The sequence below is a fragment of the Bos indicus x Bos taurus genome, chromosome 24, assembly GCF_003369695.1.
Source record: "Bos indicus x Bos taurus breed Angus x Brahman F1 hybrid chromosome 24, Bos_hybrid_MaternalHap_v2.0, whole genome shotgun sequence".
Classification (NCBI taxonomy): Eukaryota; Metazoa; Chordata; class Mammalia; order Artiodactyla; family Bovidae; genus Bos; species Bos indicus x Bos taurus.
Genome location: NC_040099.1, coordinates 30,956,814 through 31,100,992, shown reverse-complemented (window position 1 = coordinate 31,100,992; position 144,179 = coordinate 30,956,814). Strand labels below are relative to the sequence as shown.

The following is a 144,179-nucleotide window of genomic DNA, read 5'->3' as shown; positions in this document are numbered from 1 at the left end:
CTTCATGGAGCATTCTCTAAAGCAAGCTCGACCCTCCTCAGGACTGACAAGAGGTGATTACAGATCACAAAGAGGTAGAGCATTATGTCCAACTCATTGCTGTATTTCCAGTCATGCTTACCACAGTACCTCGGTTTTAATAGGTGCTCAAGAACACTCACATGAAACCATGAAAACATGCATTTATATATGTACCAGCTATAACCACGTGTATTTTGATAACCACAGAATTGATATAGATCTCATCTTAACCCTGAAATTCAGCCACCTAGTAAGCCCCCAATATGTAGCTGTGTGCAATAAGGGATGACTGAGTGAATGAATGAGGGGATTTCTCTACACGTACTTTATAATTGAATGAGATATCATAGGTCACTATATACTGTCGCCAATTGCCTCATGTTCTTGGCATTATCTTTGCTCAAGATCCATGGGAGTACATTTCTAAGGTTTGAGAACAACAGATAAACATTAATTCTCTTTAATATGATTCTCAGGGAAAACATAAATGCAAGAATCTGTCTACATGGATATAAACGCACTGCACTTAATATTGCATCAATGTTAATCACATAATTTCACATTCTTCTAATTCCTTTCATTGTTTCCAAACCCTCTTGCCTGAATAGATTCCTTTGCCTTATAATGAGAACATAAACTGGTGAATACTAGCCATTTGATTCTTGTTTTTAAATCTCAGTAGCCCTCCTTAGGACTAACAGCAGCTTTCCCTGCAAAGGTCTGCTGCAGGTTATTAGGTCATTCTTGCTTGGAATATTCTGTCTTTCATTTATAATTTTCAAATTAACCCAATTATTTCTAAATGTGAGCTGAGTACCTTTAACCACACACACACACACAAAAGTATTGCTATGTGACTTATTTTGTTGTTGAAAGGAGTAGGAAATCTTGTATAAGTTGAAATTGATCATTAAATCAACACATCCTCTGTGCCCTTTACAACACCCCCTCCCAAAGGAGGCATCACTGTGCCTCCAGCACCCTCTTGCTTCTGCACATCTAACCGAGAAAATGACCATGTAAAAACAGAACTCAATATTTTAAAATGTCAATCAACCAATATTACTTCCAGTGTAATATTTTCACCACACAGCATTAAAAATATATATGCACTAAAACTTCCATCAGCTAAAAAAGAGACTAACAAAGTTTCACTCTATTTCAATAAGAGTGAGTCAATTTAAGGGCCTTTGTTGTGTCTAGAGGCAAGATTTTTCTCTTGGGTTATCACAATACCAGTGGTGTCAATCAAAGAGCCACACTCAGAGGACCAAGGGAATATGAGATGAGCTCCATCAGTGGGCTGGATTTTGGCCTGTATTTGTAAATGATTTCCTCAGCTGGGTCATCAATCACAAAGTCATCTGCATGGAGAGGACACTTCATTATTGTTCTATAGGGCTCCAATTAAGTAGGACGTAACAAACAGCTATCAAGTTGACAACTCATCCAAATATCCAGCAATTACCACAGCCCGTGACCATGAGAGGAACCAGGGCCTCTCTGCTTCCCCCCAGGTGTAGGTGAATGGGAAGGAAAGATTTACTTCAAACAGCCTTCTCAGTGTCTTGCTCCTCACCAAGAAGTCTCCTTGAAAAACAGTCACAGATCCTCAATTCAACATCTCACATAGAAGTATCGTGAGTTCACACTGATTTTAAATTCTCTATACATGCAGACAGTGAGACACTAATACAGTGACTTTCCATGCAAAAAGGATAATGTTATATTTTTATTCACTTCCAGAGCTTCTAAGAAGCTTTAAGCATTGCTTCAGAAATTAGGGTCAAAATCAGAGTTCTCCAGTGGTTGGGGGGTAAAGAACCCACCTGTCAATGCAGGAGCTACAAGAAACACAGGTTGGATCCCTGGGTTGGGAAGATCCCATGGAGGAGGGCATGACAACCCACTCCAGTACTCTTGCCTGGAGAATCTCATGCACAGAGGAGCCTGGTGGGCTACAGTCCATATTGTTGCACAGAGTCGGACATGACCGAAGTGACCTAGCACACACACAGAGGTACAAATCATTGTAAGGACAGGTACAAATCATTGAATTGATTTTCATATTTATGCAGACATGCTTAACCTCCACTGCAAGGAAGGAGTTGCAGCACTCTTACAGGAATGATAGGTGTTTTCAGTTCTTCAGGGAGAAGAGCATAGTGGCATTTAAGCTGCCTTTGATTGACTAAGGTGATTTGATTTCCACTAATAACTCACAAGAGCTGTTAGGAAAATTGCATGGTATTTATAATTCTAATTTGTTTTACTCTGTGACTCTAGGAAACATCATTGTGGTAAATATATTGAAATGTCAGGGTTATCACTTGCCACACAAAGTTTATTTTATTTTATTTTTTCTCCCCACTGAACAAATGCCAGCAGCTTAGCCTGCTGAGCCCAAGCTTATGTGAACTAGTGATCCAGGCAGCCTTTGGCAGCTCCGAGTGGCCATTTGGCCTGCCCGAGCTGACGCTGTGTAGATTCCCTGGGACGGCCTCCAGCTTCAGGGTAGTCGGAGACTTTTCAGCGCTGCTGGGGCCCCATGTCATCCCGCAGCAGCCGGCTGCTTCCTAAGAAGCTGGCTCTTCTAGCCGCTCCAAGAGGGAAACTTGAATCCTGTTTTGGCAGCTTTGCAGCACCGTTCACTCTCTCCCTATGGCTGAAGAAACTTTTTGAAAGTGCTTGGAGCACGGGCTCAGAATCTTCATCCAGAACGACTTGGAGGAAAGCTGCCTTGAAAGTTGGGACTGACTTCTTTGGCTGGCTCTGCTGAGCGGCCAGATGCCACGTTCTTCCACGCTGTACGTGCAGATGGGGAACATGGCTCCAAGGACAGCGTCCAAGGACTGACAGCTCAGATGCACCAATAGCTTCTTCATCAACACAACTTCAGTCCTATGAGTGCAAATCTGTCGCCTGAGGTATCCTAAGGTATCCTATTCGCTCAGGAATCCTAAGCTGCTTGCTATTCATAGCTTTTTTTCTCATTCACTAGTAAGTCTGACCAGATGACACAATTATAGCATACCTCTTTCAAAGTATGTTATCATTGGCTTTGTTAGGGATCAATGTTACTTTTCCTGTGATATGGCCATCTACCAAATAAAGAAAGTAGGTGCAGTGAGAGGAGACTGGTCAACCAACCAAGGTCCACAAGCAAACCAGAATTCCAAGATGCCTCCTCCCATCAACTGAAGTTCAGCTCTTAGTTCTTCAGTTTGGGTCTGAACAACAACAAAAAATGTGTAATTCCACTTTCAGGCCTGAGTTCATATGCATTATAAGGGATGGATTATTTTAATAAGCTTGTTTCATTTTGCTTTTGATTTGGAGGGCTTACTAGTTTCAGTTTGATTTTGTTTCTTGATCGTGTATGGAACATACACACAGATCAAAACCCAATACTACAAAGCACTGATCCTATCTGCTGTGTCCCTCCTTTCCTACAGAGACAACTATTTTTATTAGTTTGGTCTTATCCTTCCATTATTTAAGTATGAGCAAAATATTTATACAGGCTTCTCTGGTGACTTAGGGAAGAATCTGCCTGCAATACAGGAGGCCTGGGTTCGATTCCTGGATCAGGAATATCCCCTGCAGAGGGGAATGGCTACCCACTCCAGTATTCTTGCCTGGAGTATCCCATGGATCTGTAATCTTATCGCACACCTTTCTTAGATATAAGACAATTAGATGTACTGTTCTGCTCTTTGGTTTTTCATTTGTCCAGGAAATCACTCCAGAGCAGTGCATACATAGACAACTCCACATTTACGTTTATAGCTGCATAGTATTCATTGTGCAATTGTACCTTAGTTTATTCATCTAAAACTTTGTTGATAGTGCATCATTCCCAGTCTTTAGAAACAAGCAATAGTACAGTGAAAAGCCTTGGGTATATATGTTTTCATATTTTCCAGGCAGTCTTTGGGTAGATTCCTAAAAAGAGGATTGCTAGTCAAGAGACAAGTGTATGTGATTTAGCTAGCTACTGTCTAATCCCCTCCACTGGGTTTATACCATTTTTCCCATTGCTTGCTTCCCACAAGCAATGTATGAGAATGCCTATTTCCCCTCAGACTCACTGAGAGAGAATATTTTCAACACTGTAGATTTTGGGTAGGAAAACAATGTGTTTCACCCAAGGGCTCACTTAGAAAGCAGTTTGATGATACTATTATTATTGTTATTACTAATACCAATGTTGACTCCCTTGTTCATCATTGTTCCTCATGGCTGAATAATATTCCATTGTGTCGAGTATATATGCCCCACATTCTTTATCTATTCATTCATTGATTGTTTACCTTGTTTCCATATCTTGACTGTTGTGAACCATGCTACAGTAAACATGGGAAGGCAAATATCTCTTCAATATCCAGTTTTCATTTGCTTTGGATATACATTCAGAAGTGGGATTGTGGGATTGTATGGTAGTTCTATTTTTAATTTTTTGAAGAATCTCCATCATGGCTGTCCCCCACCCCCCCACCCCCATACATTCCCACTAACCATGTACAAGCATTTCCTTTTCTCCATACTCTTGCCAACACTAGTCTTTTTGGTGGTAGCCATTCTAACAGGTGGGAGGTGATATCTCCTTGTGGTTTTGATCTGAATTTCCCTGATGATTACCACTGTTGAGCACGTTTTCATGTACCTGTTGGCCATTTGTATGTCTTCCTGGGGAAAATGTCTATTCAATTCCTCTGCCCATTTATTAATCAGATTACTTTCTCCTGTGTGATAGTTACTGTTATTGGTTATATGACTGTAGACCTGAAACAATGGTTGCAGTAACCTCTCTTGCTCATTTAGTCCACAGTCATAAATGGATGTGAAACAAAGGTACTAAGCATAGAAAGATAAGCAACCTCCTTCCATGAGATTGTCTCACTCTTATAAGTGAAATGGCAAAAAATCAAAAAGTCACTGGACAATAGTTAAGTGCTACTAGAAAATAATATACTAATTTCTTTGCTACTATCCACATATAAGAAAACCTATACAGAGATTGCTTTTATAATAGGAAAAATATATTTTAATGCTTTTAAAAGTCTTCAGAGTTGTTTGAAACTCCAGGAACTTTACATCTGAAGTCCATGAGGGCAAGGTTCATCCATCCCTGGCTATTTCTCAATTAGGACGGAAATGCTATTTACATTGGAAGCTCACAACTCTAAGTGACTGCATCTTCTCATCCTTGAGGCAAAGAAAAAACAAATGATCACAAAGGAAAGGAAGGTTCCCTTTATCACTGCCAGACACAAGTGTCAACTCCTGTGACTACATGTTTCTGATAAGTCCTCTTATCACCTAACCACACCAATCAATTCCTGGACCTCGAAAAAATGTGGTTTCTTTTCGAGCTCTGCAAGTTCTTTCATTTTTTAAAAGTCTTGCATGCAGTGTCCTGGGCTGAGTACTTGAAGAAGAAGAGAAGCTCAGTGAGCACTGAGGGATAAACAATTGACCAGAGATGACCCCTAACAGAAAATATTTCTTTTACTAAAAACATTTTGAAATTCAAAACCTCTAACTCCAACATGACCAATATGGGGGTAAAGAATAAACTCAAGGCAGTTCCATGAACTGTAACGGTACTGGATATCTCCTCACCCAGTACTTGCTCCAGAATTGTGATGAACTACTCCAGATACATTTCATTTTTCATATTTCCTCCAAAATCTAAAATTCAGCTTATCTCTTATAAAATTTAAAATATCATAATCTTTTCTCACCTCTCAAGAGAATACTTTTTGGTATAGATGTTGAGAAAAGTGTGAGCTACAGAGAGTGATTTGACAGTTGGTATATGGAAATGCCTCAAAGAATGAAGCATTTTGAAGCCTCTGGTGGCTCAGACAGTAAAGAATCTGCCTGCAAGGCAGAAGACGTGGGTTTGATCCCTCGGTGGGGAAGACCTCCTGGAGAGGGTATGGCAACTCACTCCAGTGTTCTTGCCTGGAGAATCCCATGGACAGAGGAGCCTGGTGGGTTACTGTCCATAGGGTCTCAAAGAGTTGGACACGACTGAGGGATGGACACACTCCCACTAAGTCACAAGACTGGATCAACTTCTGAAGCCAGTCTTGTTAAAATGGAACTACATTAGATCCTGTTCAACAAATTTTTCCATTAAAACTTTGATCAACAACAATGTTCCCCCATGTGTAGCTAGGAAACATAATTTTACAACCTCAGTTTCTTGCTCAATTTCAACATCTATCTCGGAATATATCATGTCCCTCTGCTATCAGATTAGACACTGTTTACTTGTCACATGTTAAATGTCATTTAATATCTAATTTCTCTTCAGAAGGAAAGATGCACTTTTTGATTCCAAACAAAGATATATGAGAAATAGCTCCTCTTTTCTCCCAGTAGCTGTTTTTGGCTCTATTTTGGTTCAAATTTGAATCATACTTCCATTATAATGAGTTAAAAATTCACAATCAGGTGTATTTGAATTTTATTTTATATAAACCCTTCAGACCACAACTTCTAATGGATCCATGACTATAAAACCCCAATTTATAGAATTCCCTGCCTTTGAGAATCCTCATCCAGAAAATGTTACTAAATTTTGTGACTTGTGATGGTTAATTGTATATGTTAACTTAACTAGGCTAAGGCATTCTCAAATACCTGGTAGAACATTATTTCTGGGTATATCTGTGAGGGTGTTTCCAGAAGCGATTGACATGTGACTCTTTAGATTGAGTAAAGAATATCACCCTCACCAGTGCAAGTGGGCATCATCCAAAATATTGAGGGTCTTAAGAGAACAAGAAAATAAACGAATGGCAAGGTTGCTGTTTCTCTAGAGAGAGAACATCCACCTTCTCTTGCCCTTAGACATGGTGCTCTTGGCAATCAGGCCTTTGGTCTCAGGCTGAGACTTACATTAGGTTCCCTTCCCCTCCCCCAATTCTCAGGCTTTTGGGTTTGGACTGGGGCTTACACCATTGGTTCCCTTGGTTCTCAGGCTTTTGGATTCAAACTAAATTATACCACTGGCTTTTCTGGGTCTCCAGCTTATAGACACAAATCATGGAAATTCTTGACCTCCATGTGAGCCAACTCCTATAGTAAATCTCCTCATATATATATATATAGTAAATCTCCTCATATATATATACATCCTATCTGTCATGATCCACTTTGGGTAACTTGAGATTTAAAGGCTTCTCTTAGGTTTAGAAAAGGATGTTCTATTAGGAGTTGGTTAAGTGGATGTTGAGCTCAGAAAAGAATTCCATATAGATTTGTGGGACATCAGAAAATTAGCAGTAGTTGAAGCCACAACTAGATCTAAAGTATACATTGCTATCTGTTAATAATATATCAAATTGGATCAAAATTGGTCAAATTCTTCAAATAATATTCATGCATTCATTCATTCAATAAATAGTAGCTGAATATTCAGTAAATAGTAGCTGAAGGATCTGAGTGAGGAGCTTGGGGTAAAACTGTGAAGAAGACAGTGTTCAACTTCAAGACTTGTGTATTCTGACTGGGAATTCAGATATTAAACAACTGGCTGCACAATATATTATCTAATAATATTTGAGATTTGGGCCACCAAAAAGAGATATACAACTTTTAATTGAGGGGAGGGAGGATGAAGGAGGGTTCAGAATGGGGAACACGTGTATACCTGTGGCAGATTCATGTTGATATATGGCAAAACCAATACAATATTGTAAAGTTTAAAAATAAAATAAAATAATAAATAAATAAAAAGAATCAATTTCACAACTTTTAATTGAAAAAACAGACCTAGTTCGAGGCAAAGTAGAAGATTTCATGTAAGATTCTCTGAAAAACTACTTTGTGCTAAGTTTTTAAGGTGAATTAACTGGGCAAAAAGAAAGAGAATTCTAAGTAGAAGGAATCTCATGTGCAAAGGGCCTGGGGCAGAAATAGTGCTCTAGGATATGAAAGAAAGTGATATAAGCAAAACTATCTGTAACTATTCCACATCATAAATTTGAAATAGAGAATACTTTTGGGGTATATATTAATAAATATGATCATAATATAGAAATATGAGATCCATGCCAGCTGGGGTTTTATTTAGAAATCCAAAACCCAACTGATGGGAAAAAAAAAAAACAGAAAACCCACAAATATGGTTTGGAAAGAGAACAGATGAATACAAGAGTAACTTTATTGAATGCCATTAAACTCCTTCTAGCTCTGCAAAGGCAGGTTCCTAACAGAGAAGTCAGAAATCAATCACAGAGAGAGACTTCAAGGTCATATCTAAATGACAATATAAATACACTACAGAAAAATATGTTTTTATTTTTATAAGCATTTAACTGAAAAATGTCCAAGGAGCACTAAAGGTCCAGAACTGAAAAAAGATCAACCCTATTTTATTACTCAGCCCCAATAGGAGATTATGCATTCATTCTGGGTTTGTTAGCCGGGAGTCTCCCTCTGTTATTGTCACGATCTAACTCCTAATGGGGCCTGGCTATGCCATATAGATAGGTTACTACCTATAGCCATTCTACAGCTATAAAAACCAAATCCAAATATTAAAATTGTATAATACCACCTAGAATAATTAGGCGTAACAGCAGCAAACATTCTCATTCCTCTTACTTCCAAGAGTGTTTTGGGCTGTTTTCTGAATTATTACTCAAGTACCAAGTCGTCTATTTCACTCATGCAAACCAAAGGAGGTGGCAGTTATACAATTAGAAGGAACCTACACATAGTCAAAAGCATTCAGAATTGTTTTATGGAAAAGACAAATATTGTCTGAAGCACTGTGTCTTGCCCTACAGTTTTTGGACACTCATGAGACCTTTCATCACACCTAATGGTTCACAAAACATTGCTTTAGCATCTTCATGCCCTAGTGATTCCATGTAGAATGGTTGCAGCTCTCTCCCACACTGCCCTGCAGGGCTACACTGGGAATCCACCAAAGACCTTCAACAGATCATACGCCAGCAAGTCACAGGTCCAGAAAGGAAAAAGATACTAGCTTAGTCCTTTACAATCAAAAGTCAAATCCAGAGCTTCTCCACAGTATCATAAAAGCAAGACCATCACATTTGTGAAAAAACCAGAGCATATTGTAATGGGATCATTAAGATCAACACTAAAGTATGTTCACAAATATCATGATAGCATTGTGGATACTAATTGCTATCTAAAAACTCCACTCCAGTCTAAGTGCTAATATTAGACAATGGTGCATTCTGTCAAATGCTGTTTGGCCCCAAACTGAAAGGTCATTAAAAATTTACTGAAAAGGATACTAGAAACACCATAGAGGACAAAAGGTGTATTTGAAGCTCCAGTCATTGTCAATGATGCCACGTCAAGTGACAAGCACCAGGGGTCTAGACATGGCAGAATGGATTTAAGGCAATAGTACAGAACACTTATTTTTTTTTTTAACATAAACATCAAGCTCAGGGCGGCCTGCCTTTGAGTTCTGTCAACCACAGTGTGATAAAGCCCTGGTGGTCCCATGCACTTCCCATCTAAGAAATGTACCTACGGATCTACATCTTATGAATATTTGATTCAGCTACAAATTTGAAAAAAAATCACTAGTTTATGAACTATTTAATTGTGTTTGCTGAAGCCCTCAATTATTTTTCCTGTAATAAAATGAAATATATTGGGTGGGAAATGAGAGTCCAAAGAAGCAAATACCAACTCAAGTCCTAACAGCTGAGGTTCCAGCCGTGCTGATTTTCTTTACGATATAAGTGGTCTACTTGGCTGATAGCTGCAGAGACGTGGGTCAATACTGTCATTCCTGCCTGCCAGCATAGACTTCATGCATTCTGCTTTGAATTAACTTGACCACAGGCTATTTCTTGTAGGGTATAATGAAGAAATTGGCCAAAGTTCCTGCAAGAGACATAATGTTGATATGAATTCTTTAAAACACATAAACAAGCCTTGAAGACTAGAAGGGTCATGGTGAGAGAAGCAAATTTCCTTCCTTTAATATTTATGGGAAGAAAAGAATTCAAATCTGGGAAATGACTTATAACCCTAAGCAATAGGTCAGGGACAGAATGTTGCATGTGACCACAGGGACCAAACAGGTGACTAGTCTTTGGGAAGGACTCTGAGGTGATGCTGTGAGGTATTCTGCTGTGTGTGCATGCCTATGCGTGTATGTGTGAGTGTACTGTGTGTGTGTGTTAGTCACTCAGTCATGCCCAACTTTTGTGACCCCCTGGACTGTAACCCATCAGGTTCCCCTGTCCATGGAATTCTCTAGGCAAGAATACTGGAGTGGGTTGCCAGTTCCTTCTCTAGACTGTATTGTGTACCTGTGCTAAAATAGTGATATTAAATAATTATAACTAAAAGAACTCATTATATGCTGAAAGTTCATAGAAGAATAGTGGATTCAACACTAGAAAAAGAAAGGGCAAAAAAATAAAAAACAGCCAGAAGGTATTTCTGTGGTCATTTAAGGGTAAATTGACAAGGAAAATCCTCAGAGAATTGCAAAAGTCACTATGCAAAAGCATGGATGCTGTGCCACATGGATGCTGAAAACAGCCTCCAGTGTTCCACCTCCTGGTATCCATGTCCTTGTGGCTTCTTCCCACCAAGTACATGTGGACTATGGCTTGCTTCTAACTAATAGAATCTGTCCAAGGTGATGGGATGTCCATGAATCCATGTGAGATTATGTTACGTAAGATTGTAATGCTCATCTCATGAGGAGAGTCACTCCCGTGTTGGCTTTGGGGAAACCGTGCTGGGAAAGCCCATGTGGCAAGGAACTGAGAGTGTTCTTCAGACGACAGGCTCTCAGTCCAGCAGCCTGCAGGGGACCGAATGCTGGGAGTGGATCCAGCCCCAGTCAAGTCTGGGGCCTGGCTGACACCTTAAGAGCACCTTTGTGAGACCCTGAACCCAAGGACACAGTTAAATTATACCCAGACTCCTATCTAGTGAAACTGTGCAATAGTAAATCTGCTGCTGCTACTGCTGCTAAGTCGCTTCAGTCGTGTCCGACTCTGTGCGACCACATAGACGGCAGCTCACCAGGCTCCCCCGTCCCTGGGATTCTCCAGGCAAGAACACTGGAGTGGGTTGCCATTTCCTTCTCCAATGCATGAAAGTAAAAAGTAAAAGTGAGGTCGCTCAGTTGTGTCCGAGTCTTCGCGACCCCCTGGACTGTAACCCGCCAGGCTCCTCTGTCCATAGGGATTCTCCAGGCAAGAATACTGGAGTGGGTTGCCATGCCCTCCTCCAGGGCATCTTCTGAACCCAGGGATCAAACCCAGGTCTCCTGCATGGCAGGTGGATTCTTTACTAGCTGAGCCACCAGGGAAGCCTAAGTGGGAGTGGGAAGCCACTGGAGTGGGAAGCCTAACCCTTCTTCAGGGATCTTCCCAACCCAGGAGTCTAACTGGGGTCTCCTACATTGCAGTTGAATTCTTTACCAGCTGAGCTACTAGGGAAGCCCTGCAAATGGCTACCTTTGTGGAAATCGTTATGCAACGACAAAAAACGGATGATGGACACCAAGAGCTTTAAGTAGGCTCTTTCATTCCGAAGGGCTCCTCTTCTTTACCATGCTGCTACTGCTGCTAAGTCACTTCAGTCATGTCCGACTCTGTGTGACCCCATGAATCACAGCATGCCAGGCCTCCCTGTCTATGACCATCCCCTGGAGTTCACTCAGACTCACGTCCATCGAGTCAGTGATGCCATCCAGCCATCTCATCCTCTCTTGTCCCCTTTTCCTCCTGCCCCCAATCCCTCCCAGCATCAGAGTCTTTTCCAATGAGTCAACTCTTTGCATGAGGTGGCCAAAGTACTGGAGTTTCAGCTTTAGCATCATTCCTGACAAAGAACACCCAGGGCTGATCTCCTTTAGAATGGACTGGTTGGATCTCCTTGCAGTCCAAGGGACTCTCAAGAGTCTTCTCCAACACCACAGTTCAGAAGCATCAATTCTTTGGCGCTCAGCCTTCTTCACAGTCCAACTCTCACATCCATACATGACCACAGGAAAAACCATAGCCTTGACTAGACGGACCTTTGTTGGCAAAGTAATGTCTCTGCTTTTGAATATGCTATCTAGGTTGGTCATAACTTTCCTTCCAAGGAGTAAATGTCTTTTAATTTCATGGCTGCAGTCACCATCTGCAGTGATTTTGGAGCCCCAAAAAATAAAGTCTGACACTGTTTCCACTGTTTCCCCATCTCTTTCCCAATAGAGAACCAAATTTATGCCAAGGTGTCATGGAGAGGAATGATGTGATACATAGAAGAAGTAGCAGCACTGGTACTTGGGATATCCATTTACCCTCTAAGGAAGATGAATTCTGACTTTCTAAAGAAGTGGCAGCAATCTGTAATCCATGGAACACACAGATATGCCTGCAAATGGGAGTAATTAGCTCTGGTACATTAGAAGGAGTTTGGGAATCAGACAGATTCAGGCTAAAATGCCAGTTTTACTCTTTACTAGGTTGGACAATATACTGAGCCTCAGTTTTCTCATTCAAACAACTGAAATAATCAAACCAACTCCAAAAAATGTTGAGAAAGTGAATAAGAGACAACACTAGGATGAAGGATTGTAAATAATCAATAAACACTCACTCTTTTCCCCTTTTTTAATGCCATAAGATTAGCACATCTTAGATTTTAAAAGGGAATTTTTTTTAATCTGAGAAAGTGCCACAGTGAAAGAAGATATGGCCTAAGTACTGGAGACACTAAAAATGGAAGTCTGGCTATACAATTGTAAATAATGTTAACAAAGGGGAAACATCTCCAGAAATCCAGGCAGCTGTTTAGAGTATCATCTAATACGTTCAATTTTTATAAAGTATGTGAATGAAAAAGAAGGAAAGTTGCATAATCAATGATTCAGAGGAGAAAGAAGAGGGAGAGGAGATAATGAAACCACACAAAGAATGTCACCAAGTTCACAGGCCATAAGTTAGCTCTGACTGGTGAAGATACCCCCAAAAAAGCTTTTATTGTGTGCCATAGTTGAAACATAAAAGGAACAGTGTCTTTGTTTGGAAAGATGGCACAATATCATCAGGTGTTAAAAATAAAACAACAGTTTTACTTTGCAATCATCTTCCCTAAAGAGGGTGATCATCAACAGAAATGTTGAGAATAAGCATAATTAAGACACACCCAGAAAGTATGAGTGTGGAGATGACAGAAAAAGTGTACTTGAACTCGGTAAATACTCCCAGATAAGAGTGTGCAAATACAATTGGAGAGGCAGTGTTAGTAATTGTTGGAAAATCCTGTAGAACCAGAGAGACCAAAAAACTACAAGTAGGCGAAAGTTTTAATTTCTAAATAGCAAACACTTCAGAATACATCTTGATACTGAGTCCCAAGTAAATTCTCTAATGGATAATTAATAGATGGTTTGTAAGCACTTTGAGAGGAAAAGATTATCACTAGGAGCCAAAATGGGTTCACTCAGAGGACATAAAGCCAAACAAATTTCATTTATTTTCTAACAAAGTTACTGAATTGGTAAATGAGAAGATATTGGAGGCATACTTATGGTGTGTGAAACAGAATTGAAAGGATTATTTTATGTTTAGCCTAGAGAAAAGGACTTGAGGGAAATACTGTCTTAAGTTTTAGAGACCATGGGGTCATATCATCGAGCATGGCTATATCCTTCAGGCTTCCTAGGTGGTGCTAGTGGTAAAGAACCTGTCTGCCAATGCAGCAGACACAAGAGATGCGAGTTTGAGCCCTGGGTCAGGAAGATCCCCTGAGGAGGAGGGCATGGCAACCCATTCCAATATTCTTGCCTGGAGAAACCTATGGACAGAGGATCCTGGAGGGCTACAGTCCAGAACACACATGCACACACCCTTCACTGTCAGCTAGATGACCCTCAGAAAAGCTCTCTCAGATCACTCAGGCTCAGATCTGACATGCTCCTAAACATCGCTGTAACACACCTATATTTCCACTGTCATAGTACTTGTTAGAATGCATTATGATTATTTGCTTAAGTGCCTGCCCTTTCAGTGGAGTTTAAGATCCCTCAAGGCAAGGACCAGTTCTGTGTTTTACATTGGTTTATCTCAGGGGCCTAGCATGGCACCAGATAAATGATGGATACTCTATTAATACTTGTAAGCAGAATGAGTGAGAAATTAAATGAATGAAAAACATGTATATGTCATAGAGGCATATTTTTCATCTCAATATAAGGAAGAACTTTCTTATACTTGGGAATCTTTAAGATTCCTTTAAAAATCATAAACTCCTTATACAGAAAGTGTCCAGGAATAACCTGAAAAACCAAACATCCATATGGTATTGTATACAGTGGAATGGAAGTTCAATTAGATGACCTCTAAACTCCCTTTTGACTCTAGACTCAAAGCCACATCACCTTTGACTATAAAATAAAGTCGATCCCCAAGAAAAATCAAGACCCACAGCCCCAAAACTTCAAAAGCAAAATAGACATGCTAAATAGTTATCTCCTATGGACTGATTTTCTCCTGGTGTCTCCTATCTGATCTAGAGCAGGGCTTTGCTCAAATTGATGGTTAACACATTCTTCATAAATAAATGGTTATAATAAGTGCAGATTGTTTCTGAAATGAAAAGAATGATTACGATATTCAGCCTAACTCCCTTGTTCCACAGAGAGGAAAGTGAAAGTGAAGTTGCTCAGTCGTGTTTGACTCTTTGTGACCCCATGGACTGTAGCCTACCAGGCTATTCTGTCCATGGGATTTTCAAGACAAGAGTACTGGAGCGGGTCGCCTTTTCCTTCTCCAGGGGATCTTCCCAACCCAGGGATTGAAGCCAGGTCTCTGGCATTGTAGGCAGACACTTTTACCGCCTGAGCCACCAGGGAAGTCCCTTGTGAGCTTCCCTTGTGGCTTATCTGGTAAAAAAAAAAAATCGCCTGCAATGTGGGAGACCTGGATTCGATCCCTGGGTTGGGAAGATCCCCCCCGGAGAAGGAAAAGGCAACCCACTCCAATATTCTGGCCTGGAGAATTTCATGGACTGTATAGTCAGTCCATGGGGTCCCAAAGAGTCGGACACAACTGAGTGACTTTCACGTTCCACAGAGAGGAAGTGCAGTGCTAAAGGTTTTGGTGACCTCTCAAAAGTCACAAAGCTCTTGGGGGCAGAGCTTAGACTTGAACCAGTTTACTGCTATTTTCACATTCTAAGTTGCCTTGAAACTCTTTGCAGAAAAGAATGAAGACAAGAAACTCTGGATCTCTTGTCTATTTAGGGACACCATAAGCATCTTTATAGGTAGAAAAGGGGTCAAGTCATCACTGTAATAAGTTAAGACAAATGTGGGACGGAACCAAAAGAGGCAACACACAGAACCAGAGGAAAAGTAAGGTACCTTTCATCTCGTTCACTGACCATCTGTCATCACATTTGCCGAGTTATGAAAAGACAAAACAGTAGTAGCAGTAGCAGTAGTAATGTCATATTTCAAGGCTCTGTGGCAATACTTAACCCAAGATCATAATCCTAACTGCACTTGTATAATTAAAGGTCTGAGCAAACTCATTAAAACTCAATGTCTGATTCTACAACAGTAGACAAGAAACAATTTCTTGGTTACCTGGGTCAATAAGAATATAAATATAGGTGATAAGGGGAAATTTTTGGCCCGTTTCTCTGACATATATATGGCATCCACGTTGACAGTTTTGGAGGCCTTTCTTTTTTCCACTTACATTTTTTTTAATATTGATCTAAATCACAACTGGTATGCTGTAGTCCATGGGGTCACAAAGAGTCGGACACAACCGAGCAACTGAACTGAACTGAAATCACCACAAAATTGCCAAAGCACCATGAGATTTTACATTCTATGGCTACAATCCACGGGTCTAGAATCAGTAGAAAAGATACCCAGTGATATATCCTAGGATGACAGGCACTTTGTATTCTTTTGTTGAAGTAGTTGATGAAATGACAGTTAAGCTACTGCATTTGGCCATTCAAAGGGTATTCATTGAATGCCCGCTGCTTGGTAGCTGCTTTTATTACATACGCACAAGGAGTAGGGCCCCCTCCAGATAACCAAGTACTAAGCAGTGTGGTAGAAGCTTCATCAGAAAGACGTCAGGTTCTATGGGAGTCCAAACGAGGGACACCTAGCTCAGCCTGGGGAAAGGGGGCTTGCCAGAGGAGGTAATGCAGGAAGTGAATCTTAAAGTAAAATAGAAGTCAGCGGGATGGATGAGTCAGCAGTTTTTCAATAGCATTTGCAAATCAGGAACTGCAAATGGTCTGGTGTGGCTGAAGTCTGAGGTGCACGTGAAGGAGGGGCTTCAATCACTCTGGTCATGTTGCCGTCAGTGGGGACAGATGCCAGGACTGCTCCCTCCTCTGTAACCTACTGACATTGCCTTCTTTCAGGTTGGCAGCGCCTCTCTCTGGAGGTGTTCTAATAACTTTCTGACTGCTCTCCTTTCTGCCGATCTTTGTTACCACTATTCAATTCATCTTCCACATTTCAAAAGGCTTAGCTTTCCAAAACACAAATCTGATCATGATATGCTTCAATTTCATCTTTGCTTATGAGACAAAACCCAAGTTTCTTAGAGCAGCACACTGAGACTTCACATTCCAGCCCCTTGCCCCTCTCACGTGTCCTCCTGCCTCTTCTCTCCTCACAACTTAAAATGCAGTAACACAAAAGTACTCAACAAATCCTCCCATGCCATGCCCCTCCCACTTCTGACCTCTGTGCCCAGAATTTCCTCAGCCTAGAAGTCCTTTTCATGGAAAGAGTCCAACTCACCTTTCAAGATGCTCTTCAGGAAAGCCCTTCCCACCAGATTTAGGCAGTTATTCCTCCATCTTCTTGTGGTCCCTTGCACATATCTCAACTATATCAATTTGCACATTATATTGAGTTTCTTTCTATGTGACCTCCCCATCCAGGGGATTAACCGTATCTCAGTTCTATTTGCTTTGCCATTACCCTTCAGAATTAGCTGGTGCCTAGGAAACAACAGGTACTCAGTGTTGAATAAATAGATGAGTCACTGTTTCCTCATATTAAAATGTAAAGCCTTCATTACTTCAGCTTTTTATTAAGACCAGTCATCACTGATGTGAAAAATATCTCACCGCCCCCCTGCCCCGCCTTCTATGCACACCTCATAAGGTACTGGCCTACGTGTCAGCTGCTGTTTATTCCAAACCACTCTTTCCCAAAGCAACAAATAGGTTTCCCATCCTGTAAGGATTCACACACAGAGCACAACACCCTACTAGTAAACAGTTACAAATACCTTTGTTAGAAATAAGCTGATGAAATTTGAGTGTGAAAATGAAATTTACTAATTTGTAGGCACATCTTGCAATGTTAACACAAACACAAAAAGCTGCCTTGACACAAAGACCTAAATGTGACTTCCTCCTGCCCTGGGACCAATTAATGTGTGTCAACAGGAGAACCACGAGGAGTCTTCACACGGCTGTTCCCCAGGGGAGAAGGGAATGGCAACCCACTCCAGTATTCTTGCCTGGAGAATCCCAGGGACAGAGGAGCCTGGTGGGCTGCCGTCTATGGGGTCGCACAGAGTTGGACACGACTGAAGCAACTTAGCAGCAGCAGGAAGGATAGGGGCACTTGCTTATTTTGTGGGGGAATCAGCGGGAAGAGCCCACCCTGGAGTCTGCTGGTCATGTCTATTCCTTCATGAAAACTGGCCCACGACCCTTCTATCATCAAAAGGAACATATGTTCTAAGAGGGGAGCATTTACACATGATTTGTCATAAAAGTTCTAAAGTTCAAATCTTAATCTCAAGGTTCTTTATCAGCATGTGAAAAGCACTTAGAGGCACTGATTGTCCAAAAGACCAATGGCCTCTGTAAAAGGTAGAAGCAATATTGTGCAAAAAAAAAAAAATCATATATATTTATATGCATATATATATATATGTATATACAAACTTAATGTACTATTTGAAGGTAATCAACTTTTCCACAATTATTTTACGGTCACAGATTTTGTGTTGATGCTGGCTAATTAGCCAGGTATGAATTATATATGTATATTTTAAGTAAGTGTGTATGCATATTAAAGGGCTTTTTCCTCCATTTCATTGTGAAGCAAATCATTTGATGTGGCTGTTCATGGAGCTCTAATACACATCAAAAAGCAATCAACAAACTCTTTGAGTACATCAAGCAGGATAATTTAGATGGTTTTTAATCATGATTATGAAAATATAATTAGGTGGTTTCATGTTTGTTGTTGAGTATATGTAGGAGAAAGTGATTCTCCAAATAGAAAATGTGGGCAATATTACACAGAAGCCTCAAGAGAATGGTGTGCGTGAGGCACAAGCATGCATGCACACACACACACACACACACATCACTGCCGCTTTCTTCAACGTATCAACAGCTTTTTTACTTTAAAAGAATATCATTTCTTTCAAGGTGCCAAAAGAAGTCTTATTTAATAAACTGATGACATAGAAGTAGTTTAGAAAAATGCCTCCCTCTAATGTCACCATAAACTTTAGCTGTGGCCTGCAATTTAAAACAAGTCCTCTCTGTCATGGACCCAACAGAAAAGGGTGAGAAGGGGCTCATGAGTGCTCGAGCAGCTCATGAGTCATTAGTGACTGCTGGGAGTAGGCACAGTCATGGATCGGCACAGCTAAATGATTGTTCACTTGTGGCCTTTTCTAATCCATTTGAAATACTCCTGATATTTATCTATCTCCAATCCCCTGGTTTTAAAGTTGAAAGGATCTATAAGTTCTCGTGCCAGAGGATGAATCACACTCTTGGTAAACCACTGCCTCACAGCCTACGCAGGCATCTCCACCTTGGCCAGGAGAGGAGACAAGAGGGACTCTGTTCCGCCTCTCCCAGACAGTCTCCATTCCCCCAGAGTTCCCTGATTAACTCTCCCCAGCCACATCTTATTTTTTCCCCTGTGCAGCCACAGTTGATTACGGGTTCCATTAGAAAAATCCATCTTTCCTAGTCCATCTCAGAAATCATGTACAAGAGCCTGGGGTTGCACTTGGAAGTAATTTGGTCACCAGCAAGCAGGCCCCTTTTGCTGAGAAATTCAAAGAGTTGCAACACCATGACTTTAACGAAGCCACAATTAGAGTGGCTTTCTTCCAGCACCATGTGTAATCTGTTCTACCAGGAAAAAAATGAAGTTACTGTCTGTGCACACAATTTTAGCATTTCTGGTTTTTATGCCACCTTACTTACAAGAAACTCCCAGCTGTTATAATTTGTCTCATCCATCCCTCTCTTGTAGAACCAGCCTTTGTTCCTTTTTTTCAGTGCCAGGGACTTGCTGTGTTTCACCTGATGTGATTTGTCCAGGCATTAATAATGCATCTTCAAGATGCAAGATGCATGAATTCCTTTAGTAACAGATCTGCTGGCAAAGGAATGTATTGTATTCTGTGGCTTGCTGCAAAAAGGAAAGACAAGAGGACAAAGGGAAGGTCATCAGTCTCAAGAGTGAGCAGTATTGATGATATTAGAACACCATTTCCACCAGATCCTAATAAGGGCATGCTGAGGACTCTGAATATCAGACCAACAACTCCCTAAAATAAAAAGACTTTTGCCAAATCTGCAATTTGTCTGTACAGTGGACCAAGGGGCTTCCCTGGTGTCTCAGTCAGTAAAGAATCCTCCTGCAATGCAGGAGACATGGGTTCAATCCCTGGGTCAGGAAGATCCCCTGGAGAAGGCAATGGCAACCCACTGCCGTATTCTTGCCTGGAAAATCCTATGGACAGAGGAGCCTGGAGAGCTACAGTCCATGGGGTTGCAAGAGATGGACGCAGCTTAGTGACTAAGCCACCAGCACCAGGGGTCCAAGAGTTGCATATACACACACAGATGACAGTTGAAGAAGTCCAGGGTATCTGGTAGTCTCATATGTCATGTGGTATACATCAAGGGAAATTTCCTATACACAGTTCCTGATTCCCACTTTGGACCTCTGGGCACACTCCAGTCATCTTCCCAGTGGCCTTGATAGAATTATTGTTATTGTTACTCTATGAATTTTTTATCATCTTGCATTTGTGAAGAGCTTGTATTTTCAAGCTGCTTTGTAATCATTAATAAGTTGTTTCTCACAATTGTCCTGAAAAGTAGGACAAGGATTCTTTCCTCAATGTAACAGTTAAGAGAAAGTAAGCGTAGATGGGTTCCAATACAAGAAGTTCACAGGGGATGCACTTTCCAAAGTCGGAATAAGGATACATTTAGAGGGCCACTCCATCTCCTCAACCAAATAGCTACCTCTGGAATGGTAATGTGAACAATTTAAAGCAGAGTGTGGGACCCAATTAGAAATAATCAGGTGCTTAGAGGACATAGCCATAAACTCTGCAGAAAACAACATAGCTTCAAGTGATCGGATTTTGAACTCAAGGCTAGCTTATACCAGCTGGTTGCAGCATGTTGGATTTTCTTAAGAAACAATAAATTTACTATGCAACATTGAAATCCAAAAGTTCAGCCCCAGAAACAGTAACTCATGCAGATGATCATTTAACTTCCTGTTTCTCTGAGGATTCCTGACAAGATCTGTCAATATGTAAACAAACCATGGGGCTTCCCTGGTGGCTCAGTTTGTAAAAAATCCACCTGCTAATTCAGGAGACCCACGTTCGATCCCTGGGTCAGGAAGATCCCTTGCAGAAGGGAATGGCAACCCACTCCAGTATTCTTGCCTGGAAAATCCCATGGACAGAGGAGACTGCCAGGTGATGGTTCATGGAGTCTCAAAGAGTCGGACATGACTGAGTGACCAAGAAAAATAAAAAAAAGAACCACACTCTCCATATGGTCATTAGCGTAGGTTCACCTGCCTCTATGCCCATTCTCACCACTTCCAGCACCAGCCCCCACCACACCAAAAAAAAAAAAAATCTCATTTAATCAATAACATTTGCTTTCAGGGCAGCTCTCCTTTACTGCTGTTCCATCTCTGTCTGGGTTACCATAGCAACTATTCTCAGAGCAGTGTGATACCCAGTTTATACATTTCAACCCTGTCACATGACTGACTACCTGCTTCTACTTTAATCATTGCTAGAGGGGACACTCAAAAAGTGGCTGCTTCCTGCTTCCTGTTGCAGCCCACCAAACCACCAGCATGGTTTGCATTTCTTTCCACAGCCTAAAAAACACATGTTAATTGTGCTGACTTCCAAGGCAAAGAGAACGAAGACTATAGTGGTGGATGAGGGACCCCTAACTGCTAGAACTGCTAGAATTAGCGGAGCCTTCCAGGCCTTCTCAGCCAAATTCTTCTTTTTCCCTATAGAGATGCGCTCAGATGTAGCAGGCCCCTTTTTTTAAGACCTTAATTGCAGAATAAAAGATGTTTTCAACCTCATCCAAGCCTGAGATCCATCATCCAGCAGCCCCATGACCTCGAAACACTCATCTCCATTCATGTAGCCATTTTGCAGGCCCCCTGCAAGGCAAGGCCTGGAACTTGGGACTCTCAGGAGCCTCCCCTGTTACAACTTTGAGGGGTCCGTTTAAATCACATTATAAACCTAATGAAACACAGCTAATGAAGCACAGATGTCCTATCGGATTGGAGCTCTGACTCCCTGTAAAAAGACCAGTAAAAATAAATGAAAGGAGCCTTGTATCCATGGAAATGGGCAGCTCACGTGTTAATCCTTTCCCCTCACCCATCTATGAGTTCATTACCATCTCTAATTTCAGGCCTTCTGAAAGCACTGTGGCTTCAGGGTCAGTCATTTCCTAGAAACTCATGACAGACTGGACTTGAACATCCTTGGCTTGGCCTCTTTGTTCAGAGCATTGAGAAAGTAAGTAGGTGTTTGCTGCTAATCAGCTGCTCAGGCTCCTGGTTACTTTTTTGCTTCCCTGGTGGCTCAGATGGTAAAGAATTTGCCTACAATGCAGGACACCTGGGTTCAATCCCTGGGTTGAGGAGATCCCCTGGAAAAAGAAACGGCTACCCACACCAGTATTTTTGCCTGGAGAATTCCATAGACAGAGGAGCCTGGAGGACTACAGTCCATGGAGTTGCATAGAGTCAAACACGAATGAGAAACTAACATTGGGCTTCCCTTGTGGCTCAGCTGGTAAAGAATCCACCTGCAACGCGGGAGACCTGGGTTCAATCCCTGGGTTGGGAAGATCCCCTGGAGAAGGGAAAAACTACCCATTCCAATATTCTGGCCTGGAGAATCCCATGGACCGTATAGTCCATGGGGTCTTGATGAGTGAGACACGTCTGAGCAACTTTCACTTTCACTCTTTGAATTGGTGAGATGCAGCTAGAGCCCTGTGCTCTCCTGGGACCTAGAAGCAGGCCTTTCATGGACTGACTTCCATGTCTGTTGAGAATAACACACAGGAATTGGATCAGAGTGATCTGATAGCAAAGAGCTCTCCATCACATCATCGATTATGCCCAGCATTTGTTTCTCCTGTAGATTAAAATATTAATATTCCTTCATCGGACAGACATGCTTTCATCCATTATTATAGTAGCTATTACTGTTAGACAAGGTCATGAAGGAAAATAATACAAGGGGGGAATTTTGTTGGAAAATAGGGTTGGATGAAATCCAGATTTCAAAGCACTCCCTGGGGTAACAGGTATAGGCAGGACACTTAGGAAGAGCTGAGACGCATCACAAGGGCATCAGCTGCCCAGGGATCAGAGAATCCATGAGAAGAGAGGACATAGTATAGAAGGAAGAAGAAAGGGAATACAGAGCATCTTTGAAAACAAAACTTGCCTTCCTCACATTTCAGCTTAAAAATAACTAAGCAGCTTCTTCGAGGTACATAACAGGAGATAAGACGCCCTCTCTGCCAATCAGAAGTTGTGTTTTTTTTTTCTTTTAGATTTTTATTACTAGGTAATTTCATTTTCTCTGTTAGATATTTGCTTACAGAAAAAAATGTTGGTGTTGGAGCCATAGTGTTTCTCTCAGGGACATCCTTTGGGGACAACTCTCCACATGGGCTTCCCTGGTGGTTCAGACGGTAAAGAATCCACCTGCCAATCCAGGAGACCTGGGTTCAATCCCTGGATTGGAACGACCCCCTGGAGAAGAGAATGGCAATCCACTCCAGTATTCTTGCCTGGGAAAGGCATTGACAGAGGAGTCTAATGGGCAATTGTCCAAGGGGTCAGACACGACTGAGTGACTAAGCAAACATTATTTTTTAGGTTTATAATTTTAAATTCTTAAATTTTCAAAGATGTCTTCTGAAGGAAAAAATTTAAATTATCAGTTTAAAAACATATATCTGAGTGTCAATAATACCTTGCATTAAAGAGCCCCCTCTAGAGAAACTGATTATATGTCTCTGTCACTTCATCAGTGCTGGGAACTGAAGATAAGAGACATTATAGATGAGGAAACTGAGGCAGAGCATGACAGAGAGATGCTCCTGGGGCCATGCATTAGTCTGAGCAATAGAACTGAGGCTCTGGTCAATAAACTTCAGGTCTCAAGTAAGAAAGCATTACAAACTCTAGATGTTTTTTCAAAACAATTTTGTCTACCCTAATAGCTGAAAAATGAATGCTTTATAAAAATGGTCCAAGAAATTAAAGCTTAGGCTTGTGATTATTACAGTGATTTGTCAGCGGTAGTGTATGATTTTTGGAACAGGACCAGCTGTATTAACAAGAGGATAAGAGCGCTGCTCATTTTTCATTTGCCTAATATAGATATCCTTGCCTGGCCCAAGAAAGAGCGAAAAAATAAGTGATAAAGCATCAATGATGTAGCAACATAAGCCGCTTCACAGAAAATGATTTAAGCCTTTCACTGCCCACTAACATGAGAGATCTCTACCCCAGATTTATGTGATGAACTGTCTGAACTGTCAGAAACAGAAATAACCCTGAGAAAAAAAAAAAAGGAAAAGTTAAGTGAGCAGCTAAGACCATTCACCTACTCTCTACTGTCTGAGTCAGGACCTCAGAGGGGTAAAATGTGTCACAAAACTCAACCCAGTGACCTATATGTTGACAGGAACAGTGTTGAAAGGGCCAACTGCTTACCATGACAAAGTGTGAGATGTGCTTCGATCAACAGCCTGTTGCTCCAGTACTTTCTTCTTGCTGTTAAGACAAAGTCGTTACATTTGAGCAATAAACTCAGTTACTAGACAAACGCAGGCAGACAGCTGTCCTAGCGTTCTTCGTTCTTCGGCTAGCACTGTTTCCTTTCTTGTCAGCTATCTTCCTTCCTTCTTTGGCGTTTTATTCAACCCACCCCTCTCACACTTAGTCACACATTTCAGACAAAGTGTCTTAGTTCAAATTCATACAACATCTTAAATATTTAAGATGCTTAAAATTTTCCCTCCACCATTTCCAAAGTGAAATAGGGACCAAAGTGTTCTTTATAAGCAACGGTGAGTACTTGTTGACATTGTAAACTGAGAGATCGGCAATGTTTTTGGCAGAGTAGATGCTTTGAAGTGATGGATTATCTTAAGTTCCAGAAGTCTCAGAATTAACTTTTGCTATCACCGATGGCCCCAGCCAGAGGGCAGGTGTGTGACATGGAGGAGACAGGCCAGGAGTTGAAACCCTCAGCCTAGGGTTATTATCTTTTGTTCTTAACCTTCTCTCCAAAGTTAACAACATTTTTCTTCTTGGTGAAAGTCTACAAAGATGGTAATACCTGGCATTTTGAAATAAAGTCCTCAGGAGTATGTCTTAAGCTAATAGCTCTGCATATTAACATAAACAGAGGGATGCAATTCCTTTCTGTAAAGAAAGTGTGTTTCAAAGCACTTTGATTTAACTTTGCTCGTGTGTGTCCCCACGATCCTACGAGGGAAAGAAGGCATTTTACAGACGAGCTACCAGAGCTAAGCAGAACTCGACAGCTCACGGAAAGCTGGGGGCAGAGTCAGACCAGACCCCAGCTCTCCCATTGCCTCTTCCCTGCTCTGCTCTGTGCTGCCACTTTTTTCTAGAATCAGAAACTCAGAAAATAAGTCAGTCTTATACTTTGACTCAGTGGCTCTATTTCTTCGGAAAAAGCATGACTAATACATAACAAGTACATAATTAAAAGAGCAGTTTCCACAAAACTGTATCTTGAAAATGTCCTGCTTTATTCTTGCACTAGGAATTAAATGATCTCTTTCTCTACTAAAAAGTTATAAGTAAATGTTTATACTCAAATAATGTTAACACTTTAACTGAATAATTATTCAAGTCCTTGTATCACCAAATAAGTCCTGGACCAGGGACTCTAAGGTTTGGTCCTCTTCTAGTACTGGGTGACCTTTAGGTATCGATTTTGCCCTTTTTAAAATAAAGAGATTAAATCAGTTTATTTCTTCTAGGTCTAGACTTTGTGAATCTGAAATTTTTTAGGATGCTAAGATTTTGTTGTAAATGCCATATCAATACTGAACCTGCCTCATTTTCCCCAATAAGAAAGAACAAGCAGAGCTTTCACTTCTGCTCCTGCCAAAGCTCCCTGCAGAACATAGAGGAATGAGAGGAGGTTCGTGCCTGCTAAGTCGCTTCAGTCATGTCTGCCTCTTTCCAACCCCGTGGACTGTAGCCCATCAGGCTCCTCTGTCTATGGGATTCTCCAGGCAAGAATACTGGAATGGGTTGCCATGCCCTCCTCCAGGGGATCTTTCCAACCCAGGAATTGAGCCTGTGTCTCTTACGTCTCCTAGCACTAGAAGAGGGGTTCCTTACCACTAGCGCCACCTGGGAAGAGGTTCATGGTCCTATGATATTTATTCTGAAAACCCATAAGCCCCAAAGGGAAACTGTCCAGAGCAGGACTGGAAAGCAACAGGTCCCAGAAAATGAGAGGAAATTTGCCCAGCCAGCCCCCTTCCCTCAGAGTGTGACTATGCGTCTTCCTAAGGAGTCCACAGACCCCTCCCTGTCAGCAACCCAGTGACCTCTGGTCTGTATGCAAAGACTGTCCTTCTGGACAAAGGGCTGTGAAAAGAAAGTGAATCTGCTCAGCCTGGCCCCAGGAAGAAGTTCCCCAGACACAGAGTCCAGAAAAAAATTATGCCCACCACCTACCATCTCATAGGAATAATAATGAGAGAAAGAATGAATTAGTCACCAAAGAGTGCTTGAAATCCTATACCTCTAAGAACACTACCTAATAGTCTGGTGATGATGATGGTTGTGATGGTATACTCCATGGTAACAGCAATAGATATCAACCAATATTCACATGACAAATCAATGAAAGTATTCTATTAAGCAAAACTACTAAAATATATTTGGCAAAGCAATTACCTCCATTCTCATGTTTGCCTTGATAAATTCACTCTGAACCACCATCTTGAGACTATTCCTAAGAAAAATACATGTAAATACATTATCTTGTTCATTTCTTTTAAGAATTAATTTATTAACAAATTTGCTGATTACTCTTTATATTATTCCAGGCACTGTGTAAAGAACGAAAGAAGGCAAGTCAAAAAGACACAGTTATCAGTCCTCAGAGGCCATACAGTCTAGGAGGACTGACATCAGCAGTGACATAAGTGTTAGGAAAATAACACCACAAAGTACAGTGACAGCCTAGGAGAAGAGAACTTTGGTAGAGATTCCTTTGAGAGAGGAAAAATGAAAAAAAACAACTTGCCATTTAAAAAATAAACTAACTTTAAGCTTATTACTAGTAAATGACTTAAAGGGAAAAAAATCATGATTATGAAGAAAAGACCCTTAATATGGACTTGGAAATATGCAGATGTCAGAGTCTGGCATCTTTAGAGTGGCAGGTGTACAGAAGAGATGCTGTAATACAGTACCGAGATACCGAGGAAAACTTGAGTTTCAGTCATTCTGATTACATTTACACAGGAAAATCCTTATCTTTCTCTAAGGCACTTATGGCTTCATGTGAGCTGGAAATTGGCAGAACATGTACAGCATCCCACAACGTGTTCTGTCACCTTTGAGCAGTCCACTTGTGTGGAGACAGGTGGAGGGTGGGATGCCAGACGGACTCTACAGTGGAAACGTGCTTATAACTCCAAACTTGTGCAGTCTTAAGCACACAGACAACCCTGCCACACCCTGACATCTGAGCCCCATCAACATTAGTTGGAGCGGTCAAAGGTGTCTGAGTACAGCACTGTCATTGCTTAGATGGTGCAGGATTTCTGGCCATGCATTGGGAAATCTTGGCGGTTAAGGTTTTACCCACAATTCCACCTCAGTCCTGATGCCATGACGATGCCCATCATGGCCATCCTCACCCAGTGCCTATCGTTCATTTTCCCTTTCTCCTGCCACACATGTCCTTTCTTCTACCCAAAAGGCAAGTCGTCCAGCCACATTTTCAACTGAGGTCTGGGAACATGCACCCTCTACTGTTATTGTCTTGTTTTGTGTTCATATGGTCTCTCTCATAGCTCTTCTTACTTTCTTTTTCATCCTGCTTCCCTTGTACTTTAAGTTTCTATTCTTCCTCCCTCTTTCTTTCCATAGCACTGTTCCAAAAAACAACATTCTTTGCAGACCTATTCTTCATTCTTTAAGCCACCACATCATCTACTGTCTGTCCATATTCCTTGATATAAACAAGAAAGGAAATTTCTCCAATTAAGTCATAACGAATCTAAAAATCTGTGTATACATGATTAAACTGAGTTAGGGAAGAAGCAAAATAAAACCTCTTCCATTTAAGCTAAGGACAGGACAAGTAATTCTACCATCAATTATGACCATGATACTGGTAGTCCTGGCCAATACAAGAAGTACAGAAAAGAAATTAGTTGGGAAAATGGAAAGAAACTCCTACAAAACTAATTATCTGTGTATGATGTGATTATCTATCCAGAAATCTAAAATAATCAACTGGAAAACTATTGTGACTAATATAAGAGAAACCACTAGCATCTTTACTTGTCAATAATATCCACTTTGAAAATGTAGTAGACAGAGGATCATATCATGATAACATCAAAGCACTAAGATTAGCCTGATAATAAATGTGATAAAGGATTCAGTAGTTTCCATGTAACTGTGCTGTGCTTAGTCGCTCAGTTGTGTTCAATTCTTTGTGACCATATGGACTGTAGCCTGCCAGGCTCCTCTGTCCATGGGGATTCTCTAGGCAAAAATACCAGAGGGGGTTGCCATGTGCTCTTCCAGGGAATCGTCCCAACCCAGGGATCGAATCCAGGTCTCCTTCATTACAGGCAGATTCTTTACCATCTGAGCCACCAGGGAAGCCCAAGAATACTGGAGTGCGTAGCCTATCCCTTCTCCAGGGGAACTTCCCAAACCAGGAATCAAACGGGGGCCTCATACATTGCAGTCAAATTCTTTACTAGTTGAGCTACCAGAGAAGTCCCTTTGTATGTAATAATTCTCTCCAAATTAATATATATTAAAAATAATCTGAAAAAACAACATACTGAGTGTAAAGTTCTTATAAAGGAAAATATGATAATTGAATATTTAAAATACACAAGGTAAGGAAAAAATTAAATGTGAATTTGCATGACCAAATATTAAATATACCATATAGTTATTGAATATTTACCTATCAGAGAGTTTTAAAATATCAAATGGATTAATAAGACCAACATTGCCAAGAGTGTATAGGAATAGTAACTCTCCTACTCAATTATTCGGGATGTCTATTGTGTAGTATTTTTAGAGGGCCATTTAGCACTGTCCATCAAGCTTACAAGGACATATCCTTTGACCAACAATTCCATTTCTGTCCCCTAGAAATACTTAGACATCTGCTCAGAGACATACAAAGAGAAAAACTGAAAATAGCCTGTATGTCCATCAGTAAGGGGATGATTAACAAAAGTTAAACATCCAATCATGAATTGAATGTAGTAACAAAAATAATGAATTATAGCTATGAGAATTGATATGGAATCTAAAACAGAGAGCCAGGAGGAAATTGCTATATAACATGGAGTTCAACCCAGTACTGTGTAACAACTTAGAGGGGTGGGCTAGGACAGAGGGTTGGAGGCAGGTTCAGAAGTGAAGGGACTCATGTACACTTATGACTGATTCTCATTGTTGTATGGCAGAAATAAACACAACATTTTAAAGCAATTATCCTCCAATTAAACATAAATATTTAAAAATTAATTTTAAAAGAGAAAAAACAGAACTGATCTGGGAAGATCCATAAGACATATCATGAAGTGGAAAAAGCAATTCATCAGGTAATGTGTATACACTGATCTCATACAAATATGTATATATTTCGTATTCATTTATTCATTCAACAACTGCAAAATTAGCACCTACTGAATTATTTTAGTTAATAGAGACAAAGTGGTGGCCAGATAGACAAAGGCTCCTAAAGCTGACTTTCAATTGGGCAGGCAAGCAATAAATAAGAAAACCAATAAAAAACCAAGATGATTCTGATGATGAATTACTTTTCTGTCATTTCCATAACAAATAACCACACACTTAGAGGCTCAAACAACACAAATTTATTATCTCCCAGTTTCTTTCAGTTTTAGGATAGAGGCCTCCATTTTCTTGCTGCCTATTATCTGAGGGCTGTTCCCAGATTCTAGAAGCCACTTGCATTCGCTCTTTGGCTGTTCCTCACGTGAAAGTGTTCGTCACTCAGTCGTGTCTGATTCTTTGAGACCCCTTGGCCTGTTGCCCGCCAGGCTTCTCTGTCCATGGGATTCTCCAGAAAACAATACTGCAGTGGGCAGCCATTCCCTTCTCCAGTGGATATTCTCGACTCAGGGATGGAACCCGGGTCTCCTGCATTGCAGGCAGATTCTTTACCATCTGAGCCTAAAGCTACATCCACAATAGAAACATAGATGGATAGGGAAAGGTGGGAGTTAACTGAGATCCTGTCATCAGAGAAGGCCTCCCTGAAGAAATGGCATCTGAACTGAAGGAGCCAGCTGTGTGACCACCTGGGGACAGAGCATTTCAGGTATATATTATATTTAAATATACAGAAACAGACATAGAAAGCTATATATCAAACTGTTTACCAGCTACCTCCTGAAAGGAATGGAATTCAAGGGAGGGATAAGATAACAGATTCTACTCATTAATGTCTTTCTGTTTGTGAATGTTTGGCTTGCATAATTTTAAAAAATTATGTTTCTAACAACTTCGAAACAAAAAAAGAAAAACATCTTTTTCTTGGGCCCCATTGAATCAAAGAGAGTTTAAGTTTTAGATACTGGTGAAAATTAAACATACTATGAATTTTGACACACACTATAGAAAGTAATCTAAAGCTGAAACACCAATACTTTGGCCACCTCATGGGAAGAGTTGACTCACTGGAAAAGACTCTGATGCTGGGAGGGACTAGGGGAAGGAGGAGAAGGGGACGACAGAGGATGAGATGGCTGGATGGCATCACCAACTCGATGGACATGAGTTTGAGTGAACTCCGGGAGTTGGTGATAAACAGGAAGGCCTGGTGTGCTACAATTCACAGGGTCGCAAAGAGTCGGACACAACTGAGCGACTGAACTGAACTGATAGAAAGTAATAAAATCTTGGTGTGGATTCTATGAAAGAATCAGTTCTAGAAACGGGGTAATAAATCCATGCCCTTCCACTTGTGAGCCTTTAAGGAGGGTGCGTTGGCCAATCAGACATTTTCACCCCTCAGCAACTGTGGATATTTCCAGCTGTAACCTCACTCCTCTGCTTCTAAGTCCTAGCTTGGTGCACATTTGCAGAGTTCCCACCTTACCCATCTTACCTACCACACCTTGTTTCATGTGTTTTTCCAAGGAGAACACTATAGTGTTCTGAGCGTCTCTCAGATGAAGGAGAGCAGAAGAAAAGTTACTTGAGGCTGCAGGAAACACAGTCCTTCTATTCAAGAAATGAGGAAGAGATCTCAGGACAACACACAGGGGTTCCTATTGGAGAATGAGAGTGGAGGGACCACACGAAGCAGCAGAAGAAGGGCTCTCCCGGGATACAGGAAAGCAAAACTTCCAGCAATTTGGTATAGTTTCAAGATCCTAGGATGCAACCACAGAAAATAGACTTCTCGGAATGTGTCTTGGGGGGAAGGGTACATGCATGTGCAAACCTGATAATCAAAATTACCACTCCTTTGGAGCAAAGATATTACATGGCTAAGTCGCTTCAGTCGTGTCTGACTCTGTGCAACCCCATAGACGGCAGCCCACCAGGCTCCCCTGTCCCTGGGATTCTCCAGGCAAGAACACTGGAGTGGGTTGCCATTGCCTTCTCCAATGCATGAAAGTGAAAAGTGAAAGTGAAGTCGCTCAGTCGTGTCCGACTCTTAGCGACCCCATGGACTGCAGCCCACCAGGCTCCTCCGTCCATGGGGTTTTCCAGTCAAGAGTACTGGAGTGTGGTGCCACCGCCTTCTCCAGATTTTACACTGAAAGGCAGTAAAACACAAACAATGGCTACAGCTACAAGCTATGGGGTTCATATTTATCTGCTCATCACATATATTTCTTTTTCAGGCACCCTGCCTATGAATGGCAGGAATTCTTTGAGTAAGTTGTTTACAATAGTCTAGGAGACTCTTCTATCTGAATATGCGTCATCACCTCAAGAGTGACAAATCCAAAACTGAACACGTCATTGTCTACTCACAAGTATTTTCTCCTCCCAGCCCTTCCTGACTCAGATAGGAATACCCTTCTTTTCCTCATCACTCAGGCTTGGGGAGTTAGGGTCATTCTTAACTCATCCCTCACCTTCAACTTGTCATCCCCTTCAAATCCTTCTCAGCAGTAGGTGAAGTATGGATTGTACATAAATAAAGATAACATTTAATCATTGAACATTAAATACATCATCAACAGTCAGATCAGTCTTTTCCTCTCTGTTCCCACTGTCATTCCCTTGGTTCAGGATTTTATCCCCGAAACGTTTATCTGAAGCATTTTCCCAGTAGCCTCCTCCACCCACTGCCTATCATCTCAGTCCAACCTTCCTATATTTCTTCAGCTGGTGAGCCCAAACACAGCCATTATCATTCAGTGACCAAATTATGTTTCTGAGCCCTTTTCATGTTTTACTGGGTGTTTAAAAGGAGGAAGTAGGACTTTCACAATGTATCCCGTCCTAAGTCTTTCTGATGCACAGGACTGCATGGACATATCCACACGTTGGTCCTCCATTCCTGGATGTACAGGCCTCTTCCACTCAAATGCAGAGGTGGAGGTAATGCCTTCCTCCACGGGTCCTTGGGAGGGGCCCTGAACAATTCGGTGTCAGCGGCTTCTGAGCACCGCAAATGCAGGGCTAGTTCCCTAGTACTGCCTTTCCTCCCAGGAAAGGCGGCCCAGCAGGACTGAGAACTGACCGCCTGACCTCTCTGCAGCTCAGAGACAGAGTGAAGTGCAAAACGAGACAAAACCACAGTCACCACAGTAGGGAGAGAACAACTTGCGTTTGTGCAGTGAGCACAGATACTTTCTTCTAGCCTTAAAGTGACAGGAGAGAGAGAGGAAGGAAAGAAGGAAAGAAAGCAGGAAGGGAGCGGGGAGGGAGGGAAGGGGGAGAAGTACAGCTATGCCCACATGCAAAAGTCTACCTTCCCAAATTAAACCTTACTCTTCTATTTATGTCTTCTTGCAACAGATAATTTTCAAGTATCTACTTTGTGCCAAGCACTAAACAGAACAGACAGGAGCACCCGCCTCTAGGAGTTTAAGTGTGGGGAAAAAAGATGATTTTTAAAAACCCAACAAAGGTACCACCTCAGACCTGTCAGAAAGGCCATTATTAAAAAGTCTACAAATAACAAATGCTGGAGAAGGTGTGGAGAAAAGGGAACCCTTTTACATTGTTGGTGGGAATGTAAGTTGGGCGGCCACTATGGAGAACAATATGGAGGTTCCCCAGAAAACTAAACATAAAATTACCATATGATCCAGCAATCCCACTCCGGGGAGTATACCTGGACAAAACCATAATTCAAAAAGTTACATGCACCCCCATGTTCATAGCAGCCCTATTTGCAAAAGCCAAAGCATGGAAGCAACCTAACTGTCCACTGACAGAGGAATGGGTAAAGAAGATATGGTGCATATTTACAGTGGAATACTACACAGCCATAAAAAAGAACTGAACAATGCCATTTGTAGCAACATGGATGCAACTAAAGATGATCATATTAAGTGAAATAAGTCAGAAAGAGAGAAACAAATACCATATCTAGAATTTAAAATAAGACACAAATGCACCTAGGTGCAAAACAGAAACGGACTCATAGACAACAGATTTGTAGCTGCCAAGGGGAGACAGGGGAAGAGGGGTGGGCTGGGAGTTTGGGGTTGTTAGATGCAAACTATTACACTTATACTGGATAAACAACAAAGTCCTAATATATAGCACAGGGAAGGATATTCAGTATCCTGTGATTAAAGTATAACGGGAAAGAATACAACAAAAGAATGTGTATGTGTGTTTAACTGAGTCATTTTGCTGTACAGCAGAAAGTGGCACAATATTGTAAATTAACTATACTTCATTTTTTTAAAAAATTGAGAAATAAATCAATGAAAATAAGCAAGGTCAGGTCAGTCAGTGGCAAATTTATGAAAAAATTGAATTCTCCCTGTGGGGTGCTTGTGTCTAAATTTCCTCATTTTATAAGGATTATAAAGTCCTATTGGATTAGCCCTACACACACACATCCTGAGTAAAACCTCACCTTAACTAATTATATCTGCAATGACTCTAGTTAAAGAGGTACATTCAGCTACAGTGGGGGACAAGATTTACCCCTAAAGGTCTGACTAAATCTTTACAGAGCAGGGCTGTTTTCCTCTGTCTCCCCCACATCACATAATAAATGAATGAATACTTGTTGATGGCTGATTAATGGTACATTTTACAATGTGCGTGTTACTGTGTTTGTGTTAAGGTAGTTTGAGATTTGTTTGTGTGCTAGCAACAAATCTCACGCTTAGCAGATAGGAACGTCTTCAATTGTTTCAGGGTCTGATATGATTAGTAACTGTTCCCGGAGACCATGTGGAAAAAAATAGCTGGCATCTAACGAGGAGCCAGCCCCCTTTGTCTGCCGGCCTGCCTCCCAGAGGCAGCAGAGCCGAGGAGCTCAGACACAGCTGGCGGAGGTTACGTTTGTTGAAGATCCGAGAAGAGAGCACAGTGAAAGTACAGTAGCAAGAATGCATCCAGCCAGGCCTCAAGGCAGTTCATCCTCCTCGCCCAGCCTGGGGACACACAGCTGCCCCGTCCAGCCTCAGAGGGGCAGATTCCCCCACTTCAGAAAAGCAGCCCTGGGCTGCAAAATGGAAACCTGGCCAGCAAGGAAGCAGCTGGTCTTGGCAAACAGAAAACAATGCCCCAGGCAAAAACAAAGCAGGAGGGAGCCTGGAAGAGCTTCATTCTGAGGAACCACTCCCTCCCTAAACCAATTCTTTAATCCAACATAAAATTCAATGCCTATTTGAGAAAACACGATGGCAAATTCCTTCGATCTAAATTCTTTGTGATTTGAAATTCCTAGAAAGTTTACTTCTTCCTTTTCTAATAATTTGCTCCAATAGAATAATTCTCATGGTGGCTGGCTATTTTGCTATCCACTCTTCTTTTTCAGTGTAATACAATCACAAGATCTTGTGTAATTTCATGAAGATTTGTGTGACCCAGAATTGCATTTTTAAGTGTCATTTACTGTTGTCCTATCTTTTTATCTCATGAAATAAGCTATTCATGACAAGTTCCTTTTCATTGTTGAAAATTATATTTATGTATACACATATAAATACAACAATCTTTTATGAAATATGTGCTTAATTCATTTATTAGTTTCCCACTGTGTAAGAAGAACTCGTGAGCCTAAAACCAGCTGTGAATAATGTGTCTTTCAATAAGAAAAGTAATTCCACAGATACAGACAAAACAAGGTCAGGTGAAATTTTCAAAGAATAATGTAGTTATAGTTAGGTTAGAGAGGCTAAACCAGAAAATTTATCATTCTTACAATAATAGCTAGAATTGATTATAGTATTTCTAATACATGATAGGCTGGGTTAAATGTTTTGAGCCTACCTTGTCTTCGTAACAATATGTGACTTGCCTATGATCACAACTGTTTGAGAGCTGAGATTCAGACCCTAGTTTGTCTAACTACAAACCCTACACTTAGTCACATATACCGCAAAGATAAAAATAGAGAAAAAGTCAAAAAAACAATCAAAACACTAACTGTCAAAGATTAAGTGCTATAGGAAAAATATCACTAGTATATTCTTTTAGAGAGTTGATTTCTAAAAAGAACTGTAAAAAAATAGAAACCACGTTATAGAGGGTAAACTGAGGCATAGAATTTGTAGACACAGCTTTTTAGAGCTTACTCCAAAACACAACTGCATCAAAAGTATCATTTTGCAGTATTTTTGAAGGTAGATTCTAGAAGCACTGGAGACTTATAATGATAAAAATTACAAGATAACCCTTTATGCAACAGACTTATTGAATACAACATTATGTTAGTGATGCTATTCTAAGAAGAACTAGTCATGCTGGGCTAAATTTTCTAAGAATGCAATTTAAGCCCACAGTAAGGTATATTATAAAATGAATGGAATACCGTGGTTCAAACACAGCCCCCCGAATGGTCCATCTGTGGACCTTATCTCACCGATTCTCATTAAACAGTGATTTCATTTCTCTGCATCATCACAAGCTCCACTCCTGGGCAGTCGCTCAGCTGCCTGGCTAGTCTCACAACACATGCAAATATGAATTAAAGGCGGCCGCGCCACAAGGCAGAGGAGAGTTTGCTGATACCCTTCCCAGTGTGAAGCACGGGGCCCAGCCATCACAGATGGGAAAAAGAAATTGGTGGTCCCAGCAGGCCTCCCTTTTATCGCCCCCTGCGGCCTCCTCTGGAGCGTGGCGGTCACACACACACACGTGACACACGTGTGCACACACACACATCCGCACGCTCACACACACAGATCTAAACCACTTCACCTGCCCTCCTCGTCTCACGTGCTAGAAGGTTAAAGAGGTGTTTGGATGCTGTGAAAATGACATCCCAAAGCCTTTTCAGATACCTTGTCACCAACTCATGACTCCCCAGCAAGACGTGTAAAAGAAGGTATGTTTTCCTCATTAGACATCTGGGGAAATTGAAGTGGGACATTTAATAATTCGTCTGGAGCTGGGAGGAGAATCAAAGACAGAAAACAGAAGTGGAATTTTTCTGTCCTCTGACCTCCTGTAACAGGCAGTTTGCACCTTTCTTCAGGCTGCACTCATTTCTGCAGAATGGTCTGGTTATTTGTAAATGCATCTTTTCTGCCTTACACAGCATTAGCTCCTCAGGATGAGATATGATTTCTGGTTTGTTTTTGCCTTCTCACCACAGCACAGCTCTCTCCAGGGAAACTGTGGGAACTCCACCTGTGTGTATGGATTGGAATGAGAGGAAACAGGATACAAACAGAGAAGTTGAGTGGAAATGGTGACAGTGGCTGTCAGCTGGGGCAATGCCTGGGCATTGATGGCTTTTCTTTATGGTACTCATGTCTTCCACCAGCTCTGTCTACTGTTAGTCACTGTGAAAAGAGGCCAGAGAGCACACGCTTGAGAAAGAAAATACACTCAACGGTGGTTATAAAAGAGCAGAGTTGAAGAGGAGGAGCCTGAGATGAGAAGCAATGGTCTCTCCCCATCTACCGCATGTGAGGTGGCAAGCGGCCCCTGGTAGGACTCACCCTTGGGTTCCTGGTGCCCTAAAGCCCTAAACATGCCTTACAAAAATGGTGTTGGTCCCAAGGAAACTTCACAGGGAGTCACACACCCACTGGCTGAGAGCAGCCTGCCCCTGGTCCATGTGGAGATCTGAGTCTGTCTTGAACTAACCAAAAATAGTCAAAGTCTGTTGTTGTTGTAGCTGTTGTTGAGTCACTAAATCATGTCCGACTCATTTGTGACCACATGGACTGTAACCCACCAGGCACCTCTATTCACAGGATTCTCCAGACAAAAATACTGGAGTGGGTTGCCATTTCCTCCTCTGGAGGATCTTCCCAACCCAGGGATCAAACAATATCTCCAGCACTGTCAGATGGATTCTTTACCATTGAGCCACCAGGAAAGCCACCGTCAAAGTCTACAGGTGTTTATCATTCTCTGCTCAAGACCAGGACAGCAAGTATCAACTGCCGGCCATGCAGGGAACCATCTCGGACCTTTCAGCCCAGTCAAGCTGAAGATGATCCAGCATCACCCCACCTGGAGCAGAATATCCCAGGAGAGCCCAAACAGCCCACAGAATCACAATAATAAAATGGCAGCTAAAGTCACAGTTTTGGAGTGCCCTGTTTTACAGCAATAGATAACCAGAACACTGAGCCCAATGCCAAAATGAGACAAGATTTTGTGAGGGAAAGGGGGCAGTGTCTTGTAAGGAGGGGTGAGTATACTTTGCATGTGGAATTGTTTGAATTATTAGAGGTAAAATGTAGACTAAGATAACTACTCTTCAAACATGGTCCCACGTGAGCCATGCCTCCAATGTTTAAGACCTTAGGTATTATGTTGTACCTTCCACAGTGAATATGTGACCAATGGTGAATGTGGTAAAAATCATTCATTGTGACTTCTGAAGTTATAAGAAACCTTGCAGCTTCTGCTCTGCAAGGAGCCACCCACTGCGTAATAAGTCTTACTATCCTAAGAGTCCCATGACAAGGAGAGGTCCCATGGTCCTCAGCTCTGCCAGGCCTCCTAGATGAGGTATGAGGAATGAGGAAGCATGGGGGGTTTTCTGGCCCCGTCAAGACTTTAAATGACTCCAGATTCAACTATGTCTGACTTCCATCACATGAAACATCCCAAGCAAGAACCCCTCAGCCTAGCCAACCAACAGAAATTGAAGAGATGATATGAAATTGTTCTCAACCCAATAAGTCTGGATTGGTTCCTTTTTTATTATTATTTGTTTTGGCCACCCTGCACCACATGTGGGATCTTAGTTCCCTGACCAGAGATGAAACCCAAATCCCCTCCATTGAAAGTGTGGAGTCTTAACTGCTGGACCAACAGGGAGGTCCCCTGGGTTGGTTTCTTTACAAGCAATAGGTAACTGAAAAATTAGGTATGTACAACATAAATATTCCAAACCTTCTGGTTCTTTTGTGCACAAACAACTTCTTCTACTGGTGACAAATGAAAAATCTGACACACCCTATGACCAAAATGTCAAAACAGATCATTTCTATAAGGGTCATAGGAAGAAAAAAAAAAGTGGAGAGAATGACATCCTCAGTCAGTCAGTTCAGTCGCTCAGTCATTCTCATACATCAAAAGAACTTCTGACATTGTGAGCTATTTCTAGGATAGCAGTGAAAATGGGGCAACTAAAGGTTTAGGTTAAAGAACAAGTGATCCAAAAGGACTTGGAACTGGCATGGACATGGGGAAGCCAGCACTAAATGAGGATGAAATGATTGCACCGTAGACTCCAAGTGCTCACCAAGGCCCACTTACAAGAAATTTCCCCCAGATGCCTTTCAGATTACAAACCCAGCAAATCGTGCTGCATCAAAGAAGTTCCTAAATTATGTAGAAGTCTAGATGATATCAGAAAGCCGAACTAAAGGGATCGCTATGGAAAAATAGTTGCTAGGCGGTGTAAGGAAAGGAAGTAAGCTTAGCAGCCATGGCCATCGGTGAGGGAAATGGGGTCTTGAGCCTCCCTAGCTCTCCACCTGGCAGAGCTTCCTCACCAGCCAAACACTGGTACTATCGTACATTGCCATTTCTTGTTACACATCCTCTCTCACTTGGGTGCCTGGGTCTTCTCTCACTGACACCCATGTATCATCTATGTTCTTAGACATTTCTGATATCAGCAGTACATATCCAGTCCAGTAAAAGTACTTTTCTATAAACATAAATACATGATTTGATTCTGTAACTTTGCATAGTGTCATAATTAAAAGGCAGGCTCTAGTCACACCACCCTCAAATTGAAACCATGCTCTGACACTGACTAGCTATGAGAATGTGGATAAGTTATTTCACTTCCCTGAACCTCAGTTTCCCCATTGTTAGAATGGGTATAACAATGGTGCCTAGAAAATGGGATAATGACTGAGTCTATTTAATGCATGAAGAGTGCTTGGAACATTGAACATACTCAAATATCAAGGATTATATTATCCTTGAGAAATGATATGGTTTTTCCCCCCTTCTTCTCCCTCTTCCTAGGATTTGTACATACAGAACTAAAATGGCTGAAGGAGACAAAGACACTCTTCAGCTTAAACTCCTCACAGGATGGTTAGCTGTGGTCTGGAAGAAATTTTATTGTTTTACAAGTACTTTAGCATCCCAACTCTGTGAAGGTACCTTTCCATTTTCCCTTCACCCACACCACCCTCAGCCTCCTGAGAGGTAATAAGGAGGCAAAGAGAGCAGGAGAACTGACCAGCACAAGAGAGACTCTGGGGGTGGAGAAACAAGGAGAGGATGAGCAGCACAGAAGAAGGTCCTGGGATGGATGGGGGAGAAGACAGAGAGTCAAATAAGAAGCCCCTCTACTCCATGATTAGAGAGCTGGACTGGGGACTCTGCCAATGAGGCAATTGGTTGGAGGCAAAATCAGTAGGACAGAGCAGACAAGCCACCCAAATCTCTAGCTGCCCTGGAAAGCTCCAAAATAGTTCAGAAGTTATTATTTAAATCCCCAAATACAAGACACCTGGGTCTTACAATGGCTAACAGCAAGACCAAGGGCATACTGCACACATTTTACACATGGAGATAGTACGTTGCTATATTTTCTACATAGAGTAAAGCACAGCACAGAAAAACTTTTCCAGACTACAAATCCTAATTTGAAGGAGAACCAGGAAATACTTTCACTAGCCGTATAGGCCCCAGCAAAGAAACATTTCTAAAGCACTCTCTTCTGCATTTCTCTCGTCCATTCCAGCCCAGTGTTCTCAGTCATTCCCACCACCCAGCCTCAGGCCACGCACACCTGGGGAAACCCTGTCTGATAGGAGCAGTGGAGAAGCTGTGGGCACAGATGCCTCCTCAGTTGCCAGCCGTTGCTCGTCACAACTGTTGTGAACACGTTCCGTGGTTTTCCTCTGCTCCCTTGGTTTAGAATCAATGGATTAGGCAACACAAGCTGCCATAACAAAATACCATAGACTGGAGTGGCTTAACAACAAAAATTCATTTTCTCACAGTTGTAGAGGCTAAAAGTCCCAGATCAAAGCATCAGCCTCTTCAATTCCTAGCACGAACTCTCTTTCTGACTTGCAGATGGCACCTTCTTACAGGATCCTCACAGGACAGAGAGAAATATCTGTTTCTCTTCATCTTATGAAGTCACAATTCTATCAGATCAGGGCCCCACTATCTTCACCTAATTTTCCTCCGAAAAACCCCATGTCCAGTTACAGTGGCACCGGGTAATGCGACACGTGAATTTGAGAGGGCACAAAGTCTATTCCATAGCACTCAGATTGGCAGGATGTCTGCCTTTTCCTCGGCCCCTTTCTCTGGCCCTTCCCATGATGTATCCATGCCTCCTTGCCTCTCTAGGGTGCTAGGCCCTTGACCACCAAAAAAGCAAAGAGAGAAATTGAAGACTGTTTATCAATAAAGTTAGAGTCTTGGGACAATTGCTTGACATCACCAAGGACTTCCACATTTTGTTTCAGTTGACTCTCTCGACAGGTGTTCTTAACCTCTTTTTCTAAATGAAGAAACTAAGAGCAAGAGAGGTTGAAAGCTTTGGCCAAGCTAAACAGCCAGCAAGTAGCAGAGTTGAACTCAGGCTACGTCTGCTGGAGACCAATGTCTAGATAATCCACAAAGTGGCATCTATGAAATTAAAAGATGCTTGCTTCTGGAAGAAAAGCTATGATGAACCTAGACCCTATTATACAGAGTGAAGTGAGAGAGAAAGAGAAAGATAAATATCATATTCTAATGCACATATACAGAATCTAGAAAAATGGTTCTGAAGAATTTATTTAGAGGGAAGCAATGAAGAAACAGACATAGAGAACAGACTTATAGACATGAGAGGGGAGAAGAGGGTGAGATGTATGGAAAGAGTAACAGGGAAACTTACATTACCATAGGGCTGTGTAGGGCCACCCAAGATGGAAGGGTCATGGTTGAGAGTTCTGACAAAATGTGGTCCACTGGAGAAGGGAATGGCAAACCACTTCAGTATTCTTGCCTTGAGAACCCCATGAACAGCATGAAAAAGCAAAAAGATAGGACATAGACAGATGAACTCCCCAGGTTGGTAGGTTACCAATATGCTACTGGAGATAAGTGGAGAAATAACTCCAGAAAGAAGGAAGGGAAAGAGCCAAAGCAAAAACAACACCCAGTTGTGGGTGTGACTGGTGATGGAAGCAAGGTCCAATGCTATAAAGAGCAACATTGCATAGCAACCCGGAATATTAGGTCCATGAATCAAGGCAAACTGGAAGTGGACAAACAGGAGATGGCAGGAGTGAACATCGACATTCTAGGAATCAGCGAACTAAATGGACTGGAATGGGTGAATTTAACTCAGATGAGCATTATATCTACTACTGTGGGCAGGAATCCCTTAGAAGAAACAGAGTAGCCATCATGGTCAACAAAAGAGTCCGAAATGCAGTACTTGCATGCAATCTCAAAAACGACGGAATGATCTCTTTTCATCTCCAAGGCAAACCATTCATATCATGGTAATCCAAGTCTACGCCCCAACCAGTCATGATGAAGAAGCTGATGTTGAATGGTTATATGAAGACCTACAAGACCTTCTAGAACTAATACCCAAAAAAGTTGTCCTTTTCATTATAGGGGACTGGAATGCAAAAGCAGGAAGTCAAGAAACACCTGGAGTAACAGGCAAATTTGGCCTTGGAATATGGAATGAAGCAGGACAAAGGCTAATAGAGATTTGCAAAGAGAACGCACTGGTCATAGCAAACACTCTCTTCCAAAAACACAAGAGAAGACTCTACACATGGACATCACCAGATGGTCAACACCAAAATCAGACTGATTATATTCTTTGCAGCCAAAGATGGAGAAGGTCTACAACAGTCAGCAAAAACAGACCAGGAGCTGACTGTGGCTCAGATCATGAACTTCTTATTGCCAAACTCAGACTTAAATTGAAGAAAGAGAAAACCACTAGACCATTCAGATATGACCTAAATCAAATCCCTTATGATTATACAGTGGAAGTCAGAAATAGATTTAAGGGACTAGATCTCATAGACAGACTGCCTGATGAACTATAGACGGAGGTTTGTGACATTGTACAGGAGACAGGGATCAAGACCATCCCCAAGAAAAATAAATGCAAAAAAAGCAAAATGGCTCTCTGAGGAGGCCTTACAAATAGCTGTGAAAAGAAGAGAAGCAAAAAGAAAAGGAGAAAAAGAAAGATATAAGCATCTAAATGCAGAGTTCCAAAGAACAGCAAGGAGAGATAAGAAAGCCTTCCTCAGCGATCAATGCAAAGAAATAGAGGAAAACAACAGAATAGGAAAGACTAGAGATCTCTTCAAGAAAATTAGAGACACCAAGGGGACATTTCATGCAAAGATGGGCTCAATAAAGGACAGAAATGGTATGGACCTAACAGAAGCACAAGATATTAAGAAGAGGTGGCAAGAATACACAGAACTGTACAAAAAAGAGCTTCACGACCCAGATAATCACAAGGGTGTGATCACTCACCTAGAGCCAGACATCCTGGAATGTGAAGTCAGTGAGCCTTAGGAAGCATCACTACGAAGAAAGCTAGTGGAGGTGATGGAATTCCAGTTGAGCTGTTTCAAATCCTGAAAGATGATGATGTGAAAGTGCTGCACTAAATATGCCAGCAAATTTGGAAAACTCAGCAGTGGCCACAGGACAGGAAAAGTTCAGTTTTCATTCCAATCCCTAAGAAAGGCAATGCCAAAGAATGCTCAAACTACCACACAATTGCACTCATCTCACACGCTAGTAAAGCAATGCTCAAAATTCTCCAAGCCAGGCTTCAGCAATACATGAACCATGAACTTCCAGATATCCAAGCTGGTTTTAGAAAAAGCAGAGGAACCAGAGATCAAATTGCCAACATCCGCTGGATCATCGCAAAAGCAAGAGAGTTCCAGAAAAACATCTATTTCTGCTTTACTGGCTATGCCAAAGCCTTTGACTGTGTGGATCACAATAAACTGTGAAAAATTCTGAAAGAGATGGGAATACCACACCACCTTACCTGCCTCTTGAGAAATCTGTATGCAGGTCAGGAAACAACAGTTAGAACTGGACATGAAACTACAGACTGGATCCAAATAGGAAAAGGAGTTCGTCAAGGCAGTATATTGTCATCCTGCTTATTTAACTTATATGCAGAGTACATCATGAGAAATCCTGGGCTGGAAGAAGCAAAAGCTGGAATCAAGATTGCCAGGAGAAATAGCTATAACCTCAGATATGCAGATGACACCACCCTTATGGTAAAAAGTGAAGAAGAACTAAAGAGCCTCTTGATGAAAGTGAAAGAGGAGAGTGAAAAAGTTGGCTTAAAATTCAACATTCAGAAAACAAAGATCATAGCATCTGGTCCCACCACTTCATGGGAAATAGATGGGGAAACATTGGAAATAGTGGTAGACTTTATTTTGGGGGGCTCTAAAATCACTGCAGATGGTGACTGCAGCCATGAAATTAAAAGACACTTACTCCTTGGAAGAAAAGTTATGACCAACCTAGACAGCATACTTTGCCAACAAAGGTTCGTCTAGTCAAGGCTATGGTTTTTCCAGTAGTCATGTATAGGATATGAGAATTGAACTATAAAGAAAGCTGAGCGCCAAAGAATTGATGTTTTTGAACTGTGGTTTTGGAGAAGACACTTGACAGTCCCTTGCAAGGAGATCCAACCAGTCCATCCTAAAGGAAATCAGTCCTGAATATTCATTGGAAGGACTGATGCTGAAGCTGAAACTCCAATACTTTGGCCACCTGATGCAAAGAAATGACTCATTTGAAAAGACCCTGATGCTTGGAAAGATAGAAGGTGGGAGGAGAAGGGGACGACAGAGGATGAGATGGTTGGATGGCATCACTGACTCAATGGACATGAGTTTGAGTAAATTCTGGAAGTTGGTGATGGACAGGGAGGCCTGGCATGCTGCAGTCCATGGGGTCGCAAAAAGTTGGACACAACTGAGAGACTGAACTGAACTGAACATTACCATATGTAAAATATATAGCCAACAGGAATTTGCTCTATGGCTCAGGAAACTCCAACAGGGGCTCTATAACAACCTAGAGGGGTGGGATGGGGAGGGAGATGGGAGGGAGGTTCAAAAGGGTGGGGATAAATATATGGGGATAAATGTATCAACCTATGGCTGATTCATGTTGAGGTTTGACAGAAAACAACAAAATTCTGTAAAGTAATTATCCTTCAATTAAAAATTAATTAAAAAAAAAAAAAACTAGACCACCAGGTGGCCAAAATATTGGCCTAGACGTATTGAAAAGCAGAGACATCACTTTGCTTACAAAGATCCATATCATCAAAGCTATGGTTTTTCCACTAGTCATGTATGGATGTGAGACTTGAACCATAAAGAAGGTTGAGTGCCAAAAAAATCGACTCTTTTGAATTGTGGTGCTGGAGAATCCCTTGGGCTGCAAGGAGATCAAACCATCAACCCTAAAGGAAGTCAACCCTGAACATTCATTGGAAGGACTGATGCTTAAGCTGCTGCTGCTGCTGCTGCTTAATTACTTCAGTCGTGTCTGACTCTGTACGACCCTATGGATTGTAGCCTGCCAGGCTCCTTTGTCCATGCGATTCTCCAGGCAAGAGTACTGGAATAGGTGGCCATAAAGCTCCAATATTCTGGCCACCTGATGCAAAGAGCCAACTCATTTGAAAAGATCCTCATGCTGGGAAAGATTGAAGGCAAAAGGAGAAGGGGGCAGTAGAGGATGAGATGGTTGGATAGCATCACAGATTCAATGGGCATGAATCTGAGCAAACTCTGGGAGATAGTGAAGAATAGGGAAGCCTGGAGTGCTGCAATCCATGGGGTCACAAAGAGTTGGACACAACTTCACAACGGAACAGCAACAACAATCCATACTATCCTTTCCATCAAGGCCTTCATCGCCAAGGTTCAGTGCCTCCTCATTTCTTGCTGGGACAATTGGCATGGCGTCCTGAGTCATCTTCTGGCTCCTGTGCATTGCCTGCCAGGACACATTCTAATGATATTAATAGTTCTTACTTCTCTCCTTAAAAGCGTAGAAGCAGTGATTAGGCAGCAACAAGCACATCCAGTGCTCAGATATTGGTTTCTAAATACCATTCTCCAATAAAAGGAGCCAAGGTTGTCTGGAGGCATGGCTGATTCTAGGGTTGAGACAGAGAAGATAAAATATGAGTCTGGAGCATCTTGTAATACCCCAAACAATGAAGTACTCAAAACACATGCATGGAGGCACATACTCACAGTGATGGAGACATGTCAAAACAACACAGAAATCAGACATAAATTCATGTTGAGGTTTGGCAGAAAACAACAAAATTCTGTAAAGCAATTATCCTTCAATTAAAAAAAATAAATTTTAAAAATAAAAAACACAGGAGACAACCTGAAAGAGCTCCGAATAGCCAAAGCTAGAATAACTGGAGAAACAAAACAAATAGCAATGTGTGCGTGCTCAGTCACTTTAGTTCATGTTCAACTCTTTGTAACCCTATGACTGTAACCCACCAGGCTCCTCTGTCCATGAAATTCTCCAGGCAAGAATACTGAAGTGGATTGCTATTCTCTTCTCCAGGGGATCTTTCCGACTCAGGGATTGAACCCACGTCTCTTACATCTCCTGCATTGACAGATGGGTTCTTTACCACTAGAGCCACCTGGGAAGCCCCTTAAATAACAATAGTATTGGTTATAACCCTAGAACTACACAAGAATTAATAAATATACATGAGTCCATAGTGATACAAATAAATAAATGGGGGAGAAGGGACCAATCTTCCTTACAGAAGAATTCCAAATAATAAATGTAAAAGTAATGAGAGAAATAGAAAATTACCATTAGAGCACCACAGTAATCATTGCCACAGGCAAGATCCGCTAATGAACACTAAAACTAGAAAGTGAAATATTAAGGAGAAACAAGATGTTTGTATAGCCTCAAATATCTTTCTGTATTAATTATTTGCCACTTACTATGGTGGCTTTAACATATGTCCACAAATGTTTTGATACTCCTCTCTCCAGGAAGTGAGGCAAGTCCCCTCCCTTTGAGTACAGACTGGACTTGATGAACTACTTCCACAATCAGTTCAGGCTGCTATAACAGAATATCATAGACTGAGTGGCCTATAAACAACGGAAGTATCTTTCTCACAGTTCTACAGGCTGGCAAGTTCAAGATCAAGGTACTGGCAGAGTTGGTGTCTGGTGAGAGCTTGCTTCCTGGTCCATGAACAGCTGAGTGCTTGCTATGTCCCACATAGCAAAATGCACAAGCGAGCTCTAGAGTCTCTTTTTTATTTACAAGGGCACTAATCGCACTTATGGCAGAAAGTGAAGAGGAACTAAAAAGCCTCTTGACGAAAGTGAAAGAGGAGAGTGAAAAAGTTGGCTTTAAAGCTCAACATTCAGAAAACAAAGATCATGGCATCTAGATGGGGAAACAGTATCAGACTTTATTTTTTTGGAATCCAAAATCACTGCAGATGGTGACTGCAGCCGTGAAATTAAAAGACGCTTACTCCTTGGAAGGAAAGTTATGACCAACCTAGATAGCATATTCAAAAGCAGAGACATTACTTTGCCAACAAAGGTCCCTTTAGTCAAGGCTATGGTTTTTCCAGTGGTCATGTATGGATGTGAGAGTTAGACTGTGAAGAAGGCTGAGTGCTCAAGAATTGATGCTTTTGAACTGTGTTGTTGGAGAAGACTCTTGAGAGTCCCTTGGACTGCAAGGAGATCCAACCAGTCCATTCTAAAGGAGATCAGTCCTGGGTGTTCATTGGAAGGACTGATGCTAAAGCTGAAACTCCAATACTTTGGCCACCTCATGCGAAGAGTTGACTCATTGGAAAAGACTCTGATGCTGGGAGGGATTGGGGGCTGGAGGAGAAGGGGACGACAAAGGATGAGATGGCTGGATGGCATCACCAACTCGATGGACATGGGTTTGGGTGAACTCCGGAAGTTGGTGATGGACAGGGAGGCCTGGCGTGCTGCAGTTCATGGGGTCGCAAAGAGCCGGACACGACTGAGCGACTGAACAGAACTGAGCTGAATCTCACTCCTTGAGACCCTCATGGCCGAATCACTTTCCAAAGGCCCCACCTCCTAATACCTTGGAGGTTAGGAGTCCAGCACAGGAAGGAGGTGGGGGAGGGCAGGGAGACACAAACATTCAATCCATAACAAATGGAGTATGAAAAGGGAAAAACAGTAACATTGCAGCAAAGTAATCTGACAGCTGCTGCTGCTAAGTCGCTTCAGTCGTGTCCAACTCTGTGCGACCCCATAGACGGCAGCCCACCAGGCTCCCCCATCCCTGGGATTCTCCAGGCAAGAACACTGGAGTGGGTTGCCATTTCCTTCTCCAATGCATGAAAGTGAAAAGTGAAAATGAAGTCACTCTGTCATGCCCGACTCTTAGCAACCCCATGGACTGCAGCCTCCCAGGCTCCTCCATCCATGGGATTTTCCAGGCAAGAGTACTGGTGTGGGGTGCCATTGCCTTCTCCTAATCTGACAGAGCCCACCTTAATTCAGTAGTCAAACATTCAGATCGCCATTAGGAAGTCACGTTGTTCCCGTGTATCCCTCAATATAATGCACTGAGAGGGTACTTTAGCTCTGTGGTATTCTTCCCCCGAATCCGTAATCCAGTCTAATGATGAGAAAATATCAGATGAACCCAAACAGAGGGACGTTCTACAAATATCTGACTCACACTCTCCTAGGGTGTCAAGCACATGGGAACAAGGAAAGATTGAGAAACTGTCACAAATTGGAGGAGAAGGTGTGATAACTAAATGGAGTGTGGGATCCTGAATTCCATCCTGGAACAGAAAAAGATGTACATGAATAAACTGCTGAAATGTAAATAAAACAATGGTTTTGTTTTAAAAACAAAACCAAACACCTTCCAGTGCCTAAACAGCGAAGTACAAACTCCTGGGCCGGCCACACAAGACACTCTGAACGCAACGCAGATGCCTCTTCTGCCTCCCCTGCCCCTTCGCACTTCGCTTTCTGCTCCCACTAGAGCGATGGCCCCAAGGGGCCTGAGCCAGTTGCACCTTCTCATTTCTTATTTCGCCCTCTGCCCAGAGTGCCTTCTCCCTCTGCTCCACACGGCTCCTCATCTGTTTCCCTGATAATTGTCTTTTTCAAGTTCAATCCAAACATTTCTTCTCTGGCAAGTTTTGTTTCTGACCACCCCTGCACTCCAGTGCTTGGTCTTTCCTCACTGCCGTCTTTCACTTTCAGTGGTACCAGGAACACCATAGCTATCTCATTCGCATCTGTAGCACTTTGAAAGTGTTAGTCATTCAGTCATATCCAACTCTTTGAGACACCTGCCAGTCTTCTCTGTCCATGGAATTCTCTAGGCAAGAATACTGGAGTGGGTTGCCATTCCCTTCTCCAGGGGATCTTCCCATCCCAGGGATCAAACCCAGGTCTTCTGCATTGCATGCGGACTCCTGCATTGCAGGCAGATTCTTTACAGTCTGAGCCATCAACACTGTCGTGCATCTCTTTAAATGACTTGTATCTTTCTCTGCTAGATAATAAAGTTCTTGAGGGAAGCCTGGTCTTATTGATCTTTTATAGCATCAGAGGTTAGCACATGCTCTATACATATTAAATGAATTAATGAATGAATAAATAAATGAATTAATGAATAAATGAGTAATGAAAAAACCCACACTAGGAATCTGTTGGCTAGAAATAAAAAATGTGTAAATTCATCTCAGCTATACAGACATGTTTGAAGAAAATTTTCACTCAAAATTTCAAAGTGCTTTGTAGGAATTCATAAAGCAACTTTTTTCCCACAGAATAATATGCTTATCATAAAGCAACTCTTAAAATACATCTTGAGGTCAGCAGACATCCTGGTCAGTAGAGAGCCAAAGCCTTCCACCAACGAGCTTATGTCATGGAAAACCCAGGTTCTGGACCTCCCCTCTGGACACTCTTGATCCCAGTGACTTGGTCAGCTCAATTAAAACAGCCCCACACAGAGCCACATGGGTCCTCTTTCAAATGCATGGCCTTTGTTTCAGTCAAAACTGAACTTTGAAGTTATATACCTTTCAAAACTCACCCAGGTCAACCAAGTTGTTTCCTATCACACTTGAAAAGCAAAAACTCTTTTTCTGTGGCATCTTTCACCAAACTCCTCATATGAACTTTTAATTCAACACCATTTACCTGGGCATCTCTATAAATTTTGTATTCATTCTCCCAGGATAGTATCTGAAGTCAGGCAAGGTTTCTGCAGAGATGAAAATCACTAAGTGTATGTCAGACTGGAAAGAAGATAAGATTCTCTGATGTGATTATAACCAATAGATTTACCTATTAAGTATCTACTGCATCTGCACATATAAAGCATTGTGCTAAAACTATGGTAGCTGGGCAAAGGTTTAACATATTGTCTCTGCCATGAAAGGACGAGAGATCCAGAGATGAACACCATCCACTTTAATACATGACTAGCACTACAAAAAATATGGATAAACTTCAACATCAAAGATCCCCATCTCCCCCTTCCCAGAGGATGCTTAACAAGAAAGCTAGGTCCAGGGCACCATCTTGATTGACTGTAGGAAAGGTCAACAACAATAGTTCTTGCCTATGACAAGGACTCAGAACTTAAAATGTGTCCCCCAGCTTCAGTCTGGCATCAAATAACTGGTTTTCCAATCCACTTCTCTCCCACCACCTTAGAAACAGGGAGCTCTTCTCTCATTGGCTAATTTCCTTAGAATGTAGGCAGAGGAGAGGATGACTGGTTACTACTAATATTTGCTCAACTACCTTCTGCTTTATTGACTACAGATTGAAAGCCTTTGACTGTGTGGATCACAACAAACTGTGGAATATTCTTCAAGAGATGGGAATACCACACCACCTTACCTGCCTCCTGAGAAATTTGTATGCAGGTCAAGAAACAACAGTTAGAACCAGACATGGAACAACAGACTGGTTCCAAATCGGGAAAGGCATACATCAAGGCTGTATATTGTCACTCTACTTGCTTAACTTATATGCAGAGGACATCATGTGAAATGCTGGACTGGATGAAGCCCATGCTGGTATCAAGATTGCCAGGAGAAATATCAATAACCTCAGATATGCAGACGATACCACCCTTATGGTAGAAAGTGAAGAACTGAAGAGCCTCTTAATGAAAATGAAAGAAGAGAGTGGAAAAGCTGCCTTAAAACTCAACATTCAGAAAAATGAAGATCATGGCATCTGGTCCCATCACTCCATGGCAATAGATGGGGAAACAATGGAAACAGTAACAGACTTTATTTTCTTGGGCTCCCAAATCACTGCAGATGGTAACTGCAGCCATGAAATTAAAAGATGCTTGCTCCTTGGAAGAAAAGCTATGACCAACATAGACAGCATATTAAAAAGCAGAGACATTACTTTGCCAACAAAGCTACACCTAGTCAAAGCTATGGTTTTCCCAGTAGTCATGTATGGATGTGAGAGTTGGACCATAAAGAAAGCTGAGCACCAAAGAATCAATGCTTTTGAACTGTGATGTTGGAGAAGACTCTAGAGATTCCCTTGGACTACAAGGAGATCAAACCAGTCAATCCTAAAGGAAATCAGTCCTGAATATTCATTGGAAGTACTGATGCTGAAGCTGAGACTCCAATACTTTGGCCACCTGATGGGAAGAACTGTCTCCTTGGAAAAGACCCTGATGCTGGAAAAGATTGAAGGCAAGAGGAGAAGGGGACAACAAAGGATGAGATGGTTGGATGGCATCACTGATTCAATGGACATGAATTTGAGCAAGCTCCAGGAGATGTGAAGGACAAAGAAGCCTGGTGTGCTGCAGTCCATGGGGTTGCAAAGAGTCGGACACAACTGAGCAACTGAACTAAACTAAACTGAACAGCTACCTTATCTAACTTAGGAGGAAAAAAGTTTAATAAATCGGAACAATCTTCCAGTTGGATCAACTCCATTCCTGTAATCACTATTACAAAGTTATCTTTTGACTCAAGAAGTCTTTTGAACCAATACATGATCACTGTCTACTGTCTGAATTGTCAATTTAATGATCCTGACATCTGTCTTATCCAAATAGAAGAGAAAGAAATACACATGGAAAGGGAGTTTTTTCCAGGAAAGCAATAGAGAAGTTGAGACTTCAGTTTAGCTTTGAAGAGCTAATAGAATTAAAATGGAGCTCAGAAGAACATATATTCCAGGCAGGCAGAGCAAAGACAGAGGCAGGAATGCTTAGGATGCGTTCAGTTTACTCCTAGTCTTGCTGAAGCAGAGCTGTGTGTCAGAGCAATGGGAGAGGTAGTTAGAAAGTCAGGTTGATGGTAAATGTGAAAGGTCTGCAGTGTCAGGAAGGAGATATTCCTCTGTAGATGTGGGGGCGGAGGAGTGGGAGTCACTTATGATCTGTGTTCAGAGGATGTATATTTTGGGAGTAACATCTTAGGAGACAAAAATATGCTAACTGGATTAGTGAAGCCCCTAGTCATGTGTGCACGCTAAGTTGCTTCAGTCGTGTCCGACTCTTTGCAACACTATGGACCATAGCCCACCAGGCTCCTCTGTTCATGAGATTCTCTAGGCAAGGACACTGGAGTGGGTCCCCGTGCCCTCCTCCAGGGGATCTTCCCGACCCAGGCATTGAAACTGCATCTGTTACATCCACCTGCTTTGGCAGGTGGGTTCTTTACCACCAGTGCCACCTGGGAACCCTGAAGACCCTAGAGGCCAGAGGAAAGTCGTAGAGACCTTATCTTAAGAATAGTTGAAATAGAAAGGTATGTGAAAGGTATGTGAAAAACTCCTGTGAATGAAAAATCAACAGGACCGAAAACTGGGGGTGGAGAGGAAAGAAACAAGGCGACTCTCAAAATAACACGCAGAATAGCCATGCAGTCTAAAGAGAAGACTCAAGACTCTGAAGCCAACGGCCTGGGTTCGAATTCTGTCTCTCACACTTACTCACTGTGAAATTGTACCTCAATTTCATCATTCATAACATGAAGGTGATAATAACATCTACCTCATAAGATTGCTGTGATAGTAACTGAACTGAAATACGTAAAACATTTAGAATAGTACCTGGTACCCAGGAAACAGTGGCACATTTAGATGCTGTTGTTGGTGCTGTGGTTATTACAGAAATATGAAGACTATTAGCAAAAGGGATAAAAACTAAATCCCTTCAGAAATTGCTCTGGGGAGAATAGAAAGGTAAACTTGGAACTGGAATATATTACAGTAAGTTGTTTTTACCATTTAATGGTGAGTCATATTTGCCATTAGGGTATGAAGTCCCCCTTTCATCTGCCTTACCCTCAACTACATATTTCCCCAGCTACCCTCATGTGTCCAGGCCTCCTAACAGATGCACCCCAAAGTCTCCAACCTTGGTTTTTTTAATGGAAATGAAGTTTCACTGGGGATACTTACTGGTTGAAAGGGGATTTTAAAATCATTTTTAAATAGAGAAGTATCGCTCTGAATGCAGAAGCCTCCAAGAGAGACACCTTCCAGAGGACATTGCTCTGAATATTATATAACCAGGGCATCTAAGGATGAAAATCAATCCCAGGAACATGTGCCCCTCACCCTGCCCCAGACAAGGGCATTGCCAAAGCTCTCTGTCACCATTTTCCCAACTGCAAACCAAGGCTAAAAATATTACTCTAATAGGAACTGTACTTGTTTGAGAGAAAAGAAACAAGGGAAAAGGAGTAAATAATAAAAAAAGAGAGAGAGAGAACACATAGGGAGTGGTGGGTTGCAGCTCCTAAATACTTATTACAAGGAAGAAATTGGGAATTAAGAACCTGTCCTTGGTCTTTTCTCCACAACTGAGCCACGACTGGACTTGGAACAAATTTCTCAGTCTTTACTTGTCTTCCCTGGTGGCTCAGAGGATAAAGCATCTGCCTGCAATGCAGGAGACCCAGGTTCGATCCCTGGGTTGGGAAGATCCTCTGGAGAAGGAAATGGCAACCCACTCCAGTATTCTTGCCTTGGGAATCCCAAGGACAGAGGAGCCTGGCAGGCTACAGTCCACAGGGTAGCAAAGAGCTGGACACGACTGAGCGACTTCACTTTCACTTTCACTTACTTGACTTAGTTTACCCTGGATTGTTGGGAAGACCTCCCAACAATTAGGAAGTTGTGAGACTTCCCCAATGTCTGATCCTCTGCGTTCCTTAAAGTGAAAGGCAAGTTGGGTAAAAGCATCATTTTCATTCATCCAGTTTTCATTTTCTTAATATAGCAGTGATGAAAGTGAAGTGAAAGTGTCAGTTGCTCAGTCTTGTCCAACTCTTTGCCACCCCATGGACTGTAGCCCACAAGGCTCCTCTATCCATGAAATTCTCCACGCAAGCATACTGGAGTAGGTAGCCATTTCCTCCTCCAGGGGATCTTCCCTACCCAGGGATTGAATGTAATCACTATTAACGTAACATCCAAGAAGCTCTAGGCACATGACAGACACCACTATTACTCTCAATGTTTTTGCTATTTTTGTCACCATTAGCGGAGCCAGTTGGCCCCCATATATTAACCACCAAATAACCTCCCCACTTTAGACAAAAACCTTGCAGTTGCTATTTTTAAAGGCTTCAAAGTGAAATATTTCCGTCCAACAGTTGGAGGAAAGAGAGAACTGAAGTTTGAGGCAGCTTGACTTTTTTCTTAAATGGAGGCATCACAGTTCAAGCTAAATGTAGATTCATTATTATTTGATGGATGACCGAACTTGTCAGGCATGCACAGGTTCTTCCTGGTGCATGCAGTCATGCCTCTGGCTTTGGCCTCCCATAGACTTTTCTAGGGAGGTTTATGCTGCTAAGTCACTTCAGTCGTGTCCAATTCTGTGCGACCCCAGAGACGGCACCCACCAGGCTCCCCCGTCCCTGGCATTCTCCAGGCAAGAACACTGGAGTGGGTTGCCATTTCCTTCTCCAATGCATGAAAGTGAAAAGTGAAAGTGAAGTCGTTCAGTTGTGTCCGACCCTCAGTGACCCCATGGACTTCAGCCTTCTAGGCTCCTCCATCCATGGGATTTTCCAGGTCCAGGCAAGAGTACTGGGGTGGGGTGGCATTGCCTTCTCCTAAGGAGGTTTATAATGCCCCTCATTTCCAGACTCAGTTCCACCCCAATTCACGAGCCAGTTCTGCATCAACTGTCTCAGCATATCCTGCTGCTCCAGCATCACCATGGACCAGCCACAGGCCCAGTCATGACTGCTGGGAGTCCAAGTTCTCCCTAAGTCCTTTTCCTGATCATGAAACACACTTGGTCCCTTAATTCCCATAAACTCCTTGGGGTCAGCTTTGTCTGAGTTACAGATCTCTTATCAAGCCCTGAGACTCACCTCACATGGGTATAATCCATAAACCCCATAATTCTAACCGAGAGGTCTGTATATTGGCAAGAGAAGGCCCTCATCTTGCCTACTTGTCCAGACACAGACTGGACAATGGACATCTTATCAGTGACTTATGGGGACATATGACCAACCTCCACAGGGTTTCTCTATGCCCTGTGTCATCCCCCTGTAACCTTGTCACAGCTCTAGAGTAGAAAGAATCCTAAAATGACTGAGAATAACTTTCCTACTAGCCTAGGGGTTCTACGAATTACACCACTTAAGAAAATAAAATAATTTCATATGCACTTCTGAGTTTGAGACTGAGGCTCTTGCTCCCTCACAGCATCCCTCCTCCTGGGACTGGCCCACATCTCTACCTTCTATGTGCATTCTCGTGCCAATACACGGACCTCTCAGATGACAGTGATTACCATCTGACTCCGTGTTTGAACTGTCGCCCGCAGTAGCTGCTCCATATACCACATGTATGCATGCTTAGTCACTAGGTCATGTCCAACTCTGCGACCCCATAGACTGAAACCCGCCAGGCTCCTCTGACCTTGGGATTGCCCAGGCGAGAATACTGGCATGCGTAGCCATTCCTTTCTCCAGGGGATCTTCCCAACCCAGGGATCAAACCCAGGTCTCCCACATAGTTGTACCAAAGCACTTTCTCTGCCATCCCTTCCACTTTTGTAGGACCAGTCCAACCTTCTCACCACTAGCTTTTTTCCCTAAAACCCCAGGATAGTCTTTCCAAACCGAGGGATCTCTCCTCAGGAAAAAGCACATATTCAAATACACAGGGAAATATATTTTGGCCACAGTGGTTCATTGACCCATCAGAGGCCTATGCCTGAGTCCCTGATTAAGCACTGCTGCCTTCAATTACATAGCTCAATACATGCTCAGTTTATCTCACTTAGCAACTGAGAAGGAGAGTGGACACTCCCAGATCCAAGTCATTGATGGTAACGTTAGATGCTGCGAGGAAGACATTCAGGTTAACTCCACCAAAGAGTGACCTCTTCTGAGCATCCCTCTAGAATATTCATGTGCAAAATTTATGGCTTACCTTTAAAATTAGATAATTCGTGTCATTTAAATATATATATATTAATTCTGCAATAATCTATCAAAAACAGGCTTCAGTGGAAGAAAATGAGTCTAGAATCCCAACTGGGACTCTCAAGAATACCCAAGCCATGGGGACAGGGACCTCCTCAGCCCATCAGGCCCCCCTTCAAGCCTTAAGGCAGAGTTGGGATGGGAATGTCTCAGTATCAAGTCACTGATTATGGCTTTTGTGGCCTGGTTCAGAGGTTCTAGAAATGCAAATATGCCAACAAACAGCTGAGACGCAGAAAATAGACCCTTTCCTCTTCCTCTTATCTTCATAGGGGTTCTATTCATAAAGGTTCTTCATAGGGAAGAGGTAAGGATGGGACGAAATCCACATTGTTTTTCTTCCTTCCACTCTTGCCAATAATCCCTTCCACCAGCAGTTACAGAACCAAAGCTAAGACTGGGATGAGAATGTATCATAAACATTTTCACTTCTTTTTGATTGACATAGAGTCATGAAATCAGCATTGGATAGATCCTTTGGTCTCTGAATAAATCACCCTCATTTTGTAGGTTCTCCGAGAATGAAGACTCCCTGAGATCTGAGCCAGTATTTTATGCCCTTGACATTCACTCATTCAACAAGTATTTATTGTGCATTTGCTATATTTCAAGTCCGGTCCCAGACATCAGGGTTACAACAGGGATCTGCAGAGAGCCTACTCTTAGTCGCAGTGAACTAGAAAAGTCAATATTGGACAAATGGAACATCTGTGAGGCAGGAGAAGGTAGGCCTCTCCCCAGGGTGGACCCAACCTAGATAAGGAGCTCTTCCTCACATTTAACTGAAATCCCTCTGGTACCATCCGACCCCCTTTCTCCTTGACACAAATAGAATAGAGACGAAATGACCATCTCTCTTGTCAATACCGTCATAAAATGGTTACACTCATGAAATCATCGCTGATTCTTCTCTTGCTTAAACAGCTTCAGTTCCCTTCACACTGCCTCACAGGACATATTTCCTTGCCTTTAATAATAACTTTGCTCGCATTGGTGCAGACCTTTCTCATTTGTGAGGCACTTTGAGATTTACAGAGCACTTCCGCATCATTATCACACTTTGATCCTCACAACAACCCCACAAGGAAGGTAGTCAAGATATTTGCTGAGCCCCAAGTATGCCCAAGACACTGTTCTAGGGCTGTGGGGGCACCTGTGCCACTTTATACTGTCCCTGCTGAAATTTATCCCACTTTTGTAGAGCCATTTTCTCAATGAGTCAAGGCCATTTTGAATTTTATTTCTGTCTTGCAGAGCAATAACAACCCCACCTAATTTAGTGCCAGCTGCAAATTTAATGAGCATAGTCTTAATTCCTTCATCCAAGCCATCAATATGGTTATTGAGTAGGATAGATCCTGGCCCCAATACCTCTGAGACAGTATTCAATATGTCCCCCTAGATTGATACCAAGTCACTGATAACTCCTCTTGGGATAAAGCCTTCCAGCCTCAGGCAGAAGTATAGATGGGAACACACTCTTCTAACATGTCAAAGACTATACCTACTTTTAAAAAATCAAAATCCTTACTAAAATTAAGATAGATCCCATCTATCAGTTCCCCTGGTGTATGTAGCCTCTCATAATCATGGGAGGAAGTTAAATTGCCTGGCACTATTTGCTCTTTACAAAGCTTTACTGACTGCTACTTAGTATTTTATGTTCTTTCAGGTGCCATCCAATTGATTATTTGATGATTTATTCCAAGATCTTACCAGGTATTGATGTTAAGCTCACATGTCTGAAATTTCTAGTGTCATCTTGTCTTCCTCTTGGACATTTACCCTTTGGCTGTCCTTAGGGGCTTTTCCAATCCTCTGTGATTTGGAAGAAACACTGGCTAATAGTCCCAAGATGAAAGTTGAAAATCCATTCAGTATCCTACAGGGCAAGCCATCAGGTCCCGCTGACTCGAACATATTAGGTTTTTTTAAACTTTTCTAACTATGTCATCCCCTTGGCCTTCTATCCCCCTATTACAACTGGGATTTATTCCAGGCAGCAATTTACAGCTGTTGTTATCTTTCCCCCTGGAGGAGGGGAGTCAAGGGGACATTGCAAAATAAAATAAAGTATAAAGCGCTACCTTTTCATTCTTTTTTCTGCTGTAGTGTCTCTGACAGAGACAATACCAGATGTTCATGTCCCATATTCTTTTCCTTTTTCGCATACTGGAAGACTGCATTCCCTGGCTCCCTTGTGGTTAAATTGAAGCCATGGGATTGGGAATATGTGAATCCATTGATGGAAGAAATGATGCCCACCATTTTCTGGCCTGGAACGAAAACTCTCTCCATAACCCCTCCTGTCTTCTATCCCCTTTACTGACATCCATGGTCATGGCATGTTGATAAGGCAGCATCACAAGAGGAAAGAAGACCAGACACGTGAATAACCAACCAGGAGGGCTGCCAGGAGGGTTACTCAGCCTGCGCTGGACTATGATATAAATAAGAGACACATTCTTGTACAGTTAAACCACAAGCTATTAGGATTTTCTTTTTTAATGTTGATGCGAACTCTCTCCTCTTGCAGTCTTCTCATGTTGACCTCAGTTTTTCCCTTGGAGATCATACAGGGGATATTTCTCTGTTGATTACAAAGTAAAATTTTCTCTTTTTGGACTCATAAAATATTTAAAGAATATCTTTTCTTACTTTCTATGATCTTTCCTCGGCATATATTTTTTATTTTAACCTTGTTTTATATATCTATGTAAATTGTCATTTCATTTGGAGGAGATCTTGCCAAAGGATCCTTATTTCATCATGTGCAAAAAAAAGAGAAAACTGACAAAACCAGTTTTTTTGTTATAAAGAATTACAATGGTTTTAGTATCTATGTATGTATGAGTTTTCATTTTTAAAAGTTCTGTAATGTTATTTAATAGAAAGAAAATATGACAAATACCTGCGTGTGTCACCCAATATTTTTAAACGTTCACACTTCTTGATATTCACAAGAAACACACCTGATAGGCCATGTCCCTCTGCTCATTTCCATCTCTCCCGTGTTAGAGAAAAGCAGTGTGTCTGCTCATACTATAACTATCTTATATGTATGTATATAATCACCCAGTCATGTCTGACTCTTTGTGATCCCACAGATTGTAGCCCACCAGGCTCCTCTGTCCATGGAATTCTCCAGGCAAGAATACTAGAGTGGGCAGCCATTTCCTACTACAGGGGATCTTCCCCATCCAGGGATCAAACCCCAGTCTCCCACACTGCAGGCAGATTCTCTACTGTCTGAGCCACCAGGGAAGTCCTTTAGCTATATATTAATTAAAAAAAAAAAAAAGTGTTAGTCGTTCAGTCATGTCTGACTCTTTGCAACCCCATGGACTGTAGCCAGCCAGGCTCCCCTGTCCATGGAGTTCTCCAGACAATAATACTGGAGTGGGTAGCCATTCCCTTCTTCAAGGGATCTTCCTGACCCAGCGATCGAACCAGCCCTCCTGCATTACAGATGGATTCTTTACCATCTGAGCCACCAAGGAAGCCCGTCTGAGCATAAAGAATGTATTGCATTATCTTGAGTGTTTTAGTTCACATAAATGGTGCTGGATTACATGCATTTCTATATAACTTGATTTTTTTCACTTAACACTATATTTTGAGATATAATCAATGTGAACATATAGATCTGGCTTATTCATCTTTACTTGCTGTGTGATTTTAATCCATTGTATAAATACAGCCTGAGTTTATTTACCTATTTCCCTTTTCATGTAGGAACATGTAGCTTATTTCCAATTTAGCACTATTCCAATAATGCCAGTTGTTCTCCAAAATATTTATACACGTTTCTTTCCCACAAGTCATATAAGCAAACTCCTATTTCACCATCTTTTTATCAACACATGGTATTGTTAAGATAATTTTTTTGTTTTTGTTTTTTTGCCAGTCTTCTAGATCGTATTAAGTTTGTATTTCATCTGATTCAGTCTTCCCTTATGCCCTTCAATGGTTTAGGTTGTCAGATTCCTGAAAAAGGTGTCATGAATGTTTTTCATATGAACTTTAAGATATTTTATAGTTTTTGATCATATAAATGAAGTATTCTGTACTACATTTCCAACTGAAAAGTAAAAGTACTATTATCCATCTTCAGATACGCCATTGATTTGTGGTTAATCAATAATTCTCCAAAAAGAAACAGCATTTGTAACAAATAAGCAACATCTAGTGAAGAAATCTTTACATTTTAAAAGTACTTTAATGGCACTCCACTCCAGTACTGTTGCCTGGAAAATCCCATGGATGGAGGAGCCTGGTGGGCTGCAGTCCATGGAGTTGCTAAGAGTCAGACACGACTGAGCAACTTCACTTTCACTTTCCACTTTCATGCATTGGAGAAGGAAATGGCAACCCACCCCAGTGTTCTTGCCTGGAGAATCCCAGGGACGGAGAAGGCTGGTAGGCTGCAGTCCATGGGGTCGCACAGAGTCGGACATGACTGAAGCAACTTAGCACCAGCAGCAGCAGAGTATTTTCATTCACTAACATACAGCTCAGCCTTCAATCATTCAACAAGTATTATTTAATGCCTACTAGGTCCTAGGCCCTATGTTTAACAGGGCTGGTCCAGTGAGAATAAGACAATAAACAAACCAAACAGTGAAATGAGACCTTCTCTGTATTTATTGAGAATCTACTTTCCATGATGGCAGAACTTAAGTAACTCTTGGAATTCCAGCCTTTCCTCTAAGTTTTCCACATCCTCAAAACATAAATACCTGCAATTTCTTCTTTCTGCCACGTGATGTCAGGCAGAGAATCGAGCCTTCATCTCTCACAGATGATACTGGCTGACATAATTGCAGTGCACTGCTTTCCACCGTACCAGTACTCACTCACAACAACTGCCCATCCTTCATCAAATATCAGTCAGTACTTGTGCTTTTTCTGCTGCATCACCATTGCCTCTAGATCGCTCAGAGTACAGGACTGGGAGATGGTCCCTGTAGGCCATTCGAGTACAATTTAATAAGTTCTCTGGGCACAGGTACACCTCATTCTACTGAATGATGCATGGGCAACATGCAGGCAGCTAGCAGCGGATGACTCTCACGTGACAGTACCACAAAGAGCAAGCCCAGTTCTTCCCAGTTCCCCTACTCAGGCCATTGGTTATGCCCTCTAACGTGCAAGGAACATTCTGAAGGATTGGCTCTGCTCCTATGGGCTGCGCTGGTAATGCTGCTGATAGCACTCTGAGCTTCTCAGTAACCTCACCATGGACCTCTCCCCATTTCCAGCCCTCTTCCCAGCTTTGCCATACTTCCACACCACCTCTGCACAATTCCTCCATGTGATCTGGTTTTTCCTGTATTCTTTTTCCAATCTACTGTGATGGTGTAAAATTCATCCTCAACTCCCCTCCTTTTTTGAATTTCAAGAGTCTATATTGAAAGTTAAATAGGCTGAATATTAACTCTGTCTTCTGCCATCATGAACCTAAATCTTCTCAAGGAAAATCAGATACCTCCAACAAACCAGAGGATGAGTCATAAATCACAAAATGCAAAGATAAAAACATAAAGCCTAAAACTCCAATGTTTTCATATTACACAGTAAAGCTGAGAGGCAAGGTAACACAGAGTCCTGGATTCAGATTACCTGGGTTCAGCCCCCTCTGCCATTTACAGGTACGTAATGTTGACCAAGTCACTTAACCTCTCTATGCTTCACTTTATTTATATATAAAGTGGAGTTGATAATAATCTACCTCAAAGTGTTGTGATAATTAAATAAACACATCTGAGGCACTAAGAACAATGCCTGGCACATAGAAAATACTTAAATACATAATTAAAGATGGCTCATGGCTTGTTCACATTCAATTAATTACAAAGCACCTTGAGTCTAGAAGCTTATCTCACTGCTCACATGACTGGTTGTACCTGAAGATACAGTGATCATCGTCATGAAGCTCTGTCTCCTCAGTACACTGACCTCTTTGATGCTCGGTTCTAAGAAATGTATAGCCCAGATGTTTTTCTTGGCAATTTTATACTCTTACTAATGGTTATCATTTCGACTAGAAATCTTTTTCTGGTCTTTGGCCATGGGGATATCCACGAGACTCACTGCCTCATTTCATTCAGGTGTCTACTTGAATGTCACTTCCATGGGGAAATTGTCTATAAAGAAATAATCTGATACTCTTCATCCCACCTCCTGTTCTTTATTTTTCTTCATAGCCCTTACCATCGGAGGAGGCAATGGCACCCTACTCCAGTACTCTTGCCTGGAAAATCCCATGGATGGAGGAGCCTGGTAGGCTGCAGTCCATGGGGTTGCTAGAGTCAGTCACGACTGAGTGACTTCACTTTCCCTTTTCACTTTCATGCATTGGAGAAGGAAATGGCAACGCACTCCAGTGTTCTTGCCTGGAGAATCCCAGGGACGGGGGAGCCTGGTAGGCTGCCGTCTATGGGGTCGCACAGAGTCAGACATGACTGAGGCGACTTAGCAGCAGCAGCCCTTACCATTCCCTAACTTTAGTGTATACTTACTTCTTTATTTGTTTATTGTCTACCTCACCCTACTAGAACACAAACTGCAAGAAAGCAGGCATTTTGCTTATTTTATACACTGCTATTAATATATCCCCAGCACCCAGTATAATACCTGTTGTTATTTAGTCACCAAGTTGTGTCTGACTCTTTGCGACCCCATGAACTGTATAGCCTACCAGGTTCCTCTGTCCATGGGATTTTAGGCAAGGATACTGGAGTGGGTTGCAAAGAGACTTCCTTCTCCAGGGATCAAACCCATGTCTAAATCCCAATAAATATTTGCTGAATGAATGAATGAAGACTGCAGCTGGCTTATGACTAACCTTCAAAGAACCCTGTTGCTTTTTCCCTTAAGAACCAGAGGTGGCAACCAGTTTTGTGTTAATAATAACCTATGGTAATAGACGTCTGGGGCATCCATTTAGATTGATTAAGAAGCAGGAAACTGCCTTGACTGATGACAGATGGCTCAAAGGGTTTAGAAGGGAAATCAAGACATCTTCCCTGTATTTTTCAGCTCTAGTCAAGACTAAAGCCAACCTTAGTCATCCACTCTGTGCATTTCCACTTCTGGACCCTACTTGGTCTTGTTTGGCCTTGTCAGGGAAACAGAAGCTACTTCTTCAGTAGAAGGCATCCTGTCTTATCAACCAACCACAAGGAAGGGAAGAGAGTGTACTTCTTTCTAAGGTCCAGGCATAAGACTGGCCCTTAACTCAATACTTCTTACCTCCACAAAGCCTTCACACTGGTGTTCCTGGATCCTCCTGATCCAGGCCTACAGGACACTGAAAAGAGAATTATTGACAGCTTCCGCCCTCCCATAAAAGTAACATCCCTACCATAGCAATTACTATGTGTTCCTGGAGACTCTATGTTGTCCCCAACCCATATTTAAATTCCTTCTCTCTGTAGATGAAATGAGACATGGGAAAGGCTGGATTCCTTTTCTGCTCCTTAACTTTTCTGTAAGAGAGGAAAGGAAGAGTCTCTGAGATCTGATATTCCGCATACACCTTTTGTGTACAGCTGGAGAGGCCCATCACTCTCACTGCAGTGCTTTAAAACACAGATTCCAAGACCTTCTTGCCCCAGAAATTCTAAGTAGCTCTTGAATGGAACCCAGGAACTTGCATTTTAATCAAATGCCCAGACTTATTGTGATACAAATGATCCTTATACACACTTTGAGAAACATTGCTCAAGAATTTCACAGATGACAGATTAAAAACCCAACACCATAGAATAACAAATCAGTGATTTTCAAGAAGCACTTTCTAATAAGGGACATGGCTGGCTTTTTTTTTTTTTTTTTTTTTCTCACTTCAGACTTCTGGCTAAATATCATCTGCTCAGAGAGGACCTCCATGACCAGCCTGTAGTTTCTCTCCAATGCTGCTTTATTCCTCTATAGTAGTTATCACTCTGTAATTATTTTGTATTTATTTATTCATTCATTTACAAATTTGGCGTCTCCTCCCTGCTTCCTGGGAGCAGAGGGTTATCTGCCTTTTCATTGCTGTATATCTTCAGTCCTTAGAACAATACCATAGTAGGAGTACAATAAAGAATAATGAAAAAAATGAACAATTCTCTGAAGTTCATAAAGTTCTTCCATTTTTTTACCCAGAATACTATTTAGCAACGAACTATGTTCATCAAATATATGTTGAAGAAGATTCAGGGAAAACACATATGATGCCATTTTATAAATGACAGATATGAGACACTCATGTTGTCTGGGAACATTATCTGAACAATGGCAGAATTACAAGGCTTAAAGAAGGCTCATGCCTTTATCAGCTTCACTGATCCTGCGTAACTGACTTTGTTGAATCTCTGGGCTAAAGGGTAGAGATGGTAGCAAGCAACTGCATCCACCCTCAAAGCCATTCACCAACACCCACTGCAGCCAGTCAACTCATCCAGGTAATCCATCACCGATTCACTGATATTCCAAAGCCACTTTACTGTCACATAAAAGGGAACATGGTTTTGACTTTTCCTTGGTGACACCAATTAAATGATATTCCCTTTTAATTTTATCTTCCAATTCTCTCAACTTATATCTTGGATGTTTTTCCCCAGGAACACTTTCCCCAAAACTCACAAAATGTTCCAAACCTCAGCATAGGCTTATGCCCTGAGAATTTGTTATTCATGAAGCAGGCCTTCTGAAGTCTGATTTCTCGGGATTGATGCTTCGTCTTTAAACAGTGAACATGAACATTGGCTCAAAGGGCCCATGACAATCACTTAGGAATAACTCAGACATTTGTGTCTGGGCAAGGTCTCCCCTACACAGGGAACCTTTTGTAAATATTAGTTACTAGAACCGTAGCACTAATAGATGTAGTTAATAATTATCACAATGTGCCCAAACTGCACAGTTTGCTCCCTGATTACAATATTAAATTGCTATTGAGCTGTGGTATTCGCTTCAGGCAATACTAGTAAGAACCCCCCAAAGACCCTGGCTGGCCTCGCTGTACAAAAATGGAAAGTGTTTCGCAGCACACAATGCTCAGGCAGCGGTGGGCTTTGCCAGAAAACAAACACACAACTCAGACAATAGAAGGAAAGTTTTATCAGAGCTGAAGTGTCCTTTCACTTGGGAACTGTCAGCTCTCAAAAAGGAAAACACGCACGCACTTGATAGCAGCTTACAAGGCAAGCCGTTACTCTGGGCACAGTGACTCACGGTGCAGATAGAGAACACTGCACAGCCAGAGCGCCAAGGCTTTGTTTTATTTGCATCTGATTACGTCTAGAGATAGGCCGAGCCAGCTCTGAAGAGTTTGAGGCCCCTCAGAATGCAAGCAGCCTTTCTCTCCCTGTGAGCGGGGAGGGGATTTTCCTTTCCCACACACCCTCTCCTCTCTGCTTGACAGGTCAAGTGGCCTGGACAATAAGGCAAAGCTGCTGAGAGCAGAAACTGCAATTTAATGGAGAGGTGTCATTAGCTCCAGGATAGCACATTCCAAAGCAGACACAATGGGGACACTTGTCACAGAGCAGCACACAGCCACCCACCCCTCATCCGCCCCCACACTGCCAACCCACCTCCATATCTGGGATTTCAGAGACCCACAGGGGGCAAACGGGTGCTTGGCAATCCATGTGCACGTACAGCCACCCAGTCTGGGGGTGCAGAAGCCTATCAGGGTTTGCCTGCCAAGGCTGGACTCAATATGTGCTGCCTTACAGGAATCAAGGCTCCTGGAGGCCTCCAGCAGTTTAGTCATCTCTCCAGGCTCCTCTGTCCATGGGATTTTCCAGGCAAGGATACTGGAGTGGGTGGCCCTTTCCTTCTCCAGGGCGACTTCCTGACCCAGGGATTGAACCCAGGTCTCCCGTATTGCAGGCGGTCTCCCGCATTGCAGGTGAATTCTTTACCAACTCAGCCACTAAGGAAGCCCAACAAGGAAAAGAACGATGGTCATTAAACAGCTAATTAAAAGAGATTCAGCAAGAAGGATGCCAACTGTGCCTTGGCCCTGTCAGGCCAGGCAAACCAGGAAAGAGCTACCAACACACTTATGTGCTGGTTAAGAGAAGTTACATGGGGAGTCATCTGCAGTCCTCTTAGTAGCTGCAGTGTCTCTGGCCTGTGCCGGCAGACACAGTAATGGATGGTCCCAGCACAGAGGAGACAGTAAAGAGTCACTCCATTTCTTCCCCCCATGCAGCCCGTCTACCTGCTCCAGATTACCAAGGTGAGCTGGTCTGGGTCCATTCCCTAGTCCAGGATACCCAGGTGTGAGCTTGGAATTCCAAGGGCAATTCAGGCCAGCAGATAATCTATAACAATAAAAATTCCCGGGTGAATTAAGGGCAGGAGGTGGGAGGAATCAATGTTTACACTGCAAAGTCCAAAAAAGAAGTCCGAGGGTGTTGACTCTTGGAAAACCCAATGGATATTAAACTAAAGGACTTTATGTTTTTATTTAAAAAAAAAAACTTTCCATTCTCTGTTTTCCAAAAATATATTATTCGTTGCAATTTTTTACATGTCAGTCTACTCATTATGAATTCCTCAAGAATAAATAAGGTTCTTATTCATTTCTACCATTTATGAAGCTGTGTGACTCTGGACAAATTACAAGCCATTCAATGCATTAAGTGGGGATTATATTAATGCACATGAAATCTCTTAGCACATGCCTGGTACAAAATAAGCCTCCAATAAATGTTAGCTGCCACTGTTGTTACCACTGCCATTACTATTATCACTGTTATCTCTGACCTTCTGTCCTCAGAATCTAGCACAAAAGATGGTCCGAGTTGGTTGTATGACCAGCTGATTGACTTAATGAATGACCGAATGGATGGATGCATGTGGCAGGCAGCTTTCTCTCCTGAGATGCTCTGTCCCAATCATCAGTCCCCTGATGCCAGGAAATAGGGGGTCTTGGTCACAACATTTCATCTGCTATATTCTAGACCTCACAAGTGTCAATGCCAGCTGACAAACACAGCCTAGTAAAAGAGGATAGCAATGCACATTTGATTTTTTTTTAGACTCATTTTCCATTCTAATGAGCCTGTGAGTTTGAAGAGGACAACCATGCCAAGTAGCTACTGATGATTATTTTCAAAAAAGCCCATGTTGAGACAGAGGTCAGGGCCAGAGGGAGCACTTATGAGCAACCCTACCTATGGCTCCTCCTAAAGCCACCACAAGAAGAGGAAGCCATGGACAGCTGGGTGTCTATACAGAAGGTCCCATCTCAGAATAGATCCCTGAGTTCAAGCTAATAATATTCCAGCAATGTGATTTAAGGCAGTAAGAGTACAAACTCTGGAATTGTGCAACCTACATCCTAGTTCCAATTTCAATACAAATGACTGAAGCTCTCTGAGCCTCACATTCTTTATCGGTAAAATGAGGCTGGTACCAACCACACAGAGTGTCTTTGTCCAGTCCTGTTTCTTTAACAAAGAACCACAGACTGTGTGGCTTATAAACATTAGAAATTTACTTCTCATAGTTCTGGAGGTTGGAAGTCCAAGATCAAGGTCAAGTCCTGAGAAGAGCCCTCATTTGGGCTGCAAACTTGTATCCTCACATGGCTAGCTCTCTCAGGTTAGGATTTCAACATACACAGTTTGGGGCAAGCACACAGTCTATAACAAATGGAGTATGAAAAGGGAGAAATAGTTACTTGCAGTGGAGAAATACGACAGACACCATCTTAAGCAAGTAGTCAAGGTTAACAACACCAATAACCCTGTTAGTCGCTCAGTCCTGTCCGACTCTTTACAACCCCTTGGACTGGCAGGCTCCTCCATCCATGGGATTCTCCAGGCAAGAACACTGGAGTGGGTTGCCATTCCCTTCTCCAGGGGATCTTCCTGACTCAGGGATCAAACCTGGGCATCCTGCATGGCAGATGGATTCTTTACTGTCTGAGCCACCAAGGAAGTCATAGTAATCTCATAAAGCCCTCAGCAGAATGCAGTGAGGGCACTTCTGTTCATTGCACAGCTTGATGTAGTTTAAATAAAAGGATCCGTGCAGGGAATTTAGGGCAGAGCCTACCATACAGAAAGTCTGATACTTTTTAATCTAACTGATTCCTCTCCACACTGAGTTCTGAGCAAACTAAGAAACAGACTCAGGCTTACAAATGAATCCAAATATTTTTTTGCAAATGGTGAAACTGGATTGGGGAAGCCTGCTTGATTCAAGGCCAAATTGGGTTTTCTACTACTCCTAGTTTGAAGCCAACCGACACCTTGAAATCCAAAAGGGAGCACAACATGTGCTATCTCAGCAACATAGAAATGTATCTTTCTCCTCCTTCCATTGGCAATAACAGAATAGACCTCTAGCGGCCCACCTCCTACTCATTGCAGTAGGCAGTGGAGCTGGATCTTTCCTTTCTTAACCTAATTTCAGGCTGAATCCATTCCTCCTCTTTCACATGTAGGACTAAATCCCAGAGCCTTCTTTCCTTTTCCTTTTCTCTCTAGCCCAGATATGTATCTTTTTTTCATATTCTTGAATATTTTCCTGAAGTCCCCATAAAAAGAAATAAAGTCTAAGATTTCTCGAACAGTCTGAAAAAAAAAAAAAACTGCTCGAACTCATCTTGCCTAGCCTCTATTTCCTAAATTGGATAATCCTGCATCAGGAAATACCTCCCCACCAGACAACAATTAACCAAGAACTACAATCTGGGCTTCCCTGGTGGCTCAGAAAGTAAAAAATCTGCCTGCAATGTGGAAGACCTGGGTTCAATCCCTGGGTTGGGAAGATCCCCTGGAGGAGGGCATGGCAAACCACTCCAATATTCTAGCCTGGAGAATCCCCATGGACAGAGGAGCCTGGTGGGCTACAGTCCATGGGCTCGCAAAGAGTTGGACATGACTGAGTGACTATCACATATACAATCTATTGTTTCACCACTTAGTCCCAGTTAGTGTTCCTCCCCCTCCCTATCTCTTCTCTCTTTCCTTCCATAAACTTCCCAGGAACTTTCCCTGGAGGGATAAACAACAGCTGCATTCCCACCTACAATTTCTGTGCTACCCCGAAACTCATCTAATTCTGATTAAAATTTTCAGTGCTCATCTCCTTAGTCTTCCAGGATCAATTCCATCCCAGAAGCGCAGCCTTGCCATCCCAGTCTCCCCGACAACTTTTATTTTGACTCCTTGTTAATAAGCTTCTCACAATAGGGACTTCTGGCTCCCTGGGGGTTCTCCCAGTTCTTGACCATGCTCCTCTGTTGAATCTCTCTGTAATCTGGTCACTTTTCAGATGTAGTGGCTCTCGTAGCAAGCTCCCCAGGTGGCTCAACAGTAAAGAATCCACCTGCCAACACTGGAGACACGGGTCCAATCCCTGGGTCAGGAAGATCCCCTGGAGAAGGAAATGGCAATCCACTCCAGTATTCTTGCCTGGGAAATTCCATGGATAGAGGAGGCTGGCAGGCTGCAGTCCATGGGGACTCAAAAGAGTGAAACATGACTGAACAACTAAAAAACCGACTTTCTCAGTCCCCCTGTGACAAACAGTAAACATGGCTATGTTCCCTTTTCTCTTTTTTAACAGCCTAGCCTGGTATTTCAGGTGCTTGCCAACAACCTTGAACAAGACCCAACTGTATTTCTTTTAAAATAGTCAAGGAGGCAGACAGAGGCATAGCGACCACAGACCTGCCTCTGCAGGTCCAAACCACTGACTGACCCAGACACCCAGTCAATACATAGTTTGTTACCACTTCTTTGTGGTAACAAAAGTGGTGACTTGTGTTGACTCTATGCAGACTACTCAACATTTCAATTCTTCTCATGGGTTTTGGTCTTTTGCTTGTGAGATGAATGCCTCCAAACACCCACACAGCCTGGACTCCGTCCCTTGAGGGAAGCAAGCATGGAGGCCTGGTCTACAGACAACCAGGCCATTGCTGCCAAGCAGGGCAGTGGGTGGACATGCCCCGGTCCTCTTAGTGAAACTGCCTGGGCTAGAAATGATGAGCAATGTGACGGTCAACCATCTGAGGTAGCTTTTCTAGACTGACCTCAAAGATGAAGCTACCACAGTGTTTGAATACATGGCCAATAATATATAGTTTATATGTTGAAATGATATAAAATTTATCTTCTGGGAAAAATACAAATTTTTATGTGACTTCTTGAGGACAATAGCTAATTGTCCTGGTGTAGTAGTTCCTTCTTTCTCCACAGAGAAGGGATGACTGATCATCAAATACACAGTGGGATTTAGGGGCTTATCAAGGCTGCAGAGGAGAATGTGACCTAGAATCTCCTGAAACAACTGGCCCCAGGATCTCAACCTCTTTCCTCCTTTCAGATCTTTCTTACCTGGCTTTCACGGTCCCAACCTTACCTTATGATCTAGTAGATCTCATTTTCCCTTTCCTTTCTATCTTAAGCTATTCAATCTCAATATTTTTTAAAGAAATTCTTTCTTCCTTGAGTCTAATCAAAATGACTATTTTTCTTTCAGTCTCCCCCTGTTCTTGTTTCTACTTCAGATGAAAACCTGCTTTGAATCCTACCCAGTTCCTCTGGGAAAGTCTCAGCAAACCTGATTCCCAGAGATCTACACAAGGTTTTTTAACTTTTTCTTTTTAAAAAGATGAGATTACAATAATTCCATTAACTCCATTGAGTTTTTCTTCCACCTAACTTAAGAGGATGACTTCTTAGTCCTCTTTACAGATTAAATAACAAAAATTCTGCCTGTGTCTGAATTCCTGACTGGGCTCATGAAATCTACAACCATAACAGGAGGTGATATACTTCCTTGGAAAAGGAAATGGCTACCCACTCCAGTATTCTTGCCTGGAGAATGCCATGGACAGAGGAGCCTGGTGGGCTACAATCCATGGGGTTGCACAGCATCGGACATGATTGAATGACTAACACACACATACTTGGCAAAAAAAAAAAAAAAGTCAATTTCAGACCATGTTGAGTAAGGAAGAACGTTGGCTTCAATAACTAATGAACAAACCACATGATTCCAAGGGGATGGTCTTGACACTGCCCCTTCATTGACCCTAGAACTGGTTACAGGGCAAAAGAAGTTAAAGAACAGGATTTGAGACAGCTAATCAATGACTGCTCCCAATCCCTTTATAATATAAAGGCAGGAACCATGCACACCCATGTTCCTAAATCCTGGCCTACAAAGAAATATGTAAGGAGAACAAAGATGTGTCTACTTATCAATGCCAAAAAAAAAAAAAAAAAAACTGTTCAAACCAAAAGTTGCTGTATTTTATAGCTAGTGCAGCTGCTAAGGTCAAAAACAAAAACCTAGCTACCATATCTTGTGCCTAACAAAAATAGCCACACACTGGTGACTACCAGCAGTAAAGATGTCACAGATAGTAAACAGAAACCTGAAAGACCCACCCTTTCCAAAAACCTCTTCCAAACCTTACCAGCATCCTTAATCTCCTTGAGCAATATTTAGGCTCCTGAATGGATATCCAGTATCCAGTCTTGAAATTTCCAGACTTTATATCCTATATAGGGGTTTCGCGGAGGCTACTAATTTGCACATCCTCTCCATTCTGAGATCTAAATCAATGTAAGAGTCAAAGATGAAAATACCGATTTTATTGGTACAATGAGTACAATGTTTACTGAAAAGGAGCAAGCTCCAAAATACATAATTAAATTTGAAAAGCAAGGTTCATAACTGTCCGTGGTCTATGTCATCTTTATATGGGCACGCATGTATACATGACCAAAGACAAAAACAGGCTTTCTGCACTGTCGCATGAAGTCTGGAGTTTAGGCTCTGTACATGGGAAATCTGGGACAACAGGGTAGATAATGAACTAGTCATTTAAAGGACTATGGCTCAGGATTTCCCTGGTGGTCCAGTGGTTAAGAAACTGCCTTGCAATGCAGAAGATGCTGGTTCAATGCTTTGTCCAGGAACCAAGACCCCACATGCCACAGAGCAATTAGGCCTCACACTGCAACTGCGAAGCCACATTAGCGAGTCCACATGCAACAGTGAACGATCTTGCATGACACAACTAAGACTCAATGCAGCAAATCAACCCATCAATAAAAATGCTTTTTAAAGACTTTGGCTCACTTCACCCCGTTAAGCACAAAGTCCTGAATTAAGAGAAGCCATACATATATAGCCATATGTAAGCTATGTAAAACAGCTTCCATTAGGGAAACACTGGAGAATTGCACCCTTGCTATCTGACCATTCAGAGAGGAGACAAGATTCCTTCCCAGTACTACCATGTTGCTACACAGGGGAGCTAAGCAGGGGTGTAATAACAGATATGAACTAGTTGGTACAAAGTTGTCCTTTACACAAGTAGCCAGGTACAGGCATCTCTATACAAGCATGGTGGTTCAACTGATGCCTGTCTGTACAGTCTAACCCAGGGATGGGTGAGTTTTTTCTTAAAGATCCAGATAATAAATAATTTAGGCCTTAGTCCCTGTCACAACTACTCAGCACTGTCATTACAGGGTAAAAGCAGTCATAAATAATATATACATGAATGGGTGTGGTTCTACTACAGTTAAACCTGATTTACAAAAGCAGGAAAGCAATAGTTTGCAGACCTGTGGTCTAACCTGTAAAATGAGGCAACATCCCTTCTTAACCTAAGTAATTTGGTGCAAAAAAAAAAAAAAACAAGAAATATTTCCACATTCTGGGTCTCCACCACCTTTTACCTGGACTATTATAGTAACTTCTAACTGACTTCTGCCTTGCTTTTACTTACTCTGATGTATCCTATGCACTCCACCACAGTTTTATCTCCAAAATCAATTCTGATTACATGACTACCCTGCATAAACACTTTCCTGCATAAACACTTCTCACAGACACGTCTCATAGTCACTTCAAGAAAGAAATTCAATCTCTTCAACATAGCTTAGAAAACAGTTCCTATCTGGTTCCAACTCACTCATAAAGTCTTCTCTCCATATGCTAGCTTGCAGCTCTATTTAAGTGTCAAACATTCTCTAGGTACACCAGACTCTACTACTCTCCAAATCTTTTCACATACTGCATTAGTCAGAGTAATTAATGCCAGCTACCACAACAGAAACCCACTCCAGCACTCTTGCCTGGAAAATCCCATGGACGGAGGAGCCTGGTAGGCTGCAGTCCATGGGGTCGCTAAGAGTCGGGCACGACAGAGAGACTTCACTTTCACTTTTCACTTTCCTGCATTGGAGAAGGAAATGGCAACCCACTCCAGTGTTCTTGCCTGGAGAATCCCAGGGACAGGGGAGCCTGGTGGGCTGCCGTCTATGGAGTCGCACAGAGTTGGACACGACTGAAGCGACTTAGCAGTAGCAGCAACCACAACAGATAGACTGAATACAGTGAAAGTCTGTTTCTCTCTCAGATGAAGAAGGATGCAGGTCTGAGGGAGCTCTCCTCCATCCAGTGACCTAGAGATCCAAGTTCCTCTGTCTTGTGAACTTATCCATTTCAACGCATTACTACCAAGTATGCCACAGGAGGAGAAGAGAAATAGAATAGGCACTGAAAGGCTTAGGTGCCTAGGATAATAAGTAATGCATCATTTCTGCTTGTAATCCCTTTCACTAAGATTCAGTCTCATGAATCCAATACAAGCAATCTGAAAAACACCGTGGAGCACAGGGACAATTAGTGAGTACAATTTTCTTTGCCGTGTGTATCCCATGCCCTCTGCTTGGAATATCTTTTCACTTCTCTTCCTAGTAAACACCTTCTCATCTTCCAGGCTCTGATCAAATGTTACAGTTCTGATCTCTTAAGACAGTATTTCCCCTCTTCTATGCTCCCGGGTGTTTGTGCTCAATCGCTCAGTCCTGTCCATTTTTTTGTGACCCTACGGACTATAGCCTACCAGGCTCCTCTGTCCTTGGGACTTCTCAGGCAAGAATACTGGAGTAGGTTGCCGTGCCTTCCTCCAGGGGACCTTCCCAACCCAGGGACTGAACCCATGACTCCTGTGGCTCCTGCACTGCAGATGGATTCTTTACCGCTGAACCACTGGGGAAGCCCCTAAGTAATATAAATATCTACTGTGGATGTACCATCCTGCTTTACAATTATGTGTCTGCACATCTAACTCCATTTCAGAAGGTGAGATTATCTCTCATCAGTAACTCCCACCACAATGCCAGGTACCTGTAACACTCTAACTTGATATATGAATGGATGAATGAGTGAATGACCCCACCAAAAGTGAGGGCTTCCCTGGTGCTCAGAGGGTAAAGAGCCTGTCTACAATGCGGGAGACCCAGGTTCAATCCCTGGGTTGGGAAGATCCCCTGGAGAAGGAAACGGCTACCCCACTCAGGCTCTAGAAAGATTTGCCCACGGAAGCAAGCAAGCAAACAAACAAAAAAAGTAAAGAAAACTGACTTTCTCACAAGCCCTTCTAAGGGGTCTGAATTAACAATTAAGTACAAAACTGCCTGCAGTAAATGAGCTCTCATAAAGATGATTCCTGGACCAAATTCATTAAAGCTGAAAACATCTAAAAGAGCCTCATGATTATAGTGTGCCCTATAAAGTTTAAAACAATATAATATTTTGACTCTGGAACTAGAAGACTTGACAAGTTTCCAGTTGGGAACAGGAGCTGTTGTTGAGACTCACTGTCCTAGGGCTTTCCTCTGAGAAAACGGGAGGAGCTGTTGGGTGGTGCCAATATTTCCAGGCGGCTGGCCAAGTTAGTAATCCAGGCATGTGTGTGTTGTGAGACACATTGTCCTTCTCTCAAGCTGACATTCGAGTCCCCTCCCGTGTCTAATCAGATCTTTCTTGTATCTCTAAAGTAAAGACCAAATTCAGAAAAAGTCAGTGGCGTCCATCCTATTTCCAAAGCAGAGAAATGTTGGGAACTGGAAGTGTCTGCCTCACATTTTTGGTAGCCTGCTGCGTTCTGACTGAGGTTAGGTAACCATAACAAAAAGCAAAAGGAATGACTTCAGTGAAAAGTTTGCCCGGGGCAAAGCCAAGAGGTATGATATTTCTCTTGGATTACAATCAACAAACACACTTAAACTGGTGTCAGTCTTGTTCAGAATTCTGGAGATAAGTTGTAATACATTTCAGAACTCTTAAAGATCTTTTTTCCAAGCTTTTGATATTTCAGTTGAACAGTTTGGTTGGCTGGCTTTTATACCCCTCAACCCCCAAAGAATTCATTAAGGAATCTCAGTCATGAATCTGGGGCTAGTGTAAAAACAGCTGCCTTAATATCAGTGCTCTGTGGTTTATAAGCTCACCATTTTCCTGGGAGGATCTAGAATCATATTAGCTGTGACTCTGCTAAACACGTCTCTCGATGAATCCCTGCCATTAGCACCAAAAATTCCAGCCGGCTGACTAGCTGTGGGCAACATCTCATCTTGCTGACAAAACCTGCCATCGGCCTCGATGAATTTGGAGAGCTTGTCTCATCAGAAAAGCTCCACGACAAATCTACCTCTGGTGCCGACATTAAGGCACTGCCATCAGGACAAAGGTCAAAACATATTTGAGTTCTGGACTCATGTGAAAACTTATCGCTGAACTAGACTCCTTGCTGAAAGGACAGGAGATGCCCTGTGCTGAGAGTGAAAATTGGCTCCGTGGGGAAAGCTTCAAAGCCATTTCAGCCATTAAAATGTGACTGGATGTATCAGGCAAGCAGGAGGGGTTGGAGCAGAGTGTGGGGATGCCATAGGGAGCTGGTAAAGAACTTTCTCCAGAAACCGGCCTGGTGATCATGTGTGCTCATTCTCGGGAGCAAGAAGCACTGGGGCCAGAGCCTCATTACGGATAGGCTGTTTAACATACCCATTATTGGTGCATTTATCACGTTTAGGTTGATCTCACGTCAAAAAATAATGATGCCAACGTGGACTGCCTCTCGGAGATATGTTAAGCTTGCTACCCAGAAAGAAAATAAAGATTCTGAAGCACTTTAACATGAATTTGGGCAAACCCCAGGAGATGGTGAGGGACCGGGAGGTCCAGTGTGCTGCAGTCCATGGGTCACAGACAGTCGGCACAGTGACTGAACAACAACAGCACTTTATGTTCATCAGAGTGTGAAACAGACGCTGCTGGAAAGCTTTATACAACGAGAGACTGCTCAGCTGCTCCCAGATATGATAAGAGTGGCCTATCCCAGTGCCATGGTTCTTGGGTTTGGCCCCTGGGCCAGCAGCATCACCACTACCCACAGACTTCCTAGAAAGGCAGACTCTCTGGCCACAGCCTAGACCTACTGATCCAGATTCTCTGGCAGTAGGACCAAGAAATCTGTGTTTTAAGGAGCCCCCAGGAGGTTTGGTTCTGATGCTCAAGTCAGTAAACCATAGCTCTGGAGAATACAAAGGGGTCTTCATAGTCAGCTCCTAACCTGGCCACCCACTCAACAGATGACCTTACGGAAGCCACTTAATGTTGCTGTCCTCCCCTCCCATTCGTCTAGAAAGTAGTCATCTCAACCACGGTGTCCAAATCTGCTACTTCCCTCCATGCCCCTGGCTAGGCAGTAAGAACACTTCCGTTTCTTCTGCAGAGCACCTGGTGTTGCCAAGAGGTATTCAGATCTCATTTTGTGTAAATCTGCCTCCTCTGAGGAACTAAGCAGAACAGGGTTTTGTTTTAATTTCCCTTTGATTTGGAGGTTGAAAAAACTAAAATGTTCCAGACCAGAGTCTGTCTAGATGAGGGATTGACCAAATCTGGCCAGATGCCCACTTTTGTAAATGAAGTCTTATTGGAGTCTAGACACAGGCACTCACTCTACTTTGTCAGGGTCTACCTTCCAGCTGATGGCTCAGTCAGTAAAAATCTGCGGGCAGTGCAGAAGACCACCTGCAGCACAGTAGACTTGGGTTCAATCCCTGGGTTGGGAAGATGCCCTGGAGAAGGCAATGGCAACCCACTCTAGTATTCTTGCCTGGGAAATCCACGAACAGAGGAGCCTAGCAGGCTACAGTCCATGGAGTCGCAAGAGTCAGACACGACTTGGTGACTAAACCATCACTGCCACCTTTCAGCTACAACAGAAGAGTTGAGGAGTTGTGACAGTGACCCAGTGGCCTTCAAGGCCTAAAATATGAACTCTCTATGCCTTTCCAGAAAGCATTTTCAGACCACTGATTGGTCCAGACACATAATCAGCCCACACTGGACTAGAAGAGGAGATGGTGCTTATGGGTTCGTGAACTTGAGAGGAGCAGGAGCCTCAGGGATGACAACAGAGGGGCATCTGCCAGGAAAGCACGAACAGTCATCAGGTGACTGAGAGCCCCTCTGGTGATTCCATCCCAACTAGCCCACAGACCACACTTTGAGAAATGGGGAATGATCTGACTCTTCTGATGCACAAAGGCATAAGCCTGGATGCTCTCAGAAAAGTTCACCAAATAAAAAAATCTGGTTTAAATCCTCACTCGCAGCTGTGATTTTTCTTGCACTTTCTAACAAATTTGGCAGAGAGTGGGAGGATAAACTTAAATTTCCAGGCTTCTTTAATTCATTTAGCCAGGAATGTGTGTGGTTGTTCATTTAGCCAGGAATGTGTGTGGTTGTTCATTTAGCCTTCAAATTTATACTGCTAATACTCCAATTCCATACTTGTAAAAGGCAATTTTAAATGTATAGAACTCCTCTTCCAGCAGACCAGAAAGCTAAATGAAGTTTTAACTTGTATCATAACATAAACAAATGCTTGTTCCAAATGTAACCTTCAGGCATTTTGGAATTAGGAAGTTCTAATCCCTCAAAAAAGCAGATGGGCGGAGAGTTTGCACATGTCAAGGGAATTTTCAGGGTATAGTGAGAAGACCAGTTGATACTTCTAAGATGACAAAGGAAATTTTGAAAACTGTCAGCTTTAGAAACAAATGAAAAATTGTTTAGAATTCCAGAATTCTAAAAAGGACTTAAGTAAAACAAAAAGAAATTTTGTTCAAACTCTTTGGTATTTTTAATGTTTCCTTATTTTTAATATTTACTACATGACTCCATTTTAGAAAACATAAAATAAAGAGAATCCACCCATGGCTCCTAACACAATTGCTAACATACATCCTAACACAACCGCTGTGACTAAAAAAAGAAAACTCTTGAAAATAAAAATCATTAATAGAATTGATTTTTCTGATATGGAAGTAATTGTTTCTAAATTATTGAAAAGCTAATAAGAAGTTCAAAGGGCAGTGATAACAGGGAACCAGTATCCAGTTAAATATTAGTCCCTAATGACATCATCAACAAACTCTCCCCAGAGCCTTCTCCCACCTCAGCCTTCAAGATTTATCCAAAGTCCTTTTCCTGCATTCTATTCCTTCTAAGTTCTTTTATTTTTCTCTTCCTTTTTTAATTAGTAGTAATATAATTATATCTAACTCTATGCTGAGTACTTTACATAAATTATTTTCACAAGAATTTTGAAAGATACTAGGATATCCTCACATAATCCATGAGAATCTGGAAACAGAGTAGTGTGGTGGATTGTTGCTATTATGGTATTAAATTTGGTCACAACTGCCTGAATGCACGCCTGTTCAAGAACTAGAGCTTAGATTTCTAAGCCTTGAATGGGGACTTGGTCACATGACTTGGTCACATGACTTGCTTCAGTCAATGGGACAATAGTGAATATGATACAAGTCAAGGTTTGAAAGTTCCTTGCTCCTTGGAACTTACCCTCTCTTGCTGCTGGGAACTTTCAGCCACCACATAAAGAAACCTAGGCTAGTCTATTAGATGAAGAGGGATTATGTGGAGAAGGGCCCCATCTGAGGCCCCAGACAAAATGAGTGAACCCAGCCAATATTGTGAGGAACACAAATAAGCTGTCCCAGAGGAACCCTGTTGAACTGTCAACCCATCAAATCATGAGCAAACACATGATGATTTTTTTAAGCCACTAAACTTGGGGCTAAACACAGCACAAGCTAACTGACACCAAGTGCTTTTCTCAAGTCACACAGGCAGGACAAAGATTCAAACAGAAAGTCTTGACTACACAGCCCAAATACTTAACTCCCTATTATACTGTGAAACTCCCAAGAATCTAGTCAGCACCACTGGGTAAAGTTAATGCTTAACAATGATGCAGTGTCCCCTTAAGGATAACCAGAAAGATGAGTTATCTGTCAAGATGGCACAGAGATGGGCCCTTTCCACATGTTGCCAGCAGTAGCTTATTTCTAAATTCAGACCAGGGGCACCTGGGAAATAATTAGCTCCCGTGTTGCTGTCCTCTCATAACAAATTTGAGGGCAACTCTTTATTTTTGCTAAAGTTAAACAGTTCATGGCACACATGTTACTTAACACTTCTCTAGGAATAGAAATGTATTTGCTTTTAATCAGTTGGGGACTCATTAGTGAGGCTGTCTTCATCTCCCTGAGCCTTTGCCTCTTTTGCTTCATTTTTTGGGGGGTTTTTTGGCTCTGTTATTAGTGTTTTGTTTGTTTTCTACAGACCTTTCATAAATAAAACCTATTGGGCTGAACAAATCAGGAGGAGAAGCAATGTCAAATGCAACACAAGAGTAAACCCTTATAACCTTCCTCTTTTTACAATCCTTCCCTAGGCCTAACAGCAATGAATGAATAACTGATCATTAAAAATAAAAGGGAGTTATTCAACTTGGAGCTACATGAAGCATTAATCTGGTACAGAGCTACTAACTAGCAATTCTGGTAAAGAATATATACCAGAGAATTTCCAGGAAGCTTTTAAAATATTTTTGACAGTAATTGATTCTTAAAAGATCTGCAGATGTGTGTCTAAAAGAAATAAAATATCTTGATGTATAATAAACAAAGGTCATATAAAAACCAAATTTGGGATACCAAATTTGAAAACAATTTTCAGTATAATTGAAGCTGTTGTTGTTCAGTCACCCAGTCATGTCTGATTCTTTGTGACCTCATGGACTGTCACCTGCCAGGTTTCCCTGTCCTTCACAGTCTCCCAGAGTTTGCTCAAAAATCACGTCCATTGATTCAGCAATGCCATCCAACCGTCTCACAACTGAAGTAACCACTTCTAATTTTTTCCTCCTATTTTATTTTCTCCACCTGCAGAGTGGTTCTCAGCCTTTCTTTTGTGGAGTTAGCAGTAGTAGTATTTCAGAAAGTGTGGCTTAGAAACCATGCTTTGATAATCCAGTGGTTCTTAGTATGAAAGTGTTAGTCACTCAGTCGTGTTCTTAAGCAGTTATTAAGTCAGGGTCTGCCCCAAATTCTACCACCTACCCTCCAATACACAGACACTTGCAGTGTCATCTGCCACCTGCACAGAGAGCTCCCCTTGGCCCCCGACTGATCAGAGAGTCAATTCTGTTGATATATCCAGGGCCTTTTCCATCAGCAAATTAGGTGTGGACAAAGTTGTAGCTCTTGGGCTCATCTGGTTCCTTGAGGGTACAGTTAGGCAATCAGGCACTTCTGGGAACATCTGGTGAAACTTCCTCTGCTTACCCTCTCTGTGTGCGGCCTATCTAGCCTTTTTGCCCTTGTATCTGGTGTCCAGTTTTCTCTCTAGACCTTAGGGAGGAACTAGAACCTATCCCTTCCCTGCAGACTGAAGTCTAATGCTTCAGCTTGGAGCTGGTGCCCAGCTTCTTACTCACATAGAATCTGTGACCTCCTTCTAGGGGGATCTAGATGAGCTCCCAATCAGGTGATAAGAGCTGCAATCTCTCAGAAGTCTTTTTCCATCAAATCCTTCTCTCCCACCTTCGATTTTAATGTGTTCCTACTAAGAACTTGAGTATTTCCCACCCATTGGGATCCAATATCCTGGACAATCAGGGCACTGGGAGGAAAATTGGGATTGAAGCCATACAAATTTCCCCTGGCCTCTTCCATGCACTGGTTCCAGCATTTCATTGACTCTCAGTGGACTCACCTACTCCCACATGGCTGAGAGGTGGAAATGTTTCACCATTTAAGGGGAAAAATCTGTTCAGAAATCCTGAAGAACCATAAGGATTGTCTAATGCAAGTGGACCACCTGCAAAATGTTAACAAAAAGAGAATAGTATTATTTACCCTTTGCTTCTTTATTTTCTTTCTTAATTTTCTGCTGCTTTCCAAGGAGAAAAGGCTATTTGGATGAGAAAGAAACTTACTTTTTCTCTTGGCATTTTTTCTTCCAACCGTCCTTTCCAATCATGTGTTTCTTTGCATCTGTATCTTGTACAGAGCTCGCTCTCTCGCTCGCGCTCTCTTTCTCTCTCTCTCCCTCTACAACCCTCCCTTTCCCTCTGTGCTGCTGCTGCTAAGTCGCTTCAGTCGTGTTCGACTCTGTGCGACCCCATAGACGGCAGCCCACCAGGCTCCCCCGTCCCTGGGATTCTCCAGGCAAGAACACTGGAGTGGGTTGCCATTTCCTTCTCCAGTGCATGAAAGTGAGAAGTGAAAGTGAAGTCGCTCACCTCTCCAGTAAACACGAGGAGGCAGTAGCTTCAGTTAGAATCTACATTGTATTTAATCGTAAAATTGCATGGTTTGCATTCCCTTCCAATTCTTGTGCATCTAAACGAGATGTACATCTTTCTCTACTTTATTCTTGTAATCAGATCGTACATCTTTTAAAAGAGGACAGTTGAGTTGTTAAGGGTAAATCCATTTTTCCTACCCCATTTTTTAACTTTCCCAATCTCATTTGAAAATGGAAGAAGGATGAGATCAGCTTGGCCATTGAACTGCCTGATCCTATTAATGGTGTTTTGTGCATTTTTCCCTACAAAGCTGGTACACGGATTCTTTATACCTTGAAACCCAGATTCTGATACCTATTTCTCAACCATAACCTACAAAGTACTCAAGAACCCAGCATCTTGTCTTCTCATCCAAGTGTACCTTGGCACTGGCAAATCTCTCTTAGAGACAAATTTTCATTTATGTTCAATTTACATGGAATGAAGAACCTTGGGCAGAGGACTGTTGGAATTCATTCAGTACCATGTTTGCCTGCAAAAGGGCATTTATACTTGACATTTCTGAAGATACTCATTTTACAGCCCAATTTTCACACTCAAATAATCACCATCTGTGTTGTCCAGTTTAAAATGATCATAGAGAACAAGTATAATTTGTTTTCCTACATTTTTTTCTTCTGTTTCTTATGGTTTGTTTGAATAGGTGGGAGCATAGTTAAACTTAGTACCTCATTTCTAAGTACTGTTGCTTTATTCAAAAAGAGAAGAGGAGGGATATAGGAAAGGAAGGAGGAAGGAAGGGAGGGGAGAAGGGCACCTGGTAAAGAGTAACACACTAAGCCCTAGCAAGCTTTTTCTCATAGAATATTATCATTATTTTCGCTGCACTGTTGTACCACTTTGGCACGCATTTCACCACAATCCACCAAGTCAGAAAGAGGATCAGTCTTTATTCCTATTTGAAATTCTTTGACGCCTGACAGCCAGCTTAGTCTACATACAAGTGGTACAATGATAAACAATCTGCCTGCCAATGCAGGATACACAAGAGACTGGGATTCAATCCCTGGGTGGGGAAGATCCCCTGGAGAAGGAAATGACAACCCACTCCAGTCTTCTTGCCTGGGAAATCCCATGGGCAGAGGAGCCTGGCGAGCTACACTCCATGGTCATGAAGAGTCAGACAGGACTGAGTGATTGAGCACACACCTACAATGCCTGAGGGCCAACTTAGTCTACATATTTGGTTTATAACTCAGTGCACTTTAAAAATTTTGTAATATTTCTGGGTTCTCCCAATCTGAGGAAGACATCTCCAAATGAAGCAACAGATACCTGAGGAGCCTGTAGAGTCCTCAATATCTTCTTTTGTGATACTCATCACTTTTACAATTATTTGCTCTTACTACTTGTGCAGTCCTATTATAACATGTGCCATGTCTGTTTTATTCCCTCTTGGAGGTACAGGACCACCTCATATTATGTTTTGCACTTTCAGTGTGCCTTAAAAGCATTTAACTGAATTAAATCAATCAATCAATGTTGATTCCTCTTCCTTTTCTTTCATAAAATTGAATCTGAACCCATTATGCCACAAAAATCCCCAAAAAAGGAGAACACGTGAAATATTTTCTATAAAAGCAGTCAGATTGGTTTCCTGAAAAAAATATATATATTTCATATTAAAGTTCATACAAAAAAAAAGGCACAGAGGTCAGGGTAGGGGAGACTGATATTCCAAGCAATTACAAAATTCCTTGAAACTTTCCTGTCTTAGCTGCTCTGACAGTATTTAAAGCTCAGTCTGGTTGAAAATATTCTTCAATGCATTTGTGTTTATTTCAAGATAGTGCTAACACAAGCTGAACAGAACAGAGTCAACATGAAGGTCAGTCTATTATCACTCTGCATGAAGTGTTCACAGAAGGCAGTGACCAACCCACAGTGAACAGATACTACACCAAGGCAAGCAAGACAGAGATGGAAAACATATGAGTTGGCAGTACAATAACACAGTTTATCTCCGCAGGTGAGAGGAAGTGCCGATGGGAGGAAACACTGTATGTCGCTAAATTTAAGCCAAACACATATCAGGAGCTGTGTTTCGACCTTCATTGGAAGAAAATCAAAGATGCTGGACCACTTGAATAAGTAAGCGCCTCCCCATTCTCCAAGGCGCGCTGGGTTTTAAACTACACGTTGCTCCGTTTCAACAGATCCCTCTAGGAGCACGTCTGGAGGGGCAGAGCAGTTAACATCTGTGCTCTTGAAAGTTAGAGTTACTGCTGAAAACACTTCCGTGACCACGCACAGGTTTCTATTAATGAACCACATGACTTCCTCAACTATTACGTTTTTATTATCTTTTACCTAGGTCAAGATTTTCCTCCAGAAAGCAAACTCGTGATATCAAGCTTTCTGAGTACCACTGGCACAGGTGCTGGCTGAATGTGGGAAAGTATGAAAGGTCCAAGTGAACTGGAATTTGTAGCATTCTTTCATAATACAAAAGTAAATGCCCCAATTTGAGAAATTTGGGCTTACACTATACTAATTCCTGGAGAAGGCAATGGCACCCCACTCCAGTACTTTTGCCTGGAAAATCCCATGGACAGAGGAGCCTGGTGGGCTGCAGTCCATGGGGTCGCTAAGAGTCGGACACGACTGAGCGACTTCACTTTCACTTTTCATTTTCATGCATTGGAGAAGGAAATGGCAACCCACTCCAGTGTTCTTGCCTGGAGAATCCCAGGGACAGGAAGCCTGGTTGGCTGCTGTCTGTGGGGTCGCACGGAGTCGGACACGACTGAAGCGATGCAGCAGCAGCATACTAATTCCATATAGGCATTCTATACATGGGCTCGCAACATCAACCTCTGTAACAACACAAACATCAGAAAAAAATGCATGGATGTGCTGGATTTTAAAATACAAGATTCTTATTGTGCAGAAGGTATCCATTTGCCAGTTTTTATCTGCCTTTTTCAGAGCAAGATGAAGATAATCTGTCAGAGAAAAGATGACAGTATGGAAATGAAAATGGTTGACCTCTATTTCTTGAATTGGAGTCTCCTGGTCTCAGTGACCTTCTAGGATGGTCTACACTATCTTGTATTATGAATGTTCACAGTAACACAATACCTATGCTTTTTTCCTGAATGAATTATTCATTTAAAATATAAAAATCAGACATCAACTTACTGGTATATTAGGGTCATGCTGGTTTCTGTGATAAAGAAGTTCCAACATTTTAATGACTTGGGCTCCAAAGTCATCAAAAAAATCAAAAAATCACTGCAGATTGTGACTGCAGCCATGAAATTCAAAGACACCCCTGGAAGGAATGCTAGGACAAACCTAGACATGGTATTAAAAACCAGAGATATCATTTTCCCAACAAAGGTTCCTCTAGTCGAAGTTACGGTTTTTCCAGTAATCATGTACAGATGTGAGAGTTAGACCATAAAGAAGAATGAGTGCCAAAGAACTGATATTTTTGCATTGTGGTCCTAGAGAAGACTCTGGAGAGTCCAAGGGACTGCAAGGAGATCAAACCCTGAATATTCATCGGAAGGACTGATGCTGAAACTGAAGCTCCAGTACTTTGGCCACCTGATGCAAAGAGCTGACTCATTGGAAAAGGCCCTGATGTTGGAAAAAATTGAATTAAAAGGAGAAGAGGGCGGCAGAGGATAAGATGGTTAGATAATCACCAACTCAATGGGCATGACTTTGAGCAAACTTTGAGAGAGAAAGACAGGGAAGCCTGGCTCTCTGCAGTCCATGGGGTCACAAAGAGTCAGACATAACTGAGCAACTGAACATCAATGGCAATTTTAATGACTGGACACAACAGAATTTATTTTTCACTTATCTAACAGTCCAATAAGGGTTTTGTTGGTCATTTGGGTGGTTTTCCTCCACTTGGTGACTTAGGGATCCAGGTCCTTCCGTACGTTTTGCCACCATCCCTGAGGCCTCAGCTTTCATGCAGGGGGAGGGGGAAAGAGAGAACAGAGAAACCCCTATGCACTTGAAAGCCTCATCTTGACAGTGACTACATATCCTCTTTACTCATGTATTATCACAGAGAACCAGTCTCATGGCCACTTGTGGATGAAAGAGAAGCGGGACAGTGTCTCCTAGTGACAACTCCACATTATCAAAGGAAAGGCACAGATATTATTTATATTATTTTGGTAAACCATCTACACTATGGTATCTAATACATTAAATAAATCAATTCTATTTTCCTCATTAATGCCCAAGAGACTTCAAATTTGGCAGAGTCCCTTCAGAGCAGGGACCCTGGGTTTTGCTTTTTTTTTTTTAAATCTCCTGTTCCTCCACCCACAAAATGTCTTGAGGACCAGATTCATTTGGAAACTGGTAGTCTAAGTAATGATTCCAAAAGTGGTCAAATGTCCAAATGAGCCTTTACCAATTTCTTCTGGCTGCTCTTTAGAAACCAGGAATAACTTCTGTAGTTAAAAGTTATGAATTTTACATTGCTCTCTACCTGAACTTGGAAGCCCTTGCATCCTGCAAATAAAAAGGGGATCATTAGTTATTGGTTCAGGGTCACTATAAAGAAAAGGTACTTGCTTTTACATGTTTCCACAGAAGAGCTACTCAAGCCCTAACGTCACTTGGGCCAATTAAGTATATAAATGGCAAGGGGCCAAGTTAATTACAACTCTGGGGACTTGACTAGGCCAGGCTAGAAAGAGAGTAGCAGGAAGAATGGCCCAAGCTTACACGCTGCTTTCAAACAAAGCCTTTGCCTTCCCTTGCCCTTGAGGGCAATATTCCGATCTAGATGGAAGGCAGAAGTGTCCTGAAGAGCCTTGGCTCTTGATCCTTATTATGGAAAAACTGGATGACTATTAACCAAACCTTAAAAGAGGACAAGCTGAAATAAGATTAGCTGTAGTGTTTGGAGAGGCAAATATAAAATGTTAACCTTTCAAACTTCTTTTTTAGCTTTTTTTTTCATGATTATAACTCATTTTAATTTGTATTTTGTATTGGAATATAGTTGATTAACAATGTGGTCTTAGTTTCAGATGTACAGCAAAGGGATTCCGTTATATATATATACACACACACACACACATACACACACATGTATCTATAAACCCTTTACATCCCCAAAGAAAGGTCGCAGAGTTTCTGAGGGAGCCACTCTCCTAGGGAAAAGTGCGGTGACTATAAGGGGATGTTTACATTTAAGCAAACTCTGATCTTTTCCATCTGGCTGAGCGCTCCTGGAGAGCATCTTGGAAGTCCTGCCCCTCACCCCTTCTGCTGATTAGGCTGCTCTGTGCATCAAGAGCTCTGCCCTGGAGGAGCGTCAGCAGAGCAGTGAGTGCGTCCAGATGTGGCCACTTCCTTAAAGGTGAAATACGAGGGAGAAGAGATTAATCGGCAACGCAGCGAAGACAGACTCTCCGTAACCCAGGGACGTGTTAAATGAAAAGGAAAAGATGCTGTTGAATGCTATCTCCAAGTGGAATCATTATTTCCAACTAACACACTCCTTCAGGCAACCCACATAGTTGGTTTTCCCGAAGCCCTTTTCCTCCTGTCGCACACGCCTACTTCTTGCTGGAACCCCGACAGCAGCTGAAAAAACATTCCATCCAGTGGGGAAAGGGAGAGAAGGGCTGGTGAGATTACTGAGCCAGTGAGGCTGGCAGGTCGTCACACGGGCAGCACTCGGCTCAGCCTGCATCAGGGGACAGGGGGAATGCAGCTGGGGGGCAGGGGGGAGTGAAGGCCTTCTTCTTGGTTCTGTGAGTCACAGGGGGTTAAAATTCAGAGAGGTTTTCTTGGAAAAGCAGAAAATAAAATTCTTAATGCTATGTATAGTGCAGCTGGAATGTGATATTTCCTTCCACTTGTTAAATTGGGATTTTTGTTTTATGTGCTTCGGATTTAGCTCCTGGGTGCTCTCGGCTTAGTTTAAAAGGGTTTCCATCTCCACGTTGTCATACATGGAGAAAATATACTGAGGCAGCGCACCGTACATCGTGACTTTTATTTTGCTGTCAGACTGCAAGTTACAATATGCCTGTGTGCATTAAAGACTCAGGGGCTTTTACAGGGGAAAGGATCCCTTCACACGTCCTACAAAGAGAGCTACAGCCCTAGAGGGAAGAGCTGGAAACAACGGCCTCCTTCTTACGTGCGTCAACCACATATCCCCAGTTTTAGCAATGGCTCCAACTGCCTGTCACTACATTCCTTTCAATAAAGGCCATTTATTAAAAACACAACTAGAAAAGTTTTTGGCCGACGGCATGGACTGACTTGGGGTTCATTCAGAAAACACATTCGTCGTATATATGTACCAGCCAGCCCTAAACCTTGAGTGGCTTGGTGGTTTTTTTCACGAGCTAGGTAGGCTTTCCAGGTCCCTTGACATTCAAGGACCCGGTCCCCCACGATACCAACAGCAGGCTGGCCCGGCAGCTGCCACAGAGAGAGGTGCTATCAGACCCCAGACCCAACCTCTACAACTCGTCACGTGCTCCCCACCAGAATCCCAAGGGCTCCACATACACGTGGCGTTGTGTCTGGGGACTTGACCAGATGCTGCCCACGTCTGGAATTTTTTTGATTACTCTAAGTCTTATCCTCTGGAGAAGGCAATGGCACCCCACTCCAGTACTCCTGCCTGGAAAATCCCATGGACGGAGGAGTTGCTAAGAGTCGGACACAACTGAGCGACTTCACTTTCACTTTTCACTTTCATGCATTGGAGAAGGAAATGGCAACCCACTCCAATGTTCTTGCCTGGAGAATCCCAGGGATGGGGGAGCCTGGTGGGCTGCCGTCTCTGGGGTCGCACAGAGTTGGACACGACTGAAGCAACTTAGCAGCAGCAGCAGCAGCAAGTCTTATCCTCACCATCCACTTTGCTCCCCAGGGGCAAGAAGCGCTGGCAAAGGTCAGAGTGTTCCCTGAACCCCGAGAATCTGGAGAAGCCAGACACTATTCACTCCTCAGCAATGAACTTCTGGCCTCTTTCCCCTTGACAGGTAGAAGCAAAGACTTGGTGTGGACTTCAGGTGGTCAACCAGGGAGTTTAATCAGAGATGCTACAGACAGGAGACCAACATGCACACAGCAGAGCCCTGGCCACCGTGTGCAGATGCCCTGGTACGAGAATGAGGGAGCCGAGAGGATGAACTAGGAGTTTAAACAAACAACGGGAGACCTGTCAGTCATAAAGCCAACGTACAAGGAAAAATCCATCTCAGCCAGCCAGCTACAAGTTTTCTGTTCTGTAATAAGGTTTTCAGGAAGATAAACTATTTGCAAGGGAAGATTGAGAGAGAGAAGAGGAGATAAAGAGAGGAGATACAGTGTGTGTGTGAGTGTGTGTGTGTGTGTGTGTGTGTGTGAAAGAAATAACGTGAAATATATGAGAAAGCCCAAAGACTCAGCTGAAGCGAATGGAATAGCGAGGGAGGAAAATGTGATTTAAAAATCTTTATGCCTACTGAAAGAGGGCCTTAAACTCGTTTTGTACACCTTTCTCTTAGCTTTTGGATTCAAAGATACCCAAAAGAGAGAGCAACGCCTAGTGCAGAGCTTGAGAGTGGTTTTATTTACACCACCAGCCTGTTTAGAACTCCCATTTTATTCTTGGTAATTTGATTGTTTGGTCACGCCTCCTAACAAGTGAAATGTTACACTGGAGTATTTGTTTAAACCTTGCGGCTTCAGATACAGTGAGTTGCTGAATGATGTTTGCTAATGGCACACATTCGATAATTCCTATAATGTGAAATCTCAGCCAGATTTAATGTTTAATTTCCCTGGGATTCACTCTGAAATTATTACAGACATTATGTATTCCACTCCCTGGACTTGGAATTAATTTCAAAACAGAGTAAAAGTGCATCCATTTGGGTGCCTTGGGGGAGTTCAGATCAGTAACATTCCATTTATCCTGAAGTTTCTGAAGTTTAAAATACCTTTTCACTTTATTGCATTTGATCTGGGTTCAGTAGCTACATGGCACAGTCACCCAGAACTCCATTTTTGCTTTTGTTTGTGATCCTGGGTGTGCCATCGTTTAGTGAGTTCACACTCTCGCAAAAACTATATTGATCTTCCAAGGGTTTGTCTGCCTAAATAGAAGAAATCCTTGTATGGTTATCATGATATGAAATGACTGCTAACTTGCCATGATCTGGTTAAAAACACCATTAAACAGCTACATCTACATCTCCTTTTTCTGAATATCTGCTACAGAAACAGAATTCACGACATGCATTGCTTTGATTAATCAATCAGTGCATTGGCTACGCTTCCAATACCTGGCCCAAGTAGAAAGCTCAGTGGCTGGAAAACCTCCAAACATTACAGAATAAAACAACCAGATCTATGTTAGGTTGTGATCCAAAAATTCCCAGACAATAAATCTTTAATTTGCTACCCTGGCAACTCTCACCAAATTTGAATTAAAAGAATATTTTCCACACAAAGCTTTGAAAGGATTTGTCTCCTGAACAGTTTTAAAAGTTTAACCTTTAGCTGAGGCACGCTTCCTACAGTCCAAAAGGAGACTGAGTGTAAAAAAAGACATCAAGGGATTAATTCACAAGTTTTACCCCAAAATGAATGACAGCTGTTTGGGAGTTCAATTGCACTGACGTCCCATTAGGTTCAAAACATCCTGGGTCTTGCAATTATCTCAAAGATTTAATAAAACCTTGTTAATAAAAACTTCACCTCCCTAGTCTGATCTCAGCCACTGAATTCATATGCCTATTTTACACAGAAGTGCTTCAAATGAACTCCTATGCAGGAGGGGAAGGCAAGCGGTTAGTTCTTTCCAGAATTTTTTGTTTTTGTCAGATTGATCTTATTTTACCATCTCTCTCTCACACACAGCTGAGGAGGGTTGGAGAGAAAAAGAGACAGTATCTATGGTTTTCATTTCCAGGGAGCAGACCAATGGATTCAGTGTGACCTAGAAGCTTGCTGAAGTGGCAAACCACAAGCTTTGGACATTTGTAACTGCTTTGTACCCATAGACCTGAAAATGATGAAAGAATTTTAAAGCCTGAAGATACCTAGAGGTCTAATCCTCATACTTCTCAACTGAAAGAAGAACTTGGTAGCCACAGTCATGCGGCCGTGAGAGGCGGGGCAAGGGTGCCCGCAGATGGGCGTGAGGGAGTAGTTCCCTCTGGCTGTCACTCGACTGCTCTGTATCTATCATTCCACTCAGCTCATTGGATGGTTCTCATTTTTCGACTCATGGACGGCTAGAACAATGTCTTTCTTGTCTCTGTATTTTCAATGCAGTAAAGATTTTTTTTATCCCTTTATTCTTCTGTTCCCAAATAAAAATAACTTTGTCTTTCTCTTACTATATATATGCCTTATTTACATACATTCTCAGCGTTTTTTTTTTTTAAAAGAAAACTTAAAAGAAAGAAATCAAGAACTGCTGGAAAGTTCATTAGCCATATACGCCTATTGTTTAGTGTTAAGGCTTTGAAAGGAACACCTGAATGATGAATGCCTAAAAGGGGATGAATGGAGAAGGAAATGGCAACCCACTCCAGTATTCTTGCCTGGAGAATTCCATAGAGAGAGGAACCTGGCGGGCTACTGTCCATGGGGTCAGGTCACAAAGAGCTGGACACGACTGAGCAACTAACACACACACCCAAGAGGGGGATGAGACTTGAGAGAAATGATCAAGGGAACACATAGCTAATGAAGAGTTCTGTGTGTTGGCCTTTCGTCTAGTTGTTGTATACACAAGGTGTTTAATCCTACCACCCCAGTGAAGCAGGGTTATTATTCCCAGTTGACATTCATTCACTCAACAAATAATTATTGAGCATGAATTATAAATGCTTGGCACTCTTCTGGTGCCTGGAAATATTGCAAAAATCAAACAGGTAAAGTCCCTGCTTTCACAGAGCTAATTCAAGGAATTTAGGGGAGAGAGATAACACGTTAAAATGAATCTATAGTTTAGCAGATGGTGATAAGTGCTGATGAGAAAAATAAAACAGAGTGAAGGAATAGCAAAATATGTCAAGATCATACAGCCAGCAGGTACCTAAGCTAGGACCAAACCCCGGGTCTGCCAGACTCAGCCCTGCCTGTTCTTCCCTGTGAGTACCTGCCTCCCTAGAAAGAGCACCCCACCTGACAGTTCTGCTTGGTGTTACCCTGCCAACACCACCCAAATATCCTAATGGGTAAGCCTTTGGTAAGCTTAGCCTACTGTGAGTCAAGGAAAATCTATTTACCGGTAATTGTTCAGCATAATTGGGTTTTGCTTGTGCTTGAATTCAAAGTTCCTTTAATTGTGCTGACTTACAAAAACGAAAACAAACATCTCAGCCCATAAGTGAAACAGAGTAATAATCCTCCAAAATTTTTGGAGCCTCAGACTCCACTAAGTACACACAAGATCCATTTCCATTTCTGTAAAAAAAAAGGAAAAAAAGATGTGAACACGTTGGAAACCTCACTCTTAAGAGGTTTTTGTTTTCCTTCTCCTTTTTTTTCAAACATTCTGTTAAAATAAGTTTTCCTAATGCCAAGCAGAAAAAAAACTTGTTTAGTGCAAGGACTGGCAGAGGGGGCAGGTGGAAATGAAGTAAGGTTAATATTTTGTTGTCCAATGCATCTTTAAATGCCTATAAAAAATGCTTCTTCAAAACATCTCACCTCTAAATACAAGGCATTCAAAATACAGAGTTTAAACCCATCAGTGGCATAATACCATTGAAATGTCAGGCCACCCACCTGGAGTTTCTAGCTTCTTTGTGGACAAACAGGGCCTGATCATGAGCTGGGTGAAAGACTATAAATTTCTACTGTATCTTAGCAAAGAGAAGAGCAGAGGCAAACAGAGAGAATATTAATTTTCATCAAGAGAAAATCAAACTTGTCCAAGAACTTTATTGGCAGAAGTGAAATTAGTTTTTCTATAGCAAATAGTGGAGTTGAGGGATTAATCTATTGCCCAAGAAGGAAAGTAAACCCACAGGAACCCAGAAGCATCCTTATTCTCTATAATGCGTTTAACTCTCAAAAACAAATAAGATTCATCTCTGCACTTTCACTTAAAAAAAAAAAAATCTAAGACAAGATGATCTAAAACTGTCCCTTGCTAAAAATCAAATTATTAAAGCAAATTCCCTAAACTCATAAAGCTCAAGACAATTCTTAATGTTTTTATGGAATGTAAAGTGCCAGCCTGGGTGAGCCTTCCTCGATTCAAAGTTCACTGTAGATCATAACAGACGCAGTATTTAGCAATTGACACACTACAGAATTTGGTTACTTTCTACCATGGCTCAGGAGCCCAGTAACACAGCAGCTATTTTTGAAGGGAAATGAAGTAGGATTATTGTATTTTCTGAAAGCTCTCAGGAGTAAGCTGGTAAAAGTGATGTTGTAGAATGATATGGCTTCAGACCACCTTGTTAATATTCCTACAAAATATACCATCCCAGCTTTTGGTGATTTTAATTAAGTACAAAGGTGGCCAGGTAGAAAGCGGTGTCAGTTAAGTGGGTGGGGGAGAGAATGTGAAATCTTAATGGCCAGATATCTGGGTCAGAGAGTCTGTGGATTGACTTGTAGTGTTGCATGAACCAATGCTCTAGCCAATTAAAAAAGAGCAATCATTAGACTCATCAAGATAGAATTATGGAAAATCTGAACTTTTTCTGAACTTTGAGTAAATTCCATCAGAAAATCTGAGATCTCTATATTTGTTCTTTGTATCTCCCCTCATCCAAGTAAGTAACCTGTTTGGGACACAGGATAATGGTAGACACAATGGATCAGCAAATGATAGACAGTTAGCTCAGTTAAAGAAGAGACTCTAGCCAGAACTCTATTCTGTTTTGCCCATTTCCTGGTGAAGGGAGGTTGGAGTTGAATCCATAGTTTACTTGATCATAATTGTCATGTAAAGTATATGTACTTAACTTTGAATTAACTGTTTGGTCAACTGTACACTGTGCACTCCAGAAGATGGGTTCTGTCAGTTTCAACAAATCCCTGTTCTCTTTTTCAAAGTTAGAGAACTTCAGCTACTGTTAAAAGATTGGCCTAGTACCCCAAGTGGGCAATCGGGTTAGCAAGGATCTTTGCAAGATGACTTAACACCTTTTTTTTTTCCTGCTTCTGTGCAGGAAGGGTACACTGCACACTGAACGGTATAGCTAATACATGTTAAAGGATTTTGTAAACTGTACCAATACTTAAATGTGGTTAACATGTTGTTATTAATCCTCCTTCACAATATTGGTTCCAAATGCTACCCAATTTCCGGTAAGAGTTGTCATGTATTAATGAACCTTACAAGCTCATCAACCAGATTCACCTCCCTGTAAATCACCCCCAACCACAATACTGTGTTTATATCTATATCAATTGAATATAGCCTGAGTAATATTCACTTGGGGTTATAAAATAATAATGTACCCATCTGCAGTGATACTCGTTTAACTTGAAGAGTAAGCACACATAGATACAGACACACAAGTGCATACCTTTTTTCCAAAAAGAAAACTCTGATAATGTGAGGGCAGGTATTCAATATCTGATGTGTTTTTTAAGTCTATTTCCTGCTTTAATTGCCTTCAAAACAGCGTGCTGTTTGACTGCACCTAGCAAAGTTGTCCTGATAAATACAGCTGAAAGCCATGGGCAGAAGTAATGAGTATGGGAATTCCTCATCTTATAACTAACTTCTTCTGTTCCTTCCTGGGGTTTGAGATGATAGAATAGACCCCCAAAACTACAGAGAATAAATCATTATGAATCAACATATTACTTTTGTTGGTATTTCTAGAGCTGTGATCCACCAGTTACCCAGTGTGGGATTTTTAAAAGTTTCTTCCAATAATTTCATTCTCCTTTGTCTCCCAAATGAATAAAATACAGCGTAGAAAAAAAAAAAAAAGAAAGTGCAAATGGAATTTTGAAATTCACCCCCAAACCATATGACAAAAACAGCTCTCCTCTCTTTGGTAAGCAATAGTCTTTTATCCCAGAGCAATTTAAGAGGTATGTGTGCAATGGCAACCCAGTACTCTTGCCTGGCAAATCCCATGGATGGAGGAGCCTGGTGGGCTGCCGTCTCTGGGGTCGCACAGAGTCGGACACGACTGAAGCGACTTAGCAGCAGCAGCAGCAGTGTGTGTGTTTCTCTTACGTGAAACGTCATTTTAACTTGATCTCATCTGATACAATGAAAAGGAATAATAATTCATGATCTGTTGGTATAAAGAAGACTGTATCACAGTAAGGACCTATGTAGCTGTGGTTATACCTACCCTGGGACAGAGTAGCTGATTTTGTTGTTGTTCAGTTGCTCAGTCGTGTCTGACTCTTTCCGACCCCACGGACTGCAGGACACCAGGCTTCCCTGTTCTTCACTGTCTCCCAGAGTTTGCTCAAGCCCATATCCATTGAGTCAGGGATGCCATCCAACCATCTCACCCTCTGTTGTCCCCTTCTCCTGAGTGGCTGATTAGCTTTCAGTTTAAATATGCAAGTGGAGGCAGAACAGCTGACCGCTTTATTAGCATCAACTCTCACATTTCTGATTCCCTAAAATCTATCATCATTACCCTAAGATGGCAACATGTTGGCATATGAGCTACATGTAGGTAGTAGAGTCTGGTTCCTGGGAACCGCCCACACTGGATTCAGGTGAAAGTCTTTCTCTCCAACTAAAAGAGGAAAAAAAATACATACATACATACATATATATATATATATATATGAAATAAGGCTTCCCTAGTGGCTCACACAGTAAATTGCAGTAAAAACTGCAATGAGGAGGCAGTTCGATCCCTGGGTCATGAAGAACCCTTGGAGAAGGGAATGACAACCTACTCCAGTATTCTTGCCTGGAAAATTCCATGGACAGAGAAGACTGGCAGACCATAGTCCATGGGGTTGCAAAGAGTCAGACACAACTGAGCAACTAACACTTTTATGAAATTTATATTAATATATATAAAATTTAAATACATTATACAGGAGTATGGGAATTCCTCATCTTATAACTAACTTCTTCTGTTCCTTTCTTGGGGTTTGAGATGATAGAATAGACCCCCAAAACTACAGAGAATAAATTATTATGAATCAACATATTACTTTTCTTGGTATTTCTAGAGCTGTGATCCAGCAGTTACCCAGTGTGGGATTTTTAAAAGTTTAGGATAATTATAGTCTTATCCTAATCCCAACTGCAAAGACAAAGATTCTTCTTTTAAAATCCCAAATCTTTCTTTTCTAGAGTTGATGTCTAACTACTCTCCTTTCCTCATGAAGAGGCCAAACTCCTTAGCCTGACATTTAAGACCTTCCATGATATGTCCCTAAATTTAAATCCAACTTTATCCAACTGTTTCCCTATATGTATCATAATTCAAGTCAAGCAGAACTATTCAGGGCTTTCAAGGAAACCAAAATGTTTCCAAGTTTTACAAGTCATATTCGCCACCTATCAAATCCTTGCTTCTACTTTTTCCTGTTAAAATCCTACACAAATTTTAAGGTGCAATTCATATACACCTCATTGGTGAAGCATTCCCTAATTCCTTGATTGGGAATTTTCTTTCTAAACTCTTACAGCAAGGGAAACAGCATCTTTTCTCAAATACAGTTCCTCCTTTTTGCAGAAGGTCAGAGAAAAATAAGTCCTGACATTCAGATAAAGAAAGGCAACAAACTATAGCTGTGTTCTTTGCTTTACAGCTGTCTCATTTAACCCTTATACAATCCTAAAAGGAACAAACTATTATCATCATTTAACAGGTAATGAAACTGAGGCTGTTTTTTCCCCAATTTCTTGAGGTGTGGTTGACCACACAGATGGTATGCATTTGAGGTACCCAGTGTGTTATTTTGATATATATATATGCATTGTGTAATGATTCCCACAATCAAGCTAATTAACACATCCATCACTTTATGTATTTCCCATCTTATTGTGTGGTGAAAATACTTGAAATTTTAAAATGTAAAGTAAAACATACACTATTAACTATATTCACTATACTGTACATTAGGTCTGCATAACTTATAACAGGAAATGTATACCTTTCAAATAACACCTCCCCATTTACGCCATCCCCCAGCCCCTGGTAACCACCATTCTACTTTCCAGTTCTATGAATTCAGTTGTTTAATCATACATGTATGTAATCACATCGTCTTTGTCCACTCATCCATCCACAGACACTTGGTGTTCCCATATCTTGGCTATTGTGAGGAGTGCTATGGTGAACATTCGGGTGCAGATGTCTCTTCAAGACAGGGATTTCAATTCCTTCAGTTATCTACCCAGAAATGGAACTGTTGGATCATGTGGTAGATCTAGTTTTAATTTTTTTTTGAGGAACCTCCATATGGCTTTCCATAGTGACTATATCAGTTTACATTCCCACCAACAGTGCACGAAGGTTCCATCTTCAAAGAACTTCTTGGAAGGAAAGCTTTGCCTGTCAGACTTGAAAGCACATATTTTCCACCAAGCAACTCTATGTCACATGACTCATCTTTATACACCTCTTAGAATACTGGCCACATACTGCCGTGAATCTAGTTGTTGGCACATATTTCTTTTCTCTTACTAGAACAGAAGTTTATGTTGCTGTCATTGCTGTTGCTGTTGAGACAAGACGCTTCTCTCTTTGACCTGTTTCCTCTCCCACTTCCGCAGTAAAAAGCGAAAATGAAAGTCACTCAGTCATGGCTGACTCTTTGTGACCCCCTGGACTATAGAGTCCATGGACTTCTCCAGGCCAGAATACTGGAGTGGGTAGCCTTTACCTTCTCCAGGGGATCTTTATCTTCTCCAACCCAGGGATCAAACCCAGGTCTCCTGAATTGCAGGTGGATTCTTTACCAGCTGAGCCATAAAGGAAGTCCTTCATAGTAAATCTCTTCTTCGAATATTTGTTTAATTAATACACAGTATTTCAGGGGGAAACTTTTCAAAAGAAAAGTTTAAAGATAATGTCTCTTTCTAACTTCATCTTAGGAATTAAAAAAAAAACTTAAGAAATCTTACTTAGAAATTGACTATTTTGACATTAGAAAGTGAGGCACATATTTTTGGTACAGCAACTTCCATTTTTTTAACATTTGATTATGTGCCAGAAGAGGGAAAACAATGCTACCCACCTCTCTGCAAAATAACGTGATTGAGAAGAAAAGAATCCTTGTACCCGTTACAGCAACACCCGTCCTACAATCGGTACTTCCACGGTGTAAGTAGCCTGACCCCTAGTGGGTACTAGTGGTAAGAATTCGCATATTAGTACAAATACAAATAAAATGGTTTCTTTTTACTAGGTGGATAGAAAAATAAATGAAGATGCTATAATACCAATTGTATTGATTCATAGGGCTTCCCTTGTGGCTCAGCTAGTAAAGAATCCGCCTGCAATGCAGGAGACCTGGGTTTGATCCCTGGGTTAGGAAGATCCCCTGGAGAAGGGAAAGGCTACCCACTCCAGTATTCTGGCCTGAAGAATTCCACGGACTGTATAGTCCATGGGGTCGCAAAGAGTCAGACACAACTGAGTGACTTTCACACAAGGTCACGTATTTTTGTTGACTACAAAACATGAAACAAAGCAAAGGTAACAAAATATTAAATAAATTTTATTTTTAAATTATTGCTATAATAAAGTAATAGATTTCAAAATATCCAATTCTAATGTGAGTTTTTTTACATTTTCTTTCATTTACAATCTTTGGCTTCTATAACTCTTAATTAAATTCTCTCACTCTCCAACAACAGTTCTTCAACAAAGATTACTTGCACAAGAGTGCTTTCAAGAAAGGATTAAAAATAGTGGGATTGGGGCATTTTCAGTTTGTCTCGATAAAATACTCTCATGAATCTATCATTTTAAAACATCCCAATTCGCATTCAGTGTTACTTGCAATTTCACCAATGTTTAATTTATTTTACTACATATTACAGTTTAATTAAACACCAGACAGGAGCTTCAGCGGAAGAGTTCCTTCTCTCTACCCAGCAGTGTTTAGATCTCATAGTTTGAAGTCTAAGGACAAAACTGGCAGTCAAAGGGAGAGTGAACTAGGTTTCTTTTCAATAACTGGGCCATATTTATTTCCTTTTTATTACTGACAGACACTCTATATTAGTCCCCCATCTCCCAACTTTTTCGTTGTAAAAAGTAAATAGTAATTCTTATTCATGGCAGTGGCACCTGCTCAGGGAGGACAAATCTGGTCACCAGGAGGTCCCCCTGCTGCTTTACTCAACTGGCCACATGCTCTCCACCCTGGCAGCTGGTCCGGTTTTGTTTTTCTCCCTCAGGCAAATAGGAACTGCATGGACATTTAGAAATTTTTCTTTCTGAACCAAAACTTTGGTTTCAAAAAGTAGCAAGGAAATTCGTAACAGATGATAAACTTCTATATACATATTTCATTACATAAGAAACACATGAACACACTCCCATAAAAAATTTACATACAGAAATGTCTAAACCATGAAGACTCTTTTATATTCCAACTCCCCTCTCATCTCACTCCCCCTCCCCAAAACGTGAAGGAGTCAGGGGCATCCCCTTCACAGAATTAACTATGAAACTGGACAACTGTGTTAAAAAATAGTCAATTCTGATTACTGGGAAATGACCCAAGACAAAAAGCAACTCACATTTGTTTGTTTCCTTCCAAGCTTCCTTATATCACAAATAAACAGATTGGTTTTTTCCACTTTACAGAAAAAGGGATACCTCCCCCCGCCCCCACCATTCCCCCGCCGCACTGCAACCAACCCTGTGGCTCAGCTGGTAAAGAATCTGCCTGCAATGAAGGAGACCTGGGTTCAATCCCTGGTTTGGGAAGATCCCCTGGAGAAGGGAAAGGCTACTGGCTCCAGTGTTCTGGCCTGGAGAATTCCATGGACTGTATAATCCATAGAGTTGCAAAGAGTCGGACAAGACTGAATGACTCACTTCACCTAACCAACCATGTCCCACTGCATTTTGCTTAACATTATGTACTGATGTGAGATTTATGTTGGTAGCTATAGACCTCTCTCATACCTCTTTGTCATGTCAACCCAATAAATATTTTCTTATTCTCCCTTTGTTTTATTTTTTTTATTGGAGTATAGTTGCTTTACTTGTCTTAGTTTCTGTTGTACAGCAAAATGAATCAGCTATCAGTTCAGTTCAGTTGCTCAGTCGTGTCCAATTCTTTGCAACCCCATGGACTGCAGCACGCCAGGCCTCCCTGTTCATCACCAACTCCCGGAATTTACTCAAACTCATGTCCATTGAATCGGTGATGCCATCCAACCATCTCATCCTCTGTCGTCGCCTTCTCCTCCCTTCAATTGTTCCCAGCATCAGGGTCTTTTCAAATGAGTCAGTCTTCACATAAGGTGGCCAAAGTACTGGAGTTTCAGCTTCAACATTAGTGCTTCCAATGAATATTCAGGGTTGATTTCCTTTAGGCTGAACTGGTTGCATCTCCTTGCAGTCCAAGGGACTCTCAAGAGTCTTCTCCAACACCACAGTTCAAAAGCATCAATTCTCTGGTGCTCAGCTTTCTTTTTAGTCCAACTCTCACATCCATACATGACTGCTGGAAAAACCATAGCTTTGAGTAGACAGACCTTTGCCATCAAAGTAATGTCTCTGCTTTTTAATATGCTGTCTGGGTTGGTCGTAGTTTTTCTTCCAAAGGAGCAAAAGTCTTTTAATTTCATGGCTGCAGTCACCATCTGCAGTGATTTGGGAGCCCAAGAAAATAAAGTCTGTCCCTGTTTCCACTGTTTCCCCATGCATTTGCTGTGAAGTGATGGGACCGGATGCCGTGATCTTTATTTTCTGAATGTTGAGTTTTAAGGCAGCTTTTTCACTCTCCTCTTTCACTTTCATCAAGAGGCTCTTTAGTTCTTTTTTACTTTCTGCCATAAGAGTGGTGTCATCTGCATATCTGAGGTTATTGCTATTTCTCCCAGCAATCTTGATTACAGCTTGTGCTTCATCTAGCCCAGCATTTCTCAAGATGCATATAAGTTAAATAAGCAGGGTGACAATATACAGCCTTGTTGTACTCCTTTCCCGATTTGGAACCAGTCTGTTGTTCCATGTTTGGTTCTAACTGTTGCTTCTTGACCTGCAGACAAATTTCTCAGGAGGCAGGTAAGATGCTTTGGTATATCCATCTCTTGAAGAAATTTCAGGTTTGTTGTGATCTACACAGTCCAAGGCTTTGGCATAATCAACAAAGCAGATGTTTTTCTAGTATTCTCTTGCTTTTTTGATGATCCAATGGATGTTGGCAACTTGATCTCTGGTTCCTCTGACTTTTCTAAATCCAGATTGAACATCTGAAAGTTCACGGTTCACGTACTATTGAAGCCTGGCTTGGAGAATTTTGAGCATTACTTTGCTAGCATGTGAGATGAGTGCAATTATGTCGTAGTTTGAACATTCTTTGGCATTGCTTTTCTTTGGGATTGGAATGAAAATTGACCTTTTCCAGTCCTGTGGCCACTGCTGAGTTTTCCAAATTTGCTGGCGTATTGAGTGCAGCATTTGAAATAGCTCAACTGGAATTCCATCACTGTACTAGCTTTGTTCATAGTGATGCTTCCTAAGGCCACTTGACTTTGCCTTCCAGAATGTCTGGCTCTAAGTGAGTGATCACACCATTGTGATTATCTGGGTCATGAAGATCTTTTTTGTGTAAGTTCTTCTATGTATTCTTGCCACCTCTTCTTAATATCTTCTGCTTCTGTTAGGTCCATAACTTTTCTGTCCTTTATTGAGCCCGTCTTTGCAGGAAATGTTCCCTTGGTATCTCTAATTTTCTTGAAGAGATCTCTAGTCTTTCCCATTCTATTGTTTTCCTCTATTTCTTTGCACTGATCACTGAGGAAAGCTTTCTTATCTCTTCTTGCTATTCTTTGGAACTTTGCATTCAAATGGGTATATCTTTCCTTTTCTCCTTTGCCTTTAGCTTTTCTTCTTTTCTCAGCTATTTGCAAGGCCACCTCAGACAACCATTTTGCCTTTTTGCGTTTCTTTTTCTTGGGGATGGTCTTGATCACTGCCTCCTGTACAATGTCATGAACCTCTGTCCATTTTAATTGTTACACAGCATTGAACAACAGGGTGTATCACTATTTCTTGAGTCATTTCCCTATTAATTTAAGGCTGTTTCTAAACATTCTCTTGTCATAAATGACACTGTAATGAACACCTTGAACTATCTTGTGAACAAATGCAAGTGTTCCCATTGACTAGATACCCAAAAGTGAAACTCCTGGGCTGGAGGATGTGCCAGTATTAAATTTCGGAAGATAGTGCAAAAGGCAGGAATATTTAAGAAGTTGCCAGGTCTTTAGAGCTAATCATAAATGTTGACACTGGAAGGGTTCTTAAAATTTTCCAGTCAAAATCTTTTGTTTTCTAGTACAAAACTCAGGCTTCTGGAATCGGTGTCACATGGTCCAGGTCACTGGTCCAGACTCCACTCCAGGTTTCCTGGTTTCTCAGCCCAGTACTTTCTTCAGTGCATGTCTTACGGGGCAAAAATCAGACTTGAATTTGGGAGTAATCCTTCCCAGCAAAATAGAGATGTTTTACAAATAATTTGAAACATGTTTTTTTTTTCCTTTAGATTTTCCAGTAGTACTAAGAGCAATTCAGATTTGTGTTATGAAGCAAACATTCAGAGTGGAAAGATAACTCTCAAAGACAACAGGCAGATTCTGTATCTAATACAAGGCTGTCAGTAAAACATGCAAACGGAATCTGATTTCCTTATCAAATGATGTTGGCAAAGGAGACTGCAGTTCCGTCCTCAGATGCCCACTATTTTATGAAAAGTATTCCAATCGCCACACTAAGCTACTCAAATTATCCACCATCGCATAACAATCAACTCTGAGTTAGTTGGAAAACAGATCATTTTATTATATTCCCAGTTCAGTGGATCAGCAGAGGTATCTCATCTGCTCCACAGGCTCCGGGAGCTCAGCTGGGAAGACTCAGTGCTGGGGGTGACAGCAGCTGGGGCCAGATCCAGAGAAACAAAGACACGCCCTCTCTCACACCTGTCATCTGAGATCCCAGCTGGGGCTGTTGGCCAGAGCACCCACACACAGCATCTCCAAACAGTCCCTGTGCTTCTCTTCAGCATGATGACTGCGTTCCAGAGGCAAGTGTCCCAAGACTCACTTCCACTAACAGCAGCGTGAGAAGATCAGGAGAGCCACTGCCACAGAAATAAGTGTAGAACTGGACAACCTTAACAAAAACAACCATCTCAGGCCACTGGAAAATGACCAAAGAAAGAAGCAAACTTGAGATGTGCTTACTCATGAAAACTGCCTCTGTGTCGGGTAAGTTCAATTTCTCTTGGCTTTCTTGCCGAACAGAATCCCCAGATCAGGTAAGAAAACCCTCAGCTTTACCTGCCTAAGATGATGGTCTTTTCCATCAAATTTGGAAAAGTTAAAGCCATTATTCTATTGAACATGTTTCCTGTTCATTTGTCTTTTCCTCTCCTTCTAGAGTCTAAGTAGCTAAGTCATGTCCGGCTCTTGTGACCCCCATGGGCGATAGCCCACCAGGCTCCTCTGGCTATGGGATTTTACAGGCAAGAATACTGCGAAGGGTTGCCATTTCCTTCTCCAAGGGATCTTCCAGACCCAGGGATCAAACCCAGGTCTTCTGCATTGCAGGCCAATTCTTTACCAACTGAGCTTCTGTTGAATATACTTCCTATTCCTTTGTCTTTGTCTCTCCTTCTAGTATTTTCCATTTTGTATATGGTAGTGTACTTAATGTTGTCCACATTTCTGTGAAGCTCAGTTCATTATTATATGTTCTTTGTTCTTCAGATTGTATAATCTCTATCAATGTCTTCAAGTTCACTGATCCTTTCATCTTCCACCTCTAATCTACAGCAGAGCACCCCTTGGTGAAATTTTCATTTTAGTTATTGTACTTTCCCTTATGGCAGAAAGTGAAGAAGAATTAAAGAGCTTCTTGATGAAAGTGAAAGAGGAGAGTGAAAAAGTTGGCTTAAAGCTCAACACTCAGAAAACTAAGATTATGGCATCCAGTCCCATCACTTCACGGCAAATAGATGGGGAAACAGTGGAAACAGTGGCTGACTTTATTTTTCTGGGCTCCAAAATCACTGCAGATGGTGATTGCAGCCATGAAATTAAAAGACGTTTACCCCTTGGAAGGAAAGTTATGACCAACTTAGCTGCTGCTGCTGCTGCTAAGTCTGACTCTGTGCAACCCCATAGACGGCAGCCTACCAGGCTCCCCCATCCCTGGGATTCTCCAGGCAAGAACACTGGAGTGGGTTGCCATTTCCTTCCCCAATGCATGAAAGTGAAAAGTGAAAGTGAAGTCTCTCAGTTGTGTCTGACTCCTAGCGACCCCATGGACTGCAGCCTACCAGGCTCCTCTGTCCATGGGATTCGCCAGGCAAGAGTACTGGAGTGGGTTGCCATTGCCTTCTCCGGACCAACCTAGATAGCATATTAAAAAGCAGAGACATTACTTTGCCAACAAAGGTCTGTCTAGTCAAGGCTATGGTTTTTCCAGTGGTCATGTACGGATGTGAGAGTTGGACTATGAAGAAAGCTGAGTGCCAAAGAATTGTTGCTTTTGAATTGTGGTGTTGGAGAAGACTCTTGAGAGTCCCTTGGACTGCAAGGAGGTCCAACCAGTCCTAAAGGAGATCAGTCCTGAGTGTTCATTGGAAGGACTGTTGCTAAAGCTGAAACTCCAATACTTTGGCCGCCTCATGTGAAGAGTTGACTCATTGAAAAAGACTCTGATGCTGGAAGGGATTGAAGGCAGGAGGAGAAGGGGACAACAGAGGATGAGACGGCTGGATGGCATCACCGACTCAATGGACGTGAGTTTGAGTGAACTCCGGGAGTTGGTGATGGACAGGGAGGCCTGGCGTGCTACAGTTCATGGGGTAGCAAAGAGTCGGACACGACTGAACGACTGAACTGATTGTACTTTCAACTCCAGAATTTCCATTTAGTTCTTTTTATATAATTTATATTTGTATTGAAATTTCCTATTGTATAAGGTCTCATCATCATAAATTCCATTACTTCTTTTAGCACCATTTTCTTTAATTCTTTAAACATATTTACAATAGTTGATTCAGGATCTTTGCTAAGTCCAACATCTGGGTTCTCTTAAAGGCTTTTTGGGTGCCTGCTCTTTTCTCCTGCATAATGAATCACATCTTCCTGTTTCTTTGCATGTCTCATTATTTTTCTTTGAAAACTGGCATTTTAAATAATAGATTGTAGCAGCTCTGCATACTGATTCTTCACCAACACCTCTGCGGGTCTTGTTTTTTTGTTGTTGTTGTCTGCTTGTTATTTGTGTAGTGATTTGACTAGATTATTTCCACCAGTGTGCAGCTTCTAACGTCCCTCCTCCTCGGAGGTTACGGTGGCAGGCAGGCTTACAATCACCCTGCGGTGGCAGTTGCTTTACCAGGACTCTCTTTGATGGTTTCCTTCCTTGGTCTCTTTTTTAGCTTCCTGTTTATCTGCCTCTGTTGGAATCATACCCAGATCTTAGTCTCCACAAATTGCTAGCTGATTTTTCTATTATTTTAAACAATACCCTATGTCACAAATTTCTCCACAGCCCAATCCAATTAAATTCAGACCTCTTTGCAAGGACAATCCTTGAGGCCAGCCTTTGAAGCTTGTTGCAATCCAAGGAGGGCTCTTCTTAGCTGTCTGTTTTTTACTTTTTCAGTTATATTTCCAGATGCTCTACAGTTTAACTTGTTGCTATCATGGCATTCTAATTTCTTCATAATTATTGACTATCAAAATCCTCACTTTTTTTTGTTCATTTGATTGTTTTTGGGCCATGCTGCATGGCTTGTGGGATGCTGGTTCTCCAACCAGAGATCAAACCCGGGGCCCCAACAGTGAAAGCACCCAGTCCTAACCACTGGACCGCCAGGGAAGTTCTGAATCCCCACTGTTTTTGATAGCATTCTTAGGTTTACCACACTCTATTTCAGATAAAATCAGTGCCCTTAGGGAAAACTATGGAGCTCTCTGTTCTTACAGCTTATTTCTTGCTGACAAAACCTCTGTGCCATAGCACTTGAGTTAGGACAAGGACAGGGGTCTGGGGGAAGTGGAAGCCCTTCTTGTTGGCTACTCCTGCCTGAAGTAGAACTTCCGTCACACAGAGCTGGGAGGAGAGGGATGGCCCATGGCTCAGGCGACACAGATTCATTGCTCTTAACAGCAATTTTGTTGTTGTTCAGTTGCTACGTCATCTTACTCTTTGCAACCCCATGGACTGCAGCATGCCAGCCTCCCCTGTCCTTCTCTATCTCCCTGAGTTTGCTCAAATTCATGTCCATTAAGTTGGTGATGCTATCTAACCATCTCATTGTCTGCTACCCTCTTCTTTTGCCTTTAATCTTTCCCAGCATCAGGGTCTTTTTCAATGAATCAGCTTTTCACATCAGAGAGCCAAAGTACTAGAGCTTCAGCAACGGTCCTTCCAATGAATTATAGGGTTGATTTCCTTTAGGATTGATTAATTTGTTCTCCTAGCAGTCCAAGGGACTCTCAAGAGTCTTCTCCAGCACCACAATTCAAAAGCATCAATTCTTTGGTGCTCAGCCTTCTTTATGGTCTAACTCTCACATCTGTACGTGACTACTGGAAAAACCATAACTTTGACTATATTGACTATATAGCAATTTAGTAGATTTTCTCAAATAAATATTTTTCCGTTTGCTGTGTGCCCTTAAGAAAATTTCCAGAAACTTCAAATGGTTGCTTCTTACATGTTTCATGGGTTAGAGTTGCATAGCTGAGGAGATCAGTGGAGCTCTTCAAATTGCCATTTTAGAAGTGTGCCTTCTGTTTTTCTTTAACAGATGAGATTTGCACTAAGGTCAAGACCCAGGAGAGACCCTTAGGAGAGGAACTCTGCCAAATCAGGAGACTTGAAGAGGAATCTAAGGCCAGAGGCCACCAGGACTAACCTACAGAGTTGTGAAGACTGTGTATTCTCCTCACCAAGCTATGTGCCCATGGAGCCCATGGAGCTTGTCAATTCAGAAGAAGTAGCATATTTGCCTAACATGTCCAGGCAAAGGGACCTTTTTTCTCATTCACTCATTACTTGCACGGCTTCAGAAGCCACAGAGACTCCAGCTCACAAGTTATATAGAATGAATCAACCATCCAGAGCAGCAGTTCCCAGTTTTGGTTGTTCATGAGGCTCATTTGGGGAGCTGCTGAAAAATATCAATGTGATGATGGTCCCACCCTTAACAATTAAGTCAGATTCTCATAGGATGGGGCCTAGCCAACAATATTTTTAATAACCCCTCAAGGGAGTCTAATGTACAATCAGAACTGAGAACCACTGCTCTAGAGCTTAGAGCCAAGGGAATGGGATTCTTTGTCCCCAGACACCTCAAGAGGATATAAGCAGATGACCGAGTTCCAGTGTTGGCAGCTATATAGTGCTCTAAGTGAATAGTGGGTAAAACTAGCACAGCAAAGGTAGTCAAATTACAATAAATAATGTCTGTCCTAAAACTGCCCCCAAGCAGTAAGAAAAACAGACAATGACTGCTGCAAACATAGTCTCCACACCCCCACTGTGGGTCCTAATTGCTACGGCTCTCCCAAGCCAGGGTGTGTCGCCTTGTGTCATGGTGACATACACAGCGGCAGATTTGCCCACTCCTTTGGCCACATGGCGACTCCATGCTATTCTTGGCATCAGTATAGTCAAAGGCTGTCTTTATAGAGGCACTAATTCCCAATGCCAGAAAAGATGGTACCTTATCCCAGGGACAGACTCTCATCCTTTAACAAAAGGAACTCTGCTTCATTCCCAGAATTTTCTGGCCCCCCAAAAAGAACGCAGCATAGAAATAAGTCATTGGAAAAAATTAGTGATGAGAGAATTTATGACACATTGAGAAAATTCCCTAGGTTAATTATGATTTCTTCTTCAAATCTTGGATGTTCAGGCTGGGAGGGAATCCTCTCTGTGCTCCATAAATGTTTCATTTCCTCCCTTCCTTCTTTCAGAGACTCACGACTCACCCAAAAAGAAACATGAGACATTCAAGTTGAAAAGCTTAGTGAAGAAGATCTTACAAACAAGGTGGAGCAGATACATGGCTTATGTGACCCACTCCCCATCCTTTACTGCCTCAAATAAATGAGACTGATTCACAGTGCTCTTTCCTGGGTACCCACCTCCAGGCAGCCACTCCAGAGTTGAAGAATGAGTAGAAACTTCTTTTCATCTGAATCACATCAAAGACAACTTAGTACAGCGGGAAGAGTTTGTCCAAGAATCAGACATGTGTTCAAATTCTAGCCTAACTACTCTAGATTTGACCTTTAAAAGTTCTTCCATCTCTGCATCTTGTCTGTGAAATGGGAGAACTGATGCCTACTGAGATTATTGGATTAATTGATCTCAGTGTTCCACCTCAGAGTGTACCTGGCATATATCAAATACTTTCCCTGCTCTCGCTCCTCATCTCAACACAAAGACATGTGTGTGGGTGTGTGTGCGTGTGTGTGCACAGATGTACACACACATGCTTCTTCCCAGGGGAAGAAAATGAATGAGGCCCTAGGGATGAAATGACTTGCTCATTAGTGACACCACGGTCAGTGACAGTTCCTAGTATTCAATGGAGGAGACTCATTTAATAAAAAATGACTACCTCAACTCAGGATAAATGGCTTTTAAGTATTACCTGGACTAGTCTAGTGAAAAAAAATTTGTTCTTTCCACACAACTGCCCATTTAGAGAAGAAACACACTAGAGGCCATTGTGTGCAAAGATTCTGGGCTAGGCAGGTTTTTCTTGTACAATACAAAGGACTGGATTCCTGTGCCTGGTGATGAAGCTTCTTGGAAGGAATGTGTCACTCTTTAAACGATTAAAAAAGACATTTCTCTCAGCGGCCTTAGCTGGGTTTCCCCTCTTATCTTTCAGAGTGCCTGGCACATAAGGAAGTGCCCCCAGGAATTCTAAAGTCATCAGGAGACCCGCACAGATCTGAGAACAGCCTCCCACCCTCATCCCCTGCCTCACCCCCTGTATTTTTCCATCTCCCCAGCCCTCCTGTTTTCTGCATTTTTAAAAACGTCTTTATATTTATTCTAGCAGTAGCCTGCCATACAATAAAAGAATGGGGGGAAATCTCATTAAAATTATATCAAAAGGAAAAAGATGGGAGTAGAGCCTGAAATTCCTGCGATCTCCACACAATAACCTAATCAACTAGAACACACGGGTTAAATGGAGTCCACCCTACGGTGAGCCCAGATGATTAAACCCGCTTGCAGGGAATTGCTCCCTTCAGGATACCTAGTGGTGAGCCATATTAAAATGCAGCCATGAAAATACCTCACTTTTAAGAGCACTTTTAACCTTCCCATTCACTTTCACAACTATTTATCTTACTGACTTCTGCACAAGGACCCTGGGAGGTGAGTAAAGTTATTGCTATTATCCCATTTCAATAGTTAAGGCAAGCTCTTAGGGACAGACTAAGAGCTCAGTATTGGTTAAAATAGACCCAGGCCGAAAAGATATCAGATGACTGACCTAAAAATTATAGTAGCATCTTCCTTATCCTCAGCTTCTCATTTGAGCTTAATATGAGCCTGAGTAAGTGGGAGAACTCAGCATTTGCCCCAAACTGAAAGTCAGGGTTCTGAAATTCATCTTAGCCTGGAGACGCAGGAGTAACCGGAATATCAGAAATCTACATGCACGCTGTCACAGCCGGTAAACTGAAGAAATACACCTCTTACTAATTTCGTACTGATTCTTCTCAAAGCTAATTCACTAGTTTCAGTCAAGGCATATTTTCTCAATCAAAAAAATATTAAAAGTAGAAATGTATGGGTCAGTTGGAAATTTGGGGGAAAAAATTTAGCCTTAAAAAATGGCCCCCAGATACTAAAGGTTTAGAAATCACATCAGACTATTTCTTTGCTGACCCTCCACTCAAAATTCACCAGCTCTGATTTCCATTCCTTCAGGGGCCCGATCTCTGCTTTAAAATGATAGTAAGCTAATATGATAATATAATATGTATTAATAATTTAATGCTTACCCTTGCTAGGTAATATATGTGCATTTTAAAATGGGTCTTTTTAGACAACACACTTTAATCTGAAGCAAACTTCCAAACCCATCACTCTCTAGCTCTGACCTCTCACCTGAGTTCCAGACCTGTATATTCTTAGCTTACTAAACATCTCCACTCGAATATCCCAGAGGCATCAAACTCAATACGTTCAAAATTGATCCTCTATTTCCCTTCTTCATCTCAGTCAGTGACAATACCAACCATCCATTTATCAAAGCAAAAACCTGGGAGTTTTCCTAGGTTCTTTACTACCCCACCCCCAGTTTGTAGCTGGATCAATCCACGTAACTCAGCATTTCCCAAATTGTGTTCTCCGAATATCCTGTCAATAGTCAAGGTAGTTTCCTTGACTAAACAAGTTTGGAAAACACGGAATCAGACAAAGTTAAACCTTTATTATAAGACTTAAGAGTTTCTAATACATTGCCTTACGTTATAAATAATCGAAAGGAAAACGTACCACCCAGTATTTCCCAAACTCATTTGCCCAGGGAAACATTTTCCCTGCATAATTATCTTGCAGGGTCTGTGTTTTATAGAACACATTTTGAGAAATACCATGGTAAGATCAATTCAAACTGTGTTTTATTACCATGAACTGTCTCATGCAATGTCTGTGACATACATGAGTAATGCACATATTTTTTTAAAAACTGATATACTAAGTAATTATATGATTTGAAAGCCAAAAATGTGAAAGAAAATATGTCTTTCCAAATATTTATTCTGAAATCCTAGTCAAAATAGCACTTGTGACTATTATTAAATAGTCAAATTAGTAATTTATTAATTATAAAATAGCACTTTTGACTAATATTTTGAGGGCACTTCATGAAATGTGTTTGTACATAGGAATGGGAGAAAGTACAAATGGATGGATGCTCAACACAGGGAAACAGGAGTTGTCTCTGGGCTGTGTTGTGTTAAAGAGGAAGAGGGACTTCCCTAGTGATCCAGTGGTTAAGATTCCACCCTTTCAGGGTAGAGGGCAGGGGTTCAATCCGTGATTGGGGAGCTAAGGTCTCACACGCTGTGGAGGCAAAAAAAAAAAGTGAAGAGGAAGAGAGGAAGGTTTTCAAGGCATATTTTGTACCTGTCTGTATGGTTTGTTATAGCAAGCATATGTTACGTTTGTAATTTGTTTTCCTGAAACATCAACACAGGGAAAAAAAACAAAAACAAATAAAATGCCTGGGATAGTAAGTACTATTTTTAAAAATCGATCTGAAAGAGTAAAAATGTAAGAGGAGCCAAGAGTTTCTTAAAAAGTAAAATAACTTGTGAGAACTTGAAACACCAATTATTGTAATGGCTTTAAAGTCATTGTCATTTTTAAAATGAGAGCGGCATGGTTACAGAGACAAACAGTTGAGTGAAATCGAAAATAAATTCCACAAATAGAATCAAGGAGGTGTGAAATTCAGTGCAGAGTTAGGGTGGTATGTCAAAGCAGAAAAGAGAGAGACTCAGTACATTTTATTAAGACAAAAGATCGGCTATTTCTCAAATAAATATGCCTGTATTCCTAACTTTTTTATACCAAAATAAATTCCAGATGGATCGAATATTTAAAAGTTATCCACAAAGCCATGAAAATAATAGAAGAAAATATGTGTAACTATTTTTATAGACCTGGTTTATATTCTCTAAAGCAAAAATCATGGTAAGGTTAAAATACAAATAACACATAGAGAAAAAGGCAACATATATGACAGAGGGTTAGCATCTTAATGCACATAAGTCCCCTTTCAAATCAGTGAGAAAACGATGACTATCAGCAGACCCCAAAATTATAAGCCCCAAATCTTAAACTTAACTTTAAAATTACAGTTAAAATCAGAAATCACAAGCCTTTTATAGCAGGAATACTGAGAGAATATTGAGAAAACAAATCACTGAGCAGGGATGTAACATTTTTTTTAAAGATAAGGAAGAAACTGCAGGAAATTTAAAACTCAGATACTTATATTTAAAACTTAGATGATTATGTTTAAAACTCAGGTACTTATATTTAAAACTCGGATAAAGATAAGGAAGAAACTGCAGGATATTTAAAACTCAAAGAAATTAAGACTAAAAATACTACCCAGGTTGGAGTGAAGGTTCTTTCTTATCATCTTAATGCTTAATCAGTGTCTTTTCATTATAAAATTGAACCCTGGATAGGTCATTTGCAAGAAGCTCTTCTGTGAGGGTCTAGTTTATAAATAATAGTTTATTATTATATAACCTTTAATACTGAGATTAATATGTATGCTTATTTGCTTGTTATAGAAAACTTTATTTATTTATTATTCATTTGTTATGTAAGAAATGAATTTAAGTCAATTTGTCAATATAATACTTAACCCACTGATATTTACTGACATTTTGAATAATTCAAATAGGAAGGAAGGGAAAAGGAAGGGAAGAAAAGAGGGATGGAGGAGAAAGGGAAGGAAAGAAAGAAAGAGGGAAAAAAAGAAAAATCTGTTCCCATCTTCCTAGAGTAAGAAAACCAGCTTTTTTTCTTCCTGTAAAATTGCAGTGCAAATAAAAAAGAATGGTAATTACAGTCAAAACAACACAAAATTTCAACTTTTTTTCTCAACATGCTTTAATACAAAAATTGGCACATATATATATATATATATATATATATATATATATATATGTTGTATCAGTCAGGATTGCTTTTGGCTGAAAGCTGCAGAAAATCTAACATTGTCTAAGCAATAAATACATTTAATTACTTCAAAGGACAAGATGCCTGTGACAGAAAGTTCTAGGGATTGATTCGCCCTCTCATTAATGTCTCTATGATTCTCTTGCAAAAGCTACCTTCTCAAAAAAATTCAAAGCAACTGGGAATCTGGGACACCCCTGCCAACCCCTAAAGGCTGATCATATCCCTCCTTAAGCCCCTAGTGCACACATCTAATCCTAGCCCTTGTCACAGTGGTCTGTGATTCTCACTTTTCACTACTGTTCTTATGAAAGACAGGCAGAGAGGGGACTTCCATCTGATTTCTAGGACCAGACAAGTGCCGGGTACATGTGGAGGGCCTCAGTAACTGAGGCCCATCATCTTTCGATAATGAATACTAGAAACAGCCTCTCAAGCAGGTGGAAAGAGTTAAGGAGCCCATGCACTTTTCATCATCCCTCAGAAGCTGCTTTGAACCTTGCAACTAAGTGGGACAAAACAAAAGGGAACCAGTCTGTACAACAATAAGGGAATTCTGAAATTCTAAAGCCAAAAAAAAAAAGCAATGGGATCTTTCAGAACATCAACTGGAAGCCCACACAACAAGACCAGAAAGGGCACAGAAACACTGGCCTTGCCAGGTAGAGTCCAGTAATAACCCTGAAAAATTAAGCCCCAACTTGTCCTTGCTGCCAGCACCACTTTTCACATGCAAGAGAATGTGTAAAACATTTAGGGGAATGCTTCATTCTCTTCCTTCGAGTTTCACAGGAAACCCCTTTTCACCAAAATCAGACTTTCTGTCTTTTACCCTCTCTCTTCCTTGATAACCAGCCCAGGGATCCCTTTACTGACCCTCTTGGAGAAAATTCTTAATCAGTTTTCCATTATGAGAACTTTGCTCCTAAAGGTTTAGCACAGATTTAGACTTTGGAAATACTATAATCAGAGACTAGAGTCTGGCAAAGAGGGAGATCCTGCAAAGGTGAGAAAGATGAAAAGAGAAATGAACGTTGGTGCAAAATTTTTCTCACCATGTTGTCCTAGTTAATCTTTGCCTTCTTGCAAGAGTTCCTCCAGGTACCCCCAGCAAACTGGATCTCTGTCCTACACTAGATTTTTGAAATAGTAACTCTGTCCAGCAACATACCCCCATGGTCGTATGGGCACTAAACATCTCAGGCTTGAGTTGGCAAGCCCTTTTTCAGAGCAAATTTCTTGTCTCAATGAAGTGGGGATCACTTAACCTGGGAGACCCCCAGTATCTTCCTTCTGCATTTACAGCCCTCTTCACCAGAGAGAGTCTGGCCACAGGCAAGACTATTTCATGTCAGAGTTTACTTCAAGATGGTGAGTCTTGTGACTGGCAGTTTCCCCAGCTCCATCGACTCCCTTCCTCCTCTGTTAAATCTGGGAGGGTGCCTGGTGCCAGAGGTGAAACAATTCTCCCATGATTCTCGAGTCTACTAAGTCAAGAAGCCAAGAGTCAAGACCTGAATCTGTCTTTCCTTTCCCAAGATCCCCCCAACCCTACTTCAGATTTGTCATTATCAGCTGTGGTTCTCTACCATCTACCATGAAAAGTTCACTTTCATGGAAAGAGAAAAGGAAAGAGAGGGGAACTTGTGTTTCTCAAATTCTTGGCACTGTCTTCAAAGTGCTGCACTTCCAAGCCTGAGCATGTTTTGCAGACAAGTCAGTCTCCCCCAGCTCCTGGGCCCAGGCTCCTGCAGTAGCTGTGTGCCTGTTTGCGTGTTGTGTGTTGGGCCAGGGTTAAGAAAGAGGAATTGCACCTGCTTTTCCAAAAAGCCCCAGAAGTGTCCATGCGACTTATCTGTCGTCCCCATCAGGCCTGTCAGGAACTGTGATGGAGCCATGAAGTTCAAGTCTCCTTCCCTTTCTAGAAGACTTTCCTGAATATCAAAAATTTCATCTCTTCTATGGATCCCATTAAGGCACCCTCCTCCTGTTCTCTACCCACCTCAACCCCTCCTCTCCTGCTTCCCTTTTCTGAGTCTGTCCCTGGGGATTAAAGTACTCTGCGAGACTCTTAAACTCAATTTCTTCACAATCCACTTCAACCTCCATGGTTACTCCCAAGAGTCTCCCTCATTTTTGCCCACCTGTTCCCTGCCCAGGTCATGGCATTTGCCTTAAAATAGTTACCCTCTAATTTGAGGGGAAATCAACCTCCCACAAACTTCCTCAAGAGGCTTAGAAACCCTGGATCTGGTCCTACTTGTGGTAAGCACAAATTGTGGTTTATAACTCTTTATTTTTACAAACTCTGTATTTTTTTTTATATTAACTCAATTTCTACATTGATACCATATTCTTCCAAAGTGTTAGAAATTTAGTCTCCGTCATTTTAGAATCCGCCTTGCTTCCCCAGGGTCGCGTTTAAATTCTAAGGAGGCCTCAGACAGTGTCTAACATGTTTAGTCCTCATATGAAGCCATGAAGTATCTGTTCTTTATTCTTTTTGCCCCCCTTGGGCCCAATGGCTCTCTCCCCAGCTGCCATGGCACTTGCTGGGGCACAGGAACCCCTTGTTTTTTGGGTATCACTCGATGACTCAGAAACTTCTGCAAAGCTGTGCACAGTCTCTGAAGACTGGCTGTCTCCCATCTCCCCTGGAATTGTCCAAACAGCAGGGCACTCAGCCCTTCCTCCAGCACGCTTCACCACCTCTGCTCTCCTCCCTTCCCCAAGCAGTCCCTCCCATTCCCCCAATCCAAGGGAATCTTCCTCTAGTCCAACAGAAAACTTTCCTCAAACCTTATTCTACCAAATCCTATCTGTATCCCAAATCTTCTGGGTTCTTTCCAGGGCTCAGATTTTAGAAACCAAAGCTCCTACTTCCTCTTTTTCTTTGATACTTGTCATATCCCTCCCTTTGGGCAATTACTCTAGAGGACTTAATCAGGTAAGACAGTACAGGAAAAGGAGAGAATAAAAGCAAGGGCGAATGAGAGAAAAACATCTGTTAATATTTTTAAATGCCATCACATTTGTATCTGCTTTTATTAATACTTGATTTAGAACTGTCTTGTTCTTTAATCTCAGGAGATATTAATTGAAAGATGCCTTCCCTTCAGGCTCTTTTCCTGGTTCTCAGACCATGAGCCTTGCTCTTTGCTTACACCCAGCCTGGAAGTCTTTTATACCTTCACCAAGAAGCCTGTGCCCATTTTGATAGCAAACACCTCTCTCTCTATTATTACACCAAGGCATTCTTCTGCCTATAGCTCCTGGACCACTTCACATTTCATTAGGTGCTCCATCAGGAAGGGAAGAAGTGGAGTAGCTCAGAATGACTGCCTTCATTTGCTGATTTCTTTGTTTTGCACCAGAAAGCATTTCTGCATCTCAGTTGGCTATTCAAGAGAAACCCCTCCTGTCAATTCCAATTCCACTCCATTTACTGGCAAACAGTTGAATGAGCTGTTTAAGTGGGATTGTTATGAAAAGAAACGAATTTGAATTTGCATTTCATTTTCTTTTAATTATTTATTGGTTGGGGTAACCCATATCTTGACTTTTCCCCTCTACCCTCCAGAATCATCAAGAGAAAGTAGTAGGAAAAGTAGCTCAGCACTTTTTGCAAGGCCTGATGGTGATTACTGCTTACAGTGCTGAACTGATCTTCATTAAGGACAAGTGCCCTGGCTTCTTACGATAGCCTTCAGACCTGTGAAGGTCTCTGGGTCTAGGGGCACCACTGTATGGAGCTAGAAGAGACCATGCGTGATTTAAGAGGCCCCACCATATACCAGGAGTTCTACCCTCATGAAATCCCAAGTATCAAAGTCACTTTTTCGGCTGTTTTCAGAAAAAGTCTTAATTATTCACTATTTGAGTGATTCTTTGGGGGGTTGTTGCAGGCTCCTTAAAGGTCACTGTTAGAATGTACATTTGTGGCCTGCCTGCCATGGGGCATCTCCCGTAATTTTCTCTCATCAGCTTAACTAACTGTCACCTAGGAAGGCTCAGAGAATCTAGCCTGCAAAGGAAACTTTTTGTAAAGAACCTCTGGACTATACCAGAACAGTGAAAGGATAGAGGTTGACTATCCATTATTCAGTCACCTGACTATTAAGTTCATGCACAGATTCTAGGAGAATGTACAAAATAGGTCCATCTTTAGAAAACAAAGTGTCTGTCTTCTCAATTAAACCTAAGATGCTAAGCACAAAGCGATCAAGGTAGTCACCCTCTCATTCCAGGACTGGACTTTGTTACCAAACCCATATTGTTAAGCCAGTCCTCTCTCCGTTTACTCCATTCTTTTAACACTTATTTCCACCTAAGTTTACGCAGTTGTTTTAGTGATTTTCTTACACTTTTTTTTTTTATTAAAGAAGGGCTGTATTAGAAAATGAGGGTGGTATATCTCTAAAAAACAAATAGAAGGTTATAAAGAACTGACGTGGTATCTAAAAGTAGATTACAGAACAAAAGCCTAGAGACAATGAACATAAAATTAAAGGGCAGCATTTGGAAGTCCTTTAATTGCATGGTAATTGGGAGTCAAAGCAGAATCTATTTAGAATCCACAAGGCCTGTTAGGAGTCCAGAGGACCAATAGCAAGTTAACCAAAATTAGGAAAAGAAATCAGACTTTAATTGTAAACAGAAGACTAATCATTAGCTGTTCTGTTTCCCTGGAGTAGGTCATGGATATCTGCCTGACATTTTACATTTTACTTTAAGTACAAAAAAAAAAATTACACAAGTAGCCTCATTAGTAGGTTTTTCTGTGTTAGGAGTCATCAGAAATCCAGCTCAAGTCCAAGATTAGAAAACATCTTCTCAGTTCCTCCACAATAGCACACTCCTTAAATTGTCTCGTACCCACCCCAGGTCTGCAGGTGGACAGGGGAATCCACTTTGCATATGTGCGTGACAGCTCACCTGTGGTTTCATGCCAAATCACCACCTGATATGCAGACCAACTCCATGTACATTGAAAATATACTCTGTCAACCCAAAGACAGTTATAAATGTGTCTCACTGCTAAAAAGCAAAGAACCCTCTTTAATAGCTGCCAGGTTCATATAATACAGGACTTCCCTGGTGGCTCAGATGGTAAAGAATTTGCCTACAATGCAGGAGACCTGTGTTCAGTCCCTGGGTCAGGAAGGTCCCCTGTAGAAGGCAATGGCAACCCACTCCAGTATTCTTGCCTGGAGAATTCCATGGACAGAGGAACCTGGTGGGCTACAGTTCATGGGGTCACAGAGTCGGACACCACTGAGTGACTAAGTACAGCACAGCATAGTTCATTAGAGCAACCTGCTGTTGAGTTAGAAATGAAGTTATGACATTGTTGAAACAGCAGATTATGCTGGAAATTACCAACTACTGGTATATGGAAAACAGCGTCTTCCCTGGTGGCTCAGCAGTAAAGAATCCACCTGCAATGCAGGAGATGCAGGAGATGTAGGTTTGATTCCTGGGTCAGGAAGATCCCCTGTAGATGGGCATGACAACCCACTCCAGTATTCTTGCCAGGAAAGTCCTGTGGACAGAGGAGCCTGGCGGCTACAGTCCATGGGGTGGGGTGGTGGGGAGGCCGGTCATAAAGAGTTAGACACAACTGAAGTGACTGAGCATGCATGTGTGCAATATATGGAAAACTACCCCAATGTCTTGACCTTATTTGGTTTTACTTTAATATTCTACTGCTCCTTTGTCAGATCCATATACTAATCCACTCTGTATAGGTTCTAGGAACATTTCTATGGTGTTAAAAAAAAAAATAGAACTTTTTTTTAATTTTAGTTTTTAATTAATTAAATTAATAAATAAAATTAATTAAACTTTTTAATTTTAGTGTTTCTTAAGTTTCTCAAGGGGTCCCACAAAATTCATATCCCAAGGATTTTGTGTTACATAGTTTAAAAACAGAAAAGGCAATGGCAACCCACTCCAGTACTCTTGCCTGGAAACTCCCATGGACGGAGGAGCCTGGTGGGCTGCAGTCTATGGGGTCGCTAAGATTTGGACACAACTGAGTGACTTCACTTTCACTTTTCACTTTCATGCATTGGAGAAGGAAATGGCAACCCACTCCAGTGTTCTTGCCTGGAGAATCCCAGGGACGGGGGAGCCTGGTGGGCTGCTGTCTATGGGGTCGCACAGAGTTGGACATGACTGAAGCAACTTAGCAGCAGCAGCAGTTTTAAAAAGTCTGAATTAAGTCTTTCATTTAATAATCACCTCTTGGGTATAAGGTATCATGATGGGCACTGGAAAGACTACAAAAATGTATAAAGTGGCATAGGACTAATATAAGAAAACAACACCACAGGAGCTCAAAGGAAGAGAGATGGTTTCCAGCGAAATGATCAGGAAAGACTTCATGGATGTGATAGAACAGCAACTAGACTGAGAAGAGTGAAAAGAGCTCCATTCAATAGCTGAGCAGATACTCCATTCATTTATTTAGTGGCTATTTCTTGAGCCATAACCTGTGCTGACAATGTCATGAATGACAGGGCAGAGGCAGATACACTCAAGAATGTTGGCATAACTACTAGCAGACTGGCTAATGAGGGCTGTGATGAGAGGCTGTCTCAACTGACTGGATTTGAAGTGACTCATGACGGGCCCTGAGTGCCAGCCTGAGGAGTCTGGGCTTCACTTCTGAACAATATGGAGCCATCAGATAATGACAATCAAGTAATCTAACCTTCTGATTAAGTTTATAACTGGGAGAGGAACCGTAGTCTCAGGTTTAACTTAGGTAGAGAGAGGAGTCAAGGAAAGAAGGAAGAGGCTGCTAGAGATGTTTCTGGACATGAAGACATCAGAACTAGTGTTACCAACTTGGAAGTCATGTGGAGATGGTGTTTAAAGCCACCAATTTGCAAGAGATTATCTCGGGAGGACAACTGTGTAGACTAAAGTGACAAGAAAAGATGATTAAAGAGACCACACCGGAAAACAGGAAATAGAAGGAGTGGACAGTGGTTAGAAAGAGGAGAAGTAGGGGGAAATGGTGTCTTGGGCATCCAGAAAGCAGAGTCTCATCAAACAGGGAGTGAACAACCCATCTTATGCTACAGAGAGGTCACCTAGGATAGAAACTGGAAATGAGCAATTGCGAGTACTTGATAAACCATATGTGAGCAGCTTTGCAGTTTTGTGGGAGCTGAAGTGAGAATATTATGAATTTTGAAGAGTGGGTGAAAGGGAGGAAGAGATAAAAACCAGGCAGAATACTCATTGAAGAAATAGGGCTATATAATGGGTTCCAAAATCACTGCAGATGGTGACTGCAGCCATGAAATTAAAAGACGCTTACTCCTTGGAAGGAAAGTTATGACCAACCTAGATAGCATATTCAAAAGCAGAGACATCACTTTGCCAACAAAGGTTCGCCTAGTCAAGGCTATGGTTTTTCCAGTGGTCATGTATGGATGTGAGAGTTGGACTGTGAAGAAATCTGAGTGCTGAAAAATTGATGCTTTTGAACTGTGGTGTTGGAGAAGACTCTTGAGAGTCCCTTGGACTGCAAGGAGATCCAACCAGTCCATTCTAAAGGAGATCAGTCCTGGGTGTTCTTTGGAAGGAATGATGCTAAAGCTGAAACTCCAGTACTTTTGCCATCTCATACAAAGAGTTGACTCATTGGAAAAGACTCTGATGCTAGGAGGGATTGGGGGCAGGAGGAAAAGGGGACGACAGAGGATGAGATGGCTGGATGACATCACTGACTCGATGGACGTGAGTTTGAGTGAACTCCGAGAGTTGGTGATGGACAGGGATGCCTGGCGTGCTGCAACTCATGGGGTCGCAAAGAGTTGGACACGACTGAGCAACTGAACTAAACTGAACTGAACTGAATGGGCTCTTGTGAGAGACAGCAGTATCTTGGCCAAGGAAAGAATTATTTAAGATAAGGGAGATCTGGGAGCATTTATGTGTTTTCGGGAAGAAGCCAGAGAAAGAGAAAAACTAAAGATACAGGGAAAATCAAATCAACTGGTACAGTAAGAATGTATTGATAAAATCTAGGAAATATTTTAGAAGAAGCAAGAAGAGAGCAAGTGCCATGGTTTTTCCAGGACCACTGATACCCACCACCCCAGAGTCAGGCACAACATCAACACATTGAGAAAAAAAAAGACTAAAGAGAAAAAAATGAAAAATTCCAATCAGGGCCAGGGGCCTAAGACATGAAACACAGTTGTGCAACATTTGTGATAAGAATCCTCACCCAGGGGGCCCTGAAGAACGTTCTAGGATGACATCTCTGTACACGCCTTTTGCAGGCATCCCTTGAAAAGGGATTTCCCAGCTGGGGCTGGATGGATTTAGCCAAGTCTGTGGAAGTGACAAGAAGTAAGAGGAAGGTGCCTTTCTTTATCCCAGAAAAGCAATACAGGGTAGGCTGCCTTGGTTTACCTACTCTTGGACAAAGTGGTATAATTCTTGATGGTATTTTAATTAAGTAGAGGAGAATTAGAGTGAGCAAGTAAAATTTAGCACATTGCCTAAATGACTTTCAGTAAATTCCTCAAAAAGTAACCCCAAATATCTCACAGAGAGATGCAGCAAGTTTACTGTTGAATTTCTAGGGTGAAGACTTTGAGAAAAACACAGGTCCCTACAAAATCTCCAGTTGTTCCCACTTTCCAAAGGGCATCTTCCTACTGACCACCAAGCAAGGTTATGTTGTAAGAGACTCAGGCTGAGGAGGGGCCTGCAGAGAGGGCTACGAGTGCTCCAAATTATCCCAGGGACTCCTGGTCTTGCCTATTAGAAGGTTAACCCCAATTCCTGCAAATGAGCCAGATTTGAAAACAGGTGTTTAGGAGCAGAAGCAGCCCCAATGCCACGGCTCACAAAGCAGCCGGGCAAGTAGCAAGTTCAGCGCACCGTTCAAGGATAATAGGTTTACCGAGTGAAATAAAGGCTAAACTGGGGATAGGGAGAGCATTTTACCCTGTTTGACCTCTTAGGAAAGTTACCCAGGGTGTCCTGGGCGGGAGCAGAGCAGATAGGAGGAAAATGCGGACATGGCGCTCCCTTCACCTTCCCATAAGAGTTGGTGGCCCTTGTTACGGAACTGAAATAGAAAAAGCAAATGTTTCCCATCACTTTTGAAGTTATTTTACTTGTCATTATTTTATGTATTGTGGTGTATGCATGCTAAGTGCTTCAGTCGCGTCTGACTCTTTGTGACTGTATCAACTGTAGCCTGCCAGGCTCCTCTGTTCATGGGGATTCTCCAAACAAGAATACTGGAGTGGGTTGCCATACCCTCCTCCAGGGAATCTTCCTGACCCAGGGATCAAACCAGCGTCTCTTACGTCTCCTGCATTGGCAGGCCAGTTCTTTACCACTAGAGCCACAGGGGAAGCCCTTTTAAATACTGGAGTAGGTCAATACTTGTCAAGCTCTCCTGCCTGATCCACTATCAGGACACACGGAGCTCACAAACACCACAGGGGCATCCCTGTGGTGGGCATCTCCACCCAATCTCTCTCAGCCCACATCTCTAAGGCCACCTTATGTCCCCCACAGTCACAGGGATTCACCCCAAAATCCTGACAGCTTTTCTCAACCAGAGGCTAGGAAGGAAGGATGTGAGTGGAATATATCACAGCTTTGGAGGTCTAAAGTTCCCACATTGCATGGCATTGTTTATTTCAGCAACCCCACATTTCTGCTTTTAAAAAATTAAGTCAATCTGTCTATGGAAAGAGAAAATTATATGGATTGTTAATTCTGTTTATGCCTTTTTGCATAAAGATCATTGAGTTTTCAGACCACTGGTCTTGCACATACATATACACACCACATTGTAGCAGCCTGCACGTGCTTCTTTGCAAATGTTAATGTCTCTTTGTTAATGGGCATTCTTGTAGTGGGTGTACATATATATACGCACCAATTTTTGAGCCATTTTTGCCTTACTTCCCATTGTTTTCTAAACTAATGTTTTCCCTACTTGCAAATGGAATAGTTGTTTATTTTAGAAAGTAAAGGAAAGCACAAAGGAGAAAATAAAAATCATTCATAAGCCCCTGCCCAAGAATAAACACTCTCATTTTGGTGCATATACTTCTAATCTGGTTTTCTATGCATACATACACTTTTTTCCCTCCAAAATAGTATTATACTATGTATACTATTTTATAAAGAGGTTTTTTTCACTTAACATGTAACACATATTTTTCTATGTATTAAATGTTTTTAAAGCATAATTTTCAAGAGTTGCCTAATACACCATACTATGCATATACCTAAGGTTATTCAACCATCTCCTACTGTTGGATATTTAAGTTATTGCCAATATTTTGCTGCTGCTGCTAAGTCACTTCAGTCATGTCCGACTCTGTGCAACCCCATAGACGGCAGCCCACCAGGCTCCACCGTCCCTGGGATTCTCCAGGCAAGAACACTGGAGTGGGTTGCCATTTCCTTCTCCAATGCAGGAAAGTGAAAAGTGAAAGGGAAGTTGCTCAGTTGTGTCTGACTCTTCGCAACCCCATAGACTGCAGCCCACCAGGCTCCTCCGTCCATGGGATTTTCCAGGCAAGAGTGCTGGAGTAGGGTGCCATTGCTTTCTCTGAATATTTTGCTACTATTAGCCAAATTATGTTGAATATCCTCTCATCCTTGCTTAAATCTAAAATTATTTCCTAAGGGTAAAATTTTATAAATTGAGTTGCTTAATCATTGGGATTAGGCAATTATTAAGGCTTTCTATATATTGTAAAATAGCTTCTCAAAGAGATTACATCAACTTACTTTCCTACCAGTGGGGTATAAAGTGCATTTCCCCCCATTTTTCAACACTAGATTGCCCACTATTTTGACCTTCTGTCTTCCTGGGATAGAACTTGTTCTGACCATTGTCTCTAAACCAGTAAATGAATGGCCTTAGACCTGTCAGGCAAAACTGGCCATCAACATAATAAATCTGATGACCAAACACTGTTTCAAGGTGTCTCTCATCCTCTCACTTTCTATGGCTAATCTGTCCTTTTTCATCCACACAAAAGGTTTCTGATCATCTATCTAAATGCTCTTAAGTAAAAATAAAGGCAATTTCGAACAGTTGGGGATAGAGATTCCAAATATGATTCTATAAAATGTAATGAGGTTTTGAATTGTAAAACTCTCAGTTGAGGGGAGAGTTCTCGGCAACGACTGTGATACTAACAGGAAGATCTAAAAAGTAAACAGCTCAGATCCCTGAATGGACCTCTGAGGAATGAACGCTGGGTAAAAGCTAGCAGGAGTGAACGGAACAATATCAGAGTAAATAGACTGTACCGATTCCAAGAGATAAGATTGATGAAATCCAGTGTGGCGCTAATATATCCCACCCACATGGTTATATAAATAGGACTGTGGAACAGAGCTTATGGAAATGTGTGCCCTAGGGAAAAAAAAAAGAAAGAAAAAAAAGTACTGGCTGTGTCAGGTCACGGCAGTGGGCTTGCTTTGTGTAATGAACAAACCGTCTCCCCCAAAGAATCCTCCTGAAGCTAGATCTTCAGCCTGGCAGGTAATATAAAAGCTGGATGTATTGAAAATAATTTCCTTTAACTCATAATGCTAGTACATATGAAGTTATGATCTACATCCAATTTCTCATCTCAAACAGTTCGGAACTCAGTAATTAGTCTGAAAGGTGACTTCTAGAAACGTTTGACAGAGAAACACATTATTTCTGTGGGTGGCTGCCACCTGGCCTCCATGTCTACCAAAGTAGTAAATGAGTCCCAGAATGCTTAGAAAAGCTGACACGCTGAACTAATCTTTAATTTATTGATTTGCTACCTCACTGCAAAAAAGTAGGATATCAATAAACGGCTTTAGTTAAGAAGTTAAGGTCCAAGAAGAAACAGTGAGGGTTTGCCGGAATACATGGAGTACAACAAGGTTTATAGAAAATGAAAGCAAGGGCTTCTGGGAAAAAATTGATGTCTGGTAAGGACACCAGAGTATCAAACAATATAAACTTTAAGATCAACAACTTGAAGATCTATTTTATTATAGATCCTTCCTTTTTTTGCTGTCTTCTTATTTGTACAAAATAAAAAGCAACAATAAACTGGAAGTTTTCAGATGAACTAATCTAGAAAGAGTAAGTGGAATGAATAATTTATAACTCTAGATCCAGCCAAATATGACTTTGTAACTTATGACTTTATGCTTAATTATAATGATCAATTAAAGAAATCTCTGTATGAAAATTAAAAATAGGGAATCCTAAAATGATAAAACTAAAAAGGAAAGTAAAAGAGAAAAGGCAATGATGTAAAATTAAAATAATCCTTAATTCTGAAGATGAAAATGGTCCCTGAACATATTTAAATTACTTCTTGCTCTTGTAGTCTTATATTACACTTTCATAAGAAGAAATTGTAAAATTTTCCTTTATACCAAGGGAAAATGTTGTTGGAACATATTTTCTTGGTATCTATAAGATGACATATTAATAATTTAGAGATGTGCAAAATTATTTCTTTTTAATAAACACAGAAATTTGATTTTGAATAAAATTTTAGACAGATTTTATGTGTATGGTATAATTTTTGAGAAGTTTTGATTAATGAAAAGCAGACTGACTCATGATGTCATACCTCAACATAGATAAGAAAATTTTTTATATTCATTTCCAACATTTTTTATTAACATTTGTTTTAGTGTTTATTGGGGCTTTCCTGGTGGCTCAGCAGAAAAGAGTTCACCTGCCAAAGCAAGAGGTGCAGGTTCGATTCCTGGGTTGGGGAGATCCCCTGGAGAAGGAAATAGCAACCCACTCCAGTATTCTTACCTAGGAAACTCCTTGGACAGAGGAGCCTGGCAGATTACAGTCCATGGGGTCACAGAAGAGTTGGACACGACTTAGCGACTAAACAGTAACAGATTAATATTTATTACATAATTACCATGTGTGTGTGCACTAAGTTGCTTCAGTCCTGTATGACTCTATGTGACTCCATGGACTGTAGCCCACTAGGCTCCTCTGTCCACTGGGATTCTTCAGGAAAGAACACTGGAGTGGGTTGTCATGCCCTCTCCAGGGGAATCTTCCCGATCCAGGAATCAAACCTGCATCTCTATGTCTCCTGAATTGGCAAGCAAGTGCTTTACCACTGGTGCCACCTGGGAAACTCCCATAGTTACCATCAGACCAGATCAGTCACTCAGTCGTGTCCGACTCTTTGTGACCCCATGAATCGCAGCACGCCAGGCCTCCTTTCCATCACCAACTCCTGGAGTTCACTGAGACTCATGTCCATCAAGTCAGCGATGCCATCCAGCCATCTCATCCTCTGTTGTCCCCTTCTCCTCCTGCCCCCAATCCCTCCCAGCATCAGAGTCTTTTCCAATGAGTCAACTCTTCGCACGAGGTAGCCAAAGTACTGGAGTTTCAGCTTTAGCATCATTCCTTCCAAAGAAATCCCAGGGCTGATCTCCTTCAGAATGGACTGGTTGGATCTCCTTGCAGTCCAAGGGACTCTCAAGAGGCTTCTCCAACACCACAATTCAAAAGCATCAATTCTTCAGCGCTCAGCCTTCTTCACAGTCCAACTCTCACATCCATACATGACCACAGGAAAAACCATAGCCTTGACTAGACGAAATGTCTCTGCTTTACAATATGCTATCTAGGTTGGTCATAACTTTCCTTCCAAGGAGTAAGCGTCTTTTAATTTCATGGCTGCAGTCACCATCTGTAGTGATTTTGGAGCCCAGAAAAATAAAGTCTGACACGGTTTCCACTGTTTCCCGATCTATTTCCCATGAAGTGGTGGGACTGGATGCCATGATCTTTGTTTTCTGAATGTTGAGCTTTAAGCCAACTTTTTCAGTCTTCACTTTCACTTTCATCAAGAGGCTTTTGAGTTCTTCTTCACTTTCTGCCATAAGGGTGGTGTCATCTGCATATCTGAGGTGATATTTCTCCCGGTAATCTTGATTCCAGTTTGTGTTTCTTCCAGTCCAGCGTTTCTCATAATGTACTCTGCATATAAGTTAAATAAACAGGGTGACAATATACAGCCTTGACAAACTCCTTTTCCTATTTGGAACCAGTCTGTTGTTCCATGTCCAGTTCTAACTGTTGCTTCCTGACCTGCATAGGATTCATAAAACTGGGTATCCTTTTTTCAATTAACCGTATATCAGAAGCATTTTTAATGTTACTGCCTGAGAGGTACCAAAAGTTCTCCCAGTGTATCGTAATTTTTTATTGCGTTTTGTTGGACATTTGAATTACATTTATGTATTGTTATACTATAAGAGCCATGGTGATCAACATCTTCATGCATAATGTTTTGATTGCCCATGTAGATTTATTGCAAAAAATGGCAGCAGTTCTTCCCCTTTCAGTGTCCAGGCCTCTTACCCTGTAACTGTGAGTGCCCTCCTGCTCTCTGAGCTCAGCTATGAAACTTGCTTGGCTAATGGGATATTAGCAATAATGAGCATCCAAGTGCTTTCACTATGGAGCTTGGTCCCCTGCTCTCCTGGGAACTCTGTCCCCATATCAACAAGCCCGAGCTAGCCTCCTAAAGGATAAGACACAAGGCCCAGTTGCTCCCAACCCTTCTGCAGACCTGCCAACAACCAGACATGTAAGTGAAGCCATCTTAGATCCCCCAGACACCAGCCAACTTTCCAACTAAACACAGAGATTTGAGCAAACTTGGCTGAAATCAGCAGAGTTGGCCCAGATAAGAAGTAATGCCAGTTACCCAAGAATCCAAGATCCAAGATCCAACTATTTGTTAGTCAAATAGTTATTGGTTCAAATTAGTTTATTTTGGAGTAGCTTGTTATACAGCCAATATCATTAATGAAAATTTTATTTATATATATATAAATTATACAGATTATATGTTATTTAATATACTTATATATTAAATATATATTATATATCATTAATACAAATTACATATATTATATATATGAATTATATATATAAATATATGCATATATATATGCATAAGCATATTTCTTTATGCTTCCAGGTGGTGCTAGTGGGGTAAAGAGTCCGCCTGTTCTATCCCTGGGTTGGGAAGATCCTTGCTACTATTTTCTTGAGACCCAGAACTCTGGTAAAGAGACATATCCCAGGTCCGAAATCTGATAGTCAGGTGGGAAGTTTCCTGTCCTTGGGTATCCATCCTTATTCTCAGGCCTGCTGAGGTCCACTCTAAAGCAGTGAAGCCACTCTATCTCTTACTTTCTTTCACTCATTCATTCAAAACATATTTACTTAGAATTTATATATTAATGAAGCAGGTGTTGGGAGGCAGCAAGGAAATGGTTCCTACATTCAGGATGCTTATCTTCTAGAGGAAAGGATAAATATCTAACCACAGAGATCCTGGAAGCACTCTCTAGACTTTCTATAAATATATCCTGAAATATTCTGTTCACAGCCACCCAGCTCCTATCTTGATCCTAATTTAATATCTCAGCCTCAGTAGCACAGTAAAAGTGATATAGAATACAAGTAATGTTTATATTGATAACATGGTGAAATGATACTATTTTGGATATACTGAGTGAAATAAAATATATTGTTAATTTCACTTGTCTCTTTTTAAATGTGGTTCTTGAGAGTACCTTGGACTGCAAGGATATCAAACCAGTCCATCCTAAAGGAAATCAGTCCTGAATATTCACTGGAAGGACTGATGTTGAAGCTGTAGCTTCAATACTTTGGCCACCTGATGTGAAGAATTGACTCATTGGGAAAGACCCTGATGCTGGGAAAGACTGAAGGCAGGAGGAAAAGGGGACGACAGAGGATGAGATGGTTGGATGGCATCACCAACTCAATGGACATGGGTTTGAGCAAGCTTTGGGAGTTGGTGATGGACAGGGAAGCCTGGCATGCTGCAGTCCATAGGGTTGCAAAGATTTGGACACAACTGAGCAACTGAACTGAACTGATCAGTAAAATTTAATATATGGCTCACATTTGTAACTCACATCATATTTCTACTGGCCAGTGTTGCCCTAAATACTGTCAAAGTCTAGGTGAAAAATATGGTAATTTAAACTATGTGTTAGTCACTCAGTCATATCCAACTCCGCAATCCCACGGACTGTAGACTCCCGGCTCCTCCATCCATAGAATTCTCCAGGCAAGAATACTGGAGTGGGGTGCCATTTCCTTTTCCAAATTTAAACTGGGAAGTAAATAAATTAACTGAATGAGGATAACTGCAGTTGGGCTTCCCTGGTGGCTCAGATGGTAAAGAACCTGCCTGCAATGCAGGACACCCAGGTTCAATCCCTGAGTCAGGAAGATTCTCTGGAGAAAGGAATGGCTACCCACTCCAGTATTCTTGCCTGGAGAATTCCATGGACAGAGGAGCCTGGCAGGTTACACAGACCATGGGGTCACAAAGAGTTGGACATGACTGAGCAACTAACACACACAACTGCAATCTGGACAGGGGTGAAGATCCAGATGAAATAACAAGATGGGGAGAGAGTGTGGATTTGAAGTTGATATAGAGACTTGGAAGATTAGCTCACCATTTGGCTGGTGATACAGAATCATCAGAGATGCATGTAACCCTCAAGCCCTACATCCAATCCTCTCCCACCTCTAACCACATCCTAGCCACGACTTGTCAACCCAATAATCAACTCTTCTCACCCACCAGAGGAAATAGTCTAATGGGTAAACACATTCTCCAGATTGGGAAAGGCCTAAATAAAATATAAATATAATAAAATAAATCAAATCCATAGTATTAATGATTTTGTGTTATATTCAAGAAAGGTTTTACCATTAGGACATTCAGTACATATCTGGTATTAAAGTATTTTAAAGAGAACTTGGTATATTATGAATTCTGACAGGTTATTAAGCTTTGTGATTCCAACATATAATGTATAAACACTTTTAGAATTGTTTTGAAAGGATTAAGAGAATTTTTCAAAACATGCTAAATAATACCAGAATGGTTCAGAGAATTTCTTCATACTTCTCATTTGTTTTACCCTGCTTCCAAATTAATGTAGTAGATTTACAAGAGTGAAGTGCTTGGGAAGTTTCTTCTTATTAAAGTCAATCATTTGCCCTCTGAGCATTCAAATTGGTATAAAAGAAAATAAAATCTATTCAATAACTGGTGGGTTTTTAAATGCTTAAGAATTTGATTAAACTAGATTTTTCAATAAGACTAGTTGCTTAAAGACTTCTAGGTTTTTCAACTTGCGTTAATGAAATAATACAAGAGCTATTTGTTCTTATTTTAATAGAGTTTTGTTTTTAAAAGCTTAATAAAATAGATTTATGTTTTTAAATTACTAAGTTAAAACTCAAGTATTACTAGTGGACATGAAAATCTGACTCAGGACATGAAAAAACCATGAACAGCAGCAAGAGAAGATGTCCAAAATTCTTGAGGGAAAGTCAAGTTCATCCTTGAATAGAAATTTATACTTGTTTACTGAGTAATATTTGCACTAGAGATTCAAAAACCAGTCTTCTCTTAAGAAATTTGTGTTAGATGTCACCGCAGACTTGATATCTGCCTCAAAATGAAAGCAGTTGCCTGGTCATGCCCAGGAAATGGCTGTGGGTTGTGGGCAAAGCCTCTGTGAACATCAACCAGCAGGACCATGCTGGTTCAGGGGTGCTGGATGGCTTATTCTGTGAACCACTCCACTTTGGGTAAAGGCCTCAAATAGTACCTTCATACTGCCCAGAATTGGGAATAAAGGGACAATAAAAACCACATGAGGGGTCTCTTGGAGCCCTTTTCTATCTTGTTATTATTAGGAGAACCAAAGTAGGACCTATCCCAGAAAAAGGACTCATTTCTAGTCATGGCAGTCCCTAAAATATCTTCTGTGTGCCCACCCTGGCAACCATGTCAAAATGCATGTTCACATGTGCCTCGTATTACTCTGATGCTCCATACTTCCAGAGGGAAGCAGGAAATGATTCTGGAAACACAGGTTGGGAACGCATGGTAGAGAGCCTTAAACAAAGACCAAAGAGCATTAACTTTATTTAAAAGGCAGTGAAGTGTTGGTTAAGGTTTTAAAGCAGAGAATCGATCTTTTCCTGTAGCTTACATTCAGAGAGAACCTAAAGGCAAGAGGCCAGTGAGGAGGTATTGCAAGAGGGACTGAAGATCTGATCTAGTGTTGTGTATGTTGTAGGGTGACTGTCTCATCTACTGACCTAACCAGGACAGTCTTCTGGATAAAAGAGGGTGCTAACAGAATGGGATGCTCAGGGTATAAATCCAAACCGTACTGAGAACAGTAGGGTGTCTGGTCACCCTAGCCAGTAGGAAGGTAAAGGAAGAAAGATGAGAGAGAACTGTGTACATAAAAGCAAAAAGGGGGTTTCCTTGGTGGCCCAGTGGTTAAGATTCCACACTTCCACTAAGGGGGCATGGGTTTGATCCCTGGTCAGGGAAATTCTACATGCTTCAAGGTGTGGCCACAAAAAAAAAAAAAGGCAAAAAGGAGAGTCAAATGCGATAGTGGGCTCTGGATACCTTGGAGAATACTGGGACCATTAACAAAAACAGGACACTCCTGGGTGCTGGATAGAGGGAGGAGGTAACCATGGTGGGTGTAAAGCAATGTACAAATGCTGAATTAAAGCCTGACCAGGTCTGGGTATAGAAATATGGGGCTCATCTTCATAAGAAGAAAGGTAAAAGAAGACAGAGAAGGAGTCTTGTAAATACAGTTATTGTCAGGGGAGAAAAGGAAGGTGAGTAGAGAAGAAGATAAAGCAGTCAGAGATACACAAGAGGAAAATCAGTCATGATCATTCCAACCAAGGCTTTCAGCAAGCTTAGAGAAAACAGGAGAACAAGGGTACCAGACATTATAGGAAACACAAGGTTGAGAAGAATTGAACCAAAAGCTACTGGATTAGGGATCAGGGAGTTACCAGTGAAGGTCAAAAGCATCTCTTTAAAGAAATGGGAACTACAGCCAGATTGCAAGAAAGTAAACACTGAGTGGTGATGAGAAAATAGAAACACAGAGGAGAGACTATTCTCCTTTAAATGTTTGATAGTGAAAGGAAGGAGGAAGACAGAAGGGTGCTGGCAGAGAATCCACCCTGGTTCTCTCTCCAGGTAAGACCTATGTGAAAACCGCCTGACTCCCTTGGGCTCTGCCTATTCATTTTGGAGAGAGCCCAACAAAGCCCATATAATACCCTACAGCATGTTCACTTCTGTTTGAAGTCTCTCAGTGACCGTAAATTCTGGATCAATTGTTTTGGTTGAATTCAAGTCAAGTGGTTCTTTATGTTACCGGAATTTTGTCAAAAATCTTATGTCTCACTCAAATTTTCATGTTATTGCTATCTAGAACACTGTCAATTTAGGTTTATCCCATCGTGTAAATATAACTTTAATTTGCAAGTTACTCAAGTAAAGCTTTACATTCACCTTAAAGGGAGAGTCAGGTGGGAAGAAAATAGAGAAGAATGGCAGCTCACTACAACTTATTGTTTATATACTATATATATATGAAAGTAAGCAAAAATCTCTCTAGATCTGCTCATTTAAAGACCAGGTCATTAATCAAGACAGTACCCCAAGAAAATTTAAATTTATTTACATTATTTATTGTCCTAAGTCCTGCCCACCTATCCCCAATCTTTACCCCCTTTCCCTATTCCTTTCCAGCTCACGGTCACTTTCAGGTTACAGCTGAACATCATGGTTCAGCTCTTCCTGGCTGCCTTTCACTGACTTAGGATAACATGCCATATGTCACTTTCCTAGCCCTCAACATTCTCTATTTGCAATCGTTTTTTTACTAGCTGCCTTCCCACCTATCAATAGTCTAAGAGGGTAGGAACCATGGCTGTCTTGTGTAAGCAGTGTCCACACTTTGCATAGTGCCCAGCAAACAGTAGGTGCCCAATAATATTTAGCAAATGAATAAATGCATGAAGCTCTGAAAAAGTGATCACTCAGACTTATGGTTGCCGAGAGGGGTAGGAAAGGGATGGACTGGGAGTTTGCAGCTGTACATGCAATTACCAACTACTTAAGGCACAGGGAAGCCCCCTATTACAGTTAGAAAGGATAAACAAGGCCTATTATATAACACAGAGAATGATATGCAATCTCCTGGGGTAAACCATATAGAAAAGAGTATTTTTTAAAATGTATGTATGTGTGCGTATGGAGTTGGTGATGGACAGGGAGGCCTGGTGTGCTGCAGTCCATGGGGTCGCAAAGAGTCGGACTTGACTGAGCAACTGAACTGAACTGAAATATATAGCATCATGTTTTTAATTCATAGACTCAAAGATCATAGTACTTCCAAGCAGTAGTGATACTTAAGGATGATCTAGTTTAAACATCTGTTTTAAGCAATAGATCCTTTTTTAAAATACACACACCTGCAATCTTATAAAGGCTCTTATCTCAAAGTGAAATAAAGGACAACCGCTCCAGCTCTGGGTTGAGGGAAGCAGAGCTCTGTCTGTTCTGCCTCTCATTTACAAGGAAATACACCCCTACATGCCTCACACAGCTCTGCAGAAACTTGGGGCTCCATAAAAACTTGGAGCTTCATAGACAGCAATTTGAAAACCACAGAACCAGATTAGTATCAATATATTAAAAGCACCTGGAAATCAGTAAGAAAAATGACAAATGCTAACTGATAGAAAAAAGGGCACAAAAATTATGAAAAGGAAATTCACTGAAGAAGGTATGCTATTGGCCAATAAAGATACATAAAGATGATGAACTTCTCTCTGCTAATTAGGAAAATGTAGGTTGAAACAGCAAAGAAAATGCAGATATTATCAAGAAGGTGAGAAATCACTGTTTAGAAGTGGAAATTGGGCAGCAATTCCAATTTTAAATTGTATTTACCCTTAATTTATAAACTTTAGCTATTTAGACTACATGGACTGTTTTGTTTTGTTTTGTTTTTGCTTCAGGACCTGCAAATGTTAGAGGCAAGTCCGCCAGCACATTACTTGAATTTTTTTCTAACAATAATGTATCACTTTGGTCTTTTATTTTTTGTCATTTTAAAATGACATTTTTAATTTTAAAAAAGGAACTGATCTAGGTCAGCTCTTTAGTTTATGGATGAGAAGGCTGAGTTTCGGAATCACTGAGCACCTTGCTCAGGTCACTCAGGAAATCAGTGAGAAGTAAACAGGCCTCCAGGTAAAGCTCTGCTCTCATTTGTTGACAAATGCCGCTTCCCAGTCACTCAGATCCTTTATTGTCATTGCAGGCTATCCTGGGTATCTTAATAGTCCCGATACGGCCTAAGAGCTAAACAGCAACAAGGACCTGAAGAAACTGTGTTCAATTTGAATACTTGAAACTTGCAGGGAAAATGTGTTTTTAGCACATAATTGTTGTCTAGGAAGCTAGTCTGCAATCAATATGTCAGAAGAGGTCATTTTGCACTTTCAGAATTAAAGATTTTTGGGGGAAAAAAAAACCTGACATGTCAGCTTCCCAACCCCCACGCCCGACATTCTTTCAGTGCTCACAATTCCTCCAAGCTGCCTCTAGCACTGACTTCTCTTCCTCTAACTCCCTTTTTCATTTGCACTTCATCTCCTCTGCTCCACCCTAGAGCCTGAAGCCCATCCTCACACTCAGTGAAGGCTTCCTAGTACCAGATTTTCACACCTTTCTCCTTAAAATCCAGCTCCCCCTCCTATCTCTCATTCCCCCGTTTACAGGCACAGACAGACGCAGGCTCACATCTGGGCTCAAGACTTTCAACCTCTCTCCCAGGTTCTCTGTACTCTACTCCTTTCTCTCAAAACACAAATCCTCTCATTTCATTATTTCATTTCATTATACAAAACAATTTAGGGTCTCACCCACACCTCGGCTACTACCTTTGCACATCCAAGAGTCTGAAAGGACTGTCTTCTCTGGGACCCACAGTTGTATAAAAGAAAGAGAAGAGACTTGGTCATTTCAGTTTTTTTCTTTCTGCATCAGTGGAAGGCAGTACTAGAGAGATTTTCTTTTCCACTGTATCACTTAGGATGATTTCAGCTATAAGTAACAGAAAACCCAGTTCAAACTGATTTAAATCAAAAAGGTTTACTGTGGTGCTGGAGAAGACTCTTGAGAGTTTCTTGGACAGCAAGGAGATCAAACCAGTCAATCCTAAAGGAAATCAACCCTGAATGTTCTTTGGAAGTACTGACACTGAAGCTGAAGCTCCAATACTTTGGCCACCTGATATGAAGAGCAGACTCATTGGAAAATACCTTGATTCTGGGAAAGATTGAGGGCAGAAGGAGAAGGGGGAGGCAGAGGATGAGATGGTTTGCTGGCATCACTGACTCAATGGACATGAGTTTGAGCAAACTTTGGAGATAGTGGAGGAGAGGGAAGCCTGGCATACTGTAGTTCAGAGGGTCACAGAGAGTGAGACACGACTTAGCAATTCAACAACAAGAAGTCTAAGGTTTGGGAGGTTTGGGACTGATTTCAAGTACAGAAACCCCTCCATCTTTTTTGCTTTGTCATCATCAGCTTACTGGCTTGATCCTTAGAGCTGTCTCCTTATGGTCACAGTATAGCTGCCATGGTTCCAGAAGTCAAATGTATGCTCAACAACGTCAGACTGAAAAGTGCATACATTTCCTCCCATAAGTCTCTTTTTATCTGTAAAGAAAAGTCACCCAGCATCTCATTGACTGGAACCAGTCAAATGCATTCCCCTAAAATACTTTGGCAAAGAGCTGAATTACCAAAATTGGCTTAAACCAAACAGGATTCACTTCCTGGGACTGAGAAATGGCTGTTTTCCTGAGCATGTTTGTTTTGGTTGTCTATTACTATATGACAAATCATCCAAAAACTTATGAGTTTAAAGCAATTTACTATTATATCATTCATGGTTTTGTGAGCTGACTGGACTCATCTGGGTGTTTTGGGGGTTCTCGTGTGGCTACAGTCAGGCTGGAGTCTCCTGAAGGCACCATGGGGTGCCTTCTCCAAGATGGCTTCCCTGCTCACACATCTGGTCCTTCAAGATGCTTCCACATGCTTCTCTTTCTAGCAGAGCAGCCTAAACTTCTTACAGGGCAGACATAGAAGGCAGAAGGCAGAAACTGCAAGTCCTTTGTAATGCTAAGTCTGGAACTAGCCATACTCTGTTATGTCACATTGTTCTGCCAAATCTATGGATCAAACCAGCCCAGCCCAGATTCTAGAGAGTCCACTTCTCAAGGCAAGAGTGGCATTCATGTACAGGAAGGGAAGGATTCCTGCCAGCCATCTCTGGAGTCAAGCTACCACAGGATTTCTGACCAACATTCAAATAATATTGAGATTCGGTAGACAAGGAAAAAGTGGGAAAATTGTTGAGTAGGCAACCACTTTCACCTTTTTTTGGGCAAATCGTCTCTGAGAAGAGGTGTATTTATAATCCAGCCTAATCATGAGGCTCCATTATGAATCTCAAACCAGAGTGACCATCCATGAAATTACTACATAGAGTCCTTTGACGTGTCCAATTGTTCACTTGATTTTAACTATCATATTTTTTTAAATAAGATATTTTAGCTGTTAGAAATTCAGAAATCATTTTATCAACAAACCGTTTTGCAGGGATTCAAAGGACATTATATTATGTCTAAAGTAAAACAGAGACATAAATGGCAGAGCCAGCCCTGGGCACTTCTCAGTGCCACCAGCCCTTGGCATTTTTCAGTCCTCCTTTCTGCCTCCACAGTATAGAGTTCACATCGTCAGTTTTTTAGTAGAGTTGAAAGAGCACTGGATTAGGAATTCAGAGTCCAAGTTCTATGTCTAGCTTTGTGTGACATAGACTGTTGGTGCTGTCTCAATATTCAGCCTCACATTTTCAATAGCAAAAGACCTCCCAATTTTATTTAGGGCATGTACTTTCCTAGGGCTTCCCCAAGGCTCATCAGGTAAAGAATCCACCTGCAATACAGGGGACGCAGGATACATGGGCTCAATCCCTGGGTCAGGAAGATCCCCTGGAGGAGGGCATGGCAACCCATTCCAGTGTTCTTGCTGGGAAAATTCCATGGACAGAGGAGCCTGACAAGTTACAGTCCATGGGTTGGCAAAGAATCGGACATGACCGAAGCGACTGAGCATATGTACACATGTTTGTATTTCACTAAAACCCTGCATTTCCCAAACTTCCTTGGCAGTAGATGCAGTTATGTAACAAAGTTCTGGCCAATGAGATTAACAGAACAAGTGTGTGCCTTCCAGGAAACCTCTTCACCATCTAGGCTTCACCCCTGGTCTTTGTCTTCCTCCTTCTTGCCCTTCCTCTGTTCTGATGCCAGAGTGCTGGCAGCCATTGGGACCACAAAGACAGGGGTCACACCCTAGGCAAGTGGAAGGAAACCAGGCTTCTGACAACTCTGCACAACCACCCACAAACGATTTTACTTTCCTCCCCAAATTTACTTCCTGTCAGCTCCCACAGTCTCCAGGTACAGCTTTACTGCCCTCCTAGACACAGAACTACTCACAACTCTGGCATCATCTTCAGCTCCCTTATCTCTGTCGTCAGACAGCAAATCCTCCACCACGTCTTTCTGATTCGTTCATCACTGCACACTTTGGCTCTTCCCTCCTAGCCCGGATCTGCCTGAACAGCCATCTGATGGGTAGTGATAGTGACAGCGGCAACTAAGGCTCCTTGCCAGCCTCCTGAGAGGATGCTTTGCTCACTGACTCAGCTGTATCCTCTGTTTTTGTCAGTCACTGTCCATTGTGTTCTCTGTGGGCAGTGCATCTTTTAAGCAGAAAAGAAATGTCAGGGTAAGATCTTCCTCCAATGAATGTACAGTGCTACCAAAGAGTCTGCCATTCATTCACTCAGTCAGTCAACTCTTATTATGTGTTTGTTTTGTGCAAGGACTTGAGCTGGTGCCAGAGGGGGAATAAAAGGATGACTGAGACATAGCCCCTGCCCTCAAGGATCACGGCTTCCAGAGGAGAAGGTAGTTTTGTATAAATAGAAACCAGAAACAAATAACTAGATGAAAATTTATTTTCCAGAAGAAAGTCCCAAAGCCAAGTTTCTGTTTGCCATTCAAGGAAGAACAATGCAAACATCACCCAGAGTCTCTTAGGCCCAGTCTACACATTTGGAAGAGAGTCCCATAGAGCCCATGCAATAACCTACAGCATGATAACTTCTGTTGCAATCTCTTAGTGGTTGCAAAATGCCCATCTATCGTTTCAGCTAAGTGGGATTTGGGTGATTACATTCCTTCCAGCTCTAAATTTCTATGTTCTATGAAATACATAACTAATGACAGTTATGGTTACCCAGACACATATACATGAGTGCTTAGAATGATACGAGTGTCTTGAGATGAGCAAGTTAATCTAGGAGGGTTTAACAGAGGAACTACCCACATAGGCGTTCCCATATGAACGAGAGTGCTTTCCTGTCAATAACACTTCCAAGTGAATAGCAGCCACAATCAGAGCCCTCACCTGTGCTTAACACAAAAGCGTTTCCACATACATGTTTTAGAAATGAGGCAAAACTATTTAACAAAATGTTATGGTTTCATTGCACATTTCTTTTTTATGTTCCTACTGTTTGTAAAATTGGATTAGAAACCACTAATAAAGAAAAACAAACCTATACAATAGGAGGATTTTGTAACAGATAAGAGAGCAAGAGACCTAGAAAACTAGAATGATGGAATTGATCAGAATATTGATCTCTGAGTTTCCAGATAGCTAAGGTGAGATGTGTTACATCCTGTGTCACGTCATTCTCATTAACTGATCATTTTTGACAATTTGTTGTATAGATTTTTATGAAAGAGACATTGAACAATTTTCAAAGAATATATTCAAGAACAGGTTTTAAAATACTTTAAATCAATGCTAAAAAAAAACTGAAGCACAGAGTCAGATTACAGTCTGTTAGGAATACCTAATATAATGTTGCTGCTAACTATAGAACCCTATCTTTAGAAGGAATAAAAATCCTGTCCGAGAGACTCTTTGGTAAAACTGAACACCCTAGGCTCAGTTGCCCACCTTGCTGAGCTGTCCCTTTGCACACATATACTTCTGTGTAACTTGGAACTTTGCAACAGGACCATAAGGGGTTCTCTGACTTCTCAGTCAACACTTGCTGATCACCTGGCCAAGATAAGCTAGTCCAGTCCACCAAGTCCTAGCATACAGGATCACAAAGAATTCTCTGAAACAGCAGTGCGTTCATGCTGAACTGAGTGCCCTGAACTTCACTGAAAGCCATTGGCAGCACCGGATAAGCGTCCCAAATGGACCAGGTGCATTTCCACAATGCCAAGCAACCAACTAGGGCTGCTGTTGCTTCTTTGTTTTCATTCCCAAAATTCAAAAGCATGGATTCCTCTTGTCCGCTGGATGGATGCTGGTTTGTCCCTTCAACATCTCAAGCTTGGTTCAACCCTGATCACCAGACATCTACCCAAGGCTGCCTAGCCTCTCATCCCTAAGAATGGAGCAGCAGTGCTCAGCACCCATTGCAATTCAAAGAACAGAGACTTTGGAGACCAAAAGTAGACTTCTGGAGCTAGATGGAATTCCAACAACTGCTTTCCAGACTTGGTTACCCAAAAGCTTGTTGGAGTATCCAGAAGTCACTTTTTACTCTGAAATCTTCAGACTTCTCTAGATCCACAAGGCAGATGCTGAAAGCTCCAGCAGGCTTTAAGCTTCTTTCCCTAAATCATTGTGGATCTCAAAGATCCCAAGTGCAGCCAGCAGAGGAGGGCAGGTACAAGGTTGGGAGAAGCGGACCTGCCTCTCTCTCGTTTTTCCATCAAAATCCTTTGTAGCCTTCAAAACCCAAGTCAGGCCTTACCACTTCCATAAATATTTCCCTGATGACTCCCTCTCTCCATGAGAATAAATCACTCCCAGCTCTGTACTATTTCTTTATCTGTATAGACTCTACTGTTGCCTGTATCATTTCATGTGTTTATTTCTCATGTTTGACTCTAAACTCCATGAAGGCAGAGATTTTCACCCCTCTTTGTAATTCTCAGTACTAGCAGAGAGCTCGCAATTTTCTAGGAACTTAATTAGGGTTTGTTAACTGTCTGAGCAAGAGTTTTACCACTTCCCAGGTGGTGTTAGTGGTAATGAATCCACCTCCCAATGCAGGAGATGCAAGAGACTTGGGTTTAACCCCTGGGCTGGGAAGATCCCTTGGAGTAGGAAATGGCAACCCACTCCAGTATTACTGCCTGGAAAATTCCATGGACAGAGAAGTCTAGCAGGTGACAGTCTATGGGGTTGCAAAGAGTTAGACACAACTGAGAGACTAACTTTCACACTTTTACTTTCACATCTTTGAAAAGAAATTATTTTCTTTAATAGAACCAGCAGGAAAAGCTTAAGGTACTTAACTATTTCAGGGAAAAAGAAAATCTACTAACCTAAATCCAAGGTGCAAGATTCAAATGCATACCTGCAAAGTGTGTTTTTATGTTCTTGGAAATAAGAAAATATTCCCTCCTCAGCTTCAAACGGGAGAGAATAAGGGAAAGGGATCACAATAAGGGTGGGGGGTTGAAAAGAAAATTGCTAGAACCAAGAGCACCGAGTCCACCCTCTCCTTCCTGTGTTTGAGGACCCCCAACTGACATCAGCAAACCCATCACCCAGGCATTCTCTGGGTTGGAGTGACTCTCATAAAGACACCAGAAGTTTCCCTACCCTCCTCTCCCCACCTACCCTCTCACACCACCCTCCTCCTGTGATGGCCTGGAATGTTAGTAAACTCTTCTCAGAATGGAGGGTGAACATCTTCACCTTCAGGATGGTGGTGGGAAGGGAAGACCTCCAATAGGCAGGGACCATATGGAACCATTTGAAATCAGCCTCCCATCAGCACCCACAGTGGTGGGACACACCATCCCCATTACAACGGCCTTACAACTGTGCAATGTTCTGAAATCTGGAACCATCCCACATCGACATCAGGCAGCTCAGGTGCTGAGTTTCCCTTGGTCCCTGCAGGACTCTAGTTAAATGATGTATGGCTTGAGAAGGGAGCCATTGTCTACATCTCCAAGCTACATAGTTACTCGTGTTTGGGATTACGAAGAGTCTTTTAGAACCTATCATTTAGCTTCTAGCTAATACCCCAAGTGCTAACATTTTTAGTACTGGGGGCTCACTTCAAAAATGTGCTTACAGTTAAAATCTAACCTAAAGTATACATTTTCTTACTTGGTGACTGAGGCGTGAAATGGAATCATGTGGGATAAGGAAGTGGCTGAGTAGAACAAAGACACAATACAACAACACAGAAATCAGTGTTTTCTGAGCTCTGGGAAACACATTTTTGAGAAAGCGAATTCCCCAGGAAGTACTTGCTTCTGTGTTGTAACTTTTTTTTTTTTTCCTTTTCTACTCTACCACATTTTCCTTATCCCATGTGATTGTGTTTCATGGCTCAGTCACTGAAAAGAAAATGTATATTTTAATTTTGAAGTGAGAATGCTGAAATAGCTTTGAAGTGTGCGGTGGTGCAACAAAGCTGAATCCCTAGGCCTGGCAGATCAGCCACGGAGGTAAGACAATTGAAAAGGAAATTGAGAACTCAAAAAGTTGATTCAGCAAGAAAATGGGAAGACATTAGGTGGCGAGAAGTAAATAAGCACCAAACTAACCTGCTGCTGCTCAAAATCAAGTATATATTAGGACCACCAGAAAACAGTTCAAGTGCCTATGGAAGGCAGGTGGTAGCAATTAACAGGAGAACAAAAGGTTTTTGGTTTTTTTTTTTTTACATCGCTTTTTCTGGAAAGAAGCATGGTGATGTCTAAGCCCAGTTAAAAGAATTCTAATATTAATTGCTTCATCTGTAAAGAAGAATAAATCCAAAAGAAAGGTGTATACAATAGGTTATTGTTGTTTTTTTAATCAGAAGTACAGCATTTTAAGAGTCCAGTCACATTTTTTAATGTAAAAGAGAATTACAATTGTTTTTCCAAGACAGCTATTCAATAATTCTTACACTAACTATTTGCTGTTATAGAGAAAATCTTTGGAGAAAAGGAACTGATGGTTGTAGAGGGACAAGACCTGCAGAAGTTCCAACACAAAAATGCTCCTAACATCCAGTTGATGGTTCTGTCAAAGTCAACAGCCATCTGGGGCTTGAATGTCATTTGCTATTTGTGTTTCTAAAAGTTATTTATCATCCTTTCTTTTTGTCTCTCTAAAAATTTTTTTTAAATTTAGAAAGAAAAAGATCAACTTTTTGTACCCTGGGAGATAAATTTCACCCTCAGTGGAAAGGAGCTTTATGTTCATATGTTTTCCTTTCAATAACAGCATTTGTGTTACCCAACCAGCCTCCTTCTCAACTCTACGATAAAAATCTACTATTCAAAGAGAGACAGGATTCCTGAGATAGTCATCATGCTTCAGTTTATTTACTGCACTAAAGGAGAAAGAACACCGATCTTTCAAGTTTTCGCTGCACTTTCGAGGGGTCTCAAGATTCCAAAATTTCATCTGATGATTGAAAAAAAAATTCCTACAATATTGTATGTGAAAAGTCGTGTTCATCTAATAGGCCTGAATATTACAGTCACCAAAACAATGACACAACTGAAAAGAAGTCTTGGAATAAGTGACAAAGAATAAGAATAAGAGAATAAAAGAATAAGAGACAAAGATAGCAATGGGCCAGTTGTCCCTGAAAAAAGGCCTTCGGTTGATTACACATCTTTTTGGACTTTTTTAATAAGCCAGTTCAATTATCTATTAAACCTCTCCGGAACCTTTCGCTAGCAACTTTTCACTCCTCTCTTTACTCAAGAGAAAGTGAGATAAATAGTCCAAACGGGGGGGGGGGGGGGGGGGGGGAACTATAGTAATGGTTATTAAAATCAAGAACTTAGAGTTTTTCTCTTAAAAATGAATTATACAAGAAAAAAAAGAATAAGAAAAATGAATTACAAATTTTCCAAGTCATGACTTTGGCCTTTGCCACTTTTATTTAAGAACAAAGTCTACAGAATTCTGAAGAATGTACACACATGTGCAAATGGTTCAGGAACCGTATGTATAAATTCAGAGATTAAATCTCTTTACTGTTCCACATATCTGAGCTCACATAAGTCAATAAATTTTGAGGCTATGAGTTTCAAGAGCAACAGGAATTTTCCAACTCCTTCATAGTGAATATTTTACACTTTTAAAAATACATAAGCAAATCCAAACTGAGAGACATTCTACAAAATAAACAATTTGTACTCTGCAATAATGTCAAGGTCATGATGAAGACAGACTGGAGACTGTTCCAGTTTGAAGAAAACGAAAGAGACTTGAAGTTTAATACAATGCATCATCTGAGGTTTTCACTTGTTATAAAGAAAACTATTGGGAAAACCAGCAATTTGAAAAAGGTAGATTAGATAATGGGGGCTTCCAAGCTGGCTCAGTAGTAAAGAATCCTTTTGCCAATGCAGGAGACACAGGAGATGCGAGTTTGATCCCTGGGTTGAGAAGATCTCCTGGAGAAGGAAATAGCAACCCACTCCAGTATTCTTGCCTGGAAAACCCCATGGACCGAGGAGCCTGGTGGGCTATATAGCCCAGAGGGTCGCAGAGTCACACACAACTGAGTGACTGAGCACAAGCTAGAGATTAGTTAATAGTATTGTATCAATGCTAATTGTATAACAGAATGTCCTTACTTTAAGAAACGTGCAAGCATTTAAGAGTAGAGGGGCAAGGACTTCCCTGGTGGTCCAGTGGTTAAGACTCCACACTTCTAATGCAAGGGGTGAGGTTTTCATCCCTGGTTGGGGATCTAAGATCCCACATGCCACACGGCAAAAAATAAATAAGTAAAAGATCATCATAGATTACTCATATTTAAAAAAAAACTTTGTAGAGTTCAAAATACAGTTCAGAAAAGCCTAATAAAATGCATATACATGTACATTATACACACATACACAGAGAACAGGGGCAGCATAAATAAAGCAAATGCAGTATAGTGTAACAATGTGGAGACTGAGGGCATACAAGAATTCTTTGTACTATGCTTCTAAATCCTCTGGAAATCTGAAACTATGTCAAAATGAGGAGCAAATACAAAATATTTTTAAATAAAAATTATATAAGATTAAAATTTTTACTATATGCACTCTTACACCACACTTACCCCTATTTAAAAAGAGAAACATATTAAGGGTCAAGACACCTACTAGGGTGTTTTACCCTAAAAATACATATGAAGGAGCACTATTTTAAAAAGGAAATATCTAACAAGTTTGGAAAAAAAAAAAAAAAGCAGGGATCATTACATTCACAGCCTGGTATCTGGAAAGACACTTTAGAATGTGGACAGGTTTCTTATGCGTTAGCAATAAATGTATTTTAAAAGTTGAGGCTTACTAATTTTAGAAAAGGGAAGAATTAGTATCAAAGGCAAGAATTATCCTTTCCCCACATCAGTACCTTTTAAAAGAGGAAGATTCCACCTGCTCCACTCATTGCCTACTATGCTAAAGGTAGAGGAAGTTTGGGGACAGGAATTTGATGGGAATGGAAATAGCAATACCCTTCATTGATAAAAGTCCCTGCATAAAATGCCCTAAACTGGGTCCCAGGCTTGGGTTCACCAGGTGATTGCTTCAGTAAATGGTTTCCTAGAAACACGGAAGAGTTCGTCAACCTCCTTTGCACCAATCAGTGGATCCTTCCTTAGGAAGGATGGGGTTCACACTCCCTTTTATTTTAACTGATACACAGAGAGGTATCAGTGCAGATGAAATGCAGCTGGAACAAGAAGTCTCATAGTGGTCCTAGAGAGTCTATAAAATCCAGTGGCAAAACCAAGAAAAGCATTTGCCTCCTGTGTTATGTTTAATGTATTTAATATTAGTCATCTGGCCAGAAACTTAATGACTTTTCCAAATGTCCCTAGTTTTCAGATCAATGTCTAGAAGAGTGGGTTGCTCTCTTCACCTTCTTAGAG

General features: G+C 41.5%; 1 non-coding gene across 1 annotated transcript; it reads left to right on the top strand.

Moving 5' to 3' along the window:
• Positions 1-53,213: 53,213 nt before the first annotated feature.
• On the top strand, positions 53,214-53,285 carry TRNAC-GCA. Its single transcript has one exon. It is a non-coding gene; the product is annotated as a tRNA-Cys (tRNA).
• Positions 53,286-144,179: the final 90,894 nt, after the last annotated feature.